Source organism: Fundulus heteroclitus, chromosome 16 (genome assembly GCF_011125445.2).
Source record: "Fundulus heteroclitus isolate FHET01 chromosome 16, MU-UCD_Fhet_4.1, whole genome shotgun sequence".
In the NCBI taxonomy this organism is placed as follows: Eukaryota; Metazoa; Chordata; class Actinopteri; order Cyprinodontiformes; family Fundulidae; genus Fundulus; species Fundulus heteroclitus.
The window spans coordinates 19,602,764-19,746,942 of NC_046376.1; the positions used below are offsets into that span (position 1 = coordinate 19,602,764).

At 39.2% G+C, this 144,179-nt stretch overlaps 6 protein-coding genes across 8 annotated transcripts in view; 2 read left to right on the plus strand and 4 right to left on the minus strand.

Annotated features, from left to right (window-relative positions):
* Positions 1-7,404: 7,404 nt before the first annotated feature.
* On the plus strand, positions 7,405-82,696 carry LOC105924672 (ras-related protein Rab-26). The gene is made up of 9 exons (XM_021315463.2): positions 7,405-8,071; positions 10,306-10,416; positions 45,432-45,473; positions 47,523-47,589; positions 50,666-50,718; positions 77,455-77,520; positions 79,904-79,960; positions 80,222-80,298; positions 80,750-82,696. The coding sequence occupies exons 1-9, from the start codon at positions 7,886-7,888 to the stop codon at positions 80,844-80,846; spliced, it is 756 nt and encodes a 251-aa protein (XP_021171138.2). The 5' UTR covers positions 7,405-7,885; the 3' UTR covers positions 80,847-82,696.
* Positions 82,697-84,834: 2,138 nt separating this feature from the next.
* Positions 84,835-113,402, minus strand: LOC105924711 (arf-GAP with dual PH domain-containing protein 1). 2 transcript variants are annotated; one of them, XM_021315474.2, is made up of 11 exons: positions 113,097-113,402; positions 105,802-105,926; positions 101,847-101,938; positions 97,267-97,349; positions 88,635-88,747; positions 88,303-88,449; positions 88,059-88,142; positions 86,663-86,725; positions 86,498-86,569; positions 85,826-86,054; positions 84,835-85,749 (listed from the first exon to the last, which is right to left on the minus strand). In XM_021315474.2, the coding sequence occupies exons 1-11, from the start codon at positions 113,185-113,187 to the stop codon at positions 85,721-85,723; spliced, it is 1,128 nt and encodes a 375-aa protein (XP_021171149.1). In that variant the 5' UTR covers positions 113,188-113,402; the 3' UTR covers positions 84,835-85,720. The 2 variants fall into 2 exon arrangements, with proteins under 2 accessions (XP_021171149.1, XP_012715955.1); XM_012860501.3 differs by having other exon boundaries at positions 105,796-105,926.
* Positions 113,403-115,830: 2,428 nt separating this feature from the next.
* On the minus strand, positions 115,831-121,905 carry LOC105924722 (RNA-binding protein with serine-rich domain 1). The gene is made up of 7 exons (XM_012860509.3): positions 121,787-121,905; positions 119,261-119,410; positions 118,984-119,163; positions 118,791-118,896; positions 116,779-116,932; positions 116,326-116,470; positions 115,831-116,239 (listed from the first exon to the last, which is right to left on the minus strand). Coding segments are annotated over exons 1-7 (843 nt in total). The 5' UTR covers positions 121,789-121,905; the 3' UTR covers positions 115,831-116,133.
* Positions 121,906-121,925: 20 nt separating this feature from the next.
* Positions 121,926-127,630, plus strand: LOC105924683. Its single transcript, XM_012860478.3, has 4 exons — positions 121,926-122,065; positions 125,052-125,723; positions 125,814-125,930; positions 126,174-127,630. Exons 2-4 carry the CDS (start codon positions 125,094-125,096, stop codon positions 127,107-127,109), a joined length of 1,683 nt encoding a protein of 560 aa, XP_012715932.2. The 5' UTR covers positions 121,926-122,065; positions 125,052-125,093; the 3' UTR covers positions 127,110-127,630.
* Positions 127,631-129,710: 2,080 nt separating this feature from the next.
* On the minus strand, positions 129,711-135,786 carry LOC105924696 (cytochrome P450 2K1). Of its 2 annotated transcripts, none has more exons than XM_021315493.2 (10): positions 135,647-135,786; positions 133,824-134,178; positions 133,576-133,738; positions 133,343-133,492; positions 131,887-132,047; positions 131,587-131,766; positions 131,371-131,512; positions 131,081-131,265; positions 130,860-131,001; positions 129,711-130,653 (listed from the first exon to the last, which is right to left on the minus strand). In XM_021315493.2, exons 2-10 carry the CDS (start codon positions 134,013-134,015, stop codon positions 130,538-130,540), a joined length of 1,431 nt encoding a protein of 476 aa, XP_021171168.2. In that variant the 5' UTR covers positions 134,016-134,178; positions 135,647-135,786; the 3' UTR covers positions 129,711-130,537. The 2 variants fall into 2 exon arrangements, with proteins under 2 accessions (XP_021171168.2, XP_012715945.2); XM_012860491.3 differs by having other exon boundaries at positions 129,711-130,660; positions 135,647-135,782.
* A 3,785-nt stretch (positions 135,787-139,571) lies between these two features.
* The window catches only part of LOC105924753 (cytochrome P450 2K1), a gene marked incomplete in the record, with an annotated part of 10,156 nt that continues 5,548 nt past the window's right edge, over positions 139,572-144,179 (minus strand). The window contains 3 exon segments of the mRNA XM_036147977.1: positions 139,572-140,658; positions 140,754-140,895; positions 143,134-143,318. Coding sequence (XP_036003870.1) covers positions 140,471-140,658; positions 140,754-140,895; positions 143,134-143,318 — 515 coding nt within the window.

Below are 144,179 nucleotides of genomic sequence, written 5' to 3' on the forward strand. Positions count from 1 at the left end.
ACGTGCATGCTGACGGCAGGATTTTGAAGTCCTGTTTGGCTTCTAGTACCCCTGAACGTAAAAGTGTTTTCCACCACTTGAATAACCCCCGTGGTTGTCTCCATCTTTCAACTCTCCCAGGTTATAAGTGGTCCTTCCCCCCGTCTTCCCTCAGCAGTCCCTTCTGTCCGTCTTTCATCGGTCAGAGCCGAGGCATGCAGGAGCAGCAGAGCTATGCTGTGGTCAGGTGGCATCTGTCCGCTCGATAATCCTGGCATTTTTCGCCACACATCAAAGCGCGAAAGGCTTGTATAATTGAGTTAACGAGTGTGTTTGGTGTGTAACCTGATGCTCTACTCTGTGTGAAGACTGTGGTCACAGTGTGTGACCACAGATATGGGCAGAGAGGAAAAAGAAGGCCTCTAAAGCCAAGGAACAACTGTGGGTTCCCACTGTGGGCCTGGGCAAGCCGCTCACCACCATCAGCCAGCGTCGAGATAATGAAAAAACAACACTGGGGTAAACTCTGGATGCGGAGCTGGGACCACAGCACCGTGCCCGCCGCACAACTGCCTCGGCTGGCGCTGGCCGCAGCATCAGTTGTCGCAGCCTTAATCCTTCTTGCGGAGTGAGCTCATCGCTGCCAGCTCACAGTGGCTGCAAGTGACCTCATCTGCACAGAACACACGCACAGCCTCATGCAAAGCAGGCACACATCGTGGCGCGATGCTCAAAACATGCAAAACTAGTAGCATCTTACCATGCAAAGGGTTGCAGTTTTATGTCCCTAAAGACTCTGATCAAAACAGAACGGACGTTATTCTGATGCTTACAGTTTCCATTCAACCATTATTTTTTTATTTTAATATTTTCTGGGGTAACAAAAGTGCACAGAACTCACCTATACCTAAAACTAGCTTACTGTTGCAACTCGGTTGTTTTTGAATACTATTATTTCCTCAGTGATATAGCATAATATGCAATGCCTTGTCTACATGGAGTGCATGGCTAATTGTTGTCCTATTCACAGATTTTCACACCTGAACTTTGGATTTTTGCAGCTCCTCCAGAGACACCCAATGTATTTTTCTCTGATTAATACTCTCCTTGCACAGCCTGAAGGCATTAGCTGCTCTGGGTTTTATTGAGGGGCGTAAAAAGTAAATGGGTCGAGATAACAAATACATGCCACACTTTTTAGATTTAAATGTGTTGAACATGAAAACTTGCTCCTTTTTCCTTTCACATCTCAATCCGAAACTACTTTCTGTCGATTTATCCCAGCAATGCACATCTGAGTCTGTGGGTCTAATGCACAGGTGTCAAACTCAAGGCCCGCGGGCCAAATCCGGCCCATCAAGGTAAATTATTCGGCCCTTGAGAGCCAAAAAAAAAGGCGTATATCCTTTTAAAGTGTATAAAGTGGCTAAAATTGTGCCTCCTGTAAGTGTAACTCACCCTAATATCAACTTTTTTTGCAGATAAACTGTATAAACTGGGCCTAAGGGTGCTACTTTTATGTTACTGTGTATTTGTTATACTACTGTGTGAACTGGAATGAAATTATGAAATGAAAAGTATCGTCTCTACACATGCAAGCGGCCCTTTTAATGACTTCATGATGCCAAAGTGGCCCCATATAGAAATTAGTTATAATGTATATGCAGAAAAATAATTTGGAGGCTGCTGTGAGGCACTGCAACAATACCAGCAGTTGCGAGTGCATGCAGGGAGTGCAATTAAAATCATATATTTATTTTTAGTTTGTTCATGATATGATTCGTCTCGTATGATTGCATGTCAGCATATGTTGTTGTGCAACTGGCATGCGACCGTAGTTTGCATGCACTGCAATAATAGGGGAACAAGCTCGGAAAAAACCATTAACTTCTCCTGTCGGACATAAACACACATGTGCGTACCGCTCATGACCATACATCCACACGTACACGTTTGTGTGTCGCGAAAATAAAGAGACACTTGCTCTGTTGGCACCTCCTCCAATCACACACGCCGCCTCCACTCCCTCATCCCAGCTGTCACAACTGCAAAAACTCTACAAATACACACGCACACTCTTGCATATTCACACTCTCCCACACACACCACTTTTCCTGCTCACACCTTTTCCCGCTCGCCACGACTCTCTCCAGTTGGTGCTCGTGTGCCCACTCTCGGTTGCATGTAAAGTGTGTGTGGGTTCATATGTGGCCATGCAGGGTTTTTCTGTGTGGCTCCAGCTGAGTGCAGACATGATTTCACCCACCTCTGCTTTTGCAGGGCAAAAGGGAAAAGAGATTATTGTAACTTCACTCCTAAATAGGACCTGCTCTGGCCTACATATAAAAGCAATCGGTGCTGAACTGACATTTGGGTAATTTCGGCCCACTTTGTTTGAATTTCTGCTTTTTGTGTGCTGTACGCTCGTTTCTTTTCCAAGCACCAAGTGTCCGATCAGAGAAATCTCGACGCGTAACCCGATTTTTGGCCATTTCTCATCTCGCCATTTTGCGTGTGAAATTACTCAGTTGCTGAGTCTACACGTTTGGGTGTGTACGAGGGAGTCAGCGCAACACCAAATGCTTCTTTTTTTTTGACAGCAACACCATATGCAAGGTCATAAATCTGATCACCAGCGCAACAGAATCCAGCGACACTGTTGCTCGCAGGAAGCACCCGGGATTAGCGAGGATTTATGGTCAGGCCGTAGATAACACAACCGTCACTTGTGAATGCGCCCATTATCCGCTCTCTTAAGATGACAGACTGACAACTTTGCAAGTGGAAATGAAAGTGCAAGCAGAAACACAGACGAGTTTTAGAATACATTTAATTCTGCAACGCCAATGTCCAAGAAAAGGCGGAGACTGAAATGCGGAGCAGATATTGGGTTGAAATTGGGCTCCTGGTGGTAATTATTACCCATGTGGAGTTTTTTCCACTCCGGTAACCTGGCTCCCACTTTCATGCTCGGTTACTTTAAAAGGCCCAGCGAGACATATACATATATTATATTCAACATGTTGGATTAAAATTTGCTCTGGCTCCCTGAGGCATAACAAATGTGGACCCCTCATGAACATGTATGGCTAAATGAAAAAATAAATAAGAAAATAAATAAATAAATCATCAACTCTTTAAAACAGCACAAAAAAATACTCTCTTGGAAGTCGCAGGTGTGACACTTGGATGATGTGATGTCTTTCGAAGGTTAAATTAAATGTTGTCACCTTTTTTATGATGCGAAGAAACAGAGAATAAAAAGTTTGAATGATGACAGATTTGAAATCCGGGCTTGGCGTTGTTACTTTTACACATTCGTTCAGGATAAAACTACGAATAATAATCATGCCAAGGCAATTCCAGGCAGCTATAAAAGCAAAAGCCAATACCTTGCAAGAGTTGTTAACAAGGACACAGAGGGATTATGCTTCTTTGGGTTAATATTATTTTTACAGAAAAAAAGGGTGTTCAACATCAAATTTAAATATTATGATGTTAAAGGTTATTTAAAAGGCTGTCTTTTGCTGTTTGAAGTGGCATAACACAACGTATGCATGTACAGATCCATTGACTAAATTAGAATATTACTGACAAGTTCATTTATTTCACTTACCCAGTTCAGTAAGTCCAAAACATTATATAGATTACTTAAACATAGATCTGTGTTTTCAACCCTTTGATACTGTTAAATATGATGATTTTCTGTTGCATCTAATCAAAACACTACATTTAAGAACATCAGACAATAAAAACAAAGTTTTGAGTACAAAAATGTTAGCTTAGTAACCAGTTTGTTTAATACCTGCTTAAACCTTATTTTCAAAAAGAATTTATTGAATAAGGCCTGAAGAGCATTTTGTATGACACAATAGAAAACATTGTGATTTGATACAATAAATCACAATGTGTTATAGAATGATACAACACAGTATAAAATTATGTGACTTGAAATTAGGGGGCATTATGTTATAAGACTGTCTTTACAGTACAATAGTGTTTTATATGATTTAGTACATACGATATATGATACAATGCAATACATTGTGATAGGGCATTAAATATTACAATGCAATGTGATATGATATGAAACAACATGATATGATATTATATATGTGTTGGAGTACACGCTGAAACGATATATATTTTACACATGATATATGTCAAATAGTGCCGGGACCCATTACACTCCACGTTTACACATGTGGAGACGTAATTTCAGACTCTTAACATGGGGGGAAAATTGTTTCCAAACAATTATCTTAGCATTTTGTGGTATAATACCTTTTTGCCATTAAGTTGCAAAATGTGCATGACTACAGAATGTTTATTGTGGTCCAGCTGAATGGAAGATCAAGACAAATGTGAATCTTATTATTTCACCATAATTTTGTGAAACAGCTAGACCCTTGGATCACGGGTACTATTTAGATGAATCTCCCACTCTTTCTAAGCAATTCAAACTTTTAAAAATAAAAAAAATCTGTTCTGCATATTAAAAAGTGGAGCCGTTTTCTATATGAAAAAAATAATTTCTTACATGTGAGCACTTTTCATTTTGGACGGCCACATTAATTGTTCCTTGAAGCTTTAACTGTGACGTTACCAGCTTTCCCATTTCAGACAAATAAACCTATTCAACTCAAAAAGTTGTGAAGCTAACATTTTTGGGTCTAAAACAATCTTTTAAAAAAAGTCTGTTTAATAGACCATAAACAACTCTCTTTTTCAAAGATTCTCTGTGCTTTTCTCTTGGTAGCGCCTCGGGGAGTGAATGTGTGCCTGGCACTGCCAGTCTGCTGTTGGTTGCTCTCGCCAAGGCCTGACAAACAGGGGTGAAGCCTGGCAGGATGCCCCCCTGGTGCCCCCACCTCCCCACACACAGTCGGTCCAAAGGCAGCTGAAAAATAGGGCCGCCAAGAGATCAACAGTTGCTCTGACTTCGGTTGAGCAACTGACCAGGCTGCTGCACACCAACCACTGCACACTTGGGGCACCTGACCCAGAGTAAACTGACAAATGCCTTGGCTTTGGGTGTGCTTCCAGCATGATGTGACCCTAAGGCCCTGATGACCTTTCTGCATTGGGTCTGCACTTGCAGCCACATGAGAGCACTTACAGCCAAACTCTGTCCGCCTCCTTTTAAAAGTCTTAACACTAAATTACTTATACATTTAAACCATCCTTCCCTGATTGTTTGACTTGGTATAATATGATCTAAAACATCTCTAGGGATGTTTGTGTTGCGGCGATTATGTGGAAGTGTCTTGATGCCCTTGTCTTAAAGTTCGTAGCACTTCACAGATTTATTAATTATATTTACTGCTTTATTAGTTTTAACAAAGAGGAGCCAAACCAACCTTATTTAATTTCTCTAAATTGACCCCACAGTTTGTATTTATTAACCTGTTCATAGCTTTATACTGCCAGGTATTTTAACAAAAGCATTTAAAAGTACATAGCAGCAGATGGCTCTCTGGCTATATGGCCCGACCTTCCAATGTTCAGCACGGCCGCTGGGTATGTTTAACTCATTTCTGCAAGGCTGTTAATTTCCCTGAAAGCAGGAATGGATTCCGGTGACCCTTTCCTATATTCCCTCCAAAATGCCCAGCTGTTGCTTTAGTGGACAGCTGCTCTGGGGGCAGAACAAATCTCAGCTGTCGATGGGGAGCTTTGGATGGGGGTTGGTGGAGCCTGAGGTTTGGATTCTCTTAAAACCAATGACACTTCGCTCTTCGGCTTTGCATGACGTTGGGCGGAGTGGGCAAAATCCTGGCAGGCAGTAGATTTGGAGACAGACAGCTCGGTGTGTGTGTTCGTGACCAAGCCGCTCTGTGCGTCTGAACTGTGTGCCAAAAGAGATGTTAGGAGAAAAGGTCAACTTCAGTTTGGCACCCATGGCTCCATTTTTTTTATTTCTTACAATTAAACCTTTACATAATGTTTAACCTGTGATTACCTACATTTTAATGAGCCTGAGATTTGCAGTACTGTGCAAAAATATTCAAACCTCATGAACTTTCTAGTAGGTTAAGTTTGGCTTAAATCGAATCCAATACAACCTGTTACTTCTTGAAGTCAACTAATTAGTAAAGACATCAGTCTGTGGTAATATAATCTCATTATGAATCCAGCTATTCTCTGAAGGCCTAAAAACGTTTTGTGAGCAAACAGCATCATGAAGTCCAAGAAACACAGTAGACAGGTCAGGGAGACCTATCTATTGTGAAGAAGTATAATGTTACAATTCTCTGCAACTTTATGCCTGGTCTGTCTGGTCGACCTAAAAAAACTAAATAGGTCAAGAATTCAATGTTTCATGGAGCACCGTTCAGTCCGTCATCTGAAAAAGGAAACAATATGCCACAACTGCAACTCTACCAAGACACGGACGTTGGCCTGTATGAGCAGGTCAGGCATTAATGAGATAAACAGGCAAGATTGTAAGCACAGAGGAGCTGCAGAGCCCAGAGCTCAGGTGGTATATTCTGTTTACAGAACAGCTTTTACTCAAACACTGCATAAATATGGCCTTTATGGAAGAGTGATCAGAGGAACCTCCTACAAAGCCCTGCAAAAACTTTGCCCCAAGGACTGTATGGAGCACAGCAAACATGTAGAAGAATGTTCTCTTGTCAGCGGAGACCAAAATTACACCTTTGGGTCGACATGTTTTTGTTTCTGTTTTTGTTTGTCTTTATGATCTTTGCTGTCATAATGTGACAAAATGTAAAACACTTCAAGAGGTGTGAATACTTTTCCAAAACACTGTAACTAAACTATGCATCAAATGCAATATACATAAATTAAATGTTTGTTGACTGAGATGCAGAAACTAACTTTGACAGGACTCCATGCTGTCGCTCTGGTTGCAGTTTTTCTTCTCTATTTTTTTTCTTTTTTTTTTTGGGAAAATGACAAACTGTAGTTGATGTACAACGGGGATTTGCCATACATTTAAATCGCCATCTTTAAACAACAACTAACAAACTTTACAACTAATTGTGATTTTCTATTTGACGTGACAGTAGTGCCCTCTTGTGGCGGTTTTCTGAAATCGCAAGCAAAGCATGCTCTACAGGTGGCAAATGTATTTCGACTGTGTCCATCCAACTAATTAAAATATTAACGACTATCATTCTTCTCATTATACTGTTTATTCATTAGTTGCTACATCATTGCCGTGCACTTCCAAAATCCCGCAACTGATGGAGAGATACAGCTCTAAAATTGAGTTGTCTAATGCAAAACAAATAAATAAATAAGTAAAATAACTTTCAACTCAATTTTAAAACATGACTGCAATGAAACAAAGATTTAGCAATATAAATAGGGAATTTAGTCACGCTTGTGATAACCTGCAAGTGGTTTTGGGTTTCTCGGATGTCACTCTTCACGAGTAAAGAGCATTTCAGCACCAAAGACAGTGACACCTTGTCTCAGCGATGATTGAGCCCCGTGGTTCTGTCCTAAACTGCAACTCTCTTAATCCCAAGCGTATCTCTGCGCTTTTGTTTTTAATCGGTTGCAGTACGTTTTGGTGAGTTTTCTGCTGCATCACATGTGCGTGTTGCTGCTACAGCGCTCAGCGCGCCGAGGCTGTTGTCCTGAAAGCAGAGGGACATCAGGAGCAGGAAGCTGCAGAACAAGCAGCCAGGGCGCACTGCGTTTCGCCACATTTTCACTCCTGCTATGAAAAGCGGCGATTTGTGAAGAAACATGCGTTCAGCGCACAGGTGAAAAGAACGGGGTTTAACTTCTGCTGCTGCTGCAACTTTTTTTTCCCCCTTCTTCTCTTTTAATTCAATTTCGCGTGGATTTTGCTTGTTGTTTTTCTATGTAATATTTTGAGATTGACGAAAGAGACGCCGCGGTATTTGAAATCTTTTTTTGTTGGAAAGCGATGTCTCGCAAGAAGGCAGCCAGAGGCAAAGCCGCACACAGCGCGCCGTCGGCTGGCAGCCCCGCCGGGAAAGGCACCGGGAAAGCAGCGAGGAGCAGCCCGAGCATTGTTCAGATGAACGGCGTGGTCCATCCCAGCAGACCCTCCATCAGCAGCAGCAACGAGTTTTATGACATCGCTTTCAAGGTATGAGAAAAAAAACAAAAACAAAAAAAAACAGCAGCTCAGGTTAGGGAAAAATACCGTGTGGTTTTGTTTTGATGGGAACGGTGTGGAAAAGAAAAACAGCCAGGGACATTTGGACAATAACATGCCCACTTTCCAACCTGTACTTTTTTTTTTTTTTTTACCATAGATCTTATTGGCCTAACTTTATCTTTTATGCGAGATGTTTTCCATTTTTAAATGTTTTAGAAATAAATTACAGCAAGAAATGTTTTTTTTTTTCAGTCGGATACGAGGATAGTTTTCTCCTCAGAGTAAGAAATTGTTGCATGGTTTCATCCTCGGTTCACGCGTGTGAGTGGAGAGCTGCCACTTCACAGAAACACAAAACACGAATTCACACCCACAGATTCTCATTGTGTGCCTAAAAAAAAAAAAAAACGCTTCGAGTCTGCCACCTACTTGGTGTTTTTGAAGCCAACGTTTGAAGCAAGTGCAACAATGTCTTTGTGTTGGTATTTTAGCATAACACTAGAAATACTAATTAAAGACTTCTCTTTTCTGTCAAAAACCATACACTCCAAGTATTTTATGTGACGGGCCAGAATAAATATTTGTGATACTGAAGAAATCAAATTATACATTGTTTTCAAATTGTTATTCAAGAAAAAAAATCTGAAAAGTGTGGTGTGCATTTGTGTTCAGTCCCGTCTTTTGATAAAAATTTCCTTCGCACATGAAAACATCTGCACATCATGATGCTGCCAGCGCCATGCTTCACCCTGATGATGCCGTGTTCAGACTAAAGTGCAATGTCCGCTTCAGTCTGAACATGCATTTTGCATATAAGCCAGAAGCCTTTATTCTGGACTCGTTTATTGTGTCTCCTGCGTGGCTTAAAGCAAGCTGCAACATTATGGCTGCCGTTCAAGAATGACTTTACTCCTGCTACTTTTCCATTCAGGTAAGATTGATTTATTGATAGTGGTCCTGTCAATAGACGCTACCACCTGAGTTGTGCAGCTCCCCTACAGGTATAGCCTCTGGGCTGCCTCTGTGATTAATGCTCTCCTCTCTTTACGTGTCAGTTTAAGGGAATGGCATTCACTTGGTAGGATTGTGTTTCTGACATGTTCTTTCCATTTTAAGATGATGTATTGAACATGTGAGATGTTCAAAATTTGAAATATTGTTTTAAAGCCTTGCTTTAAATTCCCCAGCATCGTATCGCTGACCCATCTGATGTGTTAATGGTTCTTAATGCGGTTTTTTCACTAATGATCTCTAACAAATCTCAAAGGCCTTCACAGAGCAGCTGGATTTATACAAAGAGTCAATTCCACACAGTTGGACTCTCTGGCCTCTTGTCCAATTGTTCCAGTGGATTTTATAGGGCTATCAGCATGAAGAGGACTGAACACATCTACATTTTTAATATTTTTAATTTGTAAAAACGTGGATTACCAAATATGATTTTGTTTTCCATTGTATGATAATGCCCTACTTTTTGTTGGTTTATCACAAAATCCAAATACTAAATTCTCTATGTTGACCTTTGTGGTTGTAACCTGAAAAAAGTGGTGTTAAACTTGTTAAAGGGGTGGAATGCTGTTTCAATGCACTGTGAGTCTCCTTATTACCATTGTCCTGCTTCTAGTCACTGATGAACCTTATCAAAATAAGAAATAATAAAAAAAGAATAAAAAGGAAAGAACAATAAAAGCTAAGGGTCAGATTAGCAGACCAACGTCTAAATCTGAGTCTGCTCAGTGACCCTGTTTCTTTCCATCCCTTCTCTCTGCTTCCCCTGTCTTTCATCTCCTCTCTGCTTCCTCTCTAGACCCAGGAGCCACTTTTGATTTCCATATCTGGGTCCCGCAGTCCCTCGGCTAACCTGATAACTGTAATCACATAAAACCTTTAATCCAATCACAGCGCTGAATAAAACCATGCACGGCCCTCTGTGGCAAAGAGCCACAGCAACGTATGTTTGTTCTGCATGTGAGAACACACTTACAGGAAGGATGTAAGAAAATCAACTGGTCACAGACTCAGCCATGTGTACGCTCTTCACTAACCAAGCACAGAAATACAGAGGAGCGGCACCTTTTTAATGCCCCTGTAAAGGATTGTTGTTCTCAGGTTGTCTGGCTGTGCTAATTTAATATGATTCATGGGCTTAAAGTTCAACACTTGGCAATAATCATCTCATCCTTCCAAATTGACTTTTTGGTTTATGTCTTTTAACCATGCAGGTCATGCTTGTTGGCGACTCCGGTGTTGGGAAAACCTGTCTACTGGTCCGTTTCAAAGACGGGGCTTTCCTTGCCGGCAGCTTTATCTCCACTGTGGGAATCGACTTTAGGGTGAGTTCGAATCAATGCACCAAGAAAGCAATCACAAATTCCCCTACAAGCAATAGATGTGCTTTCATATTTTTCACGTTCAGCGCCGTTAGTGAAACAGGGCCAGTGTCTAATAGGATTCTTTTTAGAGCCATTCTGTGTCTTTTAGGCCCAAGAGCTTTGAGTATTTCCTGTGTCAGAAGATAGATATTGATTTCTTAAATTAGTTTGACATGTTTTAGTTTTACAGCCTATCTGGGTGACTATGGCGTCTATCATGTACTGGTTTTGTGGACATTAATGGGCAGCCTGGAGAAAATGGGCCCATTTTTAAATGAGATTCCAAAGGAAATCTGTACATTCCTTTGCAAAAAGTATTCACACCCCTTAATTTGATGCACGGCAACCTTTTATTCAAATATTTTTAATCTTTATGTGTTTAATTTTATCTGATGTATCTTCACAAGAGTCTAAGGCTGCGTTCACACTGCAGGGAAATGCGACCCAAATCCGATAATTTTTCCCATATGCGACCCATGTCCATCTTTTATTTTACTGGATAAGTGTCTGAACGGTCATGTCGTGTTTTATCCGTCTGTCACGTCACTCTCCTTTCTCTCACTACACATCCACACACAGTAGTAGCAGTAAGCGCTCCATAAAAGACCATTAATAGCTCTGCTGCTTTCTTCTTACCTTTGTCTTGCTATGATGTGGTCTTAATATTGTCAGCTCCCATTGCTCAACAGCTCTCTAATAAGAGCAAGGAGAGATGACAGCCGGTATCCACGTTTTTTTTTTTTTTTTTTTCGAGTTTTTTTTTGTTTAAACAAAACTTTATTGAACACTTCTAGCAACCATTACAGGAAGAGCAAGGAGCTCTCCAAACAAATTGTTGAGAAGTACAAGTCAGGGTGGGATTATAAGAAAAAAAATCCAAATCTTTGATATTCCACTGGAGCACCATCAAATCCATCACCTTCAAATGGAAAGCACCTGGTATCACAGCAATCGTACCAAAGGAGGGACACCCACCAGAACTCATAGACCAGGCCAGGAGGGCAGTAATCAGAGAGGCAGCACAGGGACCAAAGGTAAAGAAAGAACCGCAAAGCTCCAACGCAGAGACTGGAGGATTTGTCCACAGAGCCACAACAAACCGTAAACTTCACAGAGCTGGGCTTTATAGAAGAGAGGCCAGGGGGAAAAAGCCATTACTTTGTATTAAAGGTTGGAAGGCTCATTTTGAATTTGCCAAAAAGCATTTGTGCATCTCTCCACATGTATGGAGGAAGGTGCTCTGGTCAGATTAGACTACAATATAGCTTTTCAGTCACCAAGGAAAATGCTGTGTCTGGTGCATACCCAATACATTCCATCACCCAGTGTAACATGGTGGTGGCAGCATCATGCTGTGGGGATGTTTTCCTGCACTGAGGATTGGGAAACTGGTCTGAGTCAAGAAAAAGATGGATGGTGCTAAATAAAGGGATGTTGTTGATTAAAACAATGAATGAATCTCTCTTTAACTTGAGACTTGGGTGGAGATTCACCTTCCAGGACAATGACCTGAATCATATTGTTAAAGCAACACTCGAGTGATTTAAGGGGAAAGATTTAAATATGTTAGAATAGGCTCATCAAGAAATCAATCCAGTTGAAAATCTGTTAGACTTGAAGATTTCTGTTCACAAGTGAAAACAAAACATCCAATAAGAATGAGCTGGAGCAGCTCCTTCTTATTGGATGGAATGGACAAAAATCCAGAAACAAGATGTAGCAAACTAATAGAGACGAATTTAAAGACACTTGCAGCTGGAACTGCCACAATCCATTTTAATTCCAAGCTGTGAGGCAACAAAACATTTTTTTTAAAAGCCAAGGGACGTGAATACTTTTGCAAGGCACTGTACATCATGGATTGCCTCTGGAAGCCTTTTCTTGTTTTACTTGATTAATTGATATGCCCAAGGATAGGCATGCTCATTCACACATAAATCGCAAGGGTACATCTGAATGAATTAGAATGTAATTGAAATGTTAATTTATCACAAGTTATTCAGTTCAAAAGGTGAAACTCATACATTAGAATCATTGATATATTTAAAAGGCTTATATCTGTTAATTTTGATAAATATAACTTGCAGTAAATGAAAACCCAAAATGCAGTATCTTGGGAAATGTGAATAATACTTAAGGCCAAATAAAAAGTTATTTTTAATACAGAAATATTATGTTATGACTTACACAATCATTGGGAACCTTGCTGACTTAACATTTATCTATGAGGCAGGTAAGAATTTCTTAAGAACATAGTTGTTTACAGAAAGCTGTTTGCACTGATCTCAATTGAAACTCGGGTGGAAGGAAAAAGTGTTGTAGAAAAAGACAAAAACAAGGTTGATGACGGCACCCTTCAGAAGGTTTTTGAAACAAAGGCTGTTCAAAAGTTTGAGGAAAATTAACAAGGCTTGGATTTGCATTTGTACTCATTGCTTCCATATTCACCACATCAAGAACCAAAAATCCACAATCAGCATTTTGTAACCGTCCATCACGGCATTTTTGGTGAGACACCGGCTCAGAATTCTCACGTAACATACAGCCACAAATCAGACAAAGGATATAAAAGGGTGCAAATAGTCCTTAGCATCTGATAAAATTTAAACACACAAGTCAAAAAAAAGCCAGCAATCATTTTACAGTATGATGCAAATGTAACCAGAACGTGAGCTATGGCCCTTCTCTTGTTAAGCCACTCCTGTGTCCAAAAGAGTCTCACCTGGACTGAGGAGAAAAGGATCTGGATTGCTGCCCAGTGCTCCTTTTTTTTAGGTGAAAATAAATTTTGCATTTCATCTGAAAGTCAAGCTCCCAAAGTCTGTGGGGAGAGGAAAGAGGCACAGGATCCAAGCTGCTTGAGGTCCAGTGTGACATTTCTACAGTCAGTAATGATTTGAGGATCCGTGTCATGTGTTGCCGTTGGTCCTCTGTATTTTATCGAGTCCAGTGTATGTGCAGCCGTCTAGCAGGACATTTCAGAGCACCTCATGCTTCCCTCTACTAACGAGCTGCAGAGAGATGCTGATTTCATTTTCCTGTTGGATATAACACCTTTCCACACTGCCTAAAGTACCAATACATGCTTTAATGACCAGGGCGTCACTGTGCTGGATTGGACCACAAGCTTGCCTGACTTAAACCACATAGAGAAGCTATATATGTTGTCAAAAGGCAGATTAGAAAAACCAGAGCCAACACTGCACAAGAGCTAAAGGTTGTTTTTTTTTAAAGCAACCTGGGCTTCCTTACTATCTCAGTACGACCATAGGATGATTGCCTCCACTCCACACCAAGATGATGCAATAATTCATCTAAAAGACGCTCCAGCCTAGTACTGAGTGCATCTACTGTGAAGTACATGGACACAGATCTTAGTAGCTCCTTATTTTTGTTATTTTGTGGATCATATGTCAAATTCTTAATAAGTTGGATTTTCATTGGCTTTAAGCCATAATTATCAAAATTAAAAGCAATAAACAGTTGAAACCAGTGGCGGCTGGTGAAAAGAAATCTTGGTGGGGCTGGCCAATAGATTTCCCTGCCTAACCCAGTACATGCCATCAAATTAAAAGTCGGAAAATTACTAAGATTCCACAATAAGCATTTAATTCCCTTCTCAGAATCAGCAGCTTACAGATACATTCAACCATTTACAGCTATAATAGGTCTTATTTTGGAAAGGAACAGTAAATACAACACTAAAATTCACAATTTGTCACTAAAGTAGGCATACACCATACTGTACTGTCATTATCTTCAGCCAAATGGTTTCACAATGACACAATGGGTTTCACAACACAACAGAAACACAACAGAATTTCAAAATATGAAAAAAAATTATCAGCTGACAAAATTATGTACCTGATACAATGTTCACAGCACCTTCCAAAATCCTTTCAACATATAGCCCAATAATCAAACTCACTTACCACATGACAAAATGTGTGTGTCTCTCTCTGTCGTCGTCGCCGTAATCTCTACGTCACTGCCTTACTGACTGCTAGCTACATTACTTTATGTTTAAATGGCTTGCCATATAACTATATCACTCTGTAGCAAGGGCTATGAGTCCAGTAGCCCCACAGCCATTCATTTTGGCGATGCTGATTGGCCAAATATTTATACATTTTCCCTAGCAACATTATATGATTGGTTATTTCGCTACACTTGGGGGGCTCCTTGAGTGACAGCCCTACGGGAGAAATGCAACGTTCTGTCGGTGGAAATGCACTGTTAAATGAGAGTCAATTGGTAGAGTCAATTAGTAGAAGTGTTTTAATAATTCATAGTACATGTAGCCACATACTATTAATTAAAAACTGACATTAATAATACATTTGAATTATTTTGAAAAGTCAAAATATTTTGACTATTCCCCTCCACATCTAGGGAGGGCAGTGCCCGAGCGCCCCCTATGGGCCACCCGCCCTTGGTTGAAACGTATCACTAAGTGAATCTGTTGATTATGTTATTTATTATATTATAAAGTAAATTTTCAGTGGCATAATTTATTGAGAGGTACCTGTGGGGGTTTTTATCTGTCACGTGAAAATACACGTAGACTATCTTGCTATCCCAATGCCAGGCTATGAGTCGATCTCCTGTTCTATGAATTTACATTCTTGTTATATTCTGTTTTATTTGTATATTTTTGTATAGATTTTTAAAAATCCTACTTGGCTGAACATTTCTTCGATTCAGAGTATGCTATTTTTAACAACTACAGTATTTTATCTTATCCTTTAAAGTCATGGTTACTGTGCACTCTTGTCTTATATTCTTATCTTTTGTCTTTATTTAATTTTTTTTACTTGGGAAAAAATATGTGAATCTCCATGCTTCCTTTTCCTTATTAATTTCCTCCTCCTCCACTCAAATTATCCCTCTGGGGGATAGTAAAGGACATTTCTATTCTAATGTGTTCTAATTTACAGTTTTTTAAAAACAGCATTAGAGTTGAGGATGCACAACAATAGACATCATCCTGTCAGACCCCACATTATTCACCGTGCACTCTAAAAAGTCATCGGCTGCAGGCAAATTACTTTGCCTTTGGGGGCATTGACCACCATCCCACTTCCCATTGCATGCATTGATCATTGTTTAAATCTAGAGTTTGGAGAAAAAAATAGCTTAAAAAGAAAAGCTGGTGAAGAGAGAAGCTAGTTTTAAAACTCAAAGTGTTTCCATCTACTGTATGGAAACGGATGCTTTTAAATGAAGAAACTGGATTCAGTTGGTTAAATGTTTTTTTGGGGTTTTTTTTATCCTCCATCTACAGTTGGTTTCTTGTAGAATTTTGGCCCATTTGTGGTGGCTGTGGCTCAGTGGGGATAAGCAGTCATTTGGCAATTGGTTGATGGAGAATTCGATTCCAGCTCCCTGTCACCACATGTCGAAGCGTCTTTGGGCAAGATACTGAACCCCATGTTGCCCACCAATCTGTGAATCGGTCTGTGAATGAGCAAATGTGATTGTTGTGTAAAAACTGAATGGTCAGGAAAAAATAAAAGAAACTATATAAATGCAGTTTACATTGTGTAAAATATTACTAGGGGCCTGGTAGTTAGAGAGCAGGGCGTATGTGTCCTAGTTCAATTTCCACAGTCTGCCACTGTTTTTATCCGTAAAACTGATCACGGAGGAAAACAGCAGTTTGTTTTATTAAGTTAAAAAGAACTTCTGTGGGTTTTTTATGTCTGTGCTCTTTCTACTATAACCACCAGCTGGTCGAGCCAGATAACAGTTCACGCTGAGCCTGGTTCTGCTGGAAGTTTTCCTTCCTGTAAAAAGGGGAGTTTTCCTCTCTACTGTTGCTTTATGCTTGCTCAGTAGGAGAGATTGCTGCAAAGTCACCGACAATGCAGACGACTGTCCTTGTGGCTCCACTCTCTTTCAGGAGGAGTGAACGCTGCTTGTCAACCCTCGATGCAATCTGCTGGGTTTCCTTAGATACATTTTGAACCATCTGTGTGATTTGATTGAATTTTACTTTATAAAGTGCCTTGAAATGATGTGTTGTGAAGTGGTGCTATATAAATAACATTGAATTGAATCAAATAAGATTAAACCCATGATTTTCCGTTTCTGAACACAATAATGTGTTGTTCATCTGTTCTGGTTATACCTAACACCTAAGTTTACTAACAGTTTTGAATCATTCATTTATTTGTTGTTCTACAATCACGAAGATGAAAATGTCAATTTTGCTTAATCAGATATGATCTTCAACTGGCAACAAGTGCTTATGTCAGATGGCCAAAATGAAGCTTTTATCAGCAAAAAACTCTCAGTGGATATGTTTTTTTCCACACACAAAAAAAGAAAGAAAGCTAAATATGTAAAAGAACCCCATGAACACTAGTAAACATAGTGTAATGAAAATAATCAACATTGGATCATTTAAGCCAGAAAACCCTATTCCTACTCTGGCAAAGTCAACACAAAAATTATTCACCAAAAGTACAATAAACCTTCTTTGATTGCCATCTCATGCTACAGACACAGCATATTTAAAGTAATGAACCTTTTTTTTTTTCTTTTGCTAGTTTAGAATTTAAGGAAGCTTTTGAAATGGTGATTTAGTTTCAGTTTTTTTTTTTTATCTCAGTAGGATTGCATGTCAGCAGACCTCGGACAAAAAGTAGCAGGCGACAGTTTTCTTTTAGAACAGTTTTTACTATGAGAATAGTAAATCTTTTGTTCTTAGCAACTGGCAGATGTGATACGACAAACACTGGGTGGTTGTCTATGAACCAAACTCTCAAACTGACTCAGAAGAGACTCAGACAGACAGAGAAGCACCGAACCATCAGGGAAGTTGTGTGTCAGCCAAATCCTATTTTTTGGCCTGGTCAACCTACAGATTTGGTACCAAGGATTTCATCTGCCGTGACGTTTTGCCTCGGTCACGTCTAATTTTTAAAAGGCCCAGGAAACTTCATTTATGTCTTCGTGCACCTACTGTAGAGACAACCCCAATCATTTTTGCAACATTACTTATTTTGCTTGGTTAGCAAAGTGTTTCTGAAGTGAGAGAGGGGAAACTCAAGATGTCCAGACTGAATTGAAATCATTCTGGAGATACTTTTCTCTGTCAGAGGAGGACAGACTGAGCAGGGTTGCAGCCAAGGCCAACAAGCCCTCCAGTTGACAGAGGAAGGGCTGAGAACTGACGCACCCTGGAGCAGAAACCCAACTTGGTTCTAAGAAAGCAGACAGCCAATCTGACCCAAACATAGGCACTTCTTTTCTGAGTGTAGCGGTTCTGTGTAGAAACTAACAGACTCTACAACTTCTCTCGGCCAAATCTTTCATTCAATTAAGACACGGAATCTGAACTTAAAATTGTACTCGGAGGCCTTCTGTTTGAGTTTCAGGCTGATACACTCTCACAGTACTTTTTATAAAGCTTGATTTTACTCAGTTAATAACCGTCTCAAAATAAATTCTCGGTTCATTCTGGAATAATTGAATTTCTTGTTTATGTTATATTTTCTTAATAGTTTTTTTGGTTCATTAGATTACTCATTTGTGAATTATTGATTATATAAGTAACACTTATTCTGTTAGTGTCAATTTAGTATAAATTAAATATACTCCTCTCATTCTTTGTCATACAGTATGCAATTACAGCTCAGTGATTATGTAAAAGGTTTTCCCATCAGAGAGACTGCCAACTAAGAATACTCTTTACAGGAATGTAATTAATCAGCCTGAATATTTGCAACAATAAATGATCCGCCATTTCTGAGTCTTTATCGTTCACTGCATAGGCATTGAATCCCAATGCTGCTGTATAAACAACAATTGACAAGGGGAGGTTTAAATCGCAGCTATGAATAATTATAATAGTAAATCAGTTACTTATTACGGAATATGCTCCAATAAAAGTTTAATCGGCTTGGTTGCAGCATGCTAACTTATTCTCCATTTGTCTCCCACACCTTTTAACTACATGAGAATTTCACTCAGACTTGACTTTGTGAAAACATTGGTTGAGGTTTTAAAGTTTAAAAACTTAAATAACATCCAAGGTCCTTATACTCCGCTGAGGCACATTTGCCACCTGTTTCTGTTGAACTTAGTATCTGAGCCCTGCGTGGCCCTGTGTGTGGGTTGGATGTGGTTGTGGGTGGATGAGCAGTTGGTTTATTCACTTATGTAACACCTGGCATAACACTCTCACTTTTAGGTCTATCTAAGGACACCGAAAGGCCTTCATCCACTCCCTCACTGCATGTGACATTTCCTACTAATGGATAAGAAACTACCAAACTCATAGAGCTTACTTTGTTGGTTTGTTTTTCTGGCTCCTTGTTTAATTGGAGTGTGGTGAAGAGCTGCTTTGCTCAAGGCTTCAGCTTTTTTATTCCCAGGTTTGGTAAATGTTTTTAATGTTTCTATTGAAGATGCCTGTGCAAATTCTCGGTTATCCGGGTCACTGCAACAGCAAACAGGCTTAAATCGGAGGCCACCGGACTTTCGATCAGTTCTTTCTGAAAACGTTTCGACGCCTAATCCAGGAGTCTTTGTCAACTTCAACTGCACAAGTAGCATAAAGAAGTGAGCCAGCCTGAAGAGTACAGAGACCGGGACTTTGTTAAAAAGATTTGTTTGGGTTTTGTTTCTTTTTTTGGATCGTCTACGGAGACGGTGTGACAGGGGGTGATTGTTATTTTAGGGAAGACAGTTTTGATTGCCTTTGTTGTTGGGAACAAAACACAATTTGCTTTGCGCTGGGATTTGATCCGGTTTCCTCTTCAAAGCTGCAGCACCATTCCATGTTTGTCCCTTTTTTTATTGTGCTTTCATGTCAATTAAATCTCAACATGTTATCAGGATTATAGAGCTGCTTTGGCGCAACGCTTGGCTTAAACTGAAGCAAATATCAGTGTGGGGAAAAAAACGTACATTTTCATTTGTATTTATAAAAATATGTCTCTGAATCTAATCATGGCAGAGGCAGATGCAATGTATCGACGGTAAATGTGCCACTGCACTACATAAACAAGCTGTGGCACCATTATGTAAATATTATGGCATGGATGAAATTAATTAGATGCAAATTCTCCTCTATAGCCGCTTAATGAATCAACCGCTGAGACAATGCTAATATTCTAGATATTATCTTTGGATTTCTGAGGATGTGTAATTATGTTATCCTTATACAACTCCACCTCCTTGCCACTCTGCTGCATGTGTAATACTTATTGGAACCAGCAGATAAATAAAAGTGTCACCTTTTTTCTGTCATATTTGAACCACAAAACAACATGATTGTTTAACAGTAGTGATATAGCAATGAAAAGCGTGACTTTTTCACACTATAGGTATTACAGTAAAATCCTCGCAAAGAATCCTTGCCATGGTAACACAATACAGATAGCCGTGTGTTAGACCTTAAGGCAGACCCCCCTTTTTCACTCTCAAACATCGTACTGCCTCTGCTTCAAATTCCTGACTTAATACTTTCATCCCAGAGTCTTAATTTGGAAACAAAGTCAGAAGACTTTGAAAAAAAAACATATATTCATAACTGACAATTAACATGAAGAAACAAAGATCAATAGAAAATGAATTATGTAGAGCTTAAGATAAAAAGTAAAAATCCTCAGAGAGAAGCCAATTAAGATTATTTTTATCAAGCCATCTTCTTCATGTTCTATAAAAATAAACAGTTTTTGTATTTGTTACTTTATATCATATTTTATTCGGTGAAGATATCATCTTCCCAAGTGAAAATCTGAATAAAAAATAAGACAGAGTGTCCGGAACAACTAGTGAAGAGCACATCCACTTTATTAAAATTGCTTACAATTTATAAGCTAAATAAATAGTGTATCCCTACAAATGTTAGCTTGTGACCAGTGGTGGAGGTTGATTTAAAAAATAATAATTAGGGGGACACACTACAGGTTGGGGATCACAACACAACAATAAACTACTTGAACATAGAAATCCATCCACAACCACCTTCTGTCTACTACTGGAATTTTAGGTCTGGTCAGTCCAGTGCAAATGCCTTTATCTGATTTTATTACTCCAGCAATAGAGTTGTGAAATTTTTATCTTGTAAATAAATTACTGAATTTTCTTTAGCATTCACCATTCTCTCCTGTCTTTTTGCCGTTGTTTTTGTCTGACTTTTCTGTTTGCATTTGTATGTTTTAGTCACATTCGTGCCTGTGCGTCTCAACTGTCATGGGTGCGACTTTGAAAAAAAAAAACAACACAAAAGACTAACACAGTATATAAAATAAACTCAAAATGAAATGGGAATACTGAAAAATCAAAAGGTCAGACACATAACTCCTTTTTATTTTGTAGTTTATATTTACTTTGTCTATACTTTATACCTGCATTTTGATGGGGTTGCCACCTGTGCACCTCCTCTTGGCAAGCCACCAATGTTTGTGACCCTATAAACTGCTCTGATTTGTGACAGTAAACATAGTGAGGATTTTAGGAGAAGCTTTTTTTCTCACAGTAGATGAAAGTAAAAAGAAAAAAAAAAGAGCAAGGCACTGTAGAAACAAAAACAACTGAGGTAAAATTTCCAGTTACCCAGATACAGAATGTATGGCTGTTTTGTATTAAATCATTTAACCTTGTGTGAAAAATAGAACTATCTGCCTTCAGTGAGCTGGCTAAACCCAAAGCAAGTTCCATAATATCTTTCCCATATTCCATTTTTTTCTCTTTACGTTTTTCAGAAATATCTTTTTCAAAGTAAACGGATTTCTTTTGCCTTAAAGAAAACTATATTATACTAGTATGTACAGTATATACTACTAGTGGTTTTACATTTTAACAGTTGGATTGAAAAATAACCTAAAGTTATTGACATTCATTATACATATTTTTACAATTACCTATCAATTGTTTTAAAGTCATTTTAATAGAATAGCAACAAATTACTAGCGCACATACCTTGTGTGAATGCTTTTGTGGAAGAAATAGCTCAGACCTTACCATTATATTTACTTTCTTTTTGTATAACTGCAGTAGTTTTGTGATTGTGTCTCACTAACCAGTATCCATGTTCTGGATGTTTTTTTTTTTTCTGTTTGTTTTGTTCTTTTATAGTGACCAACAATTATCCCTCATGGAGTTTCTGGAGAGCCTCTGTTGCCCCAACACAGGATTAACTGGTTTTAGAAAAGCTGCAACAATATTCTAACAACACTTACAAAACTAAAACATTCGCAGCAATATAATGTAATTTCTGCTAAAAAATATGTCAAAAGGAGCAATACGTGAAATTTCATTATTTCAGACAGAAAGAACTAAAAAATAGTTTGGTAAAGAACAAAGGTATCTTTTTAGATGGACTATGGCAAGACATCACTCACCACCTCTCTGTGTTGTTCTAAAGTCTCTTCTTAACATAGCCAGGCCGACCGTGCATACACATACTGTATGTCCATGTGAACTGCTGCACCTCAGGGCTTAGCCCCTCCCTGCCCGTAAAATGTCACCGTCAGACACAAAATGGCAGAGAACACGCCGAGGGGATAAAATTGTTGTCTTGCAAACAGCATTTTAAAGTTATGAGTTATTTCTTCACTAGAAATATTCCTGTTTTGCTATGTTTTTAAACAAGGCGATGGGTGAGAAGGGGAAGAAAAAGGGGTTAGGGAGTTTGTCCTGCAATTGGCAGGCTGTCAGTCCGATTCCCCCTCTCTGACCTTGGGCAAGACACTTCACCCAAATTGCCTGCTGGTGGTGGTCAGAGGGCCCGGTGGCGCCGATGTATGGCAGCCTCTCTTCTGTCAGTCCGCCCCAGGGCAGCTGTGGCTACTAACATAGCTCACCACTGTCAGGGTGTGAATGGGTGTATGACTGATTGTAGTGTGAAGCGCTTTGGGGTCGTCTGACTTCTTAAAAAGCGTTGTAGTACAAGCCATTACCATAGAGAGAGGTGTGGCTTGTTACACATATGGTTTTGTACTACAGACAGTCCTCAAGCCTGCGATAGACTGGCGACCTGTCTAGGATTGAACCCCGCCTCTCTCCCATTGACAGCTGGATATAGGCACCAGCACCCCTTGCGACCCCAACAGGGATAGACGTGTTAGAAAATGGATGGATGGATGAATGGATGGACAGTGCTCAAGTCCCATCTAGTGGTGAAGTATTGCTTATTGCCTTTAAGTAACCGTGCATCTCGCTCTATAAGAGATCTATGCACAGGGAGATGTTTGCTGAGGTGCAAGGCTGTCTTCATCTTGACTGCCATGTCTTCTTTGCTGTTCCAACTAATCGTGTGTGGACAAACCTTACAGAAAAGTTGTTCTACTGCTCAGTAAAAAAACTGCTTGCCTTTGAAAATTATTTAGTGACTGGTGTTATAACTGCGTGCCTCACTGTGCTTTAGACTCTCCCACACAGTGGTCAATTGGGCCTTTGCTGAGTCATGTTAGATAGACACCCAGAACCAGCAACCAGTAAAGTTCCTCTTTTTCTGCTCTTTTACCGTGAACGATAGTGTACAGAACACACTGAAACCTTAGTTGTTGGATAGACCCAAAATGTTATAGATGAACTCCACAAATTACCAAATTCTGATGTTTCATGATATATGGAGGACTCCATTTTATAGTTATGCCCAAATACATAAATCTGCCCTCTTTTTCTTTTTTACTTTTTAATACTCATGGGGCTTTAAAAATAAGACACTGGCTGGGTGTAGATATGCTAAACGTTGAGTCTGGATCTAGATCGGGATCCAGACTTTGAGAATCACTGGCAAAGACATCTATAGCCCAGGCTATTGTGAAAAAAAAATTTTAAATCATTGTTGCTACATGGTCTCTTGGCAATATGAAGAAAGTAACAAAGAGCAATTAATGCATTAATGTGGAGGTTATTGCCTTGAAATGCTTTGCGACTGAACTTTTCCATCCAGATATTATCATGTCAAAACCTAAGAACAATTTGTCTCAGTACAAGATTTTGTGGGATGTTTATGACAAGTTGTTCAAGATGTTTTCCCGTCACTGTTTTACTGCATTGATATACCATTTAAAATAATATTCCTCATTTCTTTGCTTCGGTTCTCCTTTCCTTCATAAGCATCTAATCCAGGAAGCTTGTAATTGTGACTAAATTCTGATTAAAGACTTTTACGGTTCTACTCCCTTTCCTTTTTACCCCATTGAGGTTTAATGTACGTGTGGATTTTCAAAAAGCCCTATCTAATTTGGATGTCGCATCTCAATGACCATTCTTCATTTATAGTGATATATAACAAGAGCTCATCTCATTTTTTTTTTTACATTTTGCATCAAATTACTAAAGGCCTGCTTCCTTTAAATAAGACATTTGCAGCCTTAGCATCTCCATACATGCTGAGTGTCCCTAAAACAGTCTCTGAGAATACAAATGAGTGTCAGAACCACTGATTTACACATACAGAATTTAATGTAGAATGACCTGAATTGGCGAATTGAATTAGATGTCTAAGTGAAACCTAATTATCTAGAAAAGTGCATCTCTCATATTAAGGCTTTCACTCATTTTAAGCCTCTTCTTTTGTTTAATTTTTGTCCCTTTCTGTATGCACTTTCACTGCCTTTCTTCCTTGTCCTTGTAAACTGTGACTTGAAAATCAATCTCGGAGAACATCCTGACTTCTAAAATGTCCCTGGAGGAGAGAGTTACAAAGAGCAAACTTACAGGGAAATACAAGCAGCAGTATAAAGGTGTATCACTTTGGGAAAGGTTTTTATCACTTTTTCCAACAAAAAAATGCAGTGCTGTAAAATAATGTAGAATAGTTCCTCTCATACTGTTGTTTTTTTACTTGTCAGGCATCTCAATATTCAGCAAGCTGTGACCAAATGTGATGGAGTTGTAACAAGTCTCGTTAGTTTTTATATCTGATCTTTTGACTGTTTTTTTTTCTTGCTCCTTCCAGTGCCTTAACCAATAAAATAACAAAATCAAGGAGAATGAAAAATGTTTCACTTTTTCTGCTGCTTCTGAACCACGTACTATTTGAAATGGCATACATGAATTACTTGACTAATAACATTATTTTGCATATTCTATGTAATTTGCAATGTCCCCCTGATCCAGCTCATTTGCATAATTATAGATCAGCTGAGGCTAAATCAGAGAAAATGAGCCCAGAAGATTAAATGTTTGTAACAAAATGAGAGTTTACCAGAAAAAAAATTATTTATCAGTGGCTAAAGAGGGTAAAAATCACCTCAATAGAAATTAGGTGCTAATTTCCAACCCAAGGAAGAATAGTTTCAGTTTTCTGCCGTGAACAACACCCTGAAACCAAGGACTTATGCAGCATAACAAACCCTCCTCGGACGTTTCGTGATTTACTGAGAGTTCTGTGTGTTGAAGTGGCCTATAAAAAATCCCTGACAGGTTTAGGAGAGATGAATCACATGGAGCATGCTAACTGATGCCATCATGCTTGTAGCCAGTGGTAACAAAACAGCCTTTCTTAGGATGGTTTACCTTTACAGCAGATGGACGAAGTAAAAGGCATGAATAGACAACAGAAACATAGTCAGCAGCTGTTTATCCTGGGGCGTCCTAAACTGTCATGGTTTGTGAGAAATTTACAATCATCTCAATAAAGGTGATGGTAAAAAAAAAAACATCTAAAAAACATACAAGATCAATTCCTTTTTCTCGTTAAACTTGTTTATCTGATACTGACCCTGCGAGTGACTTGAACTTTAAAGCAAAAAGGCTGATGTATGTAAAGACGTATTTCGGTTTTAACAGGAGAATTAGTTTTACATGTAACACACATCTCCTTTGATTCATATATCAAAGGACATGTAGTGTTATTTTTGGTTGCACTTTGTATGGATGCGGAGGTGGAGACTGAATCAGTTAACCAGTAAAAGCTCTGTGTTGTGAAAATATTCAGATGAGGTTGCAAGTAATTTCACTCTTATTTTAAAATATATCAAACACCATTATCTTCTTCTTGCATTACAACATTCTGGAAAATTCTCACATCTGTGTTTATAAATCAGCATTTGACTGTCGGATAAAGGCTTTTGTTATGTTAAGATGTATTTCTATGCAACAGTAATTTGAATGTACACTGATATACCTACTTTATAACTACTATCAGTGATAAGGTAAAGGTGCTGTCTAGCTATGGGTTGGTTTCCACGTCTCGTACTATAAATAAGGCCTATTTAAGTAAAGTGTATATAGTGGTCTACCTAATTGCTTTTATTTTAAAAACATGCTAAAACTATCAAAGATACTTATAATTACTATTATAATAATTAGTGAATGAGTCCATTTGGCTGCTCCCTTTTGCAGCGATTGCCAAAGCAAGTCACCAGAACTTGCACACAGGCCTGGCGGAGTTTTAACCTGGATCCTTTCCTGATGCAACCGGGATTCAAACCAGGTCACCCGCTCACTATACCACAGAGGAACCTAATAATTACTAAATATTAATTATAAAACTCTCTGGATCAGGGGTCACCAACACCAACACAGATAGCCCTCATGGACCACATATGGGGCCCTGGAGCCTGTTCTAAATGTAGCACAACCCACCAGTGAGCTGCATCTAATATTTTATTTTTTTGCTCTTCCTTTTTAATCACACTGCATTTATACAGATTTTTTTTTTTTTTAATGGGAATTTTTTTAAAAAAAGCAGTCAAATTGTGTTTATTTTATAGTGAAGATAAGCTCTAACTCTTCTAGTTCAAAGATCAGCACTGGTTGCAATTCATATGACACAGCCTATGAAGTAGCTGTAAGTTTCAAAAAGGTCTGTGACACCGGCTCTGGATTGATGAAAAACAGAGAAAAACTATGCAGAGATGACCATCTGTTGTTATGAGTTACTTTCTGGTGAAAGTGACTGCAGTATAGCAGCAAATTTCAGATGAGATACACAAGAAAAAAATACAAAGTATGAGACAGTGTGGTATCCATCTGTTGCGCGAGCTTGAAAAACGTATCTCTCTTTATTTGAAAGTTGACTTGAAACTCAAAGTATTGGATTTAAAGTGAACATTGTGTTTTGATCATTCTTACTGACTTAACTTGAACTCAGATCTTTCTGCATCACCAGACCTTTCATTCATGAGCAGACGTTTCTTTTGTCTTCTTTACTTAAACCATGCTTACTATGGCATACAGTATTTATGACAGCATATTTTTAAACAAGTGTCACTGATTTGGGTTTTAAGTTAGACAGTGATTTTAAATTAGATGGTCAGATCAGAGCAGTAGTTAGATCATGTTTTTATCACTTAAGGCAGCTGGCAAAATTGAAATAATTTCTGTCAAGACAGCTCATTGAAACAGTGATCCATGCTTTTATATCATCCCGCCTGGATTACTGTAATGGACTCTATGTTGGAGGGAATCAGTTTTTGCTCTCTCATCTGCAGCTGGTTAAAAACGCTGTTGCACGTCTTTTAACAGGTACTCCAAAAACAGAGCATATTACCCCCCTGTTCTGGCCTCACTCCATTGGCTCCCAGTACATTTTGGAGTTTATTTTAAATTATTTTTGTTTTTTAAGTGTCTGAATGACCTTTCCTGAGCTTCTTCATCCCGTCTTGCCCTCTCGGCCCCTCAGGTCAACTGAACTGCATCTCCTGGAGGTACCGAGGTCTAAGAGGAAGCTCAAAGGGGGCGTGGCCTTTTCTACTGTCAGTCCTCAATTATGTAATAACCTTCCCCTGCACATAAGAGAGGCTCCTTCGCTGCCTACCTTTAAAACTTGGCTTAAAACGTACTAGTGTACCACTAGTGAGACTTAGTTTTCGATTTAAGTTGGTTTTATTGTTTCTTTTAGGAGTTTTTATTTATTATCTTTTGGTTTTTTAATGGATGTGTTTTAGCTTGTAGCTATAAACAGCACTTTGTTTCAGCCGTTGGCTGTTTTTAAGCGCTTTATAAATAAAAATATGGTATGGCATATACGGTCTTTAAATATGCAATCAGTTTGTGTTTGCTTGCAAACTAATGTTTTAATTTAAAACGCATGTAGAATTTAAGTTAATATTGATAAAGAAGGTGGCAAAACTTTGTTATGTTTTTGTCCTTTCAGGTGAAATAGGGTCTGTGTATACAGATTTAATGCCTCACCCCTTACCCCATAATCCTCGCCCAATAATACAGCGGGACTGTTTTATTCATCACCCGAGTTGTTTACTCTGTGGTTTGATCAGCCTTCAACAAACATGTTTTTAGGATAAAAAAAAAGTACTATAATATTGTGGTTAAAAAGAACTCGATAGTTCTGAGGGGAAACAAACTGAGGATAGGTTGTTTGACAGACTTGTTGTGAAAAACTAAAATACTCTGTGCTGTAGCAGATAATATGAAAACTGGTTTTACTAAAAATGTTTCTCTCTTAAAAGGATATTACCAAGCATGTATATATTTTAATAAATATCTTATCTTTCGCACCAGTTAATGATAAAAGTCTTTCTTCAGCTCATAAAAAAAATAAGCAATGTGCTTCCCATTCACTTTCACCAGCCAGACACTATGCAGCACATTTAGGGACTGGCAGTGATCACATCCGCATGGAGAAAATAAAAAATAAAATAGAAACAGGGAGATTGACAACAAAGCTGAGCAGATGTGAAAGCTGTTAATGAACCAGGAAAGGTTCAGGATGGCAGCTTGAGTAATGCCAATCCGTGAATGCAGCCAGACATTGTTCGCAGCCTCTCTTACAGCACTGTTGGCTCATACGCTTCTATGAAAACTGACAACTTAACAGTGACAGCTGTTATTGTGTCTAAGGGATGGAAGCTTTGTGCTCACGTGAAAGCAGCTGCTCTGAAAAATTAAGAGTTTTGCGCTTAATCAACTTAATTTATAAATTAAAAAAAAACATCAAGCTAATCAGATTTCTCAGAATGAAGACACAAAATATAAATATGTATATAAAAACACTCAAATACATTTTTATTGCTTTAGTATAATCTCTGAAAATATTTTGAATAGTCATTATTTTGTTGGAAAATATATATAACATAAAAAAATTGTTTATTTATACCATATAACAGGTGAGCCGAGTTGACTCTAATCAGTGCAGCAGGTGGATCTGATTAAGAGCAGAGTGTTGGCTGAAAGAGACTTAGCTGATTGGATGGTGGCTGAGAGGTTTATTAGAAAAAGTTTAAAAAAAATCTAAATCAAGTGATTCAGAGATATGTTAAAATGTGTTAATTGTCTCTATCTTTAAAATCTAAAATGATACAGTTTCTGTTTGAAACTGTATGACCACAACTACTTCAAACCAGTTTTGGAGATACCAGAAAAATTAGGCTGGAGAAGGGCCAATCTTTAAGTTGCCACCATGAAACTGGGATGTAATTGAATGATAACATTGTTAATAAATTCCACAGATCTTGTAGTGCATTAATGTTTCCAGAAATGTGTTTAGCATCAGAGGTTCTCTCCACCATTGGCGTCTCTGGCATGATAAGTTAAGTGGGGCACCAAAACTCAGCACCTATTACCAGAAACTATTGTTTTTTTGTGATGCATACAACCTGATTTTCATCTGTGTTAAATTACACAGATAAATTAGCATAAACCAACACACTAGAAAATACATTTTATATAAGCTAAATGTAATGTAGTTTTGTACATATAATTATAAATAAATGCTCACTTATATTGTTCATTCATTGAACAGATAATATTCACATCAGTCTTTCAATGAGCCAGCAAGGACAACCAACACTGGATTAATATTTGCTTTTAGTTTCCACTTTCCTATGTTTTATTTTGTTTACATTTTTCTACATTTTATTCCAACTGTTTTCTTTTGTTTGTCTTTTCTTGTATTTATTCTGTTTATATTTTCCAAGTTTTAATCATGTAAAGCACTTTGTATTGTCCCTGTACTGAGATGTGCTATACAAATAAATTTGCCTTGCCTAGATGACCGCACACACGAGTATTTGTGCCCCACAGCTATCTACTGAGAGCATGTTGGGCACGCGCACTGCAATTTCAGATGTCATTCAGATGATCATTTAAAGAAACGTTGGTGGGTCGGCCCCGATATCAAGGCGCCGCAAGAGGACTTAGCCTTCCGAGCTTGTCAGTTGTCTGGAAGACTTAGATATATAGACACAAATGTTTCTGACAGAATTTTATTGGTGAGGGAATCTGTCTTTTTTACAATATTGCTCTATAAAGAATGATCATGTCCCACTGATTATTGTGAACATAAAGCTCCACAGCGACCTCAGAGACACCGCAGTTCTCCACAACAAATAGGTACAAGAAGTCCACTGAGAAAAACTTTGACATTAAGATCTTCAACTATATTTAGCAGACGAATGTAACCCTCCTTCAGTATTTCTGATTTTCTTCCGACAACAACACCCAGGGCTTCAGTGTGTATTATGCGTTTTTCCACAGTTGGGTGCTTTTTCATGATCTCTTGAAGGCTATCTGAGGTATCAGTCACCAGGTTACAATCATAAATGATCACTTCTGTGTTTGTCTTGTTACAGAAGTGTTTAATCCCCTTTACAACTGCATTGCATAATATTAAGCTTTGTGGACTTGTGGCTCACTTTTTCTCTGGCAGCTTAGCAGAAGACCGTTTAGTACGAAGATTGTTGTCATACTTTTGATTGTTTTGAGGAGAAGGGATATTTTCCTGGATGTGAGGTTGAAGTGGGGAAAAACTGTTTTGGAGTGGAATTTCAACAATTCCAGCTGGTTCACTCCTGATATCAGCACATCATTGTTGTTTCCTTTTCCCTGGGACAGCGGGGGCATTTCTCTGTAATATAGGCCAGTTCTTTGTCTAGTTTGGGGTTGTTCCTTGAGCTTTTACCCTGGTGCCCAGAGTATTCCAGGATGGGCTGCAGGTGGGGTTATTCTCAATTCCATCGATGATCTGTTTGTTAGAGTCACCGAGCTGGTTGTCACTGTTTGGGAATCATGGACCAGGGTCGGTGTCACTAATGGTATGAGGCTAAACCTGAACCCTACAGATGTTGCCCAGGCAGTCAAACTCAACCTGGATGGATCATCAGTACCTTCCATTGCCTGAAGGTTTGCTTTGTCTCCCACCACAGTCTCAACAACATTGAGAAAGTTAAAGGAGATAGGCAGTAACTCTGTGAGAGCAGGACAGGGTTGGTGGAGGTCTTTAACCTATCAGCAGGATGTGCAAGGAGGAACAGGAAGAGTACTGCCAGAGCCCTACAAAGTTGGTGTGAATGTCTCTGACCAAAGCATTACGGTGCGTTCACACCGAATGCAGTTGAGGCAGTGTGAGTGGATTTACATATTATCCCTATGTAAAAGGTGCGATCAGGAGCGGTGAAGCGGCCCCTGGTGCGGTCCATACAGATAGAGTGGTGCAGTCAGCGATGCAGTGACTTTCGCTGAAGTTCAAAAATCTGAACTTTTATGTTAAATCACGATGTGGCAACCAATCAGGGACTGGTTACTGTTGTGACAACAATCTTTCCTTAGCTTTTGCTGCTTTGATTTTGATGTTGGTTTCACAGAAAAAACAGGCTTTACTTAGGTTGGTCCAGCCAGCACATGTTGGAGGGTCTCCGAACTATCATGAGCTGTTTTATGATAGCCTTTGAAAGAACTGTTAAATCATTCATTTTCCCCTTGTAGTTCCAGAACTGGCCCGGCCCAGTGGGCTGGTTGGGTGTTCTGTCTGTCGGTCTGTTGCTCTGCTCTCTCCCGCTGCACTCCCGATGCTTCTGTCTGAGCTCCAAAGTGAGGGTCATCCAGCCGCCGCTTCTGCAATCAAGTTTGGTGCTCTGTCTCTCTGCCTCTTGCTCTGCTGTCACCCCCTGCCTTCCCCCTGCTTCTGTCTGAACTCCATAGATGGCCATGGCCAGCCGGCGCATCTGTGCACGGGCTCTCTCTTGCCTTCCCTCTTTCTCTGATCTCCCACTGTCCTTACCTCTGTTGTACGGGTGATCCCTCCCCGAAGACAGACGAAAGCACTGTTGGAAGCGACTGTGATCCCGCCGTAGCTCCTGGACTCTCCGGCACCATTGTTCAGCTTTTCCCATTAAATACAGCACTGTGACTCGCTTGGTAAGGTCCCGGTCCACCATGTTGAGTTGAACAGAGATGCAGACAGAGGCATCTCCTTTTTGATGACGCAGTCATGCCGCCTTTATGCATAGCGGTTAAATGCACAGCGGTGCAGGCAGAAATTATGTAGACACCGCGTTTGGTGTGAACACACAATTAGCAACAGACTTCATGAAGGTGGTGCCCTGTGCTCACTGCCTGCCACAGAAATTGGCAGGTTCGGTGCCTGGCGCCCTGTCCTTTTCACAGATGAGAGCATGTTAACTCTGAGCTCATGTGACAGACACTAAAAGTTTCTGGAGAGGCTGCAGTGAATGGTGTGCTCCCCACAGCATTGTTCAGGGTGGTTGATCAGTGTTGGTCTGGAGAGGCACATCCAAGGAGGGATGCACAGACCTGTAAAGGATAAACAATGCCACCCTGACTGACATTAGGTATAGGGAGGAAATCCCTATATCCACAGTTAGACCCCTTTCTGGTGCAGTGGTCCTGAGTTTCTCCTGGTGAATGATAATACCTAGTCTCATGTGGCAAGAGTATGCAGGCAGTTCCTGGAGGATGAAGGAATTGATACCATCGACTGGCCACCATGCTCCCCTGACCTAATTTCATCCCCGGGACTTCATGTGTAGGTCCAGGGCACCGTTGTCCAGAAATTCAGTGGTGCTCTGGTAAGGATGCCACCAGGGTACAAAAGCAGTTCCGTCCTGTCCATGCCTCCATAATGAGTTTGAGTTGGAATAGTGAGCTTTGTGATCTTTCCATCGATTACCAGGTTAACTATTTATTAGCTTTTAGCATTCAGAATGTTTAATTAGCATTTATTTACCTTGTTCTAATAGCCCAGACTACAACCAGCCCCCACATCTTTCATGGACCGCCTCCTTTAGGCACATTTTTCTAAATTTCGATGTGGGTGTAATAAGTCTCTGGTATGGGGGTGCATTACCCTTTATGCTCTCTATAATTTTCCCTATTTGCGAGCATGTTTGTACATGATGAACTATTGTTATTATGGTAATTACTGCAGTAAATGATTGTTGAAATTTGTTATGTTGTTTTATCACTGTGACATATGAAATCAGTCTGTTAATCAAGGCAGTATTATTCACAGATGGGGCCAATCATTAATTCCAGCATATGTGTGACTGATTCAAACATACAAACATACTCTTGGTGATGGACTGAGCCTCCGTACTTTGTGCTGCTGACTCACAACCTTATTCAACCTCAGTGACGGCACTCTGAAGTGGAATAAATAAAGACAATCAGGGTCTAAAGCACTCGGGCTGTGTTCCTCGGTTTGTGTTTGTGTGCATGTTTACACACCCCACAAACACTGACTGTTGGCTGCTTTCTGCATCAGCATCATCTGATGTGGGTGCATTGAGTGGATCATTACATGCTGAAGTGTCTATGACTCGTTAAATTGGCTAATTGTGAGAAACACAAGGTTATCATCTTCAGATGACTTTGAAGGGCCGATTCATGCAACAACAAAAAAAGGGGGATGTGAGTCATTGCTGCTTTTCGTGCCAATCTCTTAGAAACTAGATTTGTTTTGTCAGTTTGTTCTTGATGGTCATTCTGCTTCAGTGTTGTTCAGTCTTGCCCTTCTTTTGTATTGAAAGATACAGTTGGGAAACTTTTTGATGTGATGTTGAACATAAATACAGTTAAAACACAAGCTCTCTATAACCGTTTTGCTGCTTTTGTCAGAGACTGATGCAGACCTTGGTAAGATCCCCCCCCCCTAATTCTGCATGTATCTGAGCATTCACTGGACCTGTGCAAGCAACACCACACGTGCATACTGACGCTACACCAATGTTACACTCGTCCAAAACCTGAGATTATAACACGTTACACAAATTACAGCAATAATAATTATGTTTTATTTCAGAGTAATGGTCCTTCTAAGGAAGAACTGAGACACATGTACATGTTCAAATTCAATTCTTAAAATTTTTTGCAATATAATTTAGCACAAGCATGTGGTACTGTGCAGCCTCGCTTCTGTCAGTCTGCTCGAGGGCAGCTGTGGCAACAATGTAGCTCTCCACCATCCATTAATGGGTGCATTAATGGGTGAATGACTGATGGTAGTGTAAAAGCTGATTATACTCGCGCGTTGGGTTGCCGCGCCGGTCAGAGCGGACTAGGTGCGAGCCCCTTAAAGCGTTGTAGACATTTACACTTGGCACTTTACATTTCCATATTTTCTCAGCTATACAATAATACATTTCAATGTATTTTATTAGGATTTTATGGCAGGCCAACATAAAATAGTGCATATTTGTGAAATGGAAAGAAAATAATCCATAGTGTTTAAATAAAAGAAAAATGTTTGACTGAATATTTTTTTAGGACATCAGATGTATCCACCTGAACTGTGAATCTCTTCAGCTCCTCCAGAAATACTATGGCCCTCTGAGCTGCTTCTCTGATTAATGCTATCCTTGTTATGCCTAATAGTTTAGTTTAACATTTCTCAGTATAGGTTAGCACTTTCAAATGATAGATTTGACAGAGCTCTGCTAGATGTCCCGTGTTTGGGATAATGTTATATAACGAAATCTGCTTTCAACCGCTCTACAATTTCAGTACTGACCTCTCGGTCGTGTTCCTTGTTCTTCATGGTGCTATTTGTTCACTGGCGTTCTCTAACAAACCTCTGAAGCCTTGACAACCCAGCTGTATTTACACTGAGATTAAATTATACGCAGGTGGATTCTATTGAAGAAAATGTGCAAACGCTCAAGGGGTTGGGAATACATTTACTTAGCCTGGTGCATGTGTTGAGTGACTGTTGAATCGTATTTTATAACTATTTCGGGGAGTCCTGGGGAGAATGAATACAGACGAGCATGAAGCAAGAGGATGAAACATGTCATAAAATGAAGCTCACTTTTTATCCTCTCTTTTGAAAATTTTCTTTGAAATCTTGTCATTGTGGATGTCACTGACCATCCAGCCGTAGCCTCACTGATCTTGTACTTTTCCTGTGGTACCTATTGAAGAAATGGCTGACTGGTGTCTCTGTTACCCACTGTGCTCCCTGCCAGTATGTTCCCTGCCTGCTTTTCCTGAGTGAGCGCAAATGAAGCAGCCAGCATAATCATACTAAGTGGTGGTGCTACTAAAAATTGTGTTTTATTCATTGAACAGAGAATTTAACTAAAACATATGACCTTGTCCACTGGAACAGAGAATTGGTTCCTTAATCAAGAGCTATCTTACAGTGTCGATATGCAAGTCTCTACCTTGACTAAATCGAAAGTATTGGATGGGTGTTTGCGTTACCAGTAGAGGTGTTTGTTATTAATGATGAGCTTTGCCTCCTGCTGCTCTAATGTCACTGGAATCTGCAGAGGTGAGCCCTGAGGAGCAGGGTGAATATTTAATGATGGTACGAAAGACTTTATTGTTGGGAATATTAGGAAAAAGCAACTAGTAGTGGGGGAAAAAAGTCATTTTCAATAAAGCAAGAATTGTGATTACTTAAAAGTGTCAGGATGCTTTTTATTTCTACTTTTATTCCTATGTACAGATGTGAAAGGAGCTTCAGTCTTGAGAGCCTGCCAGAATAGTTTGTGTTCAGCTTTATAGGTTTACGAGCCATCTGATTTGTGGAAGAACATTCCACCGGCTGAATGAGCCGTAACAGACCTGAGATAAATATGCAGCTGCCTTTGGGGGTCGTTGATGAGAAAGGACCAAAACAAATGTTTCTAAGTATTTTCGGGTAATAAATAAAAAGTAAGAGGCAATGCTTTCTCAGTGGGTTGCATTTATGGCTAGGTTGTGCCTAGGCATGGCTCAATATAATATCTCAAATAGAATAACCTTGAGTAAAAATATGGCATCTTAGTGTTAACATAAACATCTATAGCAAATGTATAGCATGACATAATTGCGTTGGTTTAAACCAAAAAATAAATAAATCAGAGCATATTAAATATTACAGTTACATATTCATTATTCTGATTTCAATACACAAACCCAGGTGTAAATATGAAATACACACCTGATGAATTTAGAAGTGTTCAAGTACTTGTTTTACCCTCTTCCTATCCTGCTATTCATATAGAAGCACAAGCATAATAAATCCTGATATTAACTAGTTAACTGGATGAGTAGCCAGAATACATTCAGTTACCTAATAGACAGGCCGTTGCCAGTGTGGTAGCTGTAGGTTTAAAACAGTACTACACAAAAAATAGTCATGGTTTGACAGGTTTTTTTTTAAAGCGTGTACACATGTAGTGTGTGCAGCAGCAGGTGTGGTGAAGGGCTAGTTGCTCTTATTTGAAACAAAAACAATTTTCCTTAAAGCTGAAAAAGTGGTTTAATATATTTTGAAAGGCTATGAAAAATAATTCTAATTTTATTTTGATATAAAGTTCATAAAACAGCTGAGTTTGACAGCATTTGCAGTTAAAATGCATGGCATTTAATATTGAGTAGTAGTGGGAGAATAACAGCCTGATATTAATCGGTTAATGGGACATATTTTGGATTTAACTCGCCTTAATGATTGTGAACAGTGCCTTGAAATGACGTGTTGTGAATTTGTGCTATATATGAAAATTGGGCTGTTTCTGTAGAATACATCCTTGATTATGAGTGAACCCTCCGCCTGCAGGAGTTCTGCTGAAATACGGGGACACAGATCCTCGCCCACTGCAACAGCAGAGTCCGGAATGCCTGTACAGTATATTTTTAACCAAACTGTGTGAAAATGTATAGGAAGAATAGACTTTTAATTAACTGCATCTAATCCCGACTTCTGACAGGGGAAATGAAATGAGAACTCTGGTTAGGATTACAGTTGACAATCTAATTTAACTCAACTTCAGAGCAGTTAAGCTTTAAAACTGAATTAAGATAAGATACAAATTCCTTTAATGTCCCGCAATGGAGAAATTTGGGTGTGACAGTGGCAAACACACACAATTATTAGTGATTCAGAAAGGAAAAAAGGAATATAAGAAAACTAAACTAATCTAACAGTTAGCTCTGGAGAAAAAATACCAAGAGTATAATATAAGGGTAAATATCAGACTAAATATTGACCAAAGGAAAAACAAAGTTATTTGGTAGTGGAAGAAAAATAACAACAGCCTATTTACCTAACACACAACAGAATATTTCCATATGTACAATTCTATAACGTACCGAGCTTATACAAAGTGCACTGTGTATCATCGTCCAGCAAAGGAAATTCATGACAATCCACAGATCTTTAATAATTAAACTCTGCAAAATGTCTCACATAGGAAGAGTGATTACTCACACATGCTTCAGTGTGTCCACTCCATCCAAACTTAAAATCAGTGAATTAACCCCCACCCCCAACAATCATGATTTCTCTCATCCTATTCTCAGAACATACATGCTGTAAAATATTTGAAGTTGAGCATTTCAAACCTTCTACAAAGGTGTTGCAGATGGCATAACTCTCTCTCTCCATATCCAGGGAGACACTGAAAGTTGAAAGCGCGTCTCTCCTTTCAACAAATATTGGCACTAACTTTGTTGGATGTTATCAATATAGTTGAATGCAAACTCCGTAAAACACTGTGATTTTCATCGAAAGTGACTAGGTTTAAATTTTCTGCTTGCAAATAAAACACAGAACTCCTGTCGGGTAATTTAAAGTTAACAAGAACATGAACGGCAGCAGAGGGTAACCTGGGAGATGACTAATGACAAGTGTGCATCGTTCAAAGTCCCACTGCAAAGCTCCATCTTTAGTTCAGGGTCTATATAAAAAGTTCTACCTTAGTATTGGGGCCTTTTTGGGTAGATTTCTTGTTGTAGTGAGATCTGGTCCTGGTACTTGCAGTGGAAAGGCAGGGTGGAGAAATTACACTGGAAACTCTCCCGGTTCCTGAAAGGTTCAGGCAGTGAAAATACATCTTTACATCTTTATCGGCCTGCAGTCCGTTGGACCACTCACAGCTCATGAACTCTGTCCCTCCTACACCAACTGTGTGTTTTTTCATCACTAGAAATAACGTTTTTTGCAAGGTGTAAAAATACTTTGTCAACCAGCTAAGCTGCACTGTGCAGCAAGAGGTGGGGGCCGGGCCGGGCTGCTTTTATCTATGCTCTTGTTAAAGGAGCGTTTGGTGGAAAAGAATGGTAGAAAATGTTAATATATTGTTATTTAACTTGAATCTTGAGACCGATACCAGCCCAATGCCTAGATTGTGTATTCTTTACACTCATTATCTAGAATAACATGAATGTTCCAACTAGTAGTTTGTTTTAAAAGCTTGGTCCCTCCGCCACAGACGATTATTCACAATCACACTACGACGGCACAAACACGTACACAAAACCGTGACGCCAACTTCATTTTTATCCGCACTCCTTGTAAAAGATCATAAAGAAGACCGTCTGTCGGAGGAGTCGAGGCTGATTCTCACTGCATTCGGATGAGTAACGTCTACATGAGAGAGTCCCAAAAACTCTGCTTTTGAATGATCTGCCTGAGGGACTGCCTTGATCACACTGAGTCTCTGCGTTGGTGTGAGCATTTTGCAGCAGGTTACAGGTGGAGGATCAAACTGAAATCCGAGGCTTTCACTGAATCTGGCAACGCAGCGATGGTAAGAAAAGAGTTACTGTATCCAGGTAATTCAGCTCACATTTTAAAATATAATATTTCAAGGTTTTATGCTTCAAACACATCCAAATACTCTCTGTGCAACAGATAAAAAGTTTACCTTGAAATCAGTTTAATAAAAAATATATATATATTATTTAGCCTTGCTTTCATGCAAAAAAAGCTCATATTGCGTGATTGTATTTACTTCTCTATTACTCTTTGTATTGATGCTGTTTTACTTTGGTGCCATCATCTGCAATGGAACGAGGAGAACAAGTTATTTTTGCAGCACTGCAGTTTTAGGTCTAAAAGGACCCAAAGGCCCTTCGCTCTTTCAATTAGTCGGGTTTCAACCTCACCTGTTCGCCCAAGTGAGAAAAATCAATAAAAGGTTGCCTCTATTACACCGACTGCAGGTTTTGAGGTGGTTTGGGAGAGCAGGCTTTCAGTCAAAAGAGAGGAAAAACTATCTCAGAACTCTGCAGAGGGTTTTCAATCATTTTAAACCATTGGTAACCAATCTCTTCTTTGCAAAGAATTTACAGAACCTTGGCAAAATCCTTTTTTTCTAAAGATTTTTTTTTTCACTCAACCAATGCAGCATCGCTAAGTTCAGAGCATCAATAGATGAATTTCATGACATCTGTAGGCTTCATTACATACTTTAGTACTTTCCAGCTCAATCACTTGTAGAGTATTTAATCTTGTAGTTTGAAGAAGCTAAACAGGCTTTTCTGAGTCTCCTGCAGAGAGGAAAAAAGAAATGTATTCAAAAGTTTTTAAACAACAGCATATCTAAGAACAATTAATTCCCATATAAAACAATATTTTTGACCAGCATTTAAATTATTTGCCTAATTTGTGCAAAGGAACGAGTAATGTCAGGGTAATACAATAATTTAGTCAATCCAGTAGTTAAATTCAAGTGTTTTAGAAACACAATGTTAGTTGTGTATTTTTTTATTGGACAAGCAAGTGAATAAAAGTGGTGAGATCATTTGTTTTCAGCCCCCGATTCAATAGTCTGTAGAACCTTTAGCTGAAAGATGTGCTGCTACTCTTTTAGGGTTTGTATCTACTAGCTTTTTACATCTAGAGGCTGAAACTTTTGCTCATTTTTGTTCGCAAAACAGTCCAAGATTAGCCCGAATGGATGGAGAGTATTTCTGAACATCGGTTTTAAACTGATACTCATGGAGAAATTCTTGATCTTGACTCGGCCTTTATAACAAATTATATTTGCTTTGCTCTAAATCACCCCATCAATGCTCTGGCTGTAGGTTAATGATTGCTGTTTTCTAGGTTTTTCTCTGGAGTTGCCCAGTATTTAGCTCCATCCATCTTCCCGTAAACTTTAAACAACTTCCCGTCTGTGCTGAAAATAACGCTGCCACTTCACTGCCATGTTTAAACTGACTTTGTAGTTTTGTAGCTGCCATACTGTTTTTCCATCCATTTTTGGTAGATGGACTGAACAGTGCTCTGAGGGATTTTCAAACCTTGCGATAATCTCTTGCCAACCCTGGTTGAAATGTTCCACTATTTCTTTATGACGCAGTTTTTCCACTAATATTATCTCACAAACATTGCAGCCTTCACAGAACAGCTGGATTCATACTGAGATTAAATTCCACACAGTTACTCTATTTCATGCGATCTTAAAACATATGTTTGCACTGGATTTTACTCAGGAGGATCAGATTAAAGGCAGCTAAATACACATTAAAGCCTCCTTTTTTTAGATATTTATTCATATATAAATTGAAGACTGTCTTTCATTTCCTTTCCATTTAGGGGTTAGGCACTACATTCTGTCTATCACATAACATCATACTAAAATACATTGATATTTGTGGTCGTAATATGACAAACAAATGTTAAGGGTCATCAATGGTTCTGCATGGCATTGTAACATATAATCTAGCTCAGTCTAAAATTATTTTTATGAAATTCTTCTTTCATTGAGGTTAAAGGATATCATTTCAGGTTGGGCCACAGTTTTTAAGCCCAGCCGGTAAAACGTGTATCTCTGACACAGACGGGCTGTTTCAGTGCAGTGTGTTTGCACAGCATGTCAGTGTGTGTCCGACATGGCAGCTGGGGACTGGGTTTACCGCCCTGCCTCACAGTATTTCCATCCCACGTCTGTTCTTCAGTTTATTGCCCTGGTGAGTTGATGTTTAACTCGAGTGTAGAGTGCAGGTAGCGTCTCGCAAACACAAAGCTGTCGACGCTGAGGCAAGAAGACATCAAGGAACAGCCTCGCGTGGCCTTTTCCTCACAATTCTCATCAGCACTAATAATTTGTCACATATACAAGTTTTCTGCGGACGTCATGTTCCTGTTAGTTGCCTCATGCTGCAGCCATTAATGTTTTACAGGCTCACACTTTGACGGGCTCCTCTGAAAGCTCCTGCAGCATCTGTAATTTATGATCTTGGTGAAGTGGTTTATGAGTGAATCTATTCTGAGGGTACGTTCTCAGTCATGTACATTTGGGGGAAAACAAGACGCATCAAATGGCTAACACTGAGTGTGTTGCTGCTAACGGGGAGAGTTTGTATTTGTAGATGTCCTTACCTTCGAGGGTGTTTGCAGCAGTTCGGGGAATTAAACTTACCTGAAAGTGAAGCTTTCTGGGAACACTTTATAACTGTTTGCTGAGAAAGATTTGTAGGTGAAGTGAAGGTAGTGTTGGTTGAACTGGGATTTGCTATCTTTCTTAATATTTTCTTCCTACCACTGTGGTCTGGCTTCTATACGATGATCAGAAGCTCCACATCATCCTTTTCAGTCCTACTTTCCTGGGATCAGGAGTCTAAGCTGAAGATTTTTCCTCTTGACAAATTCAGCAATATTATTAAAGCAATCAAGCTGAGCTAACCCCCCCCAAAATCCTGACTGTGCTGTGATCATCACACTCCTTTCTGGGTCACTAAATATTCATGAAGCCTCTTAGCACATTTTGGGTTGTTTTTAGCAACAACAACAAGGAGCTTGTCCTGAGAGATTCCTTTCAGACTCAACTTACAGTCTAGCTTGCAGCTCAAAATCTGCCATGAATATGTATGCCAGCCTTACGGATCCCCTTTGTGACTGCCGAACAAGTATATCAGCCCCATACGTCGACAAAGACTATCCAGGTCTAAGTTTTGTCAGCAGCAAATACCTTTGGTCTCCTCCTCACATATCAGGTAACAGCGCATCTCCCGAATATGCCGAGGAAGTAGGGCTTGATATAATCTGTTGGTTTTCAAGATGAAAGAACATTGACCTCTTACTCTATGTAGGACATGAGTGTGTAGAAAAATGAAGTATAGTGAAATTAATGTTTTAATCACATAAAAAAGGACTGGCAAATATCAACCTCAAATCGTAAATTAGACTTCTGCTTTACGTCTGGCCTGGAGTAATCATGGTGTGCCTCAAGGTTCAGTTCTTAGACCTATTCTGTTTACCATAAATGTTCCCACCTGGTCAATTAATCTGCAACCATAGTCTCTTTTAGAATTTCCATGCCGAACATACTTAACATCTGCTTGCCAAACACTCCACCCAGCTCCTCTCACAATTGCTTGTCTTCTTTTTGGATAGTATCAAAGCCTGGATACCGTCTGACTTTCTCAAGTTTTTTTTTTAGTTTTGTTATTGAGTACTGCTAATTCCCATTAGATATGCTTACATGCACAAAATATTATGATTGGATTAAAATGTAATCTAAAAGAAAAATCATTTAATTGATAATTTAATCATTTAAATGTGATTTTATTCGCATTTAAATGATTCAATTATCGGATTGTACCATTTATATGTGCACACAATCAATTAATCCGATCATAATGTGTGTTTATATGCACCTGGCTTTATTCTGAATGGAACCCCCTCTAACATGCGTAGTTATCAATTTCCCCTAAAAAGAAACACAGAAAAAGTACTTCCGTGTTTGCTAAACAACAAGAAATAGCAAACAAAGTAGCATTAAACAAGTTTGTTTGTCTTCCAAGCGCCCAGGCTGGACTTGCACAAGATTCTAAATATGGTTGAAACTTTACTGAGTAAGCAACAAGTTTGAGCTCTTATATTTTCAAGCAGAAAGGTTGTATCTGGAGCCCTGACAAATTTCCACTCACCCACCAACGCGGAAATATGTCACGTTACGTCGGGCGCACATGCACACTCAGGTCAGTTTGCCACATTCAGAATAACTTGATCTGACAAGCGTTTATATGCACGTTAATCGGATTATCAATCGGCATAAACTACCCCTCTCATTCAGATTACAATTTCATTCCGATTAAGCTTAATCCGATCATCATATTCCGATTGGCATGGTTACATGTCGCTTTTTTATTCTGATCGGCCATTGATTCTGATTACTTTTGTCCATGTAGCTTTTTTTTTTTAAGTACTTCTAATTCATATTGAAAGTTCTCATTTCACCATCCAAACGTGATAACCTCTGTATCATTCTGGACTCCACGATTTTATGCCAGGCTTTTAATTTGTCATAAAGGCATCTTTTTCTCGCTTGAAAAATCATAATCAGCTTTATTTGCAAAGTTTGTTGACACAAACAAGAGATTTCACTTCGTTTCTGCTTTGCTCCCAAGACATTTTAATATAATGATATAAAAAAGGAAATTATTATTTTATTTTTTTTAATATTGATATGTAGGTAAATATACTTGAACTAGCAAAAATATGCATGGTCTTGATCTGGGCACACTGACTACTAGGTGTTGATCAGGTTGACAAACTTGGGAAAGAAAGTTTCTCTGTGTCAGGCATGAAATACTTTAAATAGTCCAACCTTTAAAATTGGTCCTGCTCTTGCACTGACATGTGTTTTATATAAAGAAAATATAACTTACTTTATTTTTTTACGAGCACCTTACTCCTTTTTACTTTATTACTTAGGCCATTAACATTCATAGAAACAATAATCAACTCATGAGCTCCTATCATACATAACACAAATATTAGAAGAGTTAATGCCCCTCATTAACAATAACCAACCAGCGCAGTAAACCGATCTCCAACCAGGAAGGTCACATGCCCTCATCCTCTACTGTGACCCAGTCAGTGGGTTGAGGGTAAAAGTTAAGGAGGGGGCGCAATGATAAATATGTCTGCAGGGCCTAGCTCTCCCGTCCCATTAGTCCAACATACCCCCACATAAACTGAAACCGTCCCTCTAAGGCATTCAGTACTGAAAATAGGCCAAACCATAAACAATCTCACTAGTTCATGCTGTTTAAATCCCAATGCTGAAATTTTTTGGGTGTGGTCCCTCTGGAACTCCTGTAACCTTTGTCTCAGTCTCCAAGCCAACGCTGACTTTCTCTCACCCTGACAGCTGACCCGTTTCCATCCAGGAAGTTCTTAAAGTGAACTATGTTTTTTACTATGTGCCCTAATCTCGGGTACATAGTTATTATCAAAAGCCCTGGACCTTGAATCAAATCTTCCAGGCCTCTTCATTAGTTTTGAACTCTTGAAAGTTAATTATAAATCAGTCTTAGTGGGGTTTCAGGGCAAGTTTATTTATTTTTTTATTTATGGCAGGGACTGGGGGGCTTACTGTATACTCAGTGTTTCCCCTTCTTTCCCTCTGCAACTCCGAAGATGTGAATATTTCTCGACCGTGACTCTAGGTCATTTAGATAGGACTCCAAAACCAGTCAAGTGATGAAAAAGTGACACCAGAAGCATTTTCATTTGGAATTAAAGTGTCAGGAGAAACCAGCATCACAAAAATTAAAACAGGGTTGCCGGGATAGACTTTTGGTATTTAGGAGACTTTTTAAAGTGATATTTCGACTTAGCTAAATACTACCTGAGCTGACCTCCACTGCTCAACAGGCTAATCATAAATATTGTAATTAACTGGATGGTGCTGAGAAGCATTCAGATATGTGCTCCAGTTTGTTCATACAAACACTGTCCCTGCAGGTGTTTCAGTAACTCCTGACCCAGTGATCTATTTCTGGGAATACCAGCTTTCATTCTTGTCCTTGTTTTCTGTAGAATAGTAACTAAAGGTAAACGTTACATGCTTAAAATGTAGATTTACACTTTAAAGCCTTAAAAATATTATTTTCTGCATTGTTTGATAGATTATTTGTCAAACTGGCTGTATGGGTCATCATTTTTAGATCGAATAATTTACATAGTCTAACATAATCTTCAGTTCTCTTTTTTCAAGTTGCGAATCCAAATTTCACACCATCTTTCGCAATTGTATTTGCCAAATTTGAAAATCACATATACATTTTTCCTCAAATGATCCGGCTCTTTAATCGTAAGGTTTCAAACTGCCAGTCTTTTTGCTAGTGCAAACTATTTTTGGCCCAAATTTGTGCCACTAGCAATTCAATCAACTGTTTGTTGGCAGCAGTCCTCTCTACATATGATTATAAATGATAGAAAGGGGAAAGCAGGTAGAAAACAGTCCAGAGGCTATTGTAGGTGGTGAAAATACACACTTCACTACTAAACAAAAACAACAAGTGTATGAGTGGGGGACGATACAAAGAAATAAAATAGCAAGTATTGGAAACAGGGTTTGCTTTGAGGACATTGTGTAAATGTAAACCAGTGAGCTATAACAGTGTGCCACCTGCATGGCCTCCTTTTGCTACCAACACTTAGCCTAGCCCAAATATGGCCCCCACTAGACCTCTTATGGTACGCTGTGGTATTCAGTACTTATATTTTAGCATCAGATTCTTTAAGTCAGGTAAATTGCAAGGTGGCGCTTCCATCAATCGGATTGTCTTTGTCATTTCTGAAATAAACTGGAGTCCCATGATTTTATTTAAGGTTATTATGTTAAAAGGAGCTGAATACAAATGCACAGTACCACATTGTGATTTTTGCTAGTAAAACAATCTCTCATTTTCATTCCATTTGACCATCATGCACCAATTTGCCTTCCTCCATCGCATTAAATCCCAATAAATTAGACTGTAGTTAGTAGTTGCAAAGAAACAAAATGTCAAACAGTTCAAGGGGTGTACTTGCTTTCATCTCTGCAAGATTTCAGTACAGATTAGAAGAAACATTTCTAGAGGAGAGAAAGAGAGCGGTGAGGAAAGCAGAGGGGGTTAATCCTCCAGGAATTAAACAGGCCACGCTTCATGTGAAAGGGCCCAAGTGGTGACATGCAGTTTTGCTGCAAAGTGCAGAGGAGTACATGTAGCATGTGAGCTTTTTAGCCACAAAAAAAGAGAAGCTATAACATGTTGCCTGCTTAGAAACATTTAAATTACTCGTTATTTGCTTTCATCCACAGAATAAAGTACTGACCATCGATGGAGTCAAGGTGAAGCTGCAGGTAAGTGTTTGAATTTACCATCAAAAAGAAAGCTGATAGAAAATGACAAGTCCTGTAGATGAAAGCATCCAAAGATCAAAACAACATTGGTCTTGGAATAGAAAAAAAAAATTAAATGTAATTGGACCCAAATTGTTAGCAGTCAGGCCTGCCTGGTTCGCTTCAAATAAAGATGTAGCTGTTTAATGTTATGGTGTAAAAAAAGGCAGCTCGTTGAAATGCTTGTGACATAGCAGACTTTACTCAATCCTGTGTGAGCAGCTGCGTAATATTGATTTAGATGAAGTATCCTGTGGAGTGAAGTAATAAGCTATAGCGGTATTCTTCAGTTAGGCAGAAATCCTTAGTTTTTCGAGTTGTTTGGTAATCACATTTAATCCAATTAATTTATTTTGTAGTTTTGTCCAAATGTTTTTTTTTTTTTTTATAAAAGTAGAAATATGACTTTAACTAAAATGTTTATTTAAATGTTCTATTGAATTAATTATAAGTGTGACTTCACAAATATCTCTGAATTGTTCAATTTGGCTTAGTTCAACCAGAGATAGCCTTGATAGCATCAATTTAAGTAGATTGATCAAACAAAGTCTTGAAAATTAAAAGTCAAATAAAAATTATGTATATTGAGGGATTCTGTGATTTTGAACCTAATTTGAAATTATGACAAGAAGTCCATGTGTCATAATTTTACAAGCCTTAAAGTCATTAATCACTGTTTAAAATAATTCAATTTGAACACAATTTTATTTATATAGCGCCAATCCATGATACATGTCATCTCAAGGCACTTTCCAAAGTCAAATTCTATTAGATTATACAGATTGGATCAAATGATAACACAAAAAAAATACAATAGGGATGCGCAGTTCAAATTTCTTGCTAAATATTATCTTATAAAATCCAATGTTTGTCTACTTGGCTTTGTTTACCTAGATTGTACCTTTACTGCAGTCAAACTGATTTTCTTTTCAAAAGCAGCTTTTTTTTTTTAGTTATGTACACACATTCAAACCTGTTCTGTTTGCAGATCAATGTTTTCAAACCCTGCTTGTTTCTGAACACTGTCTTAAAAGCAAGATTGAGAAGATGAACCAAATGAGCAATTACTGCGACTGGTATTTTATCTCAGGAGGTACAGATCGAAACAGAGCTTTGAAAAGAGTAAACTAAATTTTCATGTGAACAGAACTGTGATTCACAATTAGCTTTAAATATGATGGATGTGTCCAAAACAAAACCATTGAGACACTGCTACAATTTTACCAGCGAAGATCCAGTTCTTTAGCATTTTCTGTCTCGTGTATCGGTCTGTGTCAATTTTGACCCGTCATTTATGTTTTGGCCTGACCTGAGTTTCTACAGCCTTAATACATTGCTTCAGCTTGGGTTAACCCAGAAAAACTACGACAATGTCCTGACAACTCCTCACCTAAAGCATGGATATCTTTTTAATTTCCTCTGACTCCATTCACACAGTTGGCTGTCAACAAACTCACATCTTTGATCCCACTGATGACATTTTTAGGATGAATCACTCCTGAGGTGCTAAAGTAACACTCTCTGTTTTGATATGACATGTTGGTCATTTGGCATCATAACTTGTTTTAATGTGCTTTGATCATGTACAGATAAAAAAAAATGTGCAAAAAAATGTATTCACTTATTTTTTGGCATAATGGGAGGTGCAGTGGCCCATTAAAGTCCATCTGTGACTTGAAACTGTGAAAAACATAGATGGATGGGGAAAACTTAGATGGATTAAATAAAATCACAGACAGCAATTCAGCGGCTATTGGGAGTGTTGTTCCGTCAGGGATTCTGACTCCAGACATTTAGAAATTTTTGATCATGACCCAGGTTCCACAGGTTTCATTTTGCAATGTTTTGCCACAGCTGAATGCAAATCGTGTTCACCTCTTTGTCAAAACAGTAAACTATTGTTTCAGGCTTACATAGCCAGAGTAAAAAGCAAACTGTCCATTTTTCTCCAACTGATAGCAAATCTAAGTTTATTTTTCTACTCAGTGAATACTGTTCTCTTGTCTCCAGATCTGGGACACAGCTGGTCAGGAGCGCTTCCGCAGTGTCACGCATGCCTACTATCGAGATGCTCATGGTGAGAAACTTGTGCACTCCTTCCTGATTTACAGTTTATCTTGGTAAAACTTACATCCTGTGGTTGTTAATAATGTGCATAACCATGAATGCCACTCATGTTACAGTGCACTTTTTGTTATTTTACCATTATGATACAGATTGTGGTGGATATTAAAAGTTATCAAGGAGGAAAGCACACTACTCATTTAATTAAAAGAAAGATGCATCTTTGTCTTTGCAAGTTTAATTCAAAGGCATTGAGCGTTTGAATGTCTCTGTAACCCGAAGCAGTCAGGAAGCAGAGCGAGAGGAAAAGGGCACCCTGAACCTTTACACATTCTGGGTTAACACAGGAAGTTGGAAAAGACTTCATCTGAGAAAATACGAATGCAGACACTGGTACCATCCAGTTCTTATCAAACACAACTCCTCTCCTTGGTTAAAGAAAACAATAATTTACTCTGTAAGCATGTGAGCTTGTTTCACACGGGAAAGTTATGCAGGTGCATCTGGACAAGATATGATCAGAGTTACATACATCAATAAAAATTTTCCACAGCAGTATCTATCAGATTAAAGCGTATTGTACCTCATAAAGAGACTTCTGTAATTTCAGCCCCAGGGGCTCAAGGGAGGATTATGACTTTCATGTGTTTGATTTTTCTTGAGGTCTTGTTATACAAAACAAGACTGGCAGGTAAAAATAAAGTTAATATTCAGTGCAAGTTATTGGTCTCTATAAACCGTTATGTTATAAATACATATGCACAAATTTTTACTGCATTTAATTACATTCAAACTGGGGCCTACTTAATTGGGATGCATTGATTCTGTGTTAATGGATTTAAACTCGACCGCTTTCTAATTGCTAGTTTTAATTTTTGGTGTTTGTTGACACCCTGAAAACAAACATAATCAAATTATAATACATTTATAGAGATGAATGCACTCCCCTTGTTTTCATGGGCAGAAAAGTGCTGTTTTGATCAAACTTTTCAAGGTTGCCTTTCTCTCAGACATGTTGATTTAGATGTGAGCGTTTTTCTTTCACTTTGCAGTGTTTATCAAGTGCTGAGGTTTTATAACTCTCATCAAAGAGGAAAGGACAAAGCATTCTGGATTCAGGGACTCCTTGATCTTCTGTAATCAGTCGTCACCCATTGCTCTGTTTCCATCATTGTGACTGGATGTGTGGACACATTTTCCATTTTTTATCTGGATGTTCATTTAAAAAAGCTCTTAGTGTTGGTTTTTACGCATTTGGCACAAATCCTGTCCTGCAAATGATGAACCAGAGCAGCTAGAGAAACTTTATCAGGGTCTTGTTTTATTATTCATAGCGATTTGCTTTTGCCGGTTCAACCAAAAAGTTTGATTACTAACATGTAACAATTTAAATGTTCATAAATTATGTATGGGGGGTTTTAATTCTGTATTAGTGCTTCATGATTTGCTCCCGTTTGTGTCAAATTTCTTATTTGTGTGCAGAAACTTACCCAAATAACCGGATTTATTATTTTTGGGGATCAGAGGAGAAAACATTCCTACAAAACAAAAACACAGATCGGAGTCAGAACTTTAAGTCACTTAACACACAACACTAGTGTTAAATCAAAGGCTGTCAACAAATCCTAGTCAGGCTTATCATTTTTCATCTTGTATTTGATCGAGAGCAGGAGATGTAGAAGAATTAAAATCGCCACCGAGGCTACGCACTACGGATGGCTTTTAGCAGAGAATGGGGAGGTTCTCATTTTCAGTGGGCAGATTCAAGCATTTTCTAACCCTAGATCTTCGAAATCCACAGCAAAAGAATGCTGCAGTAATTTACATAAATAGCTATGAAACAATTGTAGGGAGCAAGGTAGCAAAGGGGTGAACTAAACCAGAGCCCATTGCAATGACCACAATATAAAAACAGAATGGAAAATATGGTTTGGTGCACCAGCACACCTTTGGCGACTAGACATTAAGGATTGCAATCACCTCGTAATTATGGCAGCGCTGTAGACAGACTTTTCTCTGGTGTTAATGGCAGCCTGTGTATGGGATGGTGAACCTTTGGTCCAGGTTCTAGTTATGGAAGCGCAACTGTATTTGAAATATTTTGAGTCTGACCCTGAGCTAAACCAAATTTCTGAAATGATTTTAAAAATCTACAGAATTGAAGCCTTGTATTTTTATGGAAGCAGCCAACATAGTTTTATTTGTCAGATTTTTTTTTTACCTTGTTCTCTTATTGAGTGTGCATATACTGTGATAAAGAAAAAAACATGACAAAAAACTGACAAACAACATAGTAAAAAGTCAAATCCTGCAAACGTTTTTGCATTGAAGGAAATCACCCTGTGATCGGCCTGATGTTTGATGCTGATTGCAATGCCAACATTATAAATTGTTATTATACGCTGCTTATTATAATGGAAATTATCCAAGCTCAGTTGATAATTTTGAATGATATAATCAAACAAACAAGTTCTAATCACAAAGTTTTCTCCTTGCTGTTCAACTTATTTTCCAGTTGTTGTTTTCGTGCTACCTTTTGAGAGTCCCTCACCAATGTATTTTGTTTTCCCTTTGTTCTCTAAAGTTATGTTCTTTGGTGCAATAAACCTTTTAATTTATTCTGCATCTGGATCTATTTTAGCATCTTTAAAGTTTCAATCCTCGGTTTATGCTCAGCCTTTTGTGTGTTTGTTGTTTTAAATAAACATAACCTTGTTTGCCAAATTGAAAAACACAAGAACACCAAATATTTGTTTCTTACAAGTAAAAGCATGAAGTCAGCCCTTAAATTTATTTTAAGATTCTAGTTTGACAGGATTTCTTGTATAAGAAAACACAAATGCAAATGACTTAACATACACATGCAATAAACAACATTTTGTTTATTGCTTATGAATCACTGAATAACAAGAAACTGCAGCTCTCCCAAATGAGTATTATACGGTTCACAATCTATTTCATTTTCCTGTTCCCTGAGCTACAAAAGTCAGCTTAACAAGAATTATAAATTGGTGAAGAATAAATAACATTCAATGAGAAAGCTTTCTCCTGATGTGTTTTTAATCAAACCGTTGCTTTGTCTCTTTCAGCTCTTCTCTTGCTGTATGATGTCACCAACAAGTCGTCTTTTGACAACATACAGGTTTGTAATTTATTTTTCCTTTTGAAAGCTCTTATTTGAACCTGAATAACTTTTTTTGTCAGCTCCAGCAGCCCATCTCGCTCATGTTAACATTGCAAACAGAATTCGATTTTTCTTCGTAAATGCTCAAAGTTGTTGCCACAAAGAAAAGAGGGACAAAAGCTTGTTTTCTGCTAAAATTACATTTTCATGTAAACAATGAGACCACCATATACGTCCTTTCAAATGCTTTTTCTTTCACATTACATTTACTATGCACATTTCATCCAAAAAATAAATAAATGAGATGGGGTAAATGTAAAACAAATTAAAACTAACACATTACAAAAGCACATTATGATTCATTTTTAACATTGAATCTTGCTGAGATCAAATCCACCTTCAGTGTTATGTCTGACTAAAATTATTAAGCAACTTCCCTGGTTGGACTTATTTGATCTTTTTTTCCTCAGTTTTGCATTCTTTAGCTAAAGCCACAATTTGCACAGAGGTTGTGAATAATGCCAGCGTACAAAGGTATCAGTGGAGAAGGGTGCAAAAGATACAACTGCCTTATCTGAGTGCAAGGGTCCAATGAAGAAAGTGATCACTAACTGAAAGACAACACTTGCAACTAGATGTGGAATTTTTACAGATGACATACGTCTTTTTCAGAATATATTATGAAAAGTTACAGTTATCAGTCAGTTTTGACCCCTGAAACTTCAGCTAACTGCTCGAAAGCACAAGATAATGTTATTTATTCCTTGTGCATCATCAACGCTTACATATTAATAAGAAAAAAAAAACTGACCTGATGAGAAATTAACATTTTGAAATTCTCTAAATCTCCATGCAGTCACCTGAAGAGTGCTCTGCACGCGAGGTTCCATGGAAACAAAGGGTTAGATAACTTTAGCGAGGTTTTGTTCACCAAATATTACTAAGTTAATATGTGGACCGCTCATGGATTGCTGAAATCTAACGAAAAGATCCTTCAACGTAATTTTAGTTTAAGGGTGTGCACACTTTAGTGAACCAGGTTGTCGCATCTTTTTATGTTTTTTTTCCTTATAGATGTATTTGTCATTAATAAATTGTAAGTTATATATGTCTCATTATGTGAGGAAAAGATTTTAAGATAATTAATTACTGTCACATTTTTCTATCACATAATCCTGGCATGTTAACAGAGTTCTGTACACTTTTATAGTGACTAGCTAATGAAAAACTGTATGAATGATTCCGCAGATTTTTGGAAAGCAAAATATTAATATATAAATAGTAAAACACTGTAGGGGGACTGAATGTGACTTGGGATGGCTAGATTGGTTTAGATTTTGAGCTCACCGTGAACTAGAAGAGATTTTGACTGAACTGTATTACCTGCTGGAGGAAAAATGCTAATTGTAAACTGAATGTGAACACCCAGCAGTCCCAGGTTCCAAGATTTGTCAATGTTCAGACAAGAAGTGTATGGAAAGCTAACACCTTTAATCTAGCTTCTTGTTCCCCCAGTCTTTACATTATACTGTACCTCTTAATCTATTTCGTACAGATGGATGTCTTTAAAGCAATTTGGTTAAACTCTACTATACGAGTCCCTGCAGGGAGATGTGTCCTCTGAATTTGATTAAGATTAAGTATTAATGTTCAGTGAGCAGCACCACTTTGGTACCCCAGGCAAGCTTAAATTCGCATAGCGGCGCATGGAGAATATGAGTATTCCTAAAATGCTGTTTTACTCTAAATGCTGAGCTTTAGAATTGCTGGAAAGAGCCTGACAACTCTACACAGAAAGCTCCCAGCCGAGTCCTGCTGGTATGGAGACACAGTCGTATCATTTACTAGCATCATAACTTTGGTGCTTTGTTTGCCTTTTGGCACGGACTGGTGATAACAATCTCATAAACACTCCAGAGGAAGCTGTTCATCACTCAGTTTTGTGCTCAACATTACCAGGTCAACTCAGTGCACAGCTCATAGCATGGATAAAGCCTTGACTTCATGCCATTCACTTCCAAGTTTTAAAAGCAAGTCATGGTGTTGTTGTCAATCCATATTCTTTTATTTAAGTCAACTAATTACAAGAATATTGCAATAAGCCTAACACTACTCATTATGTCATATTAATTTATTTAATGGAAAAAAGGAATCTTGTCATAGTTTCATGTATTATTATTATTATTATTATTATTATTATTATTATTATTATTATTATTATTATTATCTAGCAGGATTAGTAGATCAGTTTTAGTCTCTACCTTCATCGAATTGTATTGAATTATATGGCAAAACGGAGAGTAATAAAGTTTATCAGAATAAATGTCAGTTTTTTAGGCTGGTACTAATTTCATATTGCAAAACTCTGGCCTGCTTATTGTAATTTTGGATGATTGCAACTCAGAGTGAAAAGCAGTACTTTCTCTTTTTAGAAGAAAGACTATGCATAACCACAACACAAAGTATTAGCACCCAATTTCTCCCACTCCACCTCCTCTTTTCGCTCCCTTTTTAGCTGTGCTAAGTCACAGTTATCTACCATTACCTAAGGGGGTGAAAGCTTACCAGATGTACTCTGAAGTCTCTCTTCTCATCTCCTGCCGAACGTCTCCAGAGTTGCCCCCGTTTTCTCCATCCTACCTTTCATTCTTAGACCTTGTATGTGCTAGTAGAAAATAATTCAGGTCAGAGCAGTGACATGCGCAACAGACACAAAGATGTTTGCAAATGTATTTATGTCACATTACAACCACAAATTCTCAAGTATTTTATTTGGATTTCATATAATATTTCAAGCCAAAGATGCATAATTCCTCTTGAATAAAATCCACAGCGATCAATGATCTTTAGAGGTCGTATAATTAGTTGATAGAGTCCACCCGTGAGTAATTTAATCCACCCGTGTGTAATTTAATCCAAGCAATAATACAGCTGTTCTGTGAAGGCTTTGAGAATGTGTTAGAAAACATTATTGAACAAACAGAACCAACATCAGGAGACAAAAGGAGAAGGTTATAGAGAGGTTTAAAGACGAGGTAGGTTATAAAACAATATCAGAGCTTTGAATATCTAACAGAGCCATGTTCAGTCCATTGTCTGAAAACAGAAAGAGGACGGCACAGCAGCAACCGTTCCAAGACATGGCATGTCAACAGGCCACTAAAGGAGAGCATTATTCAGACACGCAGCTAAGACGAGTATAGTAAGGAGGATGCATTAATCCAAAACCTGCATGGGACATTATGATGTTTGCTCCACAGATTTGGCCTTAAAGAAATAGCGACAAGAAGAACATTATTACTGAAAAAGAGCCAAAAGAAATCTTCTCAGCAGTTTCCAACATACCATAAAGGGAACATGGTAAACATGTGGAAGAAGGTGATCTACAATGACGTAGGGTGGTGGTAGCAATATGCTGTGGGAATGCTTCTATTTAGCAGGTGATGGGCAGATGGATGAAGCTAAATATAGACCAGTTTTGAAAGAAAATATATTGGGCACTAAAGATGACTTGAGAGTTAAACTGAAGTTCACTGTCAAGCAGAACAACCCCAAACATACAACCAGAGGTTTGATGGAACGCTTTCAGTGTGTTAGTATGGTCCAGTCAGATTCCAGACCTCGTCTAAAAATGAGTACCAGAGTTGAATATTAATGTTTATTCTCTAGATGGATAAAGCTGGTAGAGCCATATCCCAAAAAAAAACTAACTGCATCAAAAGGTGGTGTCTTGACTTAGTAGTCTGAGAACAAATGTACAATTTCCTTTCACTTCGCAATGATGCACTGCTTTATCTTGGTCTGTTGTTTTAAGGTTTGTGGAGGTTTCCGTCCAAAATCGTCAAAAGTTAACTTTTTGACGGAATGAAATGTTAATACTTTTGGAAACCACTGCAGCTCTTTAAAAATAACGATCTATTACCTTTAAGAGGCCTATTTATTGTAAATCCTCCAATACTGTAAGATGCCGCCTGACAATAAATGGTCAACTTGCACTCTTCCTCACTCCGTAAAAACTTCCACACAAAAGAAGAGCTGACATTAGGTGCGTCTACAAGAACATCACAATATGAGGTGGGCTGTCTAAAGTGCATTTGTCCAATACACCTATGCATAAACATCCCGCTAATCAGATTAGCATTAAAGATTTCTAATAGTTCAACTACCTAAATCAGTATTATTGAGTAAACTGAAATGTTGAAAAAAGTTATATAGATATTGCTAATGGGAGACAAATATGGTCAATTATATAGTTATGTTATATAGTTAAAGCCCAAAATATACACCTTTCTAATAGAAGGCAAATAAAAAAAAACTTGCATTAATCCATAAAATGCAGCTTTACTCTTTATAATTAGCCTGCGCCCTGACCATGAAAGCTCTGAGCGAGGCTACATGATAATATCTGGCAAGGAGAACATCCCACAGGAAAACTGAAACACAGCCGGTTGATCTTTTGCGTCCGCGATGTCTCAGCTTGGGACTTTCTTATATTTGTATTGACAGGGTGATTTGCCCGGGCAAGAAACAAGAAATGTCAGCTTCACACTGGGGAGATTTAAGGAGATGCATGCGCAGATTCAAACTGGATGCCCTCCGAGGTTAAAAAGAAAAATGTCAACCCAATCAATAACGAGTAGTAATTACAGCTTCCCTGCAGCAAAATGAAAAAGAAAAACAAAGCAATTCTTTTTCTATTTCACAAAAAAAAAACAGCTTTTCTTTATGTGGGAACACAGGCTGAATAGAAACACTTAACCATTTTTGAATAATAAAGCATGTCACAGTTCAAAACTTGTAAACATAATTATCGGCCAGGGCTGCGAAATTGCTGCCTTTTGAAGCATCTATTCCCCGCGTTACCTTCTCTCATTGCACTGTGCCTGCTGTCAAAAAGGTTGAAGTCCTTCCAGCCTGTATATCTGCAATTTCCGTTCGTAAAGTAAGTGTATCTTACAGCTCGCGGAGAGGCAATTTCCAGCGGCTGTATTTGACATTGTATACAAAAATTGCTCTTTCGGGGCACCGACGGGCTCTAATGGAAGAAGAGGCTGTTTGATACCAGACTGTGGAGAAATGTGATGTTGCTTCACGCTTTGAGTGATCCCTGATGCAGCAAAGATGCTTTTTGAGTTCAGCTGTGAGCAAAAAGCAAAACAAAAGTCAGAACACAGGCTGCAGGGAAGAGGAATTTGTTTGGCAGCCACACAGGGGAGGATGAGTAACTGTCAGCAATCTGACACACTGTCTCCAACCCTTTTTTATGGTGAAGAGCTGCAGCTTCAGAGAGCCTCTTGCATTTTTCTCTGTTGGTACAACACATAGTGCTCCAGGCTTTTGTTTTCCACTAAGATATCATCCGTCTTAAACCCCACCAGTTTGCTACAGTAAGGCAGCTTTGAATGTGTACTCAGATAAAAGCGTGACTGCAAACTATGGCTTTTAGCGCATCTCCTTTAACACTAGCTAATTAATCTTGCTTTACTGTGGGCAGCACAGCACCACCAGAAGGGGGAAAACCTGCATGCACAATTGGCTTTTATCAAAAATATTCTTCTGTACAAAAGATTCAGAGTTGTGAATGTACTATCCATTCATTTTATGCTTCCTATGCAGAGCCTGGTCACAACACTAACCATGTAAGCCAAACGCCTCAAACCTCTCTTTATGTAGTCGCATCTTTCAGTCCATCCTTTGGGGATCAAGGCAGAGATGTTCACAACACAGTAATGGAACCATTTTTCTCCATCAAGTACCGTGTATGCTGCAAACCGTCCTCACAGTGGGACACCTCTGCTGAGTGTACTCAGTAGCTCCAGGTATTTTAATGTGATTTTTCACCTCATTGTTTCAGCCCTTTTTGTTGAGTCTGTTAATGATATCGTCTACAGACAACAATCATAACAGATGCATAAGCGTACGCATCTGTTAACATCGTACAGGACGGAGGTCTTTTTGAATCTCCGCTCTTCTGAGTACAAGCAGTCTGTGTTGTGGAAAATAACTCTGAAAGTAACCTGTAAGTTGTGGGGAAAGTAAGGGCTCTGTTATGTAGTTCTACCAAAAAAAAAAAAAATCATACGGTCTGGTCTGTGCATTTAAATAAGCTGGAAGTGAAAAAGATGATCAAGTCCCTATGACTAATCCGGGGCTGGTGGCCTGTTATTGTTCGCCAGGCAGAAACACTTATGATGCACCTTCCTCAGTATCGCCACCATTTCAGTTAACACCAGTGAAGAGAAGTTAAAAAGATTAAAAATAAAAAATATCACTTGGCTCTGCTGGATACAAGCAGCCGAAATGAGCTTCCTCCAGAAGCTGGTTGTGTCATCAGGGATGAGGAGCTCTGTCATTCGGGGGGAACTCAAAGCGAGCTGCTGCTCCTCTCTATTGAAAGGAGTCAGTTAAGGCGGCCGTCTGATCAGGATGCCACCTGCAGGCCAGGATGAATGTACTGGGGGCCAGGTGGCATCCTGGGAGGAGACCCTGAGGAAGACTCAGAGCTCGCTGAAGGGACTATATGTCCTATCTGGCCTGGGAATGCGTTGGGATCGCCCAGAATGAGCTGAAGGATGTTGCTGGGGAGAGGGATGTGTGGGTTTCCCACCGTGGTCATGTGACTGGTTTGTTCTGTATCGCTATCTATGAAAGAGAGATGTTATGTTGAATGAGTTTAGAGTTGACCAGGTTCATAGGTGGAGATGCAAAGGTATATTGGTATATGTTCTGAAACCGTGCACGCACTGTCACTGTACTGGGACGCCAAGCAATGCAGTGAGAATGTGGCATGTAATGGAATAAGGAAAAATTAAATCTGCAATATTTACATTTTTTATTTCAACTATTGTCCTCATCAAGCCAAGTTGTATTCAACTTGGCTTGGAAATTGTCAGTCAGACTATATTTAGGTTGAATTCCTTGCTGTACTTTGTCAGATCTTCACTATATTCTACTGAATCTGATCAATAGTCCCCAGAGTAAAAGTCTGAGACAAAATTAAAATGCTTTAAAAAAAAAAAGATGCTTTAAAAAAATTGCTAATTGCTAATTTGTGTGACTGTATTGACCAAAAAACATACAAAGCAGAATTAGCATCTCTTTTTTTCTTCTTTTCTTTCTTTTTGTTTGTTTATTATGTTTCTGCATCGAGGGTAATGTTGCTGCAGAGTTGTTAGTGAAAAGAAACACAGCACTGGGTCATAGCTAAAAGAAATGTCTCCAAAGTTTTCACGCATAAGGTCTAGCGACTTCGGATCCTTTTTGGTTGTAACTGTCATTATTTGTCGATAAAAATCAGACTTAAAGACCTGCACTGTGAACTGACAGAGGCTGATGCACATCATTATTTGAAACAGATTTTTCTTCTCATATTGAATGGGGGTATTCTTAGGAAGCACAGATTGACACATACACTCTGCCCTCCCCCCCCCTGCACATTTAGTCAGTGTCTATTAGTGAAATGAGAAATTCTGGCTACAGTCCTCGGATGCCTGCCGGCACACCGCCTCCTAACGAGCATTAACTCAGGTTATTGAACACTAATGGTGATAAATGTCGCTCTGAGGGAAAGCCATAAATCAGACTGGAATATAAATTTTCCTTTTGCACCCTCAGACCTGCTCCTCTAAGTGCTCCATCATTGTCTCCTCCGTGAGGCAAAATTAGGAAACCATAGCATTACGATTATTGAAGCTGTTCATCTTTTCTGGTGAATAAGGCTGAAATTATAAGGCATGAGAGACTCAATCAAAACTATTTAACTTATAACCTATATATATACATATATACACATACAAACACACACATTTTTGATATGCGCATCAGTAGGTTTCCTGAAAATAGAGGTTATTTTAGTATTACATTGTTTTGTTTTTTTGTTTTTTTTTTACAAGTACTGCTTTAGTTAAAAGTTAAAGTTAAAAGTCTGTGTTTGCCACTGTTGCAGATAATGTGTCGTTCACTGTTTTAAACAGCAGTCTGCCGCTTTTGGTGAGATTTAAAAGTTGAGTTATTTGCTGTCATTTACATATTAAGAGGCGGTCTATGAGACTCCAGCTACTAGCCTGGTTGCTGAAAGAGGTGCATGCCTCGATTCTGCAGAAATTGAAACCATGTGGGGAAAAAAAAACATAAGAGATGGAATATTTAATGGAAATTAGTTTGTTTTTAGCGATTGGTTTTAACTCTGAGGCACAATGTGTTTCCACAGGAAGTTAGAAAATAAGCCCTTGAAAGCTCCCATGAGTCATTAATACAAAAATAAAGCAAAAACTCATTTATTGATTCAATAGTTTTTGTCCTGTGGTTACAGATGTTTGTGTGATTTCAATGAACCACAAAACAAAACATTTTTGTAATCCCTTGAGTAGCCCCCGGTAGGTTATTTGTTAGCCCACCATCATTCTATCATGGGCACTGTTCAGAAGTTTTATTTGGTCTCTTTCATTAGACACTACTAAGAAAAAATAACTTTGGTTTCTTAATTGCCTTAGAGATCATAGAGTATTTGTTTTATATATATATATATATATATATATATATATATATATATAGACTGCTGTATATTAATATTCGTATTTAACCACTGTAGTAACCAAAGCTTTATTGAAATTTTAAGAAGAAAGTACAATTTTGCTTGTCATTTCTGTGCACTGCAGGTATGTTTTGCATTAACATCAAACAATTTCAACAGTTTTAATGAATGTATATTGTTTGGTGCAGATGTAGAAACCTGAAAACATATTGGCAGTAAAATTTCCAGCATATTTTTAAATACTTATTTCCTAAATGTTTCAGTCTACTCTAAAAAAAAACTGAAAATTAAAAACTTGGCGTTTATATTGAAATAACTCAGTAATCCAAATGAACTGGATGGCTAAAAGAAAAAACCTCACTGATTGTATATTGACCAGCTCCAACCCAAATTAGAAAATGCACTTTGTAACCCTGTAAATATAACATAATGTTCCTTATTGAACAGCTAGGTCACTGTTAAATGATCTATTCCTGCTGCTCTTGCTTTCACATCTATGCGCGAGATTGCATGTGCTGATGACCCAATGCTTCATGCGTACGTGTCTGTGTTGTGGAAATACAATGAAAGCCTTGAGGGAGATGAAACATTCAGCTGCTTGTTTTCATTCATCTCTCTGTCTGTCCCCAGGGCATGTTCTGGCTTCAAATGAAATGGCCGCCTGCCTACCACATAGCTGCTGCTAGTTAAATGTCATGGCACCAGCACACCAGATGGTGATGAGAGAAACTGTCTGTAAATAATGCAGTGATATAAAGTCAAATAGCAATTATTTATAATCAGAGGACGCTCTGGCATTTGAAGAGGGACTCATTTTAGGTTTGCAAGTGTCCTTTAAGGCAACTTAAGAATCTTTCCACACTATAAGGTTTAATAGTTAAAGTTAATTAAGCTATGATATGTGGTAGTCTTTATAGTGACTCAAATACTGTATGTGTGTTGCTCTTGTGCATGCAACATGATGGTTGTGTTAGCGCCAGTCACCAGTAATCATCTAGGCTGCAGCCAGTTGCTGTGTTGCTGTGCTGAAGTCCGGCAGGTGAAACAACCCTGCGGTGCTCAGGCTGCCGGCCTCTGTGGACATTGCAATTTACTTTGAATGTAGGGAGCAGTGTGACAAAACAGATGGGGTGATTACTGTATGTGCACACAAACAGTGCAAGATTGATTTCGCAGCTGCTTGCTGCTTGCTGTGGTGGAGTCAATTCCTGCAGAAACAGGATAACTGCAGCTCCTCCATTATATAGATTGGTTGAAGGTGTTCCGTTTAAAAGGACTAAAATGGCCGGGAAAATCTCTTAATCTTGGAAAGAAAGCATTGCATCTACCTCGTATGGTTGTTTGTTTTTGTATAACACCGCGGCCCTTAACATACAGCCAGAACTGCTATGCAACGCGTAAGATCAACGCATATCCATGTGTTAGATGGCTCATTCTTAGTCCAAACCTAGATCCAGTTGATGATTTGGGCGACTGTGGCTTGATGGGTTGAGTAGTTGTCTGGCAGTCAGAAGGTTGTGGGTTTGATTCCAGCTTCCCCTTGCCACATTTCGGTGTGCCCCTGGGCAAGGCATTTAACCCCAAATTGCCTACCGAGCTGCGTCTCGGTGTATGGGGATTGTTGGCCTAGTGGTTAGAGCAGCGCGCTTACACTCAGAGAAGGATGCAAGTACCTGGTTTGATCCCCAGCGCCAGCCCTCTGGGTCCCTGAGCAAGACCCTTAACCCCAGAACGCTTCCCGGGCGCCGCACATGGCAGCCCACTGCTCCCCAAGGGTGATGGGTTAAATTCAGAGAACAAATTTCGTTGTAATGTATGTTTCAATGACAATAAAGATGATATTACTATTTATTACTAATCAGAGGCAAGACATGAAAATGTATATATATATATATATATATATATATATATATATATATATATATACAGAGAGAGAGAGAGAGAGAGAGAGAGAGAGAGAGAGAGAGAGAGAGAGAGAGAGAGAGATGAATTCATTTTGCTTAATGAATTCAGTGAAATTACTTTGTTACACAGATTTTAAAAAATTATAAACACACATATGTAAACATTTATTGATTAATAATTTGATATGTATTATGCATTATACTTATGGGAGAAATTGCATTCTATTGCGTTTAACTTCCATTCATTCCAATTAAAACATTTTAGCTTTTGACTTTCATTTATGTCATTGAAAAAATTCTCACCGTGATGCTGTGTTCTTTGTTTGTGCTTGGTAGGAGCTGTAATTTTACAATTTTTTTGTGGAAGGAGGCTCAGGGAAGGACTCACTGGAACTTGAAATAGGAGTAGGTCGGGTTTGTCTTCGACCATGCTGAGCTGTCGGTTTGATGTGAGGCATTACAGCACGGTCGACCCCGTCTGGACTTTGTATGTTTTTAATAGCTGCATCAATGGCCACCATCTGGCTTTCTAATAGTTCTGCGGTACTGCCGGTAGATGGTCTGTTTATGTCAGCTCATCGTGCCCACTGCTGTGGTTCAAAAAGGCTCAAAAAGCACTATCAAAACTCTGGATGGAGGCTTGGAGTATATAGCCTTATTTTATCTTAAGCAACAGGATTTTGGCCTTTTTGGTATAGTAATATACGTAATGTGGCTATACACCTTTAAGATATATATACATTGTAATCCAGGCTTGATTTTTTCCTATTATGCTGGTTGATTCTGTTATTTTTCAGTGGCAGTGAAGAAGCTGCAGAATCCATTGGTGATGAGTCTCCACTTGACTGGCAATTAATCCTTAGTACCCACTTCATCATGACCTTCATATTATATTAAATGTCTTCACTTATTCATTCTTCTTTCATTTATTCAGTCTTTATATTCATGCATTTAGAATTTTGTGAAATATCCTTATGTGGTTAAAACTCAAGTATTACTAGTCTGCATCCCTTACCATTTTGAATGTAACAGAGGACTTGCTGGATGAAATTCTGCATTCCTTAACAGTCCACAATATATCTTGTAGACTTTCAAGAAACCTTGTTTAAACGTTTAATAGTGTCGTTATCAAGACTGACTCATTGTTATGGTTATGCTTCTGATTGATATGGTATATTACGGGCATATTATGCATCTGCACTGTTTTATAGTCGACCTTGTCAAAATAATAACACATTGGATCGAAAACTACCAAAATGATACGCAAATATCAGTATGCTGCTTCATAAAATAGTGGCTTAGATCATCCAGTGTTGTCTCGTTTGTCTTCTATAATAACTCTAAATGTTTTTGCATGTTCTGAGAGCAACTTAAAGAGAGTTTCTGAAAATTGTGTTTGACCCGGAAAGGAATAAAAAGATGGAACTTGACAGCCATATCCCCTCTAAAACTCATTTTCAAACAACTGATGGCTTTATATGTTACAAAACAACTTTGTACTTCAATTGAACTCAGTTTATTTCTATAGCACCAAAGCACAACACATTTCATCTCAAGGCACGTTACAAGGTCATTTCTATCGAGTCATACAAATTTGTTAAAACCTTTCTATTTGCTTGTGTCACACAAACACTTATACTGTCATTTGAATATGAGCCCTAATAGTGTGTATAAAAATTTACCTTGACACTAAAATAAATGATTCAAAACTTAAAAGTTTTAAATGCATCCTGTAGGCTCGCAGGTGGAAGGTGACAACAGCGCAGCTACAGTGGTTAAAAAATGAAAACATTAATATGATAACTTTTTTTTTTCCTTAAGGCTTGTAGACTCAAAAAACAACAAGGAATATTTTTTTTCAATAAACGAGGGAGCTGGATCATCCGTTTTACATCTGATTAAAACAAGATCATACCAGTCCTACCTCTGAAACCCTTGTCAATGTCTTTCTGTCTTCACGGTTAGACTAGTGCAGCTCTTTTATCAGGTTTACCTAAGAAGGGTTAACAAGGTCTTCAGAATACACAGAATCCTGGCAGCTTTTGACAGTCACATGTTATCTGCACCTGCTAGCAAGAGAAGCCAGAGCAGGTTTTAAGGTGTCACTTTTAACATACAATTTAAAATAAATGGCCTTACATCAGTTTGTCAGAATTGATAAACCTCTGTGCACCTGTATGTACTCTGTGTAGTTATACTGAATGTCCCTAGGTTGCAAAATGGCTGCTGTTGTGCAAGAATTTTCATGCTTGAAAATATTTTTCAAGTATGAAAAATATTTAGTTGATATTTTTAAGTCAAAATAAAATATCTATGTGTTTAATATGATGTGTAAGTTTTATCAGTATTTCTCTCTGTACTGTCAGGCTTTTATTTCATTAAATGCTGTTTTTTCATTTTCGAGTTCTGCACATTATCAATCTGGGAGTGATCCATTTGAATCTGTTTGAGGAAAGGAGGGAATTTCAGCAGAACTATCTGAGCTGATTGGAAGAAGCAATTCCTAGTGCCTGCCTATCAAATCACGGTATCCAATTAAAATGTAAGCAGCAGGTATTATGACATTGTTTTTGTTTCGGACACAAGCGGTTGAAGCGGTACAAGATTCTCGCGTGTTTGTGAACGCACAAATACCGTGAGAATTCAACTTGCAGGCAGGGTTATGGTTTCCCTCTCCCCCTGTCTTGGCCGCCCTAACAGTGATCAAACACAGTAATTATCCCATGAATGTTCCATTTCAGCTTACACACTCCAAGTTGATCTAAAAGTTTGTTTATTTCACATAACTGGGCAGTGCTGGTTGACAATTATCACATGCTGGAATCAAAGTGAAGCCTTATGATTACCTGTGTATCTAGAAAGTGTTGGTCCAAATTTATCCTTTTTTTTTAGTTGCTCAATTATTCTCATTTGTTTTGCATTTTGCCTTTGATTATTAGTTAGTACGTGTGTTTGTAGTTCGTCAAGGGGTTTGTGATTTCAATAGTTTTGATTGTATCAAAGCTATTTTGTTTAATAAACCCTCATACATGAAGAGATACTTGTTTGTGTTTAGTTTTAAAAGAGATTTCCTTTACGAAGCTCAGTGCTCAAATTATCCCTTTTGAGTTAAAAGCTGATAAGGCATTGTATGGTCCATTCATCCATCCATTTTCTCACCCGCTTAATCCTTCATGGAGGGATTAACCATTCAAGAACACACTCAAACCTAGGGACAATTTAGAGAAGCCAATTAACCTAACCCATGTTTTTGGACTGTGGGAGGAAGCCAGAGTACCCGGAGAGAACCCACGCATGCACAGGGAGAACATGCAAACTCCATGTAGAAAGACCCAGGGTTGGATTTGAACCCAGAACCTACTTGCTGCAAGGCAACAGTGCTACCCACTTCACCACTGTGCAGTATTCAGTTAACAACTATTAACTGCAATTCCACCACAAGTCAGAGTATCCAAATACTTCCAGTGATTTTAATTATTCATGGTTATTTGTTAATTCCAAATATTAATTGATTATTCAATTCTAGTAATCTAATAACCACAAATGAAGTTTTTTTTTTTTTATCAAATCATTGTTCAAACTGTCTATTTATTGGGTCATTTACCAGGGCTTGCCTCTCTCTCTCTCTCTCTCTCTCTCTCTCTCTCGCCCTCGCCTCTCTCGCGCGCTCTCCGAGCTCCTCTCTCTCTCTCTTATATATACATATATCATATCACACACATATATATATATATAATATATATATATTATATATATATATATATGTGTGTGTATATTGATGTATGGTTATTATATATATATATCTATATATTATGTGTGTTGTATTGTATTTGTATATATATGTGGGTGTGTGGGTGTGTGTATTGTGGTGATTTTTGGTTGGGCTTCCAAGTTATTCATCATGATTTCTACATACAACATCTATATTCATAAATCCATAATTGCACAACACTAGTCTTTTAAAATAAATGAATGCAATTTGGCCTGCAAAAAAAAATCCTCACAAACAACCTTTCAGCAAGGGTTTTATTCCCAATTAAACTGTGAACTTGCCATTTAAAAAGACCAAGGTCTGTGCTTATATTCAACTTCTGCATAGCCTCACATTAACTCATGTTTATATTCACTCTGACTCCAGCTTTTCACAGCACTACAGTCTACAGGAAATATTTCACCTTCAGGTGAAACACATCTGCCACTTACAAAGATAAAGGGATTTCTGCATAATCATTATTACGTTGTTGTTATTGTTGTAGTAAAAATGCATAAAAGAAATATATTTTTTATGTCCGTCACTTCCTAAAGATGTCGATAAAAACAGTTTAAAAATCTTTTACACTGCAGATCTGCCTGTTTCTGCGTCATTGTGCCAGTGTTTTTCTGTATTGGTTGTGTGTCGGTGACACAGTGTCATTGTGTTTTGCTCAGCCGCTGAAAGCTCTTCTCAGGGGAGAAGTCCCACTTTCACCCTGAGCTCCTCTGGGTTGCTTCAGTCTGACTCAGCCTGTTGTCGAGAGCAGACTCCTCCCTTCTGTCTCTCTTTGCAACACTCTGATCAAAGCTGGGCAAGAATAGCATTGTCAAAGCAAAGCAAATCTGCTTAAGCAAGAGAGCAACAGAGGAAAAGTTGCAAAGTGGGGGAAAAAAGATTTAGGGTTTGTTAATAAAGTCAAAGGAAGACCTGGGATTTACAGCAGAAGAATGATAATGTGTGCATGCATTAGGCTTCTTACTTTTTACGGCTCAGAAGACATCAGGGGAATTCAAGGACAAGGCACTTGGATTTTGGCTTGTTTGAAGACATTCACTTCTCATGGTTTAAATAAGCATTCTTAATCCAATTATTTAAGTGTTGCGTCTTCCGTCTTGTCAGACGAAATTCTGACAAGACATTCTGACAGCTTTATTCTAAAAAGGTTTCATCTTCAGTAGATTTTGTTTTTGTGGATTGCTTCAGATGTTTCATATTGACAACTCATGTTATTGACGAGTTGTCAATCCACTCCATGTGAGCTCTGCTGTCTAATCTTAGAAGTTCTACAGTAAATACAGATAAAATTATATTTAGAAAGATATTTCAACATTTCTACCATCAACCTGACTTTTTTTTAACATGTGTCCTTTTAAACAAGCCCTTTTGGATAGCCTTGAGAACTGTATATTTCTAAATACTATTTTATTCTGGGGGCTACAATTTTAGGCTGGTTTGAAACATGAAAAGTCCCTTTTAACAGGTGGATATTTGTGTTGCCAATTTAACATTGAAACTCCACAAATTTGCTTGTTTAGATAAAAATTTAAAGAGTAAAATTTAAAATTTCCATATGTACAGCTAATTAAATTGTATGATCAGCAATGTGATTGGCCTTATTATTATTATTATTCTCCTGATAACAAAAGAAAAAACATAATAATTCAGAACTGATTCCCCAAACCTCAGCCCCAACGATCCCCAAAGCCATCAAGGGCCAACACAATTCGAATGGGCCAAGCAATCAGACCCAACCTCACGAACCCGGAGGTGCCCCGACCAGCTGGTCATGCCACCTTCCCAACGGCACACCCCTGCCATGAAGGTCACACCAAGCCAACTTATAGTGGGGTTCAAGGATAGAATAGAGCCAGGCAACGAGGCCCAAAAACCAAACACAAACCGGAACCAACAAACACACACACATACACACACACACACACACCTGGACCACCCCTAAACCCTGCAGGAGAGCCTACAGAACCAGGGTCTGAATCCACCAATTAACCAAGACCTCACCCCCTGAAAACATCTCTAGCCTGCCAGCCTGACTGAACCATACAGACCACTTGACCTCCAGACAGAATCAATATCGAGAATCGTCAGAAACCAGAACTGAAACAGGGAGCCAGACACAGAACCACCAAGGGCTGCCCAAACCCCTCACCAACACCTGAAAAAATGCTACACCCACCCCACCAGGGTAGGGCCAGGCATCCAAGCACAGACAGGCCCAAAACCCCAGTGACACACACCCCCAGGATGTCATTTTTTAGAAAAATCAGAAAATAACCCTGGTCAATGACCCAACAAATAGAGCTCCAACAATTTAAACGATGATTGAAAGGGAAGCTACAATGTGTTTTTTTCATAAATTTTAAAAGATTTTATGTCATTTCAAAGAAAAAATTTTACTGCAACACTAAACAACCAGGTTCTGTGGTCAAAACGTAATAATCTAAGTCATTTTGTCATGTCTTGTTTTGTATAGTAGACCCCTTTCTTAAGAAATAAACAAAACTTTTTTATTACCAGATTCTTTTCATCTCAAGCTGCACATCAGCTTGTACATAATTTTAAAGGGTTAGCTCTGTTTAAATCGAGTGACTTTGTTAAAAAAAAATGACTCATTTGTTTTCTTAGTTACGACAAAAGGAAAACTAAAACGGCAACATCAGAGCAGCCTCTGCAACCTGTGCAAAGTGACAGCTTGTCTTGTTAATGTCAGAGCTGCCAGCCGCCTCTAAAATCTTTTAGTCTTTCTTCTGTCTTTACTGGGTGTCTCCGTCTTGTTACTTTTTTAAATCCTTTCCAAAAGTTTTGTCTTTCATCAAAGATGGTGACATAGTTATTGTCTCGTCATCAGCTTTCAGGCACAGACAAAGGAGGATTGCATGGGGTCCTATTCCCCACTACCACTGCAGACCGAGCTTTACTGATTGGGTCATGCGTATTTCACATCCCTCGTTAGTATAGTTTAAACGTGAGCCTGGATAAAAAGGGTAATTGGGTTTTTTTTTATCTGTGTTGTAGAAAGGCTTAACTTTTAATGTATGGATCAGTTAAGTTGACTATTTTGATTTCCGTCTACTAAATGGCAAAAACAAAATCTTTAAAAATCAGAAGTTAACCTGCTCTAAGTTCACAACACACTTAAAGTTTGGGAAATCCCAGACGGTGATGTCACGGCTTTGTAAGTTTCCAGAAAGAGAAAGCCTGTGGAACATCTGAATAAAAAAAATAGCTCCGACTCTTTATTCTACATTTTTGGTAATAGTTTATTTTGATTTAATGTAGGTAAACATCATGTTTCAGCTGTATGTTGCTATAACCAGCCTGTCACTTTCCACTATTTATGAAAAAATAGTGCTAGATAAATTTTGAAGACGAGGTTGGTTCTTTGGTTTCCTTTTGGCCTTTTGGCCTGGCAGCCACGCCCAGCTGAGGTAGGAGATGGTAACGTGAAATGTGTTGCAAAATGGCCACAGATTTATGAATTTATTTCCCTCTGACCATCCACGTTGGGAAAAATGCACCTTATGCAAAGCCGGCACGTATGTTTCTGTGTCTAACAAAGGTGCCGGAGATTTTGTAGCTCACATGGATACGGAAAATCATAAAAATGCTGTGTGAGGTAAGAGGTTATCCAATAAGATGACTGAGTTCTTTGTTCCGCCTGGGGAAAAGGAATATGCTGGATATTCGGCAGAAGGTGCATTGGCATTTCATACCGTGAGGCGCCACAATGTCTATAGGTCCATGGATTGCACTACTGTGTTGCTAAAAAAAAAAAATTTAAAAAAAATTTAAAAAAAATTTCAGACTCTGACACTGATAAAAGGTTTAGCAGGGCCCTCACCAAGGCTGACGCTATTGTGGATAGTGGAATAGTGCCCTGATCGTTTGAAGTCACTCATAAAGCTCGTAAAGAAATCCCCTACTGTGGGGTTTCTACAGACGCAGAGAAAATGTCCCGATTATAATCCAGTACGTTTTGACTAGAGGAGGGGTGCCCTGCAAACGAAATTTAATTCACGTCTGAAATACATCCAGTGAAACTGCAGAAACCATTGCACAAGCAATTTCTAAAACACTGGCAAAAAACTATTTGTCTGAAAAATGCGTTGCATTTACAGGAGATAACTGCTACATATATTTTGAAAGAATCCGATGCGAGGAAGTGGGAAAGACTGTGTTTGCCAAATTGACGAGGTTGCTGCAGAACAGTATGATTGGTTCGGACTGGCAGCACATCTATTGAATAATTGTGTTCATCTTGGGGGAAGACAATAGATAATGACCTTAGGAACACCATGTTCAAAATCTATCAGTGTTACCACATTTAAACAGAATGCTGTGAGAACAGGATGGAATGAGAATGTGTTCGTATCGAATACAGAAGGATGCTTTCTCACAGCAAGACAAGGTGGCTGCCTTTGTTCCCGGGCTTTGAAAGCATGATACGGTAGATGTGTATGTTTCCAGCTTTAAAGGCATTCTGTCTCTCACAGCAAAAGCTGCCTATGGTGATCAAAACGTTTGTTGAAAATGACTTCAGCGAGATCTACCTCTCGCACAGGCACTCACATGTCTGTGTCCCACATCCACATTCAAGAAATGGAAAAGAAAAGCATGTCTATTATGGAGGTGAAGAAATTTTGGAAAGTATCCACAACGTTCTACTTGAAGGCTAGGGCAACGTTTCCTCAGCAACATTTGAAGTATTTGGAGCAAACTTCATAAGCAAACCAACGTGTTTCGGCTTGTGGCCTTCTTCACGGTCCAAAGACGCTTCTTGCACAGACTCCTATGCTTATTTGTTAAGCAACCCAGTAGTACAGCAAAATATGGATAACCAGGCAACAAGGATGAAGAAAACTAAAGACTTTTGTTGATGAATGTCATGTGAGACCGCTGCTTCTTATTTTTATTGTTACACTGAAGTGAAAGAAAATGTATATTTCCAATTTTTATTTATTTGTCCAAGAAAACCTGAAAGGAGGGCTAATATTTTGTTACAAGTACATTTTTTAATACAGAAGAGACATTTTTATCATGATGTAATTCCAGAGGTGTGTAAGTTGCTTTTGTAACTTGTGTTGCATATCTGAAGTTTGTTTCACTACACTTTATAACCTGTGACTTTAGAATATTTATAACCACATGAAGAAGGCATGGTGTAAATATGTTAATGTCTTCATTAAGTTAAGTTTCATTAAAGTATTCCACAACTGGGCTAAGTCTCCTCTTGTTGGAAAATCTAAATATGGTCACCTTACTTTAAGGTAAAATGACCTTAAGGTATCTCTAAATTAAAAGTTTTGACATATGTTGTCTGTAGTGAAGTTCTTTTGGGGTCCTCTGCTCATCTGGCATCCCTAAATGGTGGCTTAGTTTGCTTATATCCTAGATTGGCTCCATTTGAGAGCCAACAGCAAATTCAGTGACGCTATAGATTGCCTGAATGGACTGAATTGGACTTGTTTTTATTTGTTGTCCAGACTCGCATAACTCACAGTGGTGAGTCGCTTTTATTACAAACAAAGCAAGCTGCATTTGAATGGTAACACTCTTTTGAAACATTAATGCAAGGGGGAAAAAAGGAGGTAAAGCAATGTATCACCTCCTGACACCTTGCAGTTTATTGGTATTTGTCTCCCAGAGCATTTGGCCAAAAATCTTTGTATTAGCCTTAAAACTGAGCAAACGCATCCTTTTTTTCTTCCAGAGGCTGCAGAGTATACCAGACACGTCCAGTTTTTTTTCTGTATCAGGATTAGTTTCTCAAGGGTTTGAATAAATTTAGCCTGTTGGTTTGAATAAACAAATGCTTAAATGGGCTAGACATATAAACATATATATTGTACACTAAGAATAATCTGATTAACTGGTGTCAGCATAAAAGACCATGTGACCTTGGTAAGGAGATTATAAATCATTATGCAACCCTGAAAGCGATTCTTGAGCAATTAATGAGTATTCCCCCAAGGCCCTATCAGGTTTGTTCTGTTGTGGCTCATTGCAATGTTGTAAATATAAAACTCGAGTCATCTCCACAACCTTGACTCACATTTGCTGTAAAAAAATAAATAAATAAAAACAAATAGGTTGGTATAATCCTCTCCGTTCTATTGCTGCACAATTGTGTCATTAGCACAAGGATGCATCTGTCTCAAAACATTTTAAAACTCATGCTTAAAAAGCCAGAAAGATGCTCTTTCTATTTTATAGGTAATGAAACGTTTTTCCACCAGGCATGCATTCTGTCTTTTGGGCCAAACAGATTTATTTTAGCTTTATCTGTCTCCAGCAGTCATTCCCAGAGTTGGGTTACAGTCCAGTTTCCTTCTGATGATTCCTGCATTAAAAGGCCCCTTGTTTGTGCAGCTGCCTCACAGACAGCGACCAGCCACTCCTGTATCTGTTTTGAAGTGTGTTTATGGAAGTCACTGGAAATAAACCTGGTTAATGTAATAAATATGGGATTGATAGTTTGCACAACCCAAAGAGCCACATTGATGTTCATTTGCAGCATAGCTCTTAGTTGGTTCAATTCAAACTGCTTTGCTGCTGCATGTTATTTAACATGTTTTATTTAACATGTGTGTGTGTATCTTAAAATACTTTTCTAATGTGTAATGTTGAAAATCAATTGCATTTGTGAATCAAAATCTTGTGATGGGCAGTGTTCTGCTACAGTATTCATGACCCTCGAGCATTTTCATATTTTGTCATGTTACAACCTAGTAAGACTTCAAGGTATTTTATAGCTTTTATTATATGGTACACTCCATGAAGGCTGAAGGGGAAGTAACATTCCAATATTGTTTTCTCTTATTTTGACAATTAAAATCTACAAAAGTTGTTTTTTTTTATTCACCCTCTTTACTCAAAATATGTAAAACCACCTTTCACTACATTATTTTGGTTTAAACGTTTCCATTGTAACTACATCTGTATACGTGCAGCTATTGTCTGGGCTGAAAGGGAACCTCTGGCTGGTTCTCAAGTTATTTACGGACTCAGTTCTTCCTCTAGTTTTTAGCTTTTTTTAATCTTTCCATCAACTTTGACCTGCTTCCATGTCCCTGTTGAACAAAAAGCATCACCACATCATGACGTTTCCTTCACTATGTTTCACTGTTAAAATGATAAGTTCAGGAAGATGTGCTGAGCTACAAACCGAACAGCTTTTTGCGTGTATGTCAGTAACTTCAGTTCTGGTTCCACGTGACCAGAGCTTCTTCCTCCACATGTTTGCCGTGTCCTTTGCGTGGCTTGTGGAAAACTGATGATGGCACCTTCTAAGGCTTTTCTTTCTAGCTTCTCTTCCTTAAATGTTAATAGTTTTTGGAGTGCACAACCAAACTAATCGAAAAATGTTCCCACCTGAGCTTCTCCAGAGTTACCATGAGCCTCCTGGTTGCATCTCTGAATAATACTTTCCTTTGACATCCAGTCAGTTTAGGAGGACGGCCATTTCTTGGTAGGTTTGCAGTTCAGCCAAATTCTTTCCATTCCTGTGAGATACATGCAGTGTCATAATTTGTTATGGTTGTTGTTGGACCCAAATGCAGAGAGGCAGCGAGAAGTTATTGGCGGATTTAATTAAAATCAAAACTCACAAAAACACTGGAGGATGCAGGAGCCACAGCAAAAAAACAAAATGTAGATCCGGGACGCAGACGAGCAAGAGATCAGACAAAGTGACAGGAAGCAAACAGTAGACACCAGCGGCGAGTGGGAAAAGGAGGGGAGCTTAAACACTGGGAGGATGAGAGCTGGACCAATGGCAGGCGTCAATTGACTAACTGATGGCAGGTGTGGAGAAGGAGCCGGAGGAAAAACTGAGGAGAGAGAGTGAGTGGCAACAGGGGGCGAGAGAGAGCAACAGGCGAACAAGGAATGTAATAACTAGACACAGGGCAATTAACTAAAGACTGTACTGAAGGGACCTGAATCCAGGCTGATCTAATAAATATAAGAAACAAAGGACGACCAGGGGAAAACCTCGATGTAAGGAAAATAACTATGATAAGTAATAAAACACTGAGATATCAAACAAGGAATAAAACATAATCTAAAAATACTGAAATGCTAATACAGGACAAAAAACTAAAACTGTGCAGACCGTGACATGTAGTGATCCGGTGAGAAAATTGTAATTTGGGATGTGAATGTATAACCTGAATTTCTCCCCCAGTTCATGCCTGACCTGCTCAGTTTCACAGTTTTTTTGATGCTGTTTCTTCACTAATGTTTCCTTCACTACAGTTTTCTGATATCATCGCTGAATAGCTTTATTTATCAAATCAAACTACACACAAGTCGACTCCATATTCTAACAAAGGAGCCCTGGAAACATGTTTGGTTGAAAAAGCAACACTTGAGCTCGATAAGCGTTTCATTTGTACCTCCAAATGGTAATTTGGAAAGTAATTATTAGCTGAATTGCTCAAAAGATAGGAGCAAATCCGTCTCTTCTACTGTTTGACAGGCTATGGGAATTAAATCTTCATCAATGCAGACAGGATTTGTGATGTTAGTAACTGTTCAGTGTCTTTTTGCAGTGTTGGCACATAAGTGTTGTATTTGTGTAAATTATTTAGGTTGCTACACTCATGTTGAGCAAGAGGTGTTGGTTCAGGCACAAGTTCAGGTCTCTTATAAGGATTTTCATAAAAGAAAAAACATTACACGAAATGCTTGTATGTCCAAAACACACTGTTGACTTTTATCAGAATAGACCAAAACAAATGTTTGCAGATGAACTGGTCTGATTTCATCTCTTTTCCGAGAAGAGAGCGCGACAGGAAGCGTTTATTTTTCTTGAACGCAAGCGGCAAATGACCTCATCTGGAATCAGTGATTAGATCTGTGAAATTAACCATGAGGGGACATGCTATAAACAGCTGAATGATATAATTACCAGCTATTATTTATCAAGAGCATCCAAGCATATGAAGAGAATCACTGAGGCATGCTGCCAAACCTTTCTCATGCAGGTTGAGTGCTCTTGTTGTGGAAAACTTACGCTGCGGAGTTTGGTGACAGATAATAATCATCCATGATGAACTTCAAAACAAATTGTGATAAACCAGACAAAGGAATCAAACATCCTGCCAAGCGCCGAGCCCAGTTTCTAAGATTTATTATAACTCTGAAACTGGTCAGGGTCAGAAAACCTTTGGGGGGGACATGGGAAACTCTTTAAGGGGAGAGGACAGAGTAGTGGCTGTTAAAGAGCCAACATATGTGAAGGAACTCCAAACAAAAGCCACTAAACTTTTCAGGATCAGTTGAGGCGTCCAATCCAAAGGAATACTCCTCCAGGATATTGTCTGTTATGAGAATCCAAATGGGTGTTTGCCATTTTTGTCTCCGGACAAATAATCTTCACCCTTCACGCTGTGCAATTACTAACACTTGTACAAAGAGAAACCAGGAAACAGCAGGCTAGGGTGTTGACGACACAATAGATGATGTGGAAACAGATTGTTGGGCAGATGTGGGAGAATCTGTCAGTGATAAAAACCAGAATCCATAGGGTAAAAACAAAAAGACAGGCAAGGGTCATACATGAGGAGACAGTGATCAGATAAACTGTCTGAGGTCTTGGCAAAACTCGAAGGTTAGGGCACAGAAACAAGATTGATGTCCAGAGGTCAGAAGCTTGGCAGAAGTCAGACGGGGGAAAGCCAGGAGAGTCAAAGGCACAGAAAGTGGCTATAATAAGGAGATCATCTGAGGGCAAGAGGAAAATGCTGGGCTTCTACCGGCAGGAGCTTCCGATAATAAAGACTTGTAAAAATAAAGGTGGAAGAGTGCTCAAATATTTCAGGTTACAGGTGAGTAAACTTGCGCTGATTACAGCAGGGGAGGTGAAGATGACAGAGCTGAGAATAGAGCCGCATCAAACCATATCTACAAGTAGAAATGTTTCATTGAAATGTCAAATTTTAAAAAGACAGCAGAATACTGAAGTATCAACAACATACATTTGAACCACATTGAAATCATGTATATCTGAGGAGATGATTTGTGCCTTTAAGTGCTCTTTGGACCCATCCCCTACTTTGCCCTCAAATGAGCAGCTTACTTCATGCTAACCACGGACTCTCCATCAAGTCTGACTTCATTAACTCAAAAGCACATCGAATCAAACATGATTCACCATTGATTTAAAGGAAACGCAGCAAATTAGGGCATTGATCAAAGGACTGATGCAGAACATGTGAAGAGGCTATTATAGGATTTTTGCAAAAGCAGCTCTAGTGGATAATTGTTCACAAAACAGTTTGTCTGAACAGAAAATAAAACAAAACAAGTGGCAGCAAAGAGGTTGTGCCTTTTCAATTAGATGAATCCATAAAATAAAATTACAAAGTTTTGGACTTTATTCACTGTTGATAAACATCTTTAGGAGAACATCTGTTTCAAAGGTTGTTGACTTGATCCAAAACCCATTTGGCTCCTAACTCAGGTGAACCAAATATAGGAAAGCAATAAAAAAAAATTATTTTCTTTTTGTCCCTGTTGATCGATAAGCTTTGGTGCCTTCTTTCTTTCATTGATTCTGGACTTGTTTGGCTTTGAGGAAAAAGTTAAACATGTTTATGTACATTAAGGTGTTGCACTTCTGCAGCACATCTGTTCTTATAAACTAATTTTATTTCTGCAATGAATGAGCCTGGTTTATCTCATCAATATATTGCAGACCTTGAAGCAAGACCTTCTTTTAAATCGCTGTTGGGCAGATATTTATTAACAGTGTAAATATGTTAAACAGTTTCAGATATTTTAAATAGAAACCCAACAAAACAGTTTTTACCCCCCACTTTAACATATGCAAAAATATCGGAGGACCAAAAACCACTTGTGCTGCAGAAAATGGCTCTGGAAGAAGGCCACAGCAGAAAATAATGTAATATGCTGCATATTTTTATATATCTACATGCAGAAAATACTTTATATGTGCTCTAAATTCAGTAAAAGCAGTAATGACTGAGTTATTCCCTCCTTTGTTCTTAGTTTAACATTGGCTTACTTGTTGTCTTGTTTTCCCCCCAAAATAAGGCACACTAGAGATAGCACCTATGTTTTGTTTTTTTTTTCCTTTTCTTTTTTTAGCAGGAAATAAGCGATCTGTACAGCATCAGTTCTGCAGAACATCTCAGGGCTAATACAAAGAGACATGCCAGCCTGTGCACTCACACCTGTGACCAGCTTCACATCTCCATTGGGTTAAAAGTCATGATGCAATTCCAGCCCCAGTGTGTCGAAAAACATTGTTGGTTTTGTAAAATAAAAGTGTTTCGGCGACTTTAATTCCTCAAGTCTGTTGTGATACGGCGTGGAGAGAGCTTGAAACGGGTATGATTGTTCTTGACAAAGTGTGGCAGAGGCTCCTGAATCGTATCTTTGAAGCTTTAACCCTAAAACTGTGGGAGCTGATTGAAGACGTTGAAGAAGGAGCTTAAATAATCAACCTTAAAATGTGTCTGCAGTTTGAAAAATCAGATTGACAGTCATAAAGATTAGCTCCCCGAATGAAATCTTTATATAATACTAGAATCCTCACCAGAACTCGTTATGCATAAAAAGTCAAATTGATACAGCTTCAGGTCTTTAGCAGAACGCATCATACTTAAAAAGACTGGCTAGTACTGTATGTATAAACAATAAATTTGCTATTTTCTATTGAATAATTTAACAGAGTAAATCGTTAAATTACGCTCTATTTAATTTGTTTTTGTTTGTTTAGTTATGTTTTTGTTTTGGGGTTTTCTTTTTGAGGGGGGGGGGGGGTCACATTTTAATTTTTTTAAGTGCTCCTCAAAAGCATCAACACTTCAACTGCAGGTTGCTCATGTGCGATTTGAGCCTGTTTGCTGTTGCGATGACCTGGATAACTAGGAATTTCCACAGGCGTAATTATTATATTCTGTCTCTGTGACTCATGTTGTGATCTTTGTCCATGAAATCTAAATAACACTTATTTGCATGCTTACTTACTATTTAACGTATAATTCAGCCCAGATTCAGAGGTTTGAGATTTCAAAACGAGAAATGATATAAGTTTGTACAGATGCTAGAGAAACTGTGGCAGTTCCTTCCGTCTCTGCTGAATCACAAACAACCTTGAAACACAGAAGAACGTGTGGAAATTCAGCTGCTCTCAGAGCACACAGTTGCGGGTTGTGCTTCTGTCAGGTTGTATCTTTCCCCCGTGTATCAGACAGGATATAGCAGACAGACAGTGTTGATTAACCTGGTTTCTCACAGTAACAATGACTGGTTTCCTCCTCAAACACTTTTCTCTTTTACTCTTTTTGTGTCCTTGGATTATTTGTTTTTCCTATAATAGATCACCTTTTTTTACCTGCTGATCCATTATCCTCACAAAGAAGCAGTTAGTTATTCTCCATTGCTGTTATTGTCACGTTTGAGACCAGGTATACATATATGCTGGGCTGTTTTTTTTCCCCATTTTGTTTCAAGTTTTTTTTAGTTAACATAAATATTTATCACATGTTCTGTTTTTTTCCTTCTGTTGTGTTTCCTAGGCATGGCTGACTGAGATCCATGAATATGCCCAACAGGATGTGGTGCTCATGCTGCTTGGAAACAAGGCAAGTGGTCAAAAACAGGATGTAAAAAACAAAGTTATATTTCTTGCTTCCTTCCAAGCACCCAAATTGTAATGTTTAAAACACTGGGAATCCAGTATCGGAGCCAGACACGGAGCTGAACTTCAAAGTTTTATTGTTAAAGGCATACTATGCAAAATTTTTCAGTTAATTAATGTGTTCCATACCGTTTTGGATGATTAAATGAGTCATTTCAGGTAGAACAAAGGTTTTCTCGGCCGCCCTGGTGGTCTGTGGGGGAAATACCGTACTTGCAATTGCAAGAGCCCTCGGCCCGCACCCACAGGCTCAGAAGTCTCGTGCAAGACCGAGAGAGTCGGTCTTGCTTTACGGCGAGAACTCCATGTGTTTTTGCCCTGCCATTCACTATATGCGCGTGCAAAAGCAACAACAAAGAACCGCGTGTTAACGTCAAATAAACATGCAAGCATATCAAGGTTTTTTTTTTATTATTGTTATTTTTATTTTTTTATTTCATTTTTATTTATTTTTTATGACGCCAAGATAGTGCTGCGGGAAACCCTGATGTTCATACTTTCACTGTGTTAGTCATTGTTTGTACTGCCGTTTTTTCCACTTTTCGTTGCGTTCGCCTGTCTGCTAAGCTCAAAACAACCGCGCCTGGCTTGACGGAGAAACCAGAACAGCTGAGCATCTTTATGACAGTGCACTTTTACTTTCGCCCTCTGGGGGGAGCCTCGCTGGAAAATCAACCCCGGTTGCATAGCATACCTTTAAAAGAGAGATGATGACAGGCAAAGCCGTCAGGTGATGACAGGACAGGCTGACAATGGCTGACGATGACTAAGTCAAACTGACCAGTCGATAATGGCAAAGACAGGCTGACCAGGTGATGATGGTGAAGACCGGGGTAGAAAGCTGATGAGTTATCCAATAAGGGCAGAGCAGGCACAAACCCAACACAGGAACACAAGAAGCAGGCGGTGCACACAAACGCTGGAGAACCAACCTGCAGGCATTGAGATGGGACGATGTGGTAGGGGGTGGTTTTGTGTGGCAGGTGTAAGTAGGTGGAACGGCTTGGGGATAATTAGTCAGTGGCAGGTGCAGCTGAAGATGGCGACAGGGAAGAGCGTGGAGCTCAATCAGGCCCAGAAACACAAACAAAAGGCCCTAGATATGACACAGATACTTTGTGCTCTTTTAATGTGATGGTTTTTCCGACTTTCTGAAAGTCTTTGGGTCTTTAATTGGATAACGATTTTTTATTTTATTTTTTTTTACAGTAAGTATGTTATAATACAATAGATGCTTCATTGTATTGGAGACGAACAATTTCACGCATGTTTTTGTGCATCCCATTACCTAACCACACCACATAGTTTGCCATTTCCTGGAGTCGTTTTACAAAAACATACAATTCCAGGGCCCACCAGTGGCACAGGAAAAGTGCCTGTGACTCATATAAAGAGGTCTTAGTCCTTGATGAGGCCATCCCGGGTTTCACTCTGACCCGTGGACCGGTGCCGCATGCCTGTCAGCCTACTTTCATTAAAGGCAAGGCAAGGCATTTTCATTAAAGGCCACTGGTGCAACAACAACAAAAAGATACATCTCCAAAGATGATAGACAGACATAAAATAATACTATTTATCACCAAGGTTGGCCCCAAAGAGCAATTAGCAGAAAGTTTGCCGTATATTGAAATGTTGTTCAATGTGTCATTAAAATTGAGCACAGAGAAAATGTCTAACCGGGAAGACCGTCTACAGCAGATGAGCTGCAAGGTAAAAAGTTTGTCTGAATGGGCAAAAAAATTTAAATAATCAATATTCTTCCTTTAGTTACCCATCTAACATGTGCCAAATTTGGCCTATGTGCTATTTAGAGCATTCTTAGTGCAAGAAATACTTATTTTTGACCCTTAAACAAAATACTCTTGGTAATCGAAAACATGTCTCTGTATCACACACTTTGAGTAACAAAGTGCCTAAAGAACCTAATAAAAAACCTCTCTATTAAGTTGTTCTGTACATAGACAAAGAGATGCATTATTTTGTGCTTGGTCAAAGCTGAGTAGTCTAGCTTAGCAAATAAGAATAAGACATTTTCGGAAATAGGTAAAGATCCTGCATGTAAACTATAATCAATGGCCCCATCATGTAAGAAAAGTTAAAAGGATTTTTGAAAACTGTGAAAATTATATTTCAAGACCACTTTACAATAAAACCAAAAATCCCTGCATCTTCAGCCCAAATAATACAGTAAAATTTTATTTTTACAATCTCTGTAAACAATAATTCTGCATGTCCTTGTTGTATATGATCTTTTAAGATGACATGAAAAATATGTGGTGATTTTTACTGGTTTAAGTTTGTAAATGTAAAAATGTCTGTCTCTTTAGGCTGATGCCACTCATAACCGAGTGGTAAAGAGAGAAGATGGTGAAAAGCTTGCTAAGGTAAAAAAAAAACCTGCGGAATAACAAGAATCTATATGAAAATTTTGTTTAGCTTATACATCTGCAATCATCAATATGTTGTTTTTTAGTTGTTGTTTTTAGACCCTCAATCAATCTTATTTATTTGTTCATGCATTTGTTACATGTTTCAAAAATTTCCTTTGTTTCACAACACAAAATACAAGTTCTGTCACACTAATAATGAGCAAAATAAAGACCAAATTTTGAGCGTGACAAACATTTAATGCTTTGACTCCGCAGGAGTTTGGGGTTCCCTTTATGGAGACTAGTTCCAGGACCGGTCTGAATGTAGAGCTGGCTTTCACTGCTGTGGCCAAGTGAGTACAACTACCTGTGTTTAGTTCAACCTCTTTAAAAAAAAAATACAAATACTTCTGACAAGGCTTTAGAGGTTTGTAAGATCTCTCTTAAAAATGACATCTTGTGTCTTAATAAGATTTATCTGTATAGTTAAAATAAAGGTGAATCAGAAGACCAAGGAATACACCACACAAACCCAGAACAAACTTGTGGAAACTTTTTGAAACTCCTTGAGACATTCAAGGAGACATTCTCCATCCAGTCAGACTGAACTTTGGGTATTTTGGAAAGAATTGGCAAGTTTCTTTATCTTTAAATGTGTAAAGCTAATAGAGAAATATCCCAAAAGACCTGTAGCTTTGACATCTTCATTGGCTGGAATAAGACAGACTGGACGTTAGAGCTACAACATAAATAAAACATGAACTAACTGCATATCCTCCTATTTTCGTTGTTGTTTTGCTTCAGGGAGCTGAAACACAGGTCCATGAAGGATCCCAGTGAAAAGTTTAAGCTGCATGAGTACGTGAACAAGGAGATGAAGGGTGCCGGCTGCTGCGCCTAAACGCTGCCTAAATGGTTGAAAATGTGTGTTCGTATGCTGATCAATCATCATTTTAATGTTGGAAATCTTTTCTGGGCTTATCAAGGTCGATGATTCGGCTTCATAGAGTTGTAAAACCTTCCTGATCTTTTTGTTTCTCTTGTTTTAATCTTCTGTCATGCTTCTCTTCCCCTGCCTGTGTCTTTAGCTGGGAATGGAGACCAAGGAAAATATAGCAGAGAACAGCTCAGTTAGCTGCCTGTTAATAATTTTTTTTTTTCGTCTCAATGCAGCTGCACAATCTTTTGAATGAGAAACATATAATTGTCAATGTGTAATTAATTTTATTCAAACTAATTGATTCACAACATGATTCGTCTTTCTTTTGAGAAGGTACATCTTTTGTAAGGCAGCTTATTTCCCACATTATTATTCTTATTAATACTGGCAGCTTTTGTTAAAATGTTCTGAATTAAGCTAGCTTGAAACTATACGTGTGGTGATGTCTCCTCTGTCCATGTTCCAGTGATCATAGAAGTGATTCAGCGGTTCTCCAAGGAGTCGGGTTGACTTACCAGCAGTAATTCAGAGTATTTTGTTGATTCCTGGGTGAATATTTGGGGATGTACATCCTTTCATCACACAGCAAAATCAAAATGTTGTTGCTATTTTGGATACAATGCTACTGATGAGAAGAGTTTGGAAATTCTTAATTGTACAGATGTCTCTCTATAGCATCGGTAATTTCTATTTGTCATTGTCTGCTGTAGTTGTTGTTTTTTTTCTTGAGGAGGGGGTCTTGATCTGAAAGCTTAATGGGGCTTATTGGGTCGACTGCAGTTTCAGCTGAGGTCTTTCCGTGTGGAGGTTGTGTTCTCCTTGTGCATGCATGGATACTCTCCAGATACTCCAGTATTCCTCAAACAGTCCAAAATCATGCATGCTGGATTCAAGATTTATATCACCCTGAAGTGCGAGTGAGCGGATGTTTGTCTTGCTTATCATAAGTGTTGACTCGTTGATGTAAGAGCGACTTATCCAGGGTGAAGGCCATCTCTGTCCCGCTGATCAACTGAGACAGGCAACGCTATCGCAATGACCATGAAGCTGAGCAGAAATGGAAAATCGATTGTGTAAACTCACTATACGTAAACTATAGGCATGAAAATATGTCAAATATGTTGTAAATACCTTTTTTCTGCATTTAGAGGATTTTAGTAAAGCCTAATAGTACTTTAAATGGAGTTGCCCGTAAAGTTATCTTATTGTATTAGAATTAGGGATGTGCCGATCCAAGTCCCTGAAGAAACTCAACTCCAGATACCTGTTGCTGGTCTAGTGTCTGTGTTTTGGGCCGCCAAGCTCTGCCCGCTGCTCTCAGATACTCCCAGACAGCTTTTGGTGTAAGGAAGAGAGACTTGCAAAGAGAGCAGCTGAAACACTTCTAGTTAAATCTTATGACGTTGAAAGCAAAACACCAAATTTTTGTTGCAGAACAACTTTTTTCTGTGAACTTTGGAACTCAAAACTGAAACATGTTACAAGCCAAATTATCAACAAGTCACATGAAAAAAAAACGAGCTGTAGTTTAGGGGGGGAAAAAATGCCCTTTTTAAAATATCAGCTAGGACAAGACATGGGTTTAATCAAGTCAAGTCAGGGTTTAATCAAATTAGAAATCCAAGCACATTTTAGATAACATGTCAGTAGCTTATATTAAGACTCAAGAATAAACAAAATAGCCATTGCTATTATTAAAAATAGATAAGCGGGGATGCATGAAATAATATATCTGTCATGATTTGGGTTTTTGTTTATTTTGCCTTTGGACCTTTTTGGACTTTTCTTATCAGCCTGTCACCCCTCAGTCACCAGCCACTATCCTATCAGCTCAGTAACCAATCAATGAGCCCACATCAGCTCCACCTACTGCCATTAGGTGGAGCTGTCAACTCTCCCTGTCCATATATACCTGCCTCAGCCAACTCATCCCTGCCAGAACGTTTCTTCTCTTCTCGTCCAGTTTGATGTGCCATCTCTATCAGTTCCTGTGTACTCAGCCAGCTGGACTCTTCTTGAACGTAAACTCTGTGATGGCGACAGGTTCATGTCTTGGCCAGAACGTACGGTAATGAGTAATACTGATGAACCCGATATTCAGCCGGACACAGAGTTACGTTTCTTTAAAAGGTTTATTGTAAAGGATTAATCTTGGCGGGTGAGACAGACAAGCAGAACCAGACTTGTAACGGCTGAGTTATGGCTGATGATGCAGGCAGGCAGGCAGGGATGAGCAGGAGAACAGAAGGTGCAGGTAGTGACAGACCAGAACAGCCGATGTGGACCGAGGAACCACCAGAACGGGCCGAGCAAGCGGCTGAGAAACAGGCAGAACTGCAGCATGCAGACTCAGGCAACATTTATCAGAAGAGTCCCACAGGCTGAATACACAGGAACTGGTAGAGATGGCACATCAAACTGGACGAGAAGAGAAGAAACGTTCTGGCAGGGATGAGTTGGCTAAGGCAGGTATATGTAGGCAGGTGGACAGAGTTGGAAGTAATTACTGGCAGCAGGTGGAGTTGATGTGGGCTAATTGACTGGAGGCTGAGCTGATTGGACAGTGTCAGGGTTCTCTGTGTTGGCTGCTCTAACTCTACTCCTCAGGTGTGTCTAGTTGGCTGAGGAGGCGTGGTCCACACCTGCAGCTCGTTGCAGGCGGCTTCCTCTGGCTTCTTAAGCAGAGCACTGGCAGATGGAAGACGCCGGAGCCTTAACCAGTCGTGGTACGACGTGGCCTCTGTCCCAACTCTCGGAAACCAGCTTGTGAGTTTTTTTGTTACTCTTCTTTTTTGAGTAATTTTTTGTACCTCTCTGTTGCTCCAGATTTTGGTGCTTGGATGCACTCACCTGTCTTGACGTCCCGTCCGAAGAAACAGACCAGCAGACCTGTCTGCTTGCTCTGGCGCTCCCCTCATACTTCCTGGAAGTTACCCAGCGAGGCCTGAGATCCCCTTTCCCGGGTTCTGTTGGTTCTGTGCTCACTCTGGTCAATCCATCTGTCAACCGCTGCCGATGAGGTCGCCTCGGATTCCTCGCCAGCTACATCTGCCGCCCTCAGCCACTAGCCACCTATCTCCATCTGAGTAGTCACATAGAGTTCTCCTGACGCTACTTCTTCCCGGTTAGGTCCGCCCAGCCTAATGGTAAGCAGCGCAACTCCTAGCAAGTTTCCTGGCTCTTATTTCAGAAGAACTCACTTGCTCTTTCTTACAGACTCTCCAGCCGTGACGTTCTGACCCAGCCGAGTCACCTGTAGTTCCGTCCATAGACCTGCCTGTTTTCCTTTAATAAAAATCTTTAAAACTGTGCATTGCCTCCCGTTCGTATCTGCATGTGGGCTCGTCATCTGAAAACCATGACAGACAGTGGCTGGTGGCTGAGAGATGATAGGCTGATAAGAAAAATAAAATAAATATAAATAAAAATAAACAAAAACCCAAATCATGACACTATCTGCCAAAAAATGTAGTTTATTTTACTGCAATTTAAAGCTAACACCTTGTCAGGCATATATGTGCAATTAATGTGAATTAGCAATCAGAACCTGTATCTGGAAAAATGCCTAATCTCAAATAAGACATCGGTTTTGGGGACCAAAACAAATCTGCATCAGGGACATATTTAATGTGAAACAAATGTAAATGTCTGCTTTGTTGTGATATTTGTTGTCTATTAAAAATACCTTGTAGGCTGCTTCAATGACTGCTATTTTATTTTTACATACTATTATATAAATATGTGTCATATTGTCTTGTTTTCTTAAGAACATTTGGACTTGTATGTTTGTATTGATTGACAAAATAAAATCTATTCTTTGGGAAAGACACAGAGGTTTGATTTTGTTTTTTTAAAATCAACATTTGCATTTGTAGACTCCATCTTGATGCAAGAAATCCCCTCTCTGTGCTGCACGTTCACACGGATGTTTTTTTTTTTTTTTTTTTGTTCCGTAATCTGTGTTTGACTTAAATGACAGCCGTTAAAGTCAATGCAGATATCAAAATGCCATTAACACATTTCAATAGCAACCGCAGATGATCATAAACCACCCTCCTGCCATTCTCTTCACAGTTCATTCAAATTATTTAATATGAAGCCCCGCAGGCACAGGTTAGGTGATATTAATGAGACGCTGGAGAGTTTTGGGAAAACTTAATAGTGAGTTTAAAATTTATTTGTCTCCCTCTGCTGGAGGACAATGTAATAACATGTCACCCATTAAAAGATTACAATGAAAACTTGGATTTAACATGAAAGCTGCTTAATGCAGAAATCGAGTGGGGGGGGGGGGGGCAAATCATTGCTTCATAAGACAATATTAAAGGTAAGGTATAGCTACATTTACAGTTAAAAAAATAAATAGTTAAATACAATTGCACTCATACATATCAGTGATACAAAATAGCATGCATATGTGAGACCTTCACCTTGTTAGTCTTGTGTCATGTTATTCTTTCATACTTTATATTCCTGTTAAATGGCCCAAACTTAAATAATTTGCAAGATCAGTAATGGCAGTGTTGGTAAATACCGAATGTACCCGAGAAAATTAGACACCGCTGTTTCCTTGGATCCAAGCAGCAACAGTTTTGTCCTGTTTCAACAATTCAGTACATTAGGAGGGTCCATGCCCTGGCATTAATGAGCATTGGAGTGACAGACGTTTCCCAGGGGAAATGAGTCTGGCTCCTTTGTTGCTGAGGTCAAGGAGGGTGGAAAGGTGGCTGATGAAGAGGAGGAGTTGTCGAAGCTCTTTCAACCTTTGGATCGAACATCAGTTTTTCTTTGTACAGGACCCCACGATGAGATGCACTTCGAGGGGAGAGAGATAATCACGGTTTGTGCTTAAAGTAAGCCTCCACTGCAGGAAAAAAAAAAGATATCAAACTCATTCTCTGAAACAAAATATATGAATTCGACTTGACTCATCTGCTTACCGGCATACTCCCGCGGCAGCATCGGTCGGTTGATAACAATCTGAAAGGCTGCCATCCAGCTTTTCTGATCCTCCTCGGTCTCACAAGCAAAAAGAAACTTCCTGTCTGGAGTCACTATGGTAATTCCAAATGGCCAGTGGGTCCCCTGAGCGCTGGAAGGGAGGTAAGGAAGGACAGAGTAGCTGTTTTCCTTACTGCCAATGAAAACCTCGCCTCGAGCATAGGCATCCTATGAATGGAGAAAGAGTGACACAGATATTACCTGGTATATTGCACTTTTCTCCTCGTACTGACCACTCAAAGCACCTTACACTTTAGCCACGTTCGCTAATGTGCACACATTCTTACACTTTGATACGCAAATCAAACTTGCCCAGTTTGCCTAGGGGGGCAACATGTGAAGCAGTAAATCGAAATCAACCTTCTGGTTGCAAGGCAACTTCCCTACCCACTGATGCACAGTTACCAGGCAAAACACAGCGATTTAATCATGATCTGAAGCTATATACGGCTATCCTGACATGTTAGGCACTGCAAACAGGCGAAATAGTTAAATTCAGTTCTCTTGGCTACTATCGCTCAGAACTGAGTTGTTTTAAAAAGAGTCACGGCACCATCTTCTGGTGACTGTGGTCAACTACAGTGTTGCTCTTGAAATGTTCTAGTTTATACCAGTGGATCTTTGAAGTACATGAGCCTTCTTTCGTCCATCGTAAACCACCTCTTCTTGAAGCCTTCAGTGTGCTGAAAGTACCAAAAAAGAAGGTTTCAATATAACCTTTCAGACATGCAACTTTAAATCATCAAAGAGCTAATAAATATTAATCAGAGAATTACCTTCGGCCCAGTCTTCTCCATGTAACCCTCCTTTATGTAGTTCCTGGTTAGCTTTGGTAACAGCTACATATAGGAAAAAGAACAAGGTCTATTTACTTGATAAACTACTGTATGTGATGTTAAAACTGCAAAATTTAAATTTTTCATTTGAATTTTATAACAGCAAAAGGAAGCAGCAATTATTTGTGAAAATAAAAGAAACTGATACAAAGTTTTTAACATTTTCACAAATTATATTTGTGAAACTTCTAATCTGATAGACCCTAAAACATCCAATTTACTGCATTTGTAAACCATTTGTCTATTTGTGTTAAATTTAACATCAGTGAATAATCTAACTGTTCCATTCTGGCCTCAGAGGTTTGCTGGAGAACATCATCCAGACAAAGGAATCCAGCAGACAGGTTCGGGATAATGTTTTTGGAAAATCGTGATGTAAAACAATATCCCTGGTTTTGAATTTCTCACAGAGAACTGCTCAGCCCATTACCTAAGACCCAGATGTAACAAATGGTTGTTTAGCTGAACTTCCAGGCACTTTTGTTGAGGCAACAGTGTCTGCAGAAACTTCACAGTTGTGGATTTGTCAGTCTATCACATTCTCAAAGTGTGGAGGATTTACACAGACTAAGAAGCAGCAGTAAGCAGCAACAACCCTTTAGTTTTACTCCAGATTTTCTAACTTCCTAAATATGTAATGTGATACACAGCATATGTAACAATCATGCAGATATAAAACAGCAATGTAAGAATAAAAACCTTCTTTCAGAAGGTCTGCTCACAGTTCAGGTTTAAGAGTTCAGTCCTGGAGCAATCTTAATTTTTATTTTATTTGCAAATAATTTTTAAAACCAACATCATGCTCATAACCTCTTTAAGAATCTTAGTTTAAACATAGGCTTTTAGATATTTCAAAATTATCCATTCCTCTTCAGGCATATAGTTTTCTTTCTCCTGAAAGATCTGTAAATGAGGTTTACAACTGATCAAACATATAGATATGCTTGAAGAGAAACTCATTCTTCTGCCTTTTTCAGGTGTCTAAAAGCCTGTATTTATACAAAGATTCTTGGGTCTTAAGAAGGTTTAAAGATTGTTAGTTTTTGTCTCAGACACAGTTAATTTAAAACCAAATAAACAGTGACCTCTACAGGTGAAAGTAAGTATAAGGTGTATTACTGTCACAATATCATGTTAAATTTATTTACTCTTAAAAGCACAGATTTTAAGACTTTTTTAACCTAAATACCACTGCCCAAACTACTCTACAAATGTAAAAAAAAGTAGCTTAATCAATTTTTTTTAACTAGGAAATCCTTTTTTGACAGTTTATTAAAACTCCAAAAATATCTATATAGTAATGTGTACAGTCCAGACCTTCCCTACATATACTCACCTCAGAGTTTGAAGCACCAGGAAATGCCACCTGCAGGTAGTGATATCTTGCAGCTCGGATTGCATTGAACCAGTCCACCATTTCCTTTAGGACAAAACATCAGGAAGCATCAGAAACAAACCCACTACCAGCTCCCTCACAGTCATATTTGCCTCAGCACAGCAGCACGCTGCACTCAAAATGGCTTGAAATGTTTGATTTTCAGACATTCTTATTTAAAAAAAAAAAAGAAAAAGTTGCCAACCTTGCCATCCTCATGGTAAACAAAGATATTCCTGGTGCTGTTGTCCTTCAGATAGGTAATCTGCAGCCCATGAGGAACGCCGATTTTAGCTGGCTGAAAAGTAGCATTCACAGTGCTGATCTTCATGATCGCTTTGGGCTCTCTGGCCTACAGGAAAAAAGACAGGACCCTGATAAAGCATCATGTCTTTAAGTCCTCAAACTATCAATTATGTGTTAAAGAAAACTAAATATGCAATGATGTAATTCAAACTGCAGCCTCAAATTTGCTTGTTTAGCTCACAAGATCACCTGTGTAGCATTTTAAAAAGCGATACATGAGCAACCACTCACATCATGCTTGTTGAAGTATTTCAGGACTCCTTCACGTTCAGTCAGAATAAATTTTCGGCTGAGGTACTGCCCGTTGTCTCTTCCTCGCTTCAATAAGCATCCTTCTCTGTAGCCTACCGAGACCAGAGTCACAGAGATGTTTTCATGATCAAGAATTCAAAAAAGGGAGAAATGGAGAAATACATACACCAATTAAAATAATCGACACAGAAGGGGGTGTCTGAGCTGGTTAATCTCAGGTCAATTGAGTGATGCCTCTTGTGATGTATCCAACAGCTTTATAGGTGGAAAACTGATTCCTATACTGGATTAGTTGGACTTATGATACTGTGAAGTCTTTCAATTCCGCTTGTTGAAAAACACCTTAAAACAATAACTAGGACAAATACAGGTCTCCCAAAACGACTCCCTTTAAATGTTTCTGAATAATGCTTCCACTGATTTGACAACAACAAAAAGATGTTTTGAACCATTTAGAATTTCTCATCTCGTATGTGCAGAAGGCTCGACCTTGTCATCCTCCCCGCAGCCCTGATATACCGTAATGCCCACAAATCAGTGCACTCTCTCTTTAAAGGTAATAAGTTGTTATTTTGATGTTTTAGTCTTTATCTTTGCTCAGTTTGTTAGTAAATAAAGCCTTTTGTGTTTATTTACAATATTAACGGAAGTACGTACTGCTTATGCGACAGCAGGGGTTAAAATAAAGAAGTGGCTAACGGCTATTAGCATCTTCCAGCGAAACATTGAAGAAAGGTCCAATATCCAGTGAAAAAAAAGCCCAGAAAAATATGATTCCAAGAGGGAAAAGACTGGAATGTCGCTGGGAATACAGTATGAACATTGGTGTTCACTGAAGCACACACTAAACCTGCTGAGTCTCAGATGTGCCTGCAGAGTTGCTAGACATGAGTAAATGTTCTGATATTAGGCTTTTAAAGTTGTTGTAGATTGTTGGTGTTCGATGCCGCTTTATTGCAAGGCATTGTAGAGGGTTAGGCTTGGTCCGGCATTATTTACAATTGATTTATAGATTAAGCAAACCGGAATTATGATAGTTCTGCAATACTGTCACAAGATGTCACCACGTCTGTTTATATTTGTTTGATCGCACCCAGAGCGGATTTTTTTCATCTGAAAAAGGATCATCAAATCACTATTAAGATGGACGCTTGGTGTATATAACCTTATTTTATCATGATCAAACAGTTTTTGGTCTTTTTTAATAAGCATATTAGGTGGTTATATACCTTTAATGCTGACTTCATTACATGACAAAAACGGCTCCTTTTCCTACTGTCTTCCTTAGGCAAGAATAGGCAAGTTTATTTATATAGCCATTTTCAGTTACGAGATGATTCAAAGGGCAGTACATGGACAGAAAAACAATACAGAAGGAAATATTACATAGGAAAATAAAACTATTACAGTAAAAAGGGAATAAGCTAAACAAACATAAAGAAAGCATAAAATCACAGTACCCAACTGCTCCTTTTCATAATAAGAAATAAAATAAGTATATCCTTGGCGTTTCTGATCTAAAGTAATTTTGTCCAACTTTCCTAAAGTTGCAACTAGAACAACTTATTTTGTTTCATTGTTTCACTGGAACAAGCTTCATCACTAAAAATTCAAAGCTTAATTGTTTCTATTCATACGTAACAAAATCCTTAAAGCTACAACTCAGGGTCTCTGATTTGACCTGTCTGACACTACAGCTAAGACAGAAAGCAGCAGTGTGAAGAAAAAAAGCACAGTAGAGGTGGTGTGTGTGCCTGTGTGGTTTAGTGTAATCATGTGTGTGTGTCTGCGAATGTGTGTGTGTATGTGTGTTAGTCTGCGAACTGTGGCAGATAGCTCTCGCAGCCAAAGTCTGATAGTGATAAAGTTATCAGGTAGTTCACTAGTGCTCTTTTCTAGGTTACAGATGTCTGAGTGTCTCGTTTACATAAAATCCAGGACAAATTAAGATTGTTTTCCTTTCAAGGCCAACAAGGAGGCCAGATTCTGATAATAGCATTTGTTTTGGCCAGGTAGACACTTGTTTTTCTGTCTGCCTTATAGTATTACTGGTACATTTCATTGGTGCTTCCAAAACAGCCAATGTTGTGGTAATTCTGCCAAAAGCCCAGCTTTCTCCAAGATCTATTCCATTATGCCAACAAGTTCAGAAACCGCAGCTGGCCTACAGTTCTGCTTACTCAGCATTTCAGTCTGAGTGCTGGTAGCGGACATATCCCTCACATAGTTCAGGCAGCCTTGACATGGGCCGAAACTGCTGCCGATGTTTCAGTTTCCCGATACTCCAAGTAACCGCCAGCTCCAAAAAGCAGAAATCCTGTTATAATAAATCCAATTTTGAATGCTTTTTTAACATCCTGACTGACAAAATGGACAGACACGCAATCCTTCTCCCAGGATTCAATATTGTGTCCAGCTGCAAATGTCGGGGTATAGTGGCTCTCCTTCGCCCAGTCTTCTCATTGAGAAAATTTTATCAATTGCATTGAGAGTTCAGCTAACCAGATCCATAATTTACAGTTTGGATGATATGTAAAAAGAGGCTCCAAAACATTGCAGAAGAAGGGCAGATATGGGGGAGGGAGAGTGCAAAGGAGAGGAGAGAAAAAAGTGTCCGCTTTCACCAAGAGCAGGAAGACTGCACTATTCGGAAAGCACTTATCATGTCGACCACTGACGCACTTCCGCCTTGGCTAAAGAGTCCTTACCCAAGAGAGATATACATACATATACATTTTAGTAAGCACAGAAGCCCACAAGAGTAGTCAGGAGTGATGATGAAAAAGAAAAAGCTGACTGAGGAAAATGTAGGTTAAATGCAAACACTATTTTTGATTGAAATACAGTAAAATAATGTTTCCCTTGTACTGTGCAGCCCTTCTTGTCTGTATTGTGGATAAGATCAAAGATTTGGCGCTGTACACTCAAACGGGAACGTCAAGAAAGCCACAGTTTCTGCATCATGTGCTGCTCTTGCCTTAATTCACAGCTGTGAGGTTCATGAGCGGACAGCTACTGAGAATAGTGTCAGAGCCTAACTGCTTGCACTTTACTGCTATTGTGAGAAAACCTTCTTAAGATTGAAAATAAAACCCTAAATGTTAAGACAAAAGCCTTTAAAAATGGCATTATGCATGTGTGTGAGCATGTTGCACATGAACCCTTTTAGTGTGTGTGTGTGGTCAGTCTAGTAAAACCTCAACAGCATGGGGAGGAAGAGCATCTGCTGTTAAAAGATATAAATAATTCAGCTTCAAGGACCAGTTAGAGCATCACTAAAGCAAACCCAAGCGCACAGGAACATTTTGTTTAAAAACCAGCAAAGTGAGTTTTTAGCGAAACTTTTTAATTTTAAGAAACGCTGGATGAGTCTCGTCTCACATCAACACACACGCTGATCTTTAATAGAATCCTGGGCCTCTTCCTGATACTGACCACAATGCCCAAATTTAGCCATTATTGCATAGAACTCACTGCATTGTCATGCACACACCCAAACATCCGAACACACACATGCTGATTCAAACTATCATGTTATTAGTGCATTTTACATTCTTTAAGCAAAGTCCTGACTGACACAGATTACAGCACTGATCATATGTATAATTTTGTCATTATAGTAGTTACTATGTTCTATATATTTTCACTTAGTTTACTTGGCTTAACAAGTTCACTTGTGGCTACACGGTTCTAAAACAAAGTGGTGGGACTTTCAATAGGTTTTGATAAATGACTATGATAAAGCCCTACTACACTAACCCACAGTTTTACAACCATATTTCATACCAACACATGCATTTTTTTTAATAGTAAACTACATGAGAAACAGCTGAACCAAACCACTTCCCCAACTAGAAACTGTGCCAGGGGAGCATTTCCCTATAAAGTTGAGATAATTTTGTTGGTTTTGGATGGAATAAAGCAGAATGAAATAAACAAGCTAAATAACAAATCTGAAAATTATAGTTGCAGCTTTTTCTAGTAAGTGCACCTGACATTAATGTTTCTTTGTAAGTTTACCAGAGTCCTTTTATCAGTTTCTTTTTTCATTGTTCAGTTAAAAAGTAACTATGTTTCATCCACATACAGCAGTAAATTTCTCATTTAGCAATGACTTAGAAGGCTGACTCACGAATAAATGATTCATGAGTCAGCCTGCTATGTTCGAACTAAAAAGAGGAAAGGGTAACTCTGGCGAATTCAAGACCAAAGCAGCTGGTTTGCGTACAAGTGCAAATTTACACCACGGTTTTAAAAAGTTAAGGTTTCAAAACTATTAACATTTATCATCAAATGGTTCCCATGGTTTAAAGTCCTTTTACAATAACAGAGCAGGTATGGCTTTTAGCCAGATTTACGCGTCACTGAGTAACACAATGCTGCCCCTCTCCCACCTGTTGCTGTGCTCTACTAGCAAACTGTCTGGGGAAAAACACTTTTACCTCATTCACAAGAAAGACCAACTCAGCTTTTCAGATGAATTTTCTCTCTCAAAGAACACTGACAATTATGTCAGGAAAACTAATGGAGAGCCTGCCCTTACTCTTATGAAAGTAAACCACTTTAAAGTTTTTACCTCATACTTTTTTAAGCCTTCCAAAGTCAACTCTAGCCAGCTATATGATGAAATATTGCCTTTGGCACCACAGGGTTTTTAAATATTAGTTGTTTTCTGGTGCTATATTTATAACCCATAAGAAAGACGCTTGCCTTCACAGAAACGCCGCATTACCCCATGTTGGGGCAGCATAAGATAAGATAAGATAAGATAGTCTTTATTGATCTCACAATGGAGAAATTCACTCGTCACATCGGCTCATACAAGAAGGTGCAGAGTAGGGAAGGTGCATTCAATTATATACAGTGAATCTTCATATATACAATGGATCAGAAAGAATACCAAAAAAAATACAAAAAAAAAAAAAAAATATTAGTTGGCATGGTATATATTAGCATGGTATCAAAACAGAGTAGTTGCTGTGGCTGTGCAGATTAGGTGCTAAAAGAGCCATTTCGTTTTAACTTTGAGCAGAAATGATCGCGCTCTGCCTCACATCACTGCTTTTTGGGCCTGTTGTTTATCGTGCAGGGGCGGCGTGGTCAAGGAGTGTGGCGGGTAATGACTGGTATACGTAGACCAGTAATGAACCAAGAGCAAAATTCAAGAGGATTACTAAGACATGCGTGAATCAAGCAAAATACCACTTTGGGCATGATTGTGATGAAGAAATGGCATCATAACATGGCTAAAAGCTTAAAAAAGGTTGATTTTGCCTGATATAGGCCCTTTAAAATGACTGTTGCAAAGCTATAAACAGCACGTCTGTTAAGCAACCAACTGCAGACTTGCTTCATGAGCTTGAAAACTATTGCTAAATTTAATGGATATATATATTAGGGCCATGCAATGGCGTACCGCGCACGTGACGTCACCGTCTCAAGAGCTACGCCCCTTTTGCCGCTTAGGTAGGGCATACAGGTAGAGAACGCCCGTAGCAACCAGCTATTACACGCACAACAGAACCAGCGATATGACCAACTTTGCAGCCGTTAAACTTTCCCAAGACAATGTCCCAGGCGCACGGATTACTGGTCGCACTGTCGAAGAACACACCAACCTTCAGCTCAAACGATGGCTTGAGTGTCGAGGGCTTAAAAAAAAACGGAAAACGGGCCGAGTTGATCGAACGGTAAGCTTTGTTTTTTTTTCCCTGCGCGGCGATCATGGCGTCCGTCCAGGGATCGGTATATGTTTAATGTTTGTCTTATTTGAAATGTTTTTGAGTAGGCTATCCTGGTAGCAGGGTATCATGTTAGCGCCTGCTACCATGATAGCCTATATGCTATCATGGTAGCAGGCGCTTCATTATTAACATGTCGGCCACCAAAATACTCTTACCTGTTCAATACTTGATGTCGCTGCAATTGGGTCAGGATGTTCTTCGGTTGTGCCCTTTCCTCCGACAAAATGCTTGCTACATATGTACTTGAATTTGGTAACTTTTTCCGGGTTGAACTGTTGTGTAGGCTGACCGCACCGGTGTACCCAGTGCACATATTTCTCCTTGGCAGTCTTGAAGAAAACATCCTTCATATGCGGCCGATCAGCGTACCTCGAGTCGCTGTTGCACGTTCCATAGCAACAATGTTTAAAAACCACGTGATGTGACGTCATGTTTCTAAAAATAGCTCGCTCGCGGTATGCCATTAATCCTTCAGTTTTTATTTTGACTCTAAGCAATCACTAAATTACAGTACCTAACTAATTTTTTATATATAATATCCTACGACTGAATATACATTTGTTTTTCTAAATTAAATGTACAACTATTCCAATCATGGCTGAATTTGTTTAATTTAGGTATAAAATAAAGAGAACAATTAATAATTGTTATAGATTTTAAAAAATATATTATTTAATCAAGTTGTCAAAATGATTAAAAAAAATTTTTTAGAGCACAATTAAATAATAGTTTACCATAGTGCTGCGTAAAGTATTGAATCACCAGTAAATAATTTATTAAAACAATAACCACGTAATAGAACCACTTACTAAAATAGAGTTACACAATAAATGCTAAAATATTCTGCTCAACAAAAAGGAGTATAACTAGGTAAAACGATTCTTAAAATCATTAACTGCCTGTGCAGCTCGAAAGTACAAAGGCAGGTTGTTTGGCTGCTTAGACACCACCAAGCAGTCACCTCTACCTCTGAGCCTGGTTCCAGGAATGTCTAAAAAATAATTGATTTGTGGACTATAATCCGCTCGGTGAAGTGTATGGGTGCTAAGGTTCAGACAAATAGGCTGGTGTCATATTATGACTTTTTAAAAACGAACAAAAACGTTGAGCTGGATCCTACAATGAACAGGAAGCCAAGGCGAGAGAGAGTGAGGCCAGCTTAGGTGCGATGTTATCATAGCACCTACGTTTTGTCAGAAGAAGCGTTTTTGACAGCTTGCAGCCACTGAACTGACAATTTATCAAGACCAGCATACACAGAGCTACAGCTATCCACGCAGGATGTAATAAAAGCCTGACTTACTTTAGAAGTAGGAGGGATACTTGTTGCTTTTCCTCGATCAACATACCGTAGAACTGTGGTATTTTTACACAAAATTATCATTCCACAATAATCTGTTGCCAGTTTGTGTCTGCAGGTCATTTGAATGTACTGGGTTTAAATCCTGTAAACAATGTTACCCAGATTGCCTGCACACAAAGACGGCATTCTTCCTCAATGGCAGAGGCACACAGCAACATGCTCCCAAACCTCTGCACAGTGTAAAAAAAAACAGAAGCCACTGACAGAGAGAGACAGTGTTCGGCAGTCATGAGACTCTGATAGGAGCTCCTGATCCTCTACCTGAAACTGTAATCAGACTTTTAGTTCCTACATGCACAAATATTTAGTTGTGTTTTGCAAAGTGTTTTTCCAATCCAGATACTTTAAACTATGATGTGAAAGATAAATGCATTCTACACTGATCACTAATGTTTACAGCCCAAAAGGAAGATGGGACTTTAAGAAGGAAAGTGTTAAGCGTTCATTTGATAAATCAAATAGCAGCAGAGATGCAAAGCATGTGTTGTTATTGCAAGGTTGAACAAAAAAGTGGCCATGAGCCAGGTTTTCTTTAAGGGATGTTAAACTGGTTTTGTTTTGCAAGCTTCCTGTTTCTCACACAGATGAGACCAAGGAAAACGGTCTATTAAACCCGATAAAAACCACGGTTTGTAACCATTTTTAAGTCAGCAAAACAGACAGACATGAGGCAGAACTCCTTGTCCCCTTTAGACTATTTTTAAAACTTGTAATACTTTCTCTGATAATGAACTGTCAGCAACCGCTCTGTTTTCAGGTTTGTCCATACATGGCAACTAGGAAGTCTTAAAGGGGCAATGTACAAAACTGAGTGACCAGTGGCAGTCTAGCATTTACTTTTAATGAAAAATGGTGACCATCTGAAAGCAAACTCATGCATTTCCAGCACCCACTCCCTACCCGCGCCTCTGTGGAACCCATAAGGGATAAAGCGATAGTTGGTAATCCTGTTCAGAAACGCTTTTTGTTATACTGGGCGAAATGGTCTTTCCATCTTGACAGTAGTCAGTACATTATGTATTCAGAAAAAGGAGGTTAAAAAGGTGATCTCTGTGAGAGCTGCAGCCCTGTGAAAACTCTGACCAATCACTGCCATTTGCACCGAAGGGCAGGGATATTAGCGGTTAGCTTAGCAGTTAGCTTAGTGGTTAGCTTAGCGATTAGCTTCGGTTTTTGCTGTTCATTGTAGCTCTGCTGCTCACACCGTGTACAGGTTTAAGAGAAGAAGAGGAAGGCCTCAGTAGAAAAAAAATAAAACCGGACTGGATTTGAGAGATTGTTTTCACACCATACCCCTGAGGAGCAGAAGAGCAGGTAAGACGGTCTTGTGCATGCGCATGCACAAAGTTATGCATGCAGTTATTCACAAAGGGACTTGGGGAAACTTTCGGTAAAATCACCGGCTCTGCCTTTAAGGTCGCTTTGATACAAATGACTGACTGACACAAGATTTAAGCAAAGTAATGAGGTTTATTTTATGAGAGCAGACAAATGTCATTCTTACCTGCTGAGTAGGGTTCTTGCCTCTCCACGAACATGAACTCCTTCCTCTCGTACTTGGCTCGTATCCATTGGTCCCGCAGGAGTCTGCACCACACAGTAGGTATTATTCACTTTGTGCTTTAGTTAATATGTTTTTCGAACATTTGATAATAAGGCACTGATGCTCAGCATCTGGGGCCGTCTCCTTGAATACAAAAGTGTATAAACATATTTATTATGTTGTCGAAACTCTTTTTATCCAGTTCTACAAAATACAGTTGGAAATTGTTGAGGGTATTAAAGGTACAGCTCTGACCTGATACAAGTCATACCTCAAAGGGAAGACTTCTCTGTCAATCTAGGAACTTATTTTCCAGTCAGTTTCCCTTTTGGGTTTACCCAGGGATACATATTTGGACCATTGCTATTTCTTTTGTACAGGTTGCCGCTAAGTTCTGTCTTTAAGAAGCATGACATAACTTGTCATTGTTTTTCAGATGACATCCGGGTCAATGTGCTAGTTAAACTACGCAGCAGTAATACACTGACTGCTTTAACAAACTGTATGGTTGAAATTTAAAACTGGATGATGTTAAATTTTCATAACCTTACCAAAAAGAAGACTGAGGTCATCTGTTTTGGAAAAATTGCTGCCAATACTTTTGCCGTTTTTAACTACTAGCAGTCATCCAGCAGCAAGGAATGTGTTTTTGTTTTTCAGGACATACCTCTTAAGTTGGACAAACAGTTCACTGCTCTTATTAAGCCAAGCTTTTTTCCAACTACGACTCCTTGTAAAAGCAAGCCCTTATCTCTGTTAGGAGTCTCAAACAGGTTATTCGTGCTTTAATCTAGCCTCGTGAGACCATCCTGATCTCGCGAGCTTTCAAGGTTTCACTCGCAGATCAGTCTGGATACTCTCCGTTGAAGAAAATTTGGAGCCGTTCACCAAACGAACGTCCAATCAGCGTTGGCTTTGAGGCGGGTTGAGGTGTGACGCAACGAGAAGCGCGACAGTTCAGTCTAAACAACATGGCGGCTTCAGCCGATGAAACTAGCGTTAGCGTGGCTATCGAGCAAGTTTTATCGGAATTACAGAGTATTTCTTTGCTGAGCTAATGAGCCTTTACCTGCAGCAGCAAGAGTAGCTTGGCTTGTGGTTGTGTTTTCGTCGTCGCTCGTAACAGAGCGACGACGAATCTGATTGGTTCATTTGGCCCGTCTATCACCAACATAGGCCAATCAGCTAACCAGTATTTTCGCCCCTTCCCAAAATTACTTCAACGGAAGGTTTCCAGATGGATATGCGGAGCAAATCTATCTGGCGGAGTCAGGTAAGCTTTAATCACCCCTCGTCTGGATACTTGAAACTCTTTATATGTCGAATCAAATCAGTTTATTTATATAACGCAAATTTACAACACGTCATTTCAAGGCACTTTACAGTCAATTCAATCGAATCATTTGAACAGTTTTGTTAAAAATATATAAATCTTAGGAAGCAGGATGAAGTCATTGATTTGTAGAAATCACTCCTGGATAAGCATGTAGCAACAGTGGACAATTGTTGCATTGCGGCATTGGCTTTGCAGCAATCCCTCATACTGAACATGTATGTATAAACAGTGGAGCGGAAAACTTCCCTTTAAATGGGGAAGAAACCTCCAGCAGAACCAGGCTTAGCGTGAACAGCCTTCTGCCAAGACCGACTGTTGGGCTGGATCATTCATCCCTGCAGCATTTGCAAATAGCTCAGAAGGGTGCGGCTCATTATTTAACCGGCACAAAGGAGCCTGATCACATAATTCCAGTTTTAAAATCTCTTCATCTGCTTCCTGTCTGTCATTGTATGATTTTAAAATTGTATCGCCTACTTTTAGTTTTAAATGGTCTTAACCCCATCTTATTTACGTGATCTCTTCAATATTCACACACATTTGAGAGCACTCTGGTCATCCAGCCAGTTTCTTCTCAAATACCCAACCTCTACATGTCTGCACCACTCACAGCATAAGAACAGGGGCGGTTCTAGACAGGGGTGAATAGGGGCCAGTGCTCCTGTAGAAATGGTCCTGACCCCTGTTATGGCCCCTGCGCTAAAGACATAACGTCGAATACACTTCTTACGATTATTTGCACTGACCAAGAAACCATAACTGGTCACTTTGACCAATTTTCTTCTTTCTTTTATTTTTACACATACGGTTTTACTCTAAAAAGGATTTTAATATTAAGGTGTTTCACGTTTAGCTTAAGCTGTATTGAGCTGGGATCACAGTTTTCATTTGCTAGATCAGGGGTCTGAAGCCTATAGTTATATAGTTATTATTAAGTGTCTCACTTAATATTATTAAACAATTAAATGTTGCTGTTTTATTGTTTCATTCTTTTGTTCTGTGTACCTATGAAAAAACATCGGCCCCACCTTGCCCCCCCTGGTGAATTTGGTCTAGAACCGCCACCGCAAAAAAAACATTGAAATATATTTTTTAAATGAATCTCTTTTCCCTGTACTATGACTGATTGAGGATAAGATGCAACATTGTTTTTAAAAATCTTAATTATTCTGTGTTTTATTTATCATTATTATAGTTTTATTCTATTTGCTACTTTATGATTGTCAGTAGAACTGTGAAGCACTTTAGTCAGCCGTTCTTGTCTGTCATTGTACCATAAAAATAAATTTTACACTGACATTGATTAACATGTAGGTTAACATAACTGGTGATTCTAAATTGTTCATGGCTAGAAAGAACATAATGGTTCTTTATCTCATTTGTCTCTGTGCTGCAACAGGAAAAGACTGGTGATCTGTTTTGGTTGATGTCTGTGACCTAAATTTAGTTTAGGAAAAAGATGTAAGCCAAACATCTTGCATGTATTTTTAAACTCAGTTTTCTTTTATTCCATTCCTTTCTTGACTGACATCCCTATGTTTAAATAATTGCTTGCTTTAAATTCATCTTGTTTTATCACTGAAGCCTGATAAACCAAAACCACAGAGGGCATCTGTTTGTTCAACAGAAATCTAAATACAAAGCCACCGGTTATGCATGACTATTTATGGACAAACTAAAAACTGAACAATACAGAAGCAGTCATTTGTCTACAAAATGTAATGCAATACATTACTGTGAAGAAGTACTACCCCCCCACACACACACACACACACACACACCAAAACCCACCCTCACCAGAGTATTTTTTGTTGCCTTTTTGTCCTACTTTAATGTTTTAGATCATCACTTAAATTTCAGAGACAAAAATAATCAGTCTAAATCCAAAAAGCACTTTCAAATTGAGTGCAAAAAGTTATTTAACTCAACCAAGCCACGTGGGGAAAAAAAAACACCCTAAACTGTAATTAACCTTTTTTTTTTTCTCAGTTTCACTCACCACATCCAGACCTTAAGATTAATGCCAGACCGCTACATTCAAGTAATCACTTAAATAGAGTGTTTTTTGACAACTTTTAATGATCTCAAAATGTCAAACATGATGCTCTGATCTAAAAGATTAAAACAATAAACAAAGAAACATTAAAACACAAAGTCATTGGCATCTGGAAATGTTATTGTGTAATTTTTAAGCCAATTTGGACCCCAGTGAACCACAGCTAGAGCCTTTATCTCCTAACAGAGAAAATATACAACAGTGGTTAACCTTACCAGGAGTGGATGCCTATCTAATTAATCTGAGTGCATTAATGATTCATGCAGCAGGTAAAAAAAAGAACTCAGAACAACATCTAAAGCGCGGGAGTTGTCACTTGTCCCTGTTAAGGTCAGTGTTCATGATTTGACAATAAGAAAAAAACTGGGCAAAAATGGCATCCATGGTAAAATTCTAAGGTCAGAGGCATTGCTGAGCAAAAACAACACGTCTATATCACATTTGTCAAACATTTTGATCACAATTGGAAGGTATGCGACTCGTTGAATTATCGAGCGTGTTATAAACACGGCCTTTCAGAACATGATACCAAGGGTGAAACCTGGTGGTGGTTGGGGACTACTTTGCTGCTTCATAGCCTGGAAGACAAGACTCAGCTTTCTACCAGGAAAGTCTGAGAGACCATTTCTGTTCATTAGTTTGGGATCTTAATCTCAAGCATACTCGGAGGAACCAACTAGAAAATGATCCAGCGCACGTCAGCAAGTGCAGGACAGAATGTCTCAAAAAAAAGAAGAAAAATATATGAAGATTTTAGGGTGACCTTAAACAGGCTAGTTATACCCAAAAAGCCATACAGTGTATTTAATGAATTAAAACAACTCTGCAAAGAACAGTTGACCGAATTCCCTCAAAATGGATGTAAAAGATTCACTTGTCAGCTAAAAAGGTTGCACAAATAGTTATTAGTGTTTTCACATGGGGTCAAGGTAGGTCAGGACAGCCTGTTTTTCCATCATAAATGAAACCATTGTTTATGAAAGCTGTTTGTTTTTTTTTTTGTATTTACTCAGGCTATCTCTGTCTAATGTTTACTTTTTTGATGATCTGAATATTTAAGGGTAACAGGATAGTAAATATTGACTAAATCTGTAAGGAGTAAATACTTAGTTACTGCACTGTAAATGCAGTGGAAAAAAGACAACTTACATGCAATCTTTGGATGTGGGTTGATAGTAGAAGGCAGGTACTATCTGTTCATATTTGGCCTTGGCAGCAATGTTCCCCACAGAACCTATAAACTTTAAAGAAGAAAAATTGGGTTATGTTACACATAGCAAAAGCTAAGCAACTGTCACTTAGCTGGTTAATCATGGTTAACCTATAATGAGCTCATGTGACAGAATTGGGTCACTGTCATTAAACGTATAGTCTACCAGGTGGTCCGCTTAAGCTATTTTGTTATTGTACTCAGAGGAATTGTGATTCTAATTTGTTCACGATAAAAAACCTTAAGCAAGTAACTGTAATGTAAAGCAAGTAAACTAAAACAACCAATGGAACTGTAGGTTAAGCATGCTTCGAACATATGCAACCTAAAAAGGAAGTGCTGTTGAGAGCTCAAGGAACCCCGCCTTGGTGCAAACTGAAGCAGACAACTCTGAACAGAGAAATAGATTCACAAGCCACTTCTGCTGTATTTCATTTAACCCTAGAAACCATACTTTGGTCCAAGAAAAACTTTAAACCCAACTTCAAGTTTTACAAGTTGTGAAAAATTGTGAATTTTTTAATGCATTGAATGCATTAAAAACAGCAAAGGAAGAAATACACAAAACAATGTTGTACGTGTGTGGTAAATGGCTATTACTTGTATAGCGCTTTAACTACTTCGACGACCCCAAAGCTGATGAAGCTACAATAACTGAGACGGTCGGAGAAGGGGATCGAACCGGCAACCCGCAAACTGCAGGATAAACTCTGTAACTCCTGCACCACTGTCGACCCATGTATTAATAAGTAACCCTAACCCTACACAATCTGCCAGAAGTGCAAATAAACTTTTCTAAAAACTGCAGCTATCAATATGCTTTAAATGGCTCTTCTCCTTGGGATTCTCGCTTCAAGAGCCTTCCCTGTATGCTTTCCAACTAAATTATTGCTCTGTGCCTGCTGTGAAAATTGTTGTTGTTGTTGTTAGAAAACACAACTAATTGAAAAATCTAACCTTAGTGCAATTTATAAATATCTTGACAGTGTTGTAGTGCATAGAGAGCTCATCAGGTATTTATTGAAGTGCTACTTAGTTTCAGATCCACTGATCTAGAGATAATGCTCGTGAGACAAGTGCAAAAAGAACTGTCATTGCTTTCTCTTCTTACAGCCAATGTAATTGTTACAATTGCCTCGTGTTTTTTTTTATCTCCGAAGAACAACGTCATTATTAAGAATGCTCCACTGACAGGCTCTACTGTGGTAGGCCAGCTCATGTTTATGTATTTATTTCTCCATTAATTTTTATTTACTATTTATTCATTTTGGCTGAATTATACGCAATATAAATTGAAATGTCATTTAACGGTGCATTGTAATATCATGTGACCCTGTGACCCTGTTTTAAAATAATTAATACTGATTTAGCATTTATGTAGAAGTCATGAGAACCTGCTGATACTCCAACTGATTAAAAGCAGATTTAAAAACTAATACATCAGTTCTACTTTTTCACAGTTCCTTATTATTAAACTGCATCAGACCGTGGTTAAACTCTTGACACAAAAACAAAATAATGTTTCTGTGACAGGTAGTTATAATTTTAGAGCAAAGGGATAGGACTATGCATTGAGTTAAACAGGAAAAAAATAACTTCAAAACTACAAAAGCATGACAATTCCCCTTATGGACGAGCTTTTAAACATGGGCAATGGGATGCATGGGAGGTCTTAAGACTCTCCTGAAAACGGCTATGCCGGGTTCGTTTCTCAAACAGGGCAACAATAAAAGGGACGCAGCTCATTTCAGAGAAGCTGCAGATCCCTCTCTGAGAGCTTCTAGCTAGATTTGTGGAAATGATATGGCGCTTTTAAGCATTTATTCTTGGATTAGCTAGCAACATTAAAAGCTCATTTAGATCTCCATATTACTTTTCATTCCTGCAGCCGGTCCAATTCTCTGTTGACAGAAAATGGTTTTGCGCAATAAACTGGGAAAATATAACACTTCTACACAGTGAGTTCAAATTGATCCCAAATGCGAAGAACTATCACGCATTAATTAATTCCTTTACTTTTCTGAACAGTATGTGTAATATTATATAAACAAATTAAAGAAAGACACAGTTTAATTCAAACTAAAACACAGATAACATTTTATGTATACAGTATTATTTACTGAAATATTAATACTGATAAAAAAAGACAAAGGATGATGTTCTATGTTATGTTTTCCCCTTTGGTAAAGAGGTTTTCTGTGGTTTGTTTCACCTTAGTTTGAGCTTCTTGTTTTATATTTGTTGAATCATTAAAAGCAGTTAGTTAGTGGTCAGTAGCATGCATGTCACAATTTTTGCCTATTATAGCCTTGGGTCAGTAAATCCTTCATATCTACGTATTTAGCTATTATTTGCTATGTCAAATTTCATTGGATCCTCCTATGAAAACTCCAGACCCCCCTTTATCCATGACCTGTCTGTTCTTTTGTCCTCATGATGCTGTTGGTTCACTAATATGCTCAAACAAACTTCTGACTCCTTCACAAAACAGCTGTGTTTATACTACGATTTAATTAAACTCTTTATCTACTGATTGGACGACTTCTAAAAACAACAGGTTGCACTGGATTTTTTTTAGGGACATCAAAATGTTGAAAAAGTTCAAGGGGTACAAATACTTTTGCATGGCAGTGTATAAATATACCCTTCACACTACCCGACACAATAGCACACGTGTTGCGAGCAAAAATATAATGAGGGATAAACGACTTCCTGCAGAGTGTATTTCTAACCTAAAAGTCTCTGTGTTTTGTATACCGTAACCATAGAGACTACTGGCCAGCATTTGCAGCAAAACTCAAAGGAAAACACACAAAAAATAAAAGAACATAAACAACAAAGAAAGAGTCAATACAGATAGATAGAACAGGAGAACCACTATCACTGCATTTTAAGTGCCTACTTTGAAAGGCATTTTCCTTAACTTTTGTATAAAAACAGAGGAGTCATTTGTTTCTGGGCATTTTCTGTAACATAAATGTTTCTCAGATTTCCAAGATCTTCGGAAACACACAGGCGCCCTTGCAAACAAGCACAAAGATGCTGGCTGTGTCTCCCAGCTGCTGGATAACGCATTTCAGACCAAACTCAATTGATGCTGTTGACCGGCAGCAGTGACAGAGTAGGAGGCAGAAAGCAGCACTGCCAGCTGTTTGGGAAGGAATGCAGCCACGGGAGGCAGCTGTTAATCTGAGTTAACTTTTAAACCAGTGTTTGGGCTGTTTGCACCCTTTAGAATCAATTTATGTGCAATTCAAGAATAATCGTTGGTGCAGATTAAACGTAAGTTTGTTTTTTGTTTTTTGTAAAACGAGACTGAGTAGAATCTGGTTGAAATTAGAAAAGGGACCACAGAAATAATCCACCTTTATAAAAACCACATACATTTTAATTTCATAGTACATAAATATCCAGTGAGCTTTATTCTAAAACAGACTTGTACTCTTTATAACTAGCCAAAATTAAGCATGTGTCTGAAGAAAAAGTGACCCATATCCTTTTCTTGTCACTGATAATATATTTAAAAACACCTTCTAGACCAAGAAAACATCAAACAATCCAAAAATGTATGCTTTTCCTTTAATAAGGCAAATGTACAAGGACCTTTTTTATGTTTTCGCCCCACAAAACATCACAGTATTTTTTATTCACATAAATCATATATGTTTAGCCTATTTTAGGCCCATGGGAAGAAATAAAATCCTCTGTAAAAAGAATCATAATTTTTGTGGCCCAGGGGTACTTTCAACTTGACAATTTTGGCCCACATTGCATGTTTGGACTCCATTGTTCTAAACAATGATTTGTCCTCTAAGACAAATGGTATTTTTCCTCTGTTTCTGACTTTTAAAAGTAAAAGTGAATTTAAAAAAAATAACTAAATCTTACCTCTACCTCAGAAGAGCTCCAGGGATCCAGCAGTAGAGACTTTACCTTGCTGATTTGAGCAATGTTTCTATGGAGGCCTGAGCAGCTGTGACACACAAACACCCCCAGGGTGTAGGATGCCCACTCTGGGCCTGCAATTCAATATAATGACATGTATATCAAAAACAAGTTGATATTAACAAAGGAATATTATACGGGCTGAATTATCCTGCATCATCTCTCTCATATGTTTTACATATTGTATCTAATTAAGATGCAAAAACTAAAGACGAGTCTAATTTTACCATTTATAGATTCAAGCCTTAATTTTAAAAAGGGTATATAGTTATAACCAAGCCATTTTATATACAAACATGCAGTTATTTGTAAACATATCAAATCATGTCATGATGATAATATTAATAAGCACAGACAGTCTAATAAATGAGCATTGAAAGGCAAAGATTTCTGTATAAACAGCTACATCGATCAGTCAGAGAGCCGAACTGAGACTTTATATCATGGTTTTTAAACTGATTTAAACTTGGCCAAGTTTTATGTTTTCTTAAACTGAACTACAATGTCTGTCTTGATTAAACACAGACTCTTAACCAAAGTAATTATTAGGAGTTTAAACCTTTTTCAGAAAATGTCTGCAAACAAATGTAACAACAAAGGGTTATAATTATTCCACCGTCTGGTTCATTGAAAATCTTGATTCGGTTTTCACTGCAATGGGTTTTGTGAAATATTCTTTGTGAAAGAATATTTCACAAAGCCCTCTTCCCAAAGTAAAGAACTGAGCGATTATCCCACATTTGCATCAGGACAAACTAATATTAGGCTAAGGTTTAGGATAAAGTGTGAAATATGTCTTTTTTTTCCTCTCCCTCCCCAAATGTGGCTCCTATCTTTCCACAGAGTTAAAGGCAGCGCCCTATGGAAACCGCGTCAGGCGGGGTCCTCGGCAGCAAGGCCTCAGTCAATCGTTCCCCCGAAATGTTTGTGATGGATGTGATGGATGGTTGTACTGGAACTGTAATTTCCCTCTGGGATTATTAAAATATTTCTGATTCCGATTCTGATTACCAAGTTTTTGGACTATATCTCAGTCTGGAACAATCCAGCAGTAAGGTTAGGTAAATCTCCTTTCTTTTGGCTTAAATGGCTTGAGAAAGGATTACAGAAGATAGAGAATCTGTATGTGGATGATAGTTATGCCATTTAGTTTGTTAGAAAAAAAAACTTAATATGACAGATAAATGGGATTTCTGGAAGTAAATACAATTCAGATGTAGTAAGAATTCTGTCTGATCTAAAATTGGTACGGAAAGAAAATGTGTTTTATAAAAAACAACAACTTTTAAGCAAACAGGACATATGACAATATTGCTCCTACTGCATAATGACCAGGAATGTACCTAATGTTTCTATTTTATTGTACAGAGTTGTGTCGTTATTCTTGCATTTTGTGTTTGTTCTTTGTTGCTTAATTGTAAAGTAAAAATGAAGGTTTAATAAAAACTTAAATAACAAATAAATAAAGTATGTTCCTTGAGTATTTCTTTATGTTGTACAATAAACTGAGCTGGTCTTTAAGAACCTAGATTTTCAAAACTGCATTATTGCAGTTGTTAAATTGTTTAATCAGTTATTCCATTTCCATCATGAGAGCTAAAAAAGGTCATCATATTGTGCAAAATTGTTTAATCTCCATGAATGCTGGTTTAAAAGCAGAAGCTTGAACTTGATTAGAAATAGTGACAGAAAGAATTTTCAATATAAATTTTAAATACCTGCCTATTAAACTGAGATTCTTACACAGACAAAAGCCTTGGTTTTCTGCCTCTTGAACATTTTTTACATTTTGACACATTACAAACAGAAATTTCGCTGCATTTTTGTAGGATTTCATGTGATAAACCAACACAAAGTAGAGTATAATTGTAAAGTTAAAACGTGTTTTTTTTTTATTTTGGTTTCAAATAAAACTTGGAAAGGTGTTGCATTATGTACTCAGAACCTACTGATTCGATATCCCAAAACAAAATCCTGTGCAACCAGATGACTTCAGAAATCATCTGATCAGCGGGTTGGGACCACCTACGCCCACCGTAATGTCATCATGAATGGATTTGTTCTGTAAAGCTGGCTGAGGTTTGTTGGAGAACATTAGAAAAAAAACAGCATCATGAAAACCAAGGTACACAGCGTGAGCTGCGTGACAGAGAGAAAGTGATTGAGACGTTTTAATGAAGGTTGGGATACAGCTACACGGTACACTTTGACTAATTTCACATAGTACACTTTAAACCAGGATCACCAACCTTTTTGAAACTGAGAGCTACTTTATTGGTACTGTATCATACGAAGGGCTACCAATACTAACCTTTGAACTAAAGGACCAGAGCTCACCTTAACTTCATGTAATATAAACATGTTTTTAATGCTTGTAAATCTATGTAAATACAAGTATGATTAAAAAGGAAGAGCAATTGAATAAAAAAGCATTTTAAATGCAGCTCACTGGAGGGTTAAACAGGTTTGAGGGCACCACATATGGTTCTTGGGGGCTACCTGGTGCCCACGGGCATTATGTTATGTGGAAAATACATTTAAAGTCTGTATTAAAATGTGTGAATACATTTCTATGGCAGTCACTGTATTTTTTCCTTCTAAAGTCAGATATATGGACTTTGAGGAGATTATTTAGTCAAAAAAATGAACAATAGCTGTAACACTTTTGTATATTTGTAACAGCTAGGATAAAGAGGAAGACAACGTTTTTCTATCCAATGACTTCCTTCTTTTTATCATTCTCCTTGCATCACACCCAGGTAACTCCCTCATTGCACTCAACACATGTGAAGCAGATGAGACGCAGATCAGTAAAGAGGCAACAAGAAACTCCACTGTGTTCACCACACACACTAAAAAGAGAACGTTTAGCAGCAAAGGTGTGAGTGACTTCACATACACACACACAGACACACAGGAAGCTGCTGTTGCGCTTCAGAGTCTAACAATTACTCGATGTGTTTGAGCTGAGAGTAGAGCTGCTGCCGTGCGGTTTATTAAAAGAAGGCTCGCAGGAAACTGGAACGGCTTTAACCAGGGTGTACCATCAAGTGGAAACCTTTAAACTGTTACAATAAAAACAATGTTAGCTGTGGATAACCCATGCAGACACACAGGACTGAAAAAAGAAAACGAGGGCAAATAATTCCGGCTTTACTTCCTGCACACCTATAGAGAGAGGCGTGCGTTTACAGGAAAGAAGTAATGCGCTCAGCTGGCCCAAATAATGTTGACTGGCAAATAGCTGTATCTCAGAAAAGTGAGTACATCCCTCACGTTTTCGCAAATATGTCATCATATCTTTTCATAGGATGCCACAGATTATATGACACTTTGATGCGGTGTAAATTAGTCAAGTGGCAGCTTATATAACAGTGTCATTCTTTGCCCCCTCAAAATAGTTTTATTTTGAGCAATGACTAATGTTTAAGCCACTGGCAAATGAGAAAAGGCCTAAGTTAAAACGTCCAAATTGTGCCCATCCAGACATTTTCCCTCTCCGGTTTTCATGTGACTATTTATTGTTGCAAAGTCTCAAGTGTGAATGGGGAGAGGATGTGTTAAATCTCGTCTTAACGCTCTCACATTTTCTCATGCTGGTTACTGGAAGTTCAGTGTGGCACCTCACAGCAAATAGCTCTCTGGGAACCTGAAAAAAAGGAACTGTTGCTCTACATAAAGATGACCATAAGGCCATAAGAAGATGGCCTCGGGCCTGAAACTGAGCTGTAACATGGCGGCCATGACCATACAGCGGTTCAACAGGACAGGCTCCACTCAGAACAGGCCTCGCTATGGTCAACCAAAGATGCCGAGCGTACTTCCTCAGTGTCAGATCCAGAGGTTGTCTTTTGAGAGACACATGAGTGGTGCCAGCACTGCTGCAGAGGTTGGAGGGTGGGGGGTTCAGCGTGTCAGTCCTCAGACCATACGCCTCACTTTAAAAACTGGGCCGAGAGCAATTTTCCAACATGATTACCAACCCAAACACACCTCCAAGATGACCGCTGCCTTGCTAAAGAAACCGAGGGTAAAGGTGCTGGACAGGCCAAACATGTCTCCAGACCAAAGCCCTGTTGAGCATCTGAGCATCAAATCCCTGGTATTAACCCAGCTCCATGAAAGGAGATAAGCTCTATCTTATCTCCTTTTTTTGATAGATTTTTTAACAAGTGTTCCTGTTATTCTGCCTTTTTGTTTACATTATGAGGCAGACCGTTTTGGGGAGAGCTTTGCTTTCTGTTTTTAGGGATCTTGTGGTCCAAGACTGCCTCTTTGCTTGAACGAGCAGTTTTTGAGGATCCTTTCGGTGATGCCTTCTGGACCGGCAGCCTTCCTCGCGCTGACTCTCTGCAGGGTGGATCTGACCAGGTGCGGGGTCAGCTGTGGCGGCTCCTCCTCCTCTGTCTCTGCTGGTATTGGAACTGGTAAGGGATGAACCTTGACAATAAACTGGACTGGAGTCACAACGTGGATGCTCTTTACAGGAAAGATCAAAGCAGACTACCTGCTGAGAAGGCTGAGGTCTTTTGGGGGGCAAGGGGTGCTCCTGAAGACCTTCTTCAGTTCTGTGGTGGCATCAGCCATCTTCTATGGTGAAGTCTATTGGAGCAGCAGCTTATCGACAGCTCAGGGGAAGTAGTTAGATAAGGTCATTGAGAAGTCCAGCTCTGTTCTAGGATGCCCCCTTGATCCAGTGCAGGTGGGAGACAGAAGGACCCTGGCAAAATTAACATCACTGTTGGATAACGTCTCCCACCCCATGCGTGAAGCATGCAGCGGTCTGCATCCTAAATGCACAAATAGTCCATGGGCCAGAATATGTAGGACGTCGCCTTAAGAAGTTTCGTATGAACTGTCAGGGGGCAACTTTCTTGCACTTGGATAAGTTGCTACACATAGCAGTGATCTCAAAACAGCAATGTTCCCACGTTTTCACTTGCACATTAATAAGTTAATGCTGATAAAAAATCTAAACTGTTGCGCTCCGGTCCAAGAGATCACGTGATTCGATTTTTGCTGCTCAGCCAATCAGATCGCTGTATTGTCAGCGATCTGACAATACAGCGAGGGGATTAGTCGTTTGGCACAACGACACCTGTCGCCTGTGTTATCCTAGTGCAGCAGGTCTTGGTAATACCACAATAAAATGGGCCAGAGTTTAGGCTATTTCTGTCCTGCAATGGACTGGTGACCTGTCCAGTTTATACCCCGCCTCTCGCCCATTGACAGCTGGAGATCGGCACCGGCACCCCTCACGAATCCAGCAGGGATAAGCGTGTTAGAAAATGAATGATGGATGGTCTGAGCTATTTATGTTTCTTTGCCATAAAGATCTCTGCCAACTGGCGCCAGAAAATGCAAATATTGGGCTTTCTTCATCTGGAAACAAATGTTTACAACCCTTTACGGGCGTAGCCATGATGAAATGGTTGAACTCGCTCAGCTGACAATACAGCGATCTGATTGGCTGAGCAGCAAAAATCGAATCACCTGACCTCTTGGACCGGAGTGCAACAGTTTAGATTTTTTATAGGCTTTAACTTATTAATGTGCAAGTGAAAACGTGGGAACATTGCTGTTTTGAGATCACTGCTATGTGTAGCAACTTATCCCGGTGGAAGAAAGTTGCCCCCTGACAGTTCATACGAAAAGTCATCCTACAGATTCTGGCCCACAGCCTAAAAGGAGCGCTATCACAGATCATTCCCCCTAGAAGCTGTTAGATGATTTACAATCACTGCTCCCAACAAACTCAACCAGTGTTTACATCTCTGTTGATTTTGCACAGTTTTTTCAAACTTATAAAAAAGTCTGTTGGTGTTTTTATGCATAAATATACATGCACATATGTACATACTAAGATGTACAGTTCTTTAAATTTTAGATTATGCTATGGTCAATATTTAATAACTACACTACATTTTTCTTATGTTGTAAATTAAGCCTAACTGTAGTCTTATATATATATATATATATATATATATATATATATATATATATATATATATATATATATATATATATATATATATATATATATACCCCTGTGTATATCTGCTTGCATGTTGCTGGTAAACCTGAATTTTCCTGCTGTGGGATAATAAAGCATATTTCTATGTTTCTGCTTAAAACACCATATTGCTATTATACATATATAAAATATGGTGTGAATGTGAACCTCAAATCCCTGGAATAGAATAATCTTTGATTGGTTACTTTAAAAATAGTTATTTACAACTGATTAGCCACATGACTATAGAAACTTTATAGGTGAATAATTAGTTTACTTTTGAAACAGAAAATAAAAAAAGTTGGAAAACGTAAGAATAAGTGACACTAAGATTTTCCAACAAATGTATCTTGACTGATCTTTTTTCTTATTATAAACAACACAAATATTAGGCAAACTTACTGTATCTTTGAAACCCATAGAGGCTTGTAAAAGTTTTGAGTAGCTTTTACAATCGGGGTGTTTCATAACAAATAGTGTCCTCTTTTGTAATCAAAACTGCTCCTGTTAATGTTACATTTACAGAAACATATTTGCACATTTACTAATACTTTTATCGCAAGCAAAAAAAAATATTATCAAAATGTTCATAGAAAAGTCATTAGCAATTCCTATTCTAATGGTAAAAATACTTAAAGTTGTACAGCTGATAAAAGGATGGACGCAGCTACAGATATGTGGGACATATCAGCGATAATCAGTTTAATAGCCAATACCGATTATTATACTGCAATGTCTTATATCGCATAGCATGACCGTGATATCAAACAACAGCCACTACCTTGACCAGATTATTTGTACTCATTGTTAATCTTTGTTAATGTTTACATGTTTGCTAATCTGTGCATTAAGACATTACATAAATAAAGAGTAACGTGTGCTGGTGCAGATAAGATAAGCCTATCTTATCTCATCTGCTGGTGCTGATAAGATGGTGTCAAATCCTTTGTTTCATCATGTTCTGACCGCACTGTCACTGAGGACAGAAATGAGGTCATCTTTGTTACCTCTTAGAAAAGCAGCTCAAGAGACATTATGACACTGTGGGATTTTTTTTCTGACTCAGAACATCTCTAGAAGGGGCGCGCCAGCCCGGCCGGCGCAGTTTCGAAATACGCGCAAAAAAAAAAAAAGAAGAAAAAAACAACAACTCCCCTGCGCAATAAATTAAACTAACAATAAATAAAAAAACAGTCTACCAGCCGGACTCTGATCGGAGTCAAAGTTTCACCTGCCACTCCGCAGTCGGCACAGTTTCCGTTCCCAGGTTTCTTCAGGAGCTCTTTAATGCGCTCTCGGATCCTTTCCTGGTCCGAAGCCATGGCAGAACGCGCGCTGCTTCTCCGATCCCTGCTCAGCAGCGAGAAGTCCAACACGCCGTCATCCAATGGAAACTCGCTGAGCTCTGGGAAGCAGGAAAAAGGGGCTCTAAACCACCGACGAGAAAGCTGTCATTTCAGCTGGAAGGAAGAAGAACCCGGGAGCATGCTCTGGCGTGTGGATGCTGTCAGACTAACTCGCTCTCGACTGTCCCTCCTTGAAGTGAGACACCCAGTGGCAGCTTACAGGACACGACTTTTCTTGACGTTTTAAGATAAGATTTCCTTTAGTGTCCCTCGATGGGGAAATTCGGGTGTGACAGTGGCAAACACACACGATTATTAGCGATGAGAAAAGAAAAAAGGAACACAAGGAAAAGAAAAGTAAACTGTCTAGTCTAAAGTTAGCTCTAGAGAAAAACACCAATATAAAAAAGAATATAAGGGTTTATGAATAAATTGGCCAAAGGAAAAAAAAAGTTATTTGATAGTGGATAGTTTTGACTTTATATGTAACATCTAAAAGGGTGATCAGATAAAAAATTGGTGACATTATTCCCTGGGACCTTTCTCTCGCATGCGCAAAGCTGCTGACAACCCACTGTGCTGCTGACAGCCTCAGAGTCCAACAACTGACAGTCGGTGAATCACTTTCTTGACTATCCCGCTGATTTCTAGTGCTCCACGATTAGAAATAGCTCTTAAGGCTTGAAGCTTTTCCACATTTTGTTCAATAAAAACCCCAACCTTAAATGTACACCACGGGGATTGTGATAAAGTACCATATAATTATTAAGTGTAATAGTACATGCAAACTCTGTTATAACAATCATCTGTATATTATGCTATTGTACTTATCTGTAAAACTCTACTCATAGTAATATCCACCTGTATATTATATTCGGTACATATCCAGCTATAAATTTAGTTCACAACACTAGTTATCTATATATTATACTCATAGGACAAATCTATCAGTAAAATTATCTTTATAACAGTATCCATCTCTATATTTATTCAGTAAAAACCCATGTCCTGTACTTATGGAACCATTTTATATCCTGCACTTGCTGCTATTGCACTTCTGGTCAGACCTAAACTGCATTTCGTTGCCTTGTACCTGTACCTGTGTAATGACAATAAAGTTGAATCTAATCTAATCTAATCTAATCTAAGTGTAAAGGGGAAAAATACATAGTTTTAAATGTATCAAAGAAAAACTTTGACTGGGCCTCTATAATATGTTTTGATCTTAAGCATTCAATCTGTATTTTTAGACTTCTCCTATTGAAAGGTGAATCTGCAGGTTTTCTGCCAGGATTGCTTTTTATCTTTAGCACCATTTATTTTCCCCTCATCAAGCCGGGCCAGATTCCTTCCCCTGCTGAGGAAAATTTGTGTTGTTATATCTCATTTAAAAAAAAGGTAAAATTTTGGTCTCATCTGAGCAGACCAGAACGCATTGTTCCACATTTTTACTTTTGGCAAACTGAACTTCTTGTGGCTTTCTTTTAACGGTCTTTCATAAGAGGTAGTTGGATGGGGGAAATAAAGAAATAAGCAAAAAGAGGTTGGGCAACGAGCGCATTCATCACAGAAGCTGCCAAAAGCCCCATGGAGGAGCTACAGAGATCCATTCAAATGGAGAAAAAAAAAAAAAAAGACACTTTTATATTTGAAAACCAAATCCTGTAGCCACATATCCGTCATACACTTGGTGTTGGTCTACATTATATTAGGGCTGAAACAGTTAATCGGTTATTTAGTAATCAAATCATTAACTGGAGGGTAAAGACTCTCGGTATGTTGCTCGCTCTGTATGCGGGATTGCTGGAAAGTCGGCAACAATGCTGCTAGTCAATGACCAGAACTTACAAAAAGTATATGCATTTTACATAAAGGTAAAGTTTTTTTTACATCTACAATGCATCTAAAATGTTCAGATTATTTTTAAGCCAGTATCTCATTCTGGATTAATCAAAAAAAAGTAACCAATAATTACTCAAATAAATCAATAGCCATCTATACTGGTATAGATGGCTGTAACAAAATTTTCAAGGTGTCTAAATGTCCAAACATGGAATGATACCCTCGTAAAGAGCGTGAGCCAGTTGAACTGCATTTCCCTCCTGGATTTTATGATTCTAGTAACTGATTTGACAAATCATTAAAAAAAAAAAAAAAAAAAAGCAAATAGGGGGGCGATCTCGTGGCGCAGCGGGTAGCGCAACCCGGGGTTCGACTCCGATCCGCTTCCTGTCAGCTTACTTTCATAAAAAAAGTAAGCCACTAGAGCTGTGAAAAACCCCCCCAAAAAAAGCAAATAGATGCTTTTGAACTTCTTATTTTTCCATTTACTGTAAAACAAAGCCACTCGTTTATAATTTGCTAAATATCCATACAGCGTGGTATTTCATTGGCTGATAAGGAAGTTGAAGTTCAATCTTAAAAATAAAGATCATTATTTTGCAGAAAATATAGGAGTATAGTCTGGAAATGAACCTTCTTCCAATACTTATTCAGACCAGACTTTTCAAGATGGAGTCAAAAGCCTGTAATAACTACCAACAGGTTCTAGAAACAGAACGCAGCATCTAGTGGGTGTTAAGCCACGAAAGGTCAAGAAAAGGAAGACATAAGAATATCCAAGGTTCTGCTGTTTTTATTTTTTCACAATGTCTAAAAACTCAATACAAGGTAAAAAGACGTTACATTTCAAACTAAACATTGGTAGATGTCTGTTGGGACAACATAAAAAGAGAGCCAACTTTCCAGAATAACTTTACCCCAAAATATGACAAAGAGAAAAGCAACCGCGCTCTCGTCATGTAGACAGATGGCAACAAAGAAGATCTGATTCTTGTCCAGGTCATGGAGAAAGTAAGGGCTGCTGCTGATCTGGTGTCAGAATCTATGAAAACATGTGATATCTGAATGGAAAACAACTGTTTATCTGGAGGAGTTGGAGCTGGAGCGAGAGCGGTGGCGCCTGCGTCCCGGGGATCTGGAGCGGGAGCGGCGGCGTACGGGGGACCGCCTCCTCGGGGAGCGGGACCTGGACGGACAAAAAGAAACAGTGGCGTAAAGATTTGATGCTAGGAAGCAAAATTAAATTTATACAAGATATTTCTCAGACGGTACCTTCTCCTCATGCGCGGCGGGGTGCGGCGCCACATTGGCGGTGGTGGGGGCATCCTCCGAGGAGGAGGAGACAGTCTGCGAGGTGGAAGACGAACCCGCTGAGTCAGCACAGCAGCTGCACTGATTTCCTGCCCGTCAATCTGACCTGAAGGGAGTTATTCAGTGGACACAGATCAAGGATCAGGAGTCGTTATCGTCATTACGTAACTACAGTGAAATTTTGCTGAGACACCAGCTCAGAATGCACATGTAATATACAGACAACGTAAAAAACACCTGTAGAGATGCAAAAACACGCTAAAAAAAAGCTAAATTTAAAGTTACGCTGTACAGCAGAAGAGAAGGACCAATCAGAAGGGGGAAAAACACGTTCAACTGTATGTAAGGCATATTCAGATAAAAACATTGCATGCATTCTCAGAGTAATAAACAGGCACTGAGACGAACACCAACCTCCGTCCATGTGCTTGAGGGCCTTTGCAGCCTCGTCGGCAGTCTCAAACTCCACGTAGGCGTAGCCTTTGGGCAGGTGTGGGTGGAGCCTATCCATGGGCAATTCTATCATCTTTATTTTTCCATAAGTAGAAAAGATCTCCTGGATATGATCCTGTTAAACCAAGAAGCCCTATGATCAATACTGGAGCATAAACAGACCGAGAGCATACAACGACCAATTCTTCGATATTTCTACTGTAATCAAAGAGATTATAAATGTGGATTAAAATTCTTAATTGTTCTTTTGAAAACAAAGGGCATGTTCTGGCGATCTGCCCCCGAACATTGTTTCCCCAAAACGTAACCCTTTATTTTTGTTTCTGGCCATCAGTCCTGCGCAGCTCCAAACTGGGCCGCTAGTGTAAAAACCATTAAAGTCCACTGACGGCTGAGGGGGTCAATCCTGCTCGGGAGTGTTGCTGGTTCAGTGATCTCCGGGCACAAATCCAGCGTTCTTGTCTTTGTCTAAGTTATGCTGTAATTAGCTCAAACTGTAGCAGTTTTTTCCAGCAGCAGCGCACAAACTGGACGTCTTAAAAGTCTGCTAACACGTGGAGAACAGGCAAAAGAAAACACGTGAAACTCGTGGCAGACAATATAAACACAAAGGCGTTGTTGTAAACCTCCCGGACAACGTGAGCCAACGGCAGCCGATGGGTTTCTGTTGGCCTGAGCTCCCCCTTCAAGCTGCAGCATGCCATGCTCTGCTGCGTGGTTGAATAAATACCGCAGCAACCAAACCTTTCACATTTGAACAGTTACCCGGTACGTGGGAATCAACACCGCTACTCAACGGTACCTACTTTCAATACTTGTGTGTTTATGTAATAATAAATGTTAGTTTCTTAATAAAATCCCCAGATTTTTCAATTTAACATTTATTTTTCAATCTATAAACTTGCTTGGATCTACAAATAAACCCCATTAAATCATTTATGAATTTTAATACATTGCCAGAATCCATCGCACATAAAACCGTGTGTTATCAGAGGCAGAGTGAACGAGGTGAATACCGGACTGAAGCTGTGTGTGAAGGCACCTGTCAATAAAATTCAGGGAATTATTTTAGTGCAAGTTTTAGAAGAAAAAAATAAATAAAAATTAATTAATTAATAAATATACTGAGGAGGCTCTCAGCAGCACTCGCCGCTCTCCCAAAACAATAACTGCAGAACGATTAGCAATTTCATGGGAAGTCATGATAACGGAAGAAAGTAGCTACATTTCCGCTGGTCGCTTTTTTGAAAAAACGTCGCTGGATGGATGTAAAGTCGCTAAATAGAGCGAGAAATTGCGAGTGTAATCTGCAGCGAGTGTAATCTGCAGCGCATTTGAGAAAGTGGAGCCAGACTTTGGGCGCTTTCTGTCAGCCACGCTTTGCTTACTGGACCAGAGGCGACTGACTTCATCACACACCTGTGAGTGCAATGCTGTGTTCATGTTCGGCATGGAAAATTGGCACCTCTTCAGGTATCTCAGTGCTATAGTGATGTGTTTATGTACCGAAACTCGGTACCATTTGATTTTACGTGAATCGGTACCCGGTAGTACCGATGGGATTCGGTCGGTACCTATACAAGTACTGAATTCGGTACACAACCCTATCCCCAACTCCCCCTCTAACCCTTACTTTTTGTAAAATTAGCCTTTTCTCTATCCCATGCTGAAACAAAAGCTGATGTCAAAGGAGTTTATTGAAGAATCAAAATTTGGAAAGGCAGCATTTTGCACAACACTGTATTGTTTGGCGTCACCATCTTTAATCGGATTTAGGACTCTGCTGTTGTTATGAATGGAGCTCTATGTGCCCAGATCACTGATGGACCATCTCAGCATCAGTGGACCTAATTTACATAACCAACCCAGCTTTGGACCTTACAATGACACACTCACACACAACTGATGGCAAAGCTGGAGTAATGTTATAGAGGGGAAAACGTTGAAGGTCATCTCTGACTCCTTCCACTAACCTTGGTCACATTCCTGGTCAGCCTTCCTAAATGGACCTTGGTTGGTTTGGGGGTGGGGCTTCGCTTCCTTCGTTCTTTATCATCTCCCCTCTTCTGTGTCTTAGAGCTACAAAGTCATTAAGCAATAAATTAAATCTCCTCGAGTTTCAGAATGAAAACCAAAATGTTATCAAGGTTTGAAGGACATTCTTACGGTGAGCGGGAACGGCGGCGGTTGTCATGGCGCCTGCGGCTGGGGCTCGGGGAGCCCGAGGAGCTGGAGGACGACGACGAACGAGAGCTCGAAGATCCGGAGCGGCTGGAACCAGAAGAGCTGGATCCACTTGAAGAACCCGAGCTGGAACCCGAGCTGCTGCTGGATGAGGAGCTCGATCTGGACCAGAACCAAAGCAACAAAATATTTTCATTAAATATTATCTTGTACATGGCACATCTTCTAAATCTCTCCAGATTTGAGAAAAAATGCGAACCTGCTGCTACTGCTGCTACCAGAGGAAGCACTACGGCGTTTCCTCACTTTCTCCCTTCCCCTCTCCTTGTCTCCTTCCTTCGTACCAGTCTTCTCTTTACCTCTATCCTTTGTTTTCTCATCCTCCTTTCGCTTCGTGGGTGATGGTGCCCTAAATTCATAGGAAAATCAATGGTAGATTGGTTACATTATGCAGGTAAACATAAACCGCTCCAGGTCAATCCCCCCCATCATATATATGTAGACATACTAAAGATGCACCAATTATCATCAATCAGCTAGGGATAAGACTGGAATAAGTTCTCTTTAACGGACAGGTCAAACTGTGAAGCACTCAGCACCATGTACTTTGATTCACTTTGTTTTGAGGTAAGTAAAAATCTGAAGGTCTAAGCGAGGGAATATGCACCGATATACACGTTGAAATACTTTTGTAATTTCTTCATTTTCAGTCAAAAAACCTGAAGTGGATTTTTAATTTTTTAAATTGCGCATCATACTCCTCAGAAAGTTGGAATCTGTAGGTCCGCTCTCAAAGGAAACTGTAGACCTAGCAACCTGGTATCATTTTTTATGCATTTTCCCTTTACTTGATGAAATTCAAAGAATATTCACGAGTCAGTTGATTTCATAGACAGGTTAAAGCAACATGGCCAATTTCATGGGATATAATACCCATTTGGCTACCTTGTCTTATAAGCAGCTTTAAGATACAAAGAAATTAGCTTGAGCAGAAAAAACAAAAAAATTATATTTTAGGAAAAAAGTTGTGAACCTGTTTAGAAAGCACTAACAGAACTTTTTTTTTTAACTCCCTTGCCCAGCAACCAAACATTTTGAATGAACACCGGGTCTAATCCTTCTCCCAACAGGAATTTCCTATACATTTCTTAATTTCAGTCAACAGGATATAATAACGATATCAATATAAACAAAATAAAAGCCTCAGAAAGACTCCAAAGAATGCCCACAACAGATGCCTGTACGATCTGATGACAATTATTTTGCCATGTTTATAAAACTCCTTCAATATAACATTTTAGAAATATTTGCTTTGAAAAATAAACCAGATAAAATCATATAAAACCCAGAACGCCAGTCAGCGACAAATGCTGTAATCAGACTAATATATTTCGAAATTCTGGAAATTTAATTTCACTGTTATTGAAAACATTTATATCACGATATATGTCGATATTGAATTACTGTTCACCTCTAGTCTATATAGTGTTTTTCATCCAGAATGTCAGAGTTTTAAATGTACTGTTATGTCTGTTAGTTGGTGTTATCAGTTAAAAATGTAATAGCAATACAAATTTTATTTTATTGAATTGAATTAAAAACTCTAGACCATTTTATTACAGAAAAAGCAGTGATATTTCAGTCATCAAAGTGCACCATAACTTAAATTTAGCTGCACTTTGGACTACTATAATAATATGTTCTGCTTTTACTTCACAAGGCTCCCATAATACAACATCTTCTACTGGCTGGGGAGCATCTTAGATTTACTAATACATCAGCGAAGATTTTGTTTACTGTGCCGATGAGAGTCAACATGTGACTGAGTGAAATTATGAAAACTATGACCATGACTTATTCTACTAAAAGTCATTAATAATTTTATTCATTTTATGCATATCTCTATTTTATGATTGTGTGTTTTTATATATATATATTTATCGCACAATTGGTTTGAGAGTAATGTAATTCCAATCCTGTGTCTGTCATGTACACGTTGCAGAGTTTGACTAATTTAACTTTGACTAATATGCAATATTATTCAACGTTACCTGCATCATAATATTAATATGGTGCAGGAAAGATATTGTTGTTACTGGCTGCACTCATGGTGCAATCACTTTACCATACAATACATTTAGCATATTTAGACCATCTTTATACAAAGCTATATACTTGATAACCATTAGGTATGTGCACACATTAAATCTTAATGTTCAAACTAGCACATGTTTTAATATGAAGTAATGCCCAGATCTCCTGGATCATTAAAACAAACAGAGACGCATTGTATACCCCCAACAGATGACACAAATATGGTTTTAACTTTACTGTTGACGCGATTTTAACTCGCGATACAGCCCGAATTGCGAGACGCAAACAAAACCATTTTCCTGGATCGTCAAGCAGAGAGCGCGCATTGGTCAACGAAGCTTCGAAGCGTCATTGTTATAGCGATATGAAAAATACAAACGACTGATTAAATGTAACCGTTTTTGGTTGTAAAGTGCATGGATGTTAGCCATAACCGTGTTAGGAATGAGCTCAGAATTGAATGTTGTTCTGTGCATCAGCGAAAAGGCTCGACTCTCGGATAAAGCAGGCCGCCATTGAATGAACCCCACACCACCACCTGAAAACAAGCTGCCGTCACCCAGCCGCCCAGCGTCTCCTATAACTCACAGCTAGCTAGATACGACTATATGTGGAGCGTTAAATGCTTCGGAATTGATTAAATACACATTACCCCCGTATAGATTAGAATCCAACAAAAACGTGCACTTACATTTCTTTTTTCGGACCAGGAGGTTTCGCTAGAACCACTCGCGGCCTGAGAGGACGTCGCGGACTGATGACGACGGCGGAAGTTGCGTGCCTGCTTGAGCGCCACTTATAATCATTTGTTTATTTTACGTTATTTGACGAGGGGAGGTTTACGCGTCTGCGTACCAGAGAGCGCCGTGGAAACAGAAAATCAAATCGTAACTGAATTCAGCTTTTTTTTTTTTTTTTTTTTTACTTGAAAAGCGGCCCAGCTAAGTTGTTTTCGCCGGACTTCCGCAGGGTAAGCGTTGCACTTTATTTTGGCTGTTGTTGTGTTAGCTAGCTCAGCTAACCGCTGTAACTTTCCTGCACATGGGAATTATATTAATGCAGCCCTGTATAAGCATTTACGTGTAAAACTGATTGGCTAAGGCTGCCATATAGCCAGTCGTTTATAACAAGTTATTACAATGTAGTTACGCCTTTATTTTGAATCTATAATTGATTTTGTCCGCATTCGAAGATATTGTCAACATTGTAGATCTAGTTCTTTTCCTCATTTAGCGTGCCTTGCAAAGTGCTACAACCTCTTTCAGATTCTGTCACGTTACAAGCACAGACTTAAAATATATTTTCCCCGTGTGTTGTTGTTTGTTTGTTTGTTTTTTCTCTTGTATTTAGCTCCACCCGGCCACCCTCCTCACTGGCTTTCAGAAACAGCCCAACCATTCCCGAATGTCCTAAATTAGTTGGTACAAATTGGATTTTCACAAATTCACAACTAATGTAATGTTTATAAGGTAATAGAGGTTTTTCTGCTAAACGTAGGGATCATATCGTCTGACTGGAACACCTCCTTCCACGTGTTTGCTGTGTCTGTGACAAATTGCTGACAGAACTGCTTTAGTCTTCATTTCAGTAATAGCTTTCTTTTGCCCCCTAATCTGTAAAGACCTGATTTTTGGAGTGCATGAAACTTGGCTGTCCCAAGACTCCCAACAGATTATTCCACCTGAGCTGTGGACCTCTGCAGCTCCTCCAGAATTGCTACTTCTGGAATCAATGCTCTCTTAAAACAGCTCGTCGATTTAGGTGGCCGGACATTTTTGGGAAGGTTCGCTGTTTTGTCATATGCTTCCACTTTTCAGATGATGGACTGAGTGGAGCACGGAGAGATGCTCAGGGGTTAGCATATGGTTTTCTATTCTAATGCTGCTTTAAACGTATCCACTGATTTATCTCTAACATATCTCCGAGGCCTACACAGATTACAAGCAAGTGAACTCTTATTACTAACTGGGGGACTTCTGAAGGCAACTGATTGCATTTTTTGGGGGGGGGTTATCCAATTAAAGGGGGCTAAGTACTGAGCCCCTAAAGGGACACTGGATAGAAATAAAAAAATATATACTCTCTCGTGTGCACCAGATACTTTCTCGCATGATCGCATGAGTATTTCGGACAACCGTGTTCTTTAAAATGGATACGGATGAACTAATTAGGCTATGTTTTTTTACAGTTTGGGCTACCATACAAACACATTGCTGCATTCATTGCAAGACGTCACCGTGATGTTGTGTCTGAAGTCCTGAGGTCTTATTTCGGCGCAAAGGATACACAAACCTTGAATATATGTTGTGGCATCATTCAACAGTAGGGGGCACTTTTCTAATAGAGTAGTTTTATAGGGTAAGTAAGTCTCTATCAACCCAGTTCATCATCACATGATTTAGACATGGTTTATGGTGTGAACCACAGCCTCGTCTGTAGCAATTCACTTGTTTCGTCAATGTGAAGTTGTCTCTTGGATTACAAGACGAGTCACAGACAGATCCCTTTGTTTTAAGATGTGCATATTGGTTTTTCTGGAGAAACTTGCTGCTGACATATTATCTGCTCCCGCTATATAGATTCCTGGATCACCTTATCATTATCAGTAAAGTGTACAATTGCTTGCTACCAGTTGGATAATATGGGGAATCAGAATGTCCTAAATTTATTAATAAAGTCACTCAAGGCCATGCTGTCCATCGTGCTGAAAATGTAATAGCTAGTAGGATGACCTTCAGCTTGTTGTGCAAGACAACAAACCATGCTTGGAGCGGGACTTCTAACACACACACATGCACATATATATATATATATATATATATATATATATATATATATATATATATATATATATATATATATATATATATATATATATATATATATGGTGTATGTTGAGCTAGATTGATGCCGCTGTCTAAGAAAGTCGCTATTAATCTGTTTTAAAAGATTATGCTGCTTATCTGGCTGTATGTGTCTCTTTTATGTTGGTGATAAATAAAAAAAAAACTGTGAACTGCAGACAAAAAAGGATGGATCTCACTAAAAGCAACCACCATGGTTTCAACACATACTATTTGGTTGATGCCTCTGTAAACTTTTGATCTTGTGGAACTTGTGTCAGTGAAAGGGGTTTCTTAAAATGTCTCAGTTAAAGGCAAAAAAAAAACACGACATGTTTCAAAACTACCCTTTTTTGCGTGAGGCTGATTAATGTTGCACTGCTTATTTTACGTAGAGTAAAAATTACAAGGCAGAAAAGAGGAAGTTGGAAGACATGTCACGAGGAAGCACTGGTTTAGTTTCAGGTTTCTTCACTCTACCTATTTAGCACAATATAAATATCAAATATGCAAAAACAGATCAACCACACAAAAAAAAAAAAAACACAGCGAAGGGCTGAATGCAAATCCCAGAACTCATTTGAATGCCATTCAAATAGTACCAGAGATTTCCTAAATTTACTGAAGTCATAAAACATCCCTGTAAGGACATAACCAGCTAAGATTGGCGCACTAAATCTTTGACTGGTTATAACAGGCACTCCTGAAAATATAACTCTATGTGAATATTTTTAAGGTAATCAGTCCTCTGTTAGTTTTCTACCAGGAGACTATATTATTTTAAACACGGAAATAAGAGCAAAAGGACCAGATGAAGTCCTAGCAGTTATCCAAGCATGTTGGAAATGTTGATCTTACCCCCCTTCAGTGTTAGTTATTAATATGTATCGCTATAACACAACCAGCCTTTATATATAGTTTAGACCAAACAGACACATGCGCATCCAAAGCACCGGACATGCTTCAAAAACCAGACGGGGCTTGATGTTCCCCAAAAAGCACTTTGGTTCATTTAGATGCACTTACAGTAAATATGATCCAAGCTGACGGTGTGACAGCAGCTCTAAACACATCAGCTGTTACTGACGTGTTTCTTTTTCCGAATCTTTGCAGGGACTGCCACCTGGGCTGGGGCTTTATCTAGACTGAAAGAGCATGGGCCGACTAGACGATGCTGCCAAACACAAAGTGGTGGAGCTGCGGAAGGCCGGGCTCAGTTTCCGCAAAATCAAAGCTGTGCTGGAGCTGGAGAACATCAAGGTGTCGGCCCAGGCCATCTACCTGTACCTGAGGGAGGTCCAGGGGAGGCCACCGGGGAGGGTCAGACCCCTGGAGGCCAGGGGTGGCACGCTGGTGCCGCAGGCTCCGGCGCAAGACAGGTGGAGCAATGTTCACCTACAGAACCTGAGACGGGACGGGCCTCATCGCGCTGAGTTTGCAGCCGCCGCCGACTTCTCCAAACAGGTGTCCACAAATTCAGAGGCTAACGCAAATGCCTCCGGATCCGGGGAGACGAGCGGCAGCGGCAGGCCCGAGCAGCAACCCGGGGGTAACAGGGAGGAGAACGACATCCAGATTGTCAGCGTCACTTCCCTCGCACAGCCTGGCCAGCAAAGAGGGACCCAGCCCGCCGTAACCAGAGCAGAAACGGCTCCGAACATGTCTTCCCCGTTAACTGGGTCCGGAGCGCTCGTGCGAAGGAGAGTTACACCTTCTCCAGCCACAAGTTCGATCTTGGCGGCCCGGAAAAGACTTTTGGACAGAGCATTGTCGCACAAGACAAAGGTACCTGCAGAGTTTGAAGTGGGAAAACTTGTTTGGTGGCTTTAAAGCTGTACGGGTCGTTAAAAGATGTTTCTCTAATTTGTTATTCAGCCGTCGTTCCTCCAGGTGGCAGCGTTGCTAAGGAGAGATCAGGCCGGTGTTCAGAGTTCAGATTTAAGCAACGCTCTACCCCAGCAACCTGAAACCTATGATCTGACCACTGAGAAGGTGAGAACCCTGCAAACCTTAAAGGGCTACAAAGCAATGCTATCCCTACTCCTGTATAGCGTGTTTACTTGGGAGTGTTTGTATAGTTTTTATCTAGACTCTGATTAGGATCAATTAGCATCCAACATGATAGCATCATCCAGCAGAGAAGTAAAACTACATTGGTAAATGCAAATCTGAGCTGTCCCCTTTTTTAAGGTTGCAGCATAGTCACGCTTTAATGTGTTGTTTTTATTGTTTCAGACTGTTATGGAGGGGCAGCCTGGAGGTAATAGCTCTTCCCGGCGCTTTGCTGCACAGAGACCAGGAATGAGCATCCGCTCCCCTCATCCTCCTCCGCGTGTCGGGATTCGCCTTCCTAATCGCCTGCCGGCACCTTTGACGTCCTCGGGTCCGGCGGCCATCCTCCGCCTGCAGTCCGCCAGGACTCAAAACGCCGCGGCTCACGGCGAGGGGCAGGCAGTCCACGACACCAGAGGAAGGGGCAGCTTGCAGGACCAGATCCAGACCCTTGGCTCTGAGGTGCGCAGCCTTGGCCTGGCAGTGAAGATGCTGGTGGACCAGCAGTGCCGCCTGGAGAGGGAGCAGTCGCAGCAGACGCAGATTCAGAAGCAGATCCTCAGCACCCTCCAAACACTCGCCTCTAAAACAGGACCCAGCGGCAGAACTCCGCAGCGTCTCAACAAAACTCCCTCGCCGTCGTCTCTGCCAGCGGCCTCTGCCGCTTCCTCCTTCGCCCAGGATACGTTCACTTTTAGCCAAGGCTCGTTCCCTCAGTGCAGCCAGACTCAGCCGGGCTATCACGCGTTAGAGAGAATGGAAAACGTCGAAGCTTTTAAAGTTCCGAGAATGAGCCCTACCAGTATAAACGGGTTTCCGCCTTGTAGCAGCGCAGAGAGCCTTCCTTTAACTCACACTCCCTCTCAGACACAAACCTATACCGCTGCGTACCCACAGCAAAGCGGCCAGGCGCTCATGCCACCTTACACGCAGTCATACGTCTCCACATACAACCAGACACACACCCAGACGTACAGATCACCGGAGAGCAAGACGTCCGATTTCTCCAGCGCCTGTTCGGCGAGGACTTTCTTAGACTGCAGCGGATCTACGCAGCAGGTCACGAAACCTTCTTCACACGACCAGCCGCTCAGTAGCATCAAGGTGGAAGGACCTTAGTTTCCACGGCGACCAAAGGACCCGAGCTTGTGTTTCTTTTAAGTTCACTGTAGCATTGTCATGAAGGTACATTTAATGTTTTTAGGATTAATAATAAAAGTAGCTACCATGCAATACATACAGCAATAGCTTAACACAGTTGTTTTCTAATTTATCTTGACAAAAATGTAAAGCAGATCATAAATATTCTTTTTTTATATTTTATTTTTTTCTGATAAAAGATATATTGAGACCAGGATCTGTTTCACAAGGGTGACCAGGCCAAGAAAGGCAGCATCACACGTCATAGTAGACAAGACAGACAACAGTGACAACCAATAAAAAAAAAAACGAAATATGTCCTTCCCATTTCAGTCAGATGAAGGCATAAATAAGTACGAATCAACCCAATAAGAATGTTATAATGTTATAATATACACACACATCCAGTGTGTGTATATTAGCTTACATTCAAGAAAAGGGACCCAAGTTTGTGGTGGGTGGGTGAGGCAGCTACAAGCAGTGATAAATCTCAGAGCACAGCAGTACATTGGAGTCAAGAACTGTAGGCAACCCTTAATTTGGAGATCAAATTCAAAAAATTTATCCCAGGTACTTTTACCTGGTTAATAGCTCCAGTCTTTTACTTTTGGCACTTATAATTATGTGTAAGTTCTCAGAGGAAACGGATGAATCTGAAAAAAGCTCTATTTTGGATTTTTCAGCATTTAAAAACCAGCTTCAGTTGCTTGTGACGGATCTGTACTGCGTCAAAGGCGGACTGCAGGAATTTAGACGACTTAGACTTAGACAACTTTATTTGTCATTTTGTATGTACAGAGTGCATACGGAACGAAATTTCGTGGCACACAGCTTATAGGAGTATAGTCAGATTATGGCAACATTGCGATATAAAGTGCAGCAGTGATCAAAACGTTAACATATGACAGTGCAGGAGAAAAACAGTGTGCAGTCACATTATGCAGGAGAATTTACAAACAAACCATTTTTAATGTGCAAAATAACAGTGCAAAAAAGGCATTTGTGCAAAAATGCATTTCGGTTGTGTAAAGGGAAACGATGTCCATGCTATTGAATTAAAACAGCAGTTATTTACAGAATCCTCCTATTAAAGATGTTAGGAAGCGTTTAATAAGTTTGCACACAGATTAATAACGTTGATCGTGACCAGGATGGGTCCTAAGACTGAGCCTTGAGGTACACCTTGTGTGACCTCAGGAAAGGTGAGACCAACTGCAGCTATCTGAACACACTGCTTCCTACTTGCCAAGTAATGTGCAAACCAAGAGACAGCTTGTTTGGAGAGGCCAATTTTTTATATTTTCTAACAAGAGGCTGTGATCCAGAGTACGAAATACGTTCACACTTTTTACATTTTTTTTTATTTATCACCAGGACATGCAACAAAAACTGCAACATGCAACAAAAATTCCAGTGTACCTTGGTGGAAATGTCAGATAAAACTCTTGATCTTGAACTGTTAACTTTTATAACTCTGAACTGTTTTAAATAATAATAATAATAAAGAGCAGATTTTGATCCAGAGCGTGTTTTCATTTCATAATTTATGGTGTTTTCAGGTAATGGAGTGAAATGTCGATGGCTAAATATAAGCAGTTACTTCAAAAGCAACATAAAACAGCAAGAAAACCGTTTTTAAATGCGCTGCAGGATGATAGCCTAGTGTAATGTGTCACAAGGCAGGCTTTAAATCTGACTCTGCTACACCAGGTCTGTCTGGAGGTATGGGCCACAATTTAAGTAAACTGTTGCAAAAAACTATTTATTAGCTAACCTTATTTTGTTGTTGCATATTATTATACTTAAGTATCACAAAGCTGCAGGTCTGCAATGTTGAGTGCTGTGTGACCTAAAGTAGAGTCACTCTTTTTTACTATAAAACTGCGAGGAAATATGTGAGCACACAGCCAGTCAGGCAGGACCGTCATCACAGGTATACACTGCAAAATCCCGAAACTTTGAGTTCAGTTTGCTTGGTCAAAGTTTTGTCCAGTAATCACATACTTTATTTTGTGTAACGCTGAAGCTCCTCGCTTTGTTTTAAACTTCGTCCGTCCGTCTTCTTCCGCTTATCCGGGGTCGGGTCGCGGGGGCAGCAGCTTCAGTAGGGAGGCCCAGACGTCCCTCTCCTCAGCCACTTGGGCCAGCTCCTCAGGAGGAATCCCAAGGCGTTCCCAGGCCAGCCGGGAGACATAGTCCCTCCAGCGTGTCCTGGGTCTTCCCCTGGGCCTCCTCCCGGTGGGACGTGCCCGGAACACCTCACCAGGGAGGCGTCCAGGAGGCATCCTGACCAGATGCCCGAGCCACCTCAACTGGCTCCTCTCGACGTGGAGGAGCAGCGGCTCTACTCTGAGTCCTCCCCGGATGACTGAGCTCCTCACCCTATCTCTAAGGGAGAGCCCAGACACACTACGGAGAAAACTCATTTCAGCCGCTTGTATCCGGGATCTCGTTCTTTCGGTCACGACCCAAAGCTCGTGACCATAGATGAGGGTAGGAACGTAGATCGACTGGTAAATCGAGAGCTTCGCCTTTTGGCTCAGCTCTCTCTTCACCACAACGGATCGGTACAGTTTTAAACTTCTGCCTGGAATTTGTTTAAACTCTAACATCTTCAAAATGAGGTCAATAAGCCATCCGTGAACCTATTAAGCCATGAAGAAAGAGGAGATGGGGTGACCGTTGTTTAGGATCCAGTTTATCTACTTCAAATGCCAAAGACAAAGCAAAACAAAGTGGAAGGAAGCTGTTAAGCTCCACCCTGGCCTGACTGACTCTCTCTCTCTCAGACAAGGGAAAGTACAGAGCATTCTGTGTTTTGCTTCTCTCTTTCACTCATATTATGCAACGCAGAAAGAGAATAAAAACGGTCCAGTAACAATTTTTCCAGTCCTGTGCCAGTAGCTGCTAACGTTGAGAGATAAAACATTAAACTGCCTTTAGTTTGTGTCACTTCTGATGAAGAAAACTGAAAAGAAAAAACTAATTAAATTTCCCCCAAAAAAATCCTAATTGGGAATTTGTGAACATGTATAATTGATCAAAAAATTTGGCAAAGTTTACAATGAATTAACAATTTAATTACGAGAAGCAAGTGTATATATTTGCAGAAAACCAGTGGCTATTGATCTCTTGGGACATAGGTATGCTTTTATGTCATGAGGAGTACAGGAGTACATCTTTATGCCCAGCCTATATGTATTAGTTTGTGATATTCAGTAAATCTGCTTAATACAATTTGCTCAGTTTAGATTAATGCAGCTATAATTGTCCACAAAAGTGGTTCTGTTGTTGTAGTGACTAATAGTGACTAGTAGACCGTCCTTGTTCCAGCTTCCTTCTTTAATTGCGAAGGAGAGCACACAGCTTCTGGGGCTGAGGGGAGAGGGTGAAGCCCACAACAGGAGCTAAATCCAGCTCATCTTCTGAAGTCCCGGGTGAAGGGGTGAAACGAAAGCGCTGAAGGAGGGAGGTGAAGAAGATGAAGAGCTCCATTCTGGCCAAACTCTCTCCTGGGCACACTCTGCGACCTCAAATAAAGAGTAAAAGAATCAGTAAATTGCACAAATGCGTTCTTTAGGTAGCAAGTTCTGGTAGCAATGAGTCTGGGGTAGAGGACAGGCTTATACGTCTTTGTTGCCCCTAATTTCTCTACTAGTGCCAAAAATATAATACTTAATCTTGTTTGTGAAAGATTTATTTAAGTAAAAAGAAAATTTTGCCAAGTACCTGCAGAAAAAGGCAAGAACGCTTCTCTCCTGCAGAATTTACCCTCACTGTCTAGGAAATGTGTTGGGTTGAAACTGTAAGGATTCTCCCATTCGGTCCCGTCATACAAAACAGAAGTAAGAAGAGGAAAAACCGTCGTTCCCTGGGGGGGGAAAAGGCCGTCAGTCACATTTGTGCAAAAGTTATCTTTAAAAAACAACAAAGACTAAAGTAGAGCTGACCCCTTGGATAAAATAGCCTTGAAATGTAACATCTTTGCTAGTTGCATGAGGAATGGCAAACGGTGCGATGTTGGCAAGTCTCTGTGACTCATGAATGACAGCATCGGCGTACGGCAAGTTCTTCCTGTCCTCTACACGAATCTGCCGGTTTCCAACCACCCTGCTCAGCTCCTCCTGGACCTGCTCTGGAGGCACATTAAAACCCAATTGATATAACTACATCACAGCGCCATACGACCTGTTTCATATAGAATCTGTCACTTGAAGCAGTGACAGTTTGGGTTTTGAACCTTGAATGTGCGGGTACTTGGCCATGTAAAGAAGACACCACTTCAGTGTATTTCCTGTCGTGTCATTTCCAGCTGCGAATAGGTTTGTCACGCTGTAGAGCAGGTTATCGTCGTGGAAGTACGGGTTCTCGACGCCAGAGTCCTGGTACAACACGGAGAAAAGACGGCGTTTACCCGTTTGAATCAGTAGGAAGTTCTTGAAGTTACAATTCGTACCTCCAGATGTTTTTTACGAATCAGAAACGCATCAATAAAACATCTGCAGATATCAGGGTCCAGGCTCTTCTTCAGCTCTTCTATGATCTTTCTTGCGTCCGCCTTCCCGTCTTCCACATACTTCATCAAATTCTTCCAGTTTTTAAGGAAAGGACCCAGCCAAGGAAAAAAGTTGTATATCTGGAAAAGGGTAACACACTTCAACAAATAATTAACAACTCACATTGCAATGTGCCATGCAACAGTACAATGTTTCTTATGTGAATATTTTTGTAAAATAGAGACGTTATTCTGTCATACCAACAGAGAAGCTGTTCCCGTCAGATGTATGATTTTATTGTCTCTTTCCACCATTGCTTGGAAGTTCAGATCCTTGTAATCGAATCTCTTACCAAACACCGTAGCTGCTATTACATTTGCAGTAGCATAGTTGATGGCCTGTGTGTTGCTGAAGGCTTTTCCTGTTAAAGAAAAGAAAGAAAAAGATATGATGGAAAAACAACACATTTTAAATTTTATTTGTCAGAAAAATAAACTAGTGTCTTAAAATGTATTCATGCACTCTAGCTTTTTCACATTTTGTCCCTTTAAAACCACAAATTCTCATGTATTTTGTTAGTATTGCTTGTTATAGACTGACACGAAGTAGTGGATTATTGCGTAGTGGAAGGGAAATGATACATGGTTTAAATGCTTTTATACAAATTCAAAAATAAATGTGGCTTATGTTAAGTATTGTTCCCTCTTTACTTATATTCCAAAATAAGTGCCTTCAAATCAGGGTACTAATTCTCAAATAAAGTCCAACCGTGTGTATTTTAATCCCAGTTAAGATCCAGCTGTTCTGTGAAGGCATCAGAGGTTTGTAAGATAACATTATTGAACCTGCACATACAGTGGCTTGCAAAAGTATTCATACCCTGTGAACTTTTCCATATAATGTCACATTACAGCCACAAACATTTGCTTTTTGTGAAAGGTCAACACAAAGTGGTATACAATTGTGAAGTAGAAAGAAAATTATACATGATTTTTTTTTCTTTACAAACAAAAAAAGGGAAAAGGGCATTGTGCAAAAGTGGTCAGCCCTCTTTTCTCTGAGTGCTACAAGTTGCCTTCAGAAATTGCCTGACGATTGCTTACTGGAGGCCAACTGTGTGTTCCAATAAAATATATTTATGTTTGTGGTTGTAATAGGACAAAATGTGGAAATGTTAAAAGGGTATGAATACTTTTGCAAGTCACTGTAAGAAGCTAAACATCCATCCTAAAATTTTCACTTATTTATTGAGTGAAATGTGTTTAAAACAGTGAAATGAAAATGTGTATATGTATGTATGTATGTATATATATATATATATATATATATATATATATATATATATATATATATATATATATATATATATATATAGATAGATAGATAGATAGATAGATAGATAGATAGATAGATAGATAGATAGATAGATAGATAGATAAAGATATATATAGATATATATAGATATATATTTATTAAAAAAAGATTATCATGAATTAAAACATTTCATGAATTTATATGTTGGTTAAAAAACATCTACTTGCTATTTAGTTAGCATACTTGACTGTTTTTAATTTAACAGTAAACGTGATATAAAGTGCTTCTGCTGACTCCATCTTTACTGTTTAACCCATTTTTTTGTTGTTGTGGTAGAACCTCTTGACCCAGTTTTGAATCTGTGCCTTGTGTGACTGTTTGCTTCAGCATGGGTCATCTCACCTTCAAATAGTTCAAATTCTTTTACGAGGTGCTGGCACTCCTCGTCGATTATCTCTTCAGTCATCTTCTTCCCCATTCCAAAGTCTTTCAGTGTTGTGAGGGCAAAACGTCTCATTTCTCTCCACGAGTCTCCATTGGAAAACAAAATACCTGGAAACCGAACAGGAAGACTTGCTTGAGGACGGACAGTAACGGTGACCGTCCCCGGGATAAGAAGAATAAATAGATCTCACCATGTCCTTTTGCAAAATCGTGAAAAACAGGTGTGATTTCTCTGTTTCCAAATTCCTCAGCGTGGTTCACCAGAGCCTCTTTGACCGCCCTGTATCCTGCCAGGACCACCACCTTCTTAAATCCAAAGTACACCTGGAACACTGGTCCATACTTTTTGGACAACTGATGAGAGCAAACAGCTACATGAGATTCGCAAAAATAAAACAATATGACACTTAAAAAACAAAAAAAAAAACAAATCACACACCTCAAAAAGACTGCGGTCAAGCCTTTTCAGATCCACCTGAAACAGGTTACCAAACAGAGGAAGACGTCTGGGTCCTGGAGGCTCCCGCTGTTCTTGGTAGCTGAAGCTTGAGTAAAGAAAACGGAGGACCAGCAGAAAAACAGTGATACCAAACAAGTAACCCAGAGTCGAGTGGTGCAGATCTTCAAACATAATCCTGTAGTTATCAGGAAGCCCCACGAGCAGGTCTCAGGAAAACTGATGCTTTCAAAGTCCAGAGGTCCTCAGTGCTTGAGGAAATGAGGAGAAACCTCACCGATTATCTCATCTGGAGCCTCCGGTTTGTTGACATTTCTGCAAATACCCACAGAGAACTCTAGAAGAGAAATGGTACAAATGTGTGTTCAGAGAGGTCACTGTGTCAAAGTTGCAACAAAGTAACGCCCTCTGGGTCCTTAAAAAGCAACGCAGCATGTCTCTGCTACACTGCTCTTTTACAGGAATTTTATGTGAAACACCCACACGAGGCGGCGTACTCACAGGTTTGAGGTGATACCTTCATTTAGAGAAACTATACGCTCTGTGGATGTTTGAACGTGGGATGGTTGTCGAAGCCAGACAGGCTAGGCTTTTTAGAAACTCCTGAGCTACTGGGATAACACACAACCATAGTATGAGAAGTACCATCTCTGAATGCATAGCATGTCAAATGCTGAATCAGATAGACTATAGCAGCAGAACACCACCCTGGGTGCCTTTCCTGTCAGATAAGAACAGGAAAATTAGTCCACAGTTTGCACAGCTTATCAAAATTGGACAGTAACAGATTGAAAAAAAAAAAAAACGTTGCCTGTATGGTGCAATGTGTCCTTGTCTTAGCGGCACGCCTGCACCATTAAGAAAAGTAGGATCAGAATTTGGTGTGAAAAAGATGAAAGAATAGATCCATCCAGTTTTCTGACAACAGTTCAAGCTGCTGGTGGTGTAAAGTTATGGCAAATATTTTCTTGGCAACATTTAAACACTACAGCCTATCTGGGTTTTGTTGACATCCATGTCCATTCCCTTATAACCCCAATTATGACACATAGACAGCTGACATAAGTAAATGAAGAAATATGTATAGTACGAAATAAGTAAAACAAATGCAAGTTGTATAAGAATAATATGGGGTGTGACATTATGGTCGTAAATTGGCTGCAACTGCATGATATGGGACCTGATTTGGGACCTGCATCAACTAGTAAAATTAATTAAACTGCCATTCCCAGATGATTAATAAGCCTACTATGCAATTTTCCCAGCAGGCAGACATGTTTTTAGAGGGTGGTGAGGATTTTTTTATTTATAAAAAAAAAAAACCCTGTATGACATGTTTCAAATTATTTCCCATATAAAATGATCATACATTTTTGTTTTAACAATTGCTGCTTTCGAGGAAAATGTGTAACAGAGCGAAAGTGACAGAAGGTATACAAGTTCAGTGAACGTGTCATATGAGGATTTATAGCCCTTGTTCGCTAAAACAGTGACTGAAAACCGTGACGCCTTTTTATCCACATCCTGTCAGATCATGCCAAGTTTTTAATAGATTACATGTTCAACCCTGTTTATTTTTGACAAACCTCTTTTGCAGATCGGAAGTAGCGCGATGGGAACATTTTAGTCATGTAAACTGTTACAACCTAATTTGTATATTAGGAGGATATAACTTTGCAAGAACAAAGCAATTTTCGGTTTCTGTGCCCATTTTAAACACCGTCTCTATTCAACAAGTGCTTTAAAACCGTGTTGCTATTTATGTCATGTATTTGTCATGTATGTGTAAAGTTATTGCAACTCACCAGTATCATCGAGTGCGTCGGAGATATGTATTTACATGGAGGCTGTGTAGCTTTGAAAGGAATTCAGAATACGCAGTTGCGTCGATAGGTCGCCATCAGCGCACACAGCTGTCAACAACGCTGCGCTCACGCCCCCTGTCGGTGAAATATGGGCAATGGCACTGACGTCCTGAACAGAAGTGTCTAAATATTCTGATTTGAGCTCTTTGGCTTCAGACTGTCCGACGGGCAATGATAATTTATGAAGTAAAAAAAAGTGTTCTCAGCGCTGCTGTTTTATTTTAGGTATTTTTCTGCACCGTTATTTCTCAATAGTCCCACAAAGGGGACATTTTGTCTCTGCATTTAATCCATCCCTTAGGGAGCAGTGTGCTGCCACTGAGTGGCGTACGAGGAGCGAACTGTGGTCAAGGGTCTTGCTTAAGAGGGACGGTGAGTTTTAAACCGCCTACCTTTGCGGGTGTTGTAAATAGTCTGTGCTGGTTTTTATGTACATATACATGTCCATGTTTTGTACGTTCCCAGATAAATGCTAGTGCATCTATCTGGGGATAGATGCACTAGCCCATCACTGGCCTCGGGCTCTGCTTTACGCCTTTCCCCCAATAGCTCTCATTTCACCTACAATAGCAAGGGTACGAGCAGAGGGTCTGGCAATGATCCTCATTGCACCCAACTGGCCAGCAAAGCATTGGTTAGCAGAGATAACACAGCTCCTCTGCAGGAGCCGTGGTCGTTCCCTGCACGCAGGGATCTGCTGTCTCAGGCACGAGGACAGATTTTTCACCCCCACCCAGAAAGACTGGCTCTATGGGAGTGGTTTAACCTACAGTTCGTAGGGCTCCCACAAAATATTATCGAGACGATACAGGATGCTAGAGCTCCCGCAACACAATCTCATATCTGTCAGATAGCATCCCGGAGGTGACACAGTTTCTCTACTGATGTCACATTTTGGATGTGTACGGCCCTCTATGGGTGTGAGCCTAAACTCCTTTGTAATGTTTGTGTGATGAGCAATCGGGGCTTCTTGCCGATCAAGAGCCCATCAGCGCTGATGTGTCTGTAACAGTTACTCTGTCTTTAGTAGATAAAATATAACTTGAAGTACACTTGTCTGTTTCATGCATCTTGCATCCAAAGTAATATGTAAGTTGGTGGTCGCCTGACAGGTAAAAAGAGCTGGGTCCACTTAGGGTGTTTCACCGCCGACCAGGTGCGGTAACTCTTAACACTACAGAACCTGATTCATAGGGAAAAGCCCTTTCCACTATTAAGGTCTATCTAGCAGCAATCTCAGCGGGCCACAAAGGCTTTAAGGGGAAAACTGTTGGCTAACATCCCTTGGTGTGCCTCTTCATGCGGGGAGCTCGCAGGAAGCTCCTTGTTTCTAGACCCATTGCTCCATCATGAGATCTACCCCTGGTGTTGGATGCGCTCACCACCACACCATTTGAACCACTGGATCAGGTGGAATTAAAGGTAGTAGCTCTAAAGACAGCGCTTCTGATGGCACTGGTCTCTGCAAAGCGCGTAGGTGAAATTAACGCTTCATCAGTCCATCCATCTTGTATGAAATTCTTTTCAGACAGGACTAAAGTGGCTTTGCTTCCCAACCCAGCTTTTGAGCCTAAAGTGTTGGGGTCATACTCTCCCACTGAGTTGATGACTTTTCGTCCTCCTCCTTTTTGCTCACAGGAACAGGAGAGGCTACAACCCTTTGTCAGGAACCAGATAATGAAACCAAAGGGGATGGGGAGTTGTAGGAAGGCATCTGGGAGTTGCCTGCAGCTGACATAATTAAGGATATGGTGTTTAAGCTTAAAAGGAGAAGTTTGATGGTCAAGAGCTCTGATAGCACTGGCTGGATGTTGTTGCAGTATTGCTTTAAGTGTTGATCTACGAAGATATCTTTGTATTTGGTTTCATATATTAAATGTTTGGTTGATTTGCATTCACTGAATCTGTTGCCTTTGTTCTCTGTAATCAACAAATTCAGGGAGGATCACCAGTGTCAAGAGGTGATATTTTAACACTAGCATCAAGCTAGCTAGCTAAATATTTAACTTGGTGCTAAATATTTAGTTAGAAAATTTAAATATTTAGCTTCCCAATTGTATATTTAGTTAGGAAATTAAATATTTAGAATGGAAACTAAATATTTAATTTTGAGCTAAATATTTAGTTTGCAACTTAAATATTTAGTTTGATTTTACAATGCCAAATCCCTTTTCAATATCGCTGCAATCTGTCACTAACCTGACAACAGCCAGCTGCATGTATCGCTCCGCCTAGCTTCACTCACGAGCTAGGCGGAGCGATACATGCAGCTGGCTGTTGTCAGGTTAATCTGTCACTGGTTTAGCCTCATATGTTTCCCGAAAATTGAAAGCGTGGGTGCATGTGTTTAAAACCTATTAAGGTTGCAGGTTTAGTTAGTCTTATAATGGAGTGTTTGTTAGGATTATTTTATAGGTATAACAACACTTAAGTTTGAGGACTCCAGCCAATGGTTAATGACATATTATTGCACAACTGGATGAGTTTGTTGTAGGGGAACAGTCTAAGGTATAAAGTGCCAGTCAGGATTAAGCAGCCTAACCCACTTTTTGACACCAACTCAACAGAAATTCAATCCGCATTTTCAGTATGTTCGAACAAAGAAAATGGGCGGAGCATCTTTCTGCTCTGCCCCAACAAGATTATCTGCTTCCTTCACTGTAAACAGAGAATGTGGCTCCAACTTAAATTAATTGCTGCAATTGGTAACAAGGAATTGAATTAAGTTGAACCAGTTTAATTTATTTTGTTTGTAAGTTGTCAAGTTAAACCATTGTGAATAAGTTAAGTTGGGTAAACTTACCATCTGAAGCAATTCATGTAAGTTAGAGCTGCATTCTCTTATTAGAGTGTTTATTGGGAAAACAGATGGTTACATAACTAAAACAAACCTAAAGAAACCTGCATGTTCTGGGTTCAAGTTAAGCTTTGAAATGTACTACGAAGCCTCAGTCATCATTGTTCAATAAGCACCGTACTAGCTCGTTGTCTTTATCTGTGACTTTCCTGAACTATTAATAAAATGTAACCCTTGTTCATTGCATGTTTGTTAGTTTTTTGTTGTTGTTGTTGCTTTCGTGTTGTGTAATGTGAGGTGCAATGTGAACCGGAGTAGCCAAAGAGAAATTTCACCACGACTCTGATTCTCTGATTATTTTCATTTTTTACAAAATGTCATTAATCTCCCTTGTAGTTTTTTTTTTAATCTGTCCTATTCAAGAGTGATGTTCTACCGTTATGCAATGCCCATGAACCTGATTATAAAAGTTCAGGAGCTGTCAATTAATGAGAAAACGTGAATATGCAGTTGAAGCATGCTTCTTGTTTTCCATGAATATTTATAGCTCATTTTGTATAAAAATGAGATCTATTCTGTTTAAATTACAAGGAGGGTGACCAAAATGAAAGATGGCAAATTTGTGGTTGTATTGGTCATAGCTCAGGCCAAATCCTCTGGGCGTGTGTGGGTCTTTCTGCTCGCTCTTGTTCATCTGGCTACTTTGTTGAATTTCCGCTGTAATCGATGCATTACTGGGAGAACACGGGCTAACTTCTATATGTATGACATTCTTACCTCAAAGGACATTGCGCCTCTAAAAAAAAGACCTGTGTAGTCGCAGAAGCAGATGCTTTTCCTCTTCTCCTATGCGTGTGCACAATACTGGTGTCATTTCAACTTGCCACCAGAGGAGGCAGACTTATGCAAAAATCCTGGAACTTACATTATGCTCCTTTAAGTATCTATAATTGTTTGAATAACAGCACATTTCTACTGAGTCAAATCATGCTGCTATAATTCTGTGGGTATATTATTTATGTTTTCAGCTCCTGGAAGGGGCTCGAGGATGAATGAATAGACAGACACTATGTGCTAGCTTTATTTATTAAAGCTCTGTTATAAAAAAAATCATTTTGGGGTAATTGTTTTTACTGTATGAAGGAAACAGAGGTTAATAACCCTTACTGTATAACAAACTTATTTTTCTCTCTTCACAGCCACAGAGTATTCACACAAATGAAAATAGCAGAAGTATTTAAAAATGTTTCATAATTGTCCATATATACAACGATTGGAGTGATTTTACTTAACTTTTAGGAAGTTATTGCAATAAAACAAACAGTGTAATGTGTTCTTGGACTGAATGCATAGTTTTCTTCATACTTTTTGGCAGCTTGTTCTGCTGCTGCATGGAAATGTTTTCTTTGACAGCTGAAATCATTAAAAAGACCTTGAATGTTGTGTTTGCAAAGATTTGCACAATATCCCATATGGGAGTGGTAGCCTAGTGCATGAAGAGCCAGGTGTTTGTGTCTGATAAGGCCCAAAGGTCGACTATTCAAAACTCAGTCTGTCACTCTGGTTGTCTGAGTAAGACCCTTAACCGTAGATTGCTCCCTATACGCCACTAAGTGCTTGCAGCACATTGCTCCCTAAGAGAAAGATTGAAGGCAAAGACAAATTTCCCCTATGTGGCATGATGAAGGGAAACATTTATTTAATATGCATTGTGTACAGCTGGACTATTATTTCATTTCTAAAAGTCTTTAGTAGTTTCGAAACAATTCTTGTTTTAGTAAGACTTACTTTTTGCAGTTACACGGCTTAAGAAGAGCAATAGTGGCGAGGTGTGAAAGGAGTGTGCACTAAAAATGTCAATCTTTGTCAAGCTGTTTGAACAATGAGACATAAAATTAAGGTTTAAGTTTAGTAAAGCACATTAGGCCACTGATAGACAGAGGAACAATCATGTTATGCTTCCTTATTTACTGCCGACTGATGGCACAGAGCTTATGAGGAGAAGGTGGGATGGTGAAGCCCACCGCTGGAGTCAAATCCAGCTCATCTTCAGTAACTCCAGGTGGAGGCTTGAAACGAAAACGCTGAAGCAGGGAGCTGAACAAGAGGAAGAGCTCCATCTTAGCCAGACCCTCCCCAAGACACACCCTGCGACCTGCGAGAGGAAAATATTTCACACGTTTTAAACCAGGCACGTTTGGGCAAGTGCATCTGCTTAATTTAAAAAAACAAAACATTGAGCATTTGTACCTGCAGAAAATGGTAAGAAGGCATCTCTCTTGATGAATTTGCCCTCCTTGTTCAAGAAGTGAGAAGGGTTGAAGGAGTGAGGGCTTTCCCATTCACTCTCATCATTCAGAACAGACGTAAGCAGGGGAAACACAGTTGTTCCCTAAAGACAAAAATATTAACATCATCGTTATTTATGAACATTTTGTCCGTTGGAAGCTCAGAAATACACTGCGTGTTCTAAAAAAAAAAATGGATTTAATCAAGCAAATAGGTACCAGCCTCCCATTGGATAATTACTGCATAGGCGGTTATGTTTCATCTGACAACTTATTTAATCCCAACTGTTGCAATGAGTTGCTTCTCATTTCTTAAACAACCACGTCAAGCAACACATTCCATGGTTATGGAAAAGATGTCAGTTTCAGAAGGGTCAAGTCAATAATAGGCATCAAGCAGAGAAAACATCTAAGGAGGTTGCAGAAACTAACAATATATGGTTGATAACTGTAAAACACAGTATTAGAAACTGGAAATCTTTGAGGAAATAATGTGGCCAAAAAAATCCTGAATGATCGATGTTGGCGAAATATGAATGTAATAATTTTATTTTTATCAAGTTACAGGCATTTGGTTTGTTTTAAGAGTTTGCTTTCAGGAAGGTTCTGTTGTTTAGACAGGGAGAACAAATGGTCCTCCCAGATAAGGAATGCCTTGCCTCATCCAGCTGTGCATGAAGCTGGTGACTGATCACCATCCGCAATAAAACTTGCTCCCTTCTTTGTTTTCAACCCCCATGTTGTAAATTCCTGAATCCTCCTGACCCTTTTTTGATGTGTGACAATAAAGGCAAAAGGACAGAGATGGCCCGGCGCAGACAATCCCAAACTGTCAGGGAGTAAAAGTCCTGCTTGGGTTTGTCCTCTGTCCTCTTCTATAGAACAGTCTAAATTTGTGTTGTGTGCTTTTCATTCTAGGATAAAAGGGGTTATCTTTAATAACCCTAACAATCGTGATTGGTGATCACTTAAACATTTGATGAAAAAAAAATCAAAGAAAAACAACAGTAGAACTCCGGGTTACATTTAATAGTAAAAGTAAGAGCATTTCCATACACAAAATGTGAAGGGAACTTGAGGTATTGGGACTGAACAGTGGTGCAGCTTTAGGAAACCCACTAATCAGTGAGGCTAAATGGATTTGCTAGGGAGCATAAAGATTGTACTCTTGAACAATGTAAGAAGGTCATATGGTCTGATGAGTCCAGATTTACCCTCTTCTAGAGTGATTGGTAGCCTCGTGAGACCATCCTGATCTGGCGAGCTTTCAAGGTTTCACTCGCAGATCAGTCTGGCTACTCTCCGTTGAAGAAAATTTGGAGCCGTTCACCAAACGAACGTCCAATCAGCGTTGGCTTTGAGGCGGGTTGAGGTGTGACGCAACGAGAAGCGCGACAGTTCAGTCTAAAGAACATGGCGGCTTCAGCCGATGAAACTAGCGTTAGCGTGGCTATCGAGCAAGTTTTATCGGAATTACAGAGTATTTCTTTGCTGAGCTAACGAGCCTTTACCTGCAGCAGCAAGAGTAGCTTGGCTTGTGGTTGTGTTTTCGTCGTCGCTCTGTTACGAGCGACGACGAATCTGATTGGTTTATTTGGCCCGTCTATCACCAACATAGGCCAATCAGCTAACCAGTATTTTCGCCCCTTCCCAAAATTACTTCAACGGAAGGTTTCCAGATGGATATGCGGAGCAAATCTATCTGGCGGAGTCAGGTAAAGTGATTGGTGCATCAGGGCAAGAAGTGAGGCAGGTGAAGTGACAAACCCATCATGCCTAGTGCCTGCTGTACAAACTTCTGAGGGCAGTACTATGATCTGGGGTTGCTGCAGTTGGTCAGGTCTAGGATCAGCAACAGTATGTGCCCAGAAAATGAGGTCAGCTGACTACCTGAATATACTGAATGACCAGGTTATTCCATCAATGGATTTTTTCTTCACTGATGGCTCAGGCATATTCCAAGATGACAATGCCAGGATTTCTCGTGCTCGAATTGTAAAAGAGTGGTTCAGGGAGCATGAGACATCATTTTCAAACATAGATTGGCCATCACAGAGTCTACACCTTAACCCAATTGAGAATCGTTAGGATGTGCTGGAGAAGGCTTTGCACAGCAGTCAGACTTTAACATCATCAAAGTAAGATCTTGGGGAAAAATAAATTCAACACTGGGTGGAAATAAATCGTGTGACTTTGCAGAAGCGTATTGAAACAATGCCATAGTGAATCTGTGCCGTAATCAAAGCTAAAGATGGTCCGACGAAATATTAGTGTGCGTGTGGCCTTTTTTGTTTTTGGTGAAAACTTTTTTTGGCCAGGCAGTGTATTTCACACTTGCTGACCTCTTTAATGAAGTATCCCTGAAAGGTGACGTCTCGACTGGTTTTGTGTGGTACGGCCATGGGGACAATGTTAGCCAGCCTCTGTATCTCGTGGATGACAGCATCAGTGTATGGCAGGTTTTTACGGTCTTCCACTTGGACTTCACGGCCTCCGACCACCCTGGCCAGCTCTTCTTGCACCAGGTCTACAGAAAACCAAATGAACAATGATTAAAAGTTTTCCCTGCATAGGTTATTCATCAAGACAATGCACACATGCAGGGGTATAGCAGATATAATGGTTAACAGATTCTTGCAAACAGCAGAGTTCATTGAAATGTCCAAACATTCTTGCATTTAATTTTTAATTGTTAAGTCCAAGTGTTTAACCAAGTAAATAATTTAACGCTAAAGTATAAGTAATTTTTTCTCCTTTCTGCAGGAGATCAGCCATTAAAGCTATATGAAGTTAACTGGAGGCCAATGATAACACATCCAAAGGTGGATGAGGACGCCTAGGATAGAATAATGTACAGATCATTTATGTTCACGTGGATTCAAAAGATCCAAATAATCAATATGGACCATGAAAAAAAAAGCTTAAGTAATTTGTTCGAATTCAGGAACCTGTAAAAAAGAGCCATACCTCTTGAACTTTATGATACCTTGTATTGTGAAAGACCAACACAAGTTAATGCGTAACTGAAGTAAAAGGAAAGGGACATTGCATTTCAAGCCTTTTCACAAATGAAAATATGGAAAGTGTGGCATCTTTTTGTCCTCAGGCTCCATTACTCGATCACTAAGTAAAATATGATGCAACTAATTTTAAAGTCACCATTTGAGTGACTTTGAGTCCAATACATTTGTATTTCAATCCCCTGAGTAAATCAGGGGATTGAATTACAGAGGTAAAAAAGAACGACTTCTCAGGATTTTCTTTCAACACCTGTTTCTTCTATATTGACCAGATTTGTCAACAGATTCTCACATCTCAGCTGTGGGTGTCAGTCGTTCCTCTAGGGTTATCATGGCTGCATTCCTAATTAGCACTTCTCTCGTCCGGA

Bases quoted from the DNA above. Each gene is read 5' to 3' on its own strand.
- LOC105924696 (XM_012860491.3), bottom strand. From the start codon at position 134,015: ATGTTTGAAGATCTGCACCACTCGACTCTGGGTTACTTGTTTGGTATC. The intron at 132,048-133,342 runs GTGAGATGACCC...TTTCTTTAACAG, and splicing joins AGAATTTGAACTATTTGAAG to GAAAAGCCTTCAGCAACACA. The intron at 131,767-131,886 runs GTATGACAGAAT...ACCCTTTTCCAG, and splicing joins CGGGAACAGCTTCTCTGTTG to ATATACAACTTTTTTCCTTG.
- LOC105924722 (XM_012860509.3), bottom strand. The intron at 116,933-118,790 runs GTTAGTGGAAGG...TTGGTTTAACAG, and splicing joins TGACCAGGAATGTGACCAAG to GATCATATCCAGGAGATCTT. The intron at 116,240-116,325 runs GTACCGTCTGAG...TTGTCCGTCCAG, and splicing joins CCGCCGCGCATGAGGAGAAG to GTCCCGCTCCCCGAGGAGGC.
- LOC105924672 (XM_021315463.2), top strand. From the start codon at position 7,886: ATGTCTCGCAAGAAGGCAGCCAGAGGCAAAGCCGCACACAGCGCGCCG. The intron at 10,417-45,431 runs GTGAGTTCGAAT...TTTCATCCACAG, and splicing joins CTGTGGGAATCGACTTTAGG to AATAAAGTACTGACCATCGA. The intron at 80,299-80,749 runs GTGAGTACAACT...GTTTTGCTTCAG, and splicing joins GCTTTCACTGCTGTGGCCAA to GGAGCTGAAACACAGGTCCA.
- LOC105924711 (XM_012860501.3), bottom strand. From the start codon at position 113,187: ATGGCTTCGGACCAGGAAAGGATCCGAGAGCGCATTAAAGAGCTCCTG. The intron at 86,055-86,497 runs GTATAAACTAGA...CTCCATTCATAG, and splicing joins TGTACTTCAAAGATCCACTG to GATGCCTATGCTCGAGGCGA. The intron at 85,750-85,825 runs GTAAGCAGATGA...TTTTTCCTGCAG, and splicing joins GCTGCCGCGGGAGTATGCCG to TGGAGGCTTACTTTAAGCAC.
- LOC105924683 (XM_012860478.3), top strand. From the start codon at position 125,094: ATGGGCCGACTAGACGATGCTGCCAAACACAAAGTGGTGGAGCTGCGG. The intron at 125,724-125,813 runs GTACCTGCAGAG...TTTGTTATTCAG, and splicing joins CATTGTCGCACAAGACAAAG to CCGTCGTTCCTCCAGGTGGC. The intron at 125,931-126,173 runs GTGAGAACCCTG...TTATTGTTTCAG, and splicing joins ATGATCTGACCACTGAGAAG to ACTGTTATGGAGGGGCAGCC.